Source organism: Arvicola amphibius, chromosome 9, assembly GCF_903992535.2.
Source record: "Arvicola amphibius chromosome 9, mArvAmp1.2, whole genome shotgun sequence".
Taxonomy (NCBI): Eukaryota; Metazoa; Chordata; class Mammalia; order Rodentia; family Cricetidae; genus Arvicola; species Arvicola amphibius.
The window spans coordinates 120377122-120509817 of NC_052055.2; the positions used below are offsets into that span (position 1 = coordinate 120377122).

Consider the following 132696-nt stretch of genomic DNA (forward strand, 5'->3'; position numbering starts at 1 on the left):
TTAATATAGTTTCTGTGTGATTATTCGGGTCTGGGTAACTGGGAACGAAAGAGCAGTCTCCATTTTTTATTTTTATTTTATTTTATTTATTTATTTATTTATTTTTGGTTTTTCGAGACAGGGTTTCCCTGTAGTTTCTAGAGCCTGTCCTGGAGCTAGCTCTTGTAGACCAGGCTGGCCTCGAACTCAGAGATCCTCCTGCCTCTGCCTCCCGAGTGCTGGGATTAAAGGCGTGCGCCACCACCGCCCGGCGAACAGTCTCCATTTACACGGACAAAAAAACAACTTAGGGGAGAGAAAGGGCTTACCTTAGTTCACAGGATTACAGCGAATCATCTTGGTGTAAGGTTTCAGGAACTTGAAGCAGCTGGTCACATGACACCCAAGTGAAGAGCAGGGAGGAATGTGTGCACGCATGCTTGTTAGTGCTCAGCTCACCCTCTACACTTATATAGCCCAGGAGCTCCAGCCTGGGGAATGGTGCCACCCACAGTGGGCTGGGTCTTCCCATGTCAATGAACAGTCAAGACAATCCCTCACTGCCATGCCCACAAAACAATCTGACAGTCCCTCATGGAGACCTCATTCTAGGTTGTGCCAAGTTGACAACTGGAACCAAGCATCACAAACAGCTTCGTTGGTGACCACAACAAACATATAAAGAAGTAACACCAACTGGACAAATCTCTCCCAGAGAACTATTTTTTAAAGGAACACGTTCCAGAATGTTTCACAAAGCTAGCATTACCCTGCTGCCCAAACCAGATTCAAACAGCAGAAGAAATTTCAGACTAACGTCCTTCATGAATATAGAAAGAATAATGCTAAACAGAATACCAGCAAATCGAACCCAGCAAGCTCACCTCTCCGTGCCTACAAATACAGTATTTGTGAGGAACATGTGTGCACACACACACAAAAGAGATGGCACATGCATGCTCCTAGCTTTGTTCACATAACCCCAGAGGTGTAAAGCGGTGTGAGAGAAGCCAGGCACAGCGGAGTTCGGCTTGTATGGTTCCATTCACAGAAAGTTCACGAGCCGTGGAAAGGACTCTGCTGTTGATGCCAGGGCAGTGGCTGGTTCTGAGCCAGAGGAAATTAGGAACTGGGCATGTGAAGGGACCTTCTGGGAACTGGAAACATTGTATGCATTGACATGGTGATGCCGCAGCAAGCACATTCACAATCGAAACTTACTGAGCTCTTTATTCCCTGAAAACCCGCGACTCCACTTCTGTAAACCTGACCTCCGTGAAGCAAACTTAACATGTATGTGCACAAAAGCACTGAGCAGATGCTATTGGGACCAGAAAGGTGGCTGAGGCTGGCAACTCTGGGTTCCATCCCCAGAACCAAGAGGGTGGAAGGACAGAACAGACTTCTCCAAGTTGACCTCTGGCCTTCACATGTGAACCATGTGAATGTGTGTGCATGCACATGTGCGCACAAACATACACATATGATATTTTTAAAAATAAAGGAGGCTAGCCGGACGGTGGTGGCGCATGCCTTTAATCCCAGCACTCGGGAGGCAGAGGCAGGCAGATCTCTGAGTTCGAGGCCAGCCTGGTCTACAAGAGCTAGTTCCAGGACAGGCTCTAGAAACTACAGGGAAACTCTGCCTCGAAAAAAAAAAAAAAAAAAAGAAAAAAGAAAAAAAAATAAAGGAGGCTGCTCCTTGACTTAAATAAGAAATTTTAATTGGCGCCTGGCAGTGGTGGTGCACGCCTTTAATCCCAGTATTCGGGAGGCAGAGGCAGGAGGATCTCTGTGAGTTTGAGGCCAGCCTGGACTACAAAAGCTAGTTCCAGGACTGGCTCCAAAGCTAGAGAAACTCTGTCTCAAAAAACAAAAAAAGAAGAAATTTTAATTGTAAGATTACTTTTGACATGCATGTTTTATAGATTTTCTTTTCTAATTTAAGATTTATTTATTTATTATCTGTTTGTTTGTTTGTTTATTATGTACACGATATTCTGTCTGCATGTATGCCTATAGGCCAGAAGAGGGCACCAGACCTCATTACAGATGGTTGTGAGCCACCATGTGGTTGCTGGGAATTGAACTCAGGACCTTTGGAAGAGCAGGCAACGCTCTTAACCTCTGAGCCATCTATCCAGCCCCTAATTTAAGATTTTTTTGAGTGTTTTGACTGCACATATGTCTATGGACCTTGTTCTTGTGTAGTATCCATACAGACCAAAAAAGTGCATTGGATCTGAGAAAGCACCCACAACTCTTAACCACTGAGTCATTTCTTCAGCCCCTGTATTTAACTTTTTTTTCAAGATAGCATTTCTCTGTGTAGCCCTGGCTGTCCTGAAACTCGCTCTGTAGACCAGGCTGGCCTGGAACTCAGAGATCCGCCTGCCTGTGCCTCCTGAGTGCTGGATTAAAGGTTTATACCATCACTGCCCAGCAATATTAGTTAAAGAAACATTTTCTTTTTATTTGTATGAGTGTGTCTGGGTACGTGTACATGGAGTGTGGGTGTTCAAGAAGGCCAGAGGGGTGTCAGCTACAGGCAGAGCGGGAGTCACAGGTGGTTGTGAACACCTTAATGTGGGGTGCAGAGGACCGGATTCAAGTACTCATAACTACTGGGCCATCTCTCTAACCCTAACATTTAATTTTTAATTTGCTTCAGTAGTCATACATGGGGACACTTCATTGGTAAATACAAAAATAACATTGCACAAACAGAATTAAAACTTCTAGGTTTCTTGGTTTTGTTTTTATCAAAACAAAAATAATCCTCTCTCCAGAAATACAATAATTCTGCAGGATCTTTGCAGGCCAGTAGGCTTTCTTTTCTCTGAAGATTAAGCATTCACCGTCAGTTAAGTCAATATCTTTAAGGGCTTCGAATCCCTTTATGTAAGAAAAAGTGGATTACATAACTATGATTTTAACTTAGAAGCCATGGGGTGGACACAGCTTTGAAAGACTTCTGAGATGTTCCACATATTTCCAGACTTTTCAAAGAAAATGCCAGAATTGTACATTAAAAAGGCATATCCTTCAGCTCCTTCCTTATCGACCACTTGGCCAGAACTGTTTTAATATTTTTCTGTAGTATCTATAATCTTGACTTCACAGCATTGAATTGAAAAGTTAGACTCAGTCTCGTGGCTTCTCTTCTTCCAGAGAAGCCAACACAGCAATAAAATTCCTTTTCTAATAATGTCCGTGGAGTGAATTTTCTTTTTCTTTCATTCTTTTTTTATTTCAGTTAAAGATTTCTGCCTTTAGCTCAAAAAAGTACTTCTAGACATATTTTCATGGCGGGCTGCAGACTTCCGCACGGTACAAAAGCAATTCATGTTTTCTTCCAGCATCTTTTCAAGAACTGTTTAAATGTTTTTGCTCGGCTCAGAGACCGGCTTCGCTGATGACATTTAAGGCTGCTGACAAAACTTCTTTTATGGGCTTGTTAGAAGAATCTTTGTTGTTGGTGCACATCTGTGAAAAATATTTATATATATATATATATATATATATATATATATATATATATATAAAATGTGTATAGTATATATATTTATATATATATATATATTATGATGTGAAAGTGGCTCTCCTCATTAAAATAGCCCAGCTAGACACATCGCCAGGCACGGCAGCGGTCCCTTCTGTGCAGGGTGGCAAGGGTTTCTTTCCAAAATTTATTTGGCAGGAAATAAAAACCCTTTTTACTATTTCCAAACTGTTCAAAGCCTTTGTAGTTTACAAAAGGATGCACAAAATAGGGATCCTTTGATGGCTTTAGTGTGCACACAAGAAAGGAGAGAGCTGATGCATGAAGAGATGTCTGTCAGGATGACAGCTTAGAGATACCCTTTCAGGCTTTCAACTTTGCTGGTATCAAACTTCAATTAAATTAATTTACATGTACATACAAACACACACACACACACACACACACACACACACACACACACTTCTGGCTTCCCAACTCTCTTTTTCTTTCAGTTTTTCAAGACAGGGTTTCTGTGTGTCGCTCCGACTGTCCTGGAACTCGCTTTGCAGACCAGGCTGGCCTTGAACTCAGAAATCTGCCTGCCTCTGCTGGGTAGTGCTAGCCAGGTATGAGATGCTAGCTCTGGTTGTGAGGTGGGTGCAGTGTGGCCTGAAGGCCTCATTTGCCCAAATCCCGAGAAACGTGAACCAAACGGTCTACACTGTAAGTTAGCTCCCTAGAAAGCCTATAGGAGAGCAAGCCTCAGTGACCTGCCATTGACCTACAGACCTGTGCTCGGATGTCAGCCTGTCAATTTACCATGACCATGTGCACTCGTGTGTTTTACGAATTCAGCAGCTAGGGGGCTGAAGAGATGACTCGGTCGTTAAGAGCACTGGCTGCTTTTCCAGAGGACCTGGGTTCAATTCCCAGCACCCACATGGCAGCTCACAGTTGTCTGTAGTTCCAGTTCCAGGGGATCCAACACCCTTACACAGACATGCAGGCAGGCAAAACACCAATGCACATAAAATAAAAATAAATCATTAAAAAAAAATTTAAAAAAGACTGCAGCAACTAAGCTGGGCGTGATGGCAGATGCATTCAGGAGGCAGAGGCAGGTGAATCTCTCTGTGAGTTCAAGGCCAGCCTGGTCTACAAAGCAAGTTTCACAACAGCCACCATTACACAAAGAAACCCTTCCTTGAAAAACCAAACAAACGAAAGAATTCAGTAACTATGGAGGAATGGCTTATTGCTTTTACAGAAGACCCAGGTTCAGCTCCCAGCATCCACACGGCAGTTAGTGTAACTCGAATTCCAGGTGCTCTTTCACCCTCTTCTGGCTTTCTTTGGCTTCTGTAGGCAGGTGGTACACATAAACTTACAAGGTCATGCCAGGTGATGCTAACACACGTCTTTAATCCCAGCACTTGGGAGGTAGAGTCAGGAGATCTCAGTGAGTTCGAGGCCAGCCTGGTCTACAGAGTGAGTTCCAGGACAGCCAGACCGTCCCACAGAGAAACCCAGTCTCAAAAACACACACACAGACAAAAACAAAACAAAACAAAAACCCACAAAACTTACAAGGTCGTGTGCATACACATATACACAATTTAAAATAAGAATTCAGAAAGTATGATTGGAATGAAGTAATTAGAATACCACTATAGAACAAAAGAAAAAAACAGCCAGTTTCAGGCATTCACAGCGCCCAGAGCAGCAGAGATACTGGCTGAACACTGGGCCTGAGGTTAAAGCTCTAGAGCAGCAGCAAGCAGGGGATGCTCGGCAGAGGCTACCTGAGGTCAGGTAGCCCGTCGTGGAGGGACGGCCTGTGGGCACTGTCAACGGTCCAGCTACAGCATCTAATGTCCACCAAGCATCTATCAGAACCCAGACTGTCACTACAATCAGCAGGCTTTCCTGAACTCGAGAACCAACAGAACGGGAGAGCTCCTTTAGTTTTTACCCACGAGGCCGTATCTCCTTCAGTGAAGCCACCCATTTCTACTGCAACACCCATTGGCAAAGAAATAAAGATAAAATTTAGCCAAAGTCACTTTTTTTTCTCTGAGTGAAGCTTAAGCGTGTTCAGAACAAGGCCTTGGCCTGCTGTTGTCCAAGGAGGCGTGCCATGCAGGTCAGGCCCGGTGCCTCCTAAGACTACAGCTCTGGGCTAGAGATCCCCAGATCTTCATCTTAGGTTCCTCGTAGGAGAGACCACGATAGAAGTTAGAGATCCCCTTGATATCCCGGCATTCATCAGGGGCCTGCAAGAATGGATGCCATCTAAGCAGCCCTGGGGCTTATCCTCGGGTGAGGGGTGGACAGTCTAGTTGCAGATTAAGGCTATGAAAAGCAAAGGAGAGGTTGGAGACAGCTGCCTGGTCTAAGCTCACCTGTAGTTACGGTGACTTCTGGGTCATGGAGACTGGAGTTGTGACTGACAGACACTCATGGAGGAGAAAAGTGAGGAGGGAGGCTCCAATGATGAAGGGATTTGAAGGTTCTCTTTAATAATTACAGTGGCTTCCAATCAGAAAAGCAGCCGACAGACGTCCAGCTGTCCCGCCCACAAAGGGCAGTCTCCTGCCTTGACAGTCTGTGTGCTGGCACGAGGCCAGCCTAAGGGTAGGGTGAGCGTTTTCTAAGCTAAGGTAGCCAGATGGATAGGGGACACCTGTGGCTCGTTCATTGTGGCAGCAGCTGGCTGCGTTGCCTGCTTAGCGAGCCCGAATGTGAGACGATCCCCTCCACTCAGTGCCTCTGCAGTTGTCTAACTAGAGGACTGAACAGCGGCTGACTCTACCAGGCCGTGCTAGTGCGACAGGGCACAAGACCTGGCATGTCTTCTGAGCCAGCAGGATGCAGGCGGTGTCTAGGATCAGCCACCTCCCCAGGGAGAGAACATTCAGAGGCTCAGAGGGAAAAGGCAGAAGTTCAGGTTAATCTTTGAGTCTTTTAAAGATAAAACATTTTGCTGAGCGTAGTGGTGAGCGCCTTCAATCCTAGCACTCGGGAGGCAGAGGCAGGTAGATCTCTGTGAGTTCAAGGTCAGCCTGGTCGACAGAGCAAGTTCCAGGGCAGTAAGGGCTATATCGTGAGACTCTGTTGGAAAAGAAAACATTTTGGTTTGAGTTCAACGATACCTGAGATATGATTTAGGCCTTACTTTCTCGTAATTTAGAAGTGGGTACCCACTAAGAGCCAGATTAGCCAAGGCTCTCGGAGGTGGAAAAACATGTCCAAGGTCATAGTTATAATCAGTAGGACTGGGGTTCAAACCTAGCAGTCTTCCTTAGTTTTCATTCCTTCGTCTGCCACATCCTGCACGGCTTGCTCCTGGGAATGGTAAATCATGGTCAATCTAAGGTTCGTCTCTGTAGATGGAAGTCCTGTTCAAGTCAAGGTGTTCATGCCTTTGCTGTGATGATGTAGATTAGGAGGTTTGGGGCTGGAGAGGGGCTCAACGGTTAAGAGCACTGTCTACCCCCTGGCATCATAGCACCTGCATGCCAAGTCACAATCACCCATGAACTCCAACTCCAGGGCATCTGGTGCCCTCTTCTGGCTTCTGTCGGCTCCTGCATACACATGGTGTACATACACACACTCAGGCACACACACATACCCATAAAATATTAGAGAGAGGGGGAGCGAGGGAAGGAGGGAGGGAGGGAGGGAGGGAGAGAGAGAGGAGAGAAGAAAAAGAAAAGAGTACAAGGTTTGAGACAACTTAGATTTCTATTAGCCAGAAACTGGGCCTAGTAATATACTCATAAAATGTGCACCTGTCCTCTTACAAGAGAATTGCTTATGTGTAAACTTTAAAAAGACAGGCTACAGGGGCTAGAGACGGCTCCACGGTTAAGAGTATCGCTGCTCTTCAAGAGGACCTGGGCTCAGTTCCTGGCACCCACATCACATGGCTCACAACTGCCTGTAACTCCAGCTCCAGAGGATCCACAGGCACATGTGGGGCACACATGGACAAGCAACCACACACATACAAATAAAAACATAAAAAGACAGACTATATGCCAACATACACCCCCATGCAACCATGTAAGGCACATACATGTGAGGAAATGGGAAGTCATTATACAGGGATGATAATGTGGCAATAACGGTGTTTCTGGTCTTCACTTTCCCAGAAATCTTATGGTTCTTTTTTCAAGTTCAACCTTTACTTCTTGACTCTGCCAGTCTGTTTCTTCTGGTGCTGGGCATTAAACCCAAGGCCTCACCTGGAACTTCTACCGGTGCTGAGTATTGAACCCAGGGCCACACCCGGCACTACCGGTGCTGTTCTACTAAAAAGCTGTCCATACTTCCCAACTATTAACAGGGCATACAAAACTAAAGAGCTGGATTGAGAACTCAGTCTGTAAAACAGGTGCCATGCAAGCATCAGGATCCAAATCTGACTCCCAGAAATCATATTCAAATCCAGGCACGGTGGTCACACCTATAATCCTGGCACCAGGAGGGCCTCATTGGCTAGCCAAGCCTACTTGGCAAGCTCCAGGCTAATAAGATCCTGTCTCAAAAAACAATGTGGAGGCCAGGTGCTGTGGTAAACACCTTTAATCCCAGTACTTGGGAGGCAGGGGCAGAGGGATCTCTGAGTTCACGGCCAGCATGGTCTACATAGTGAGTTCCAGGACAGCAGGGTTATGTAGAGACCTTGTCTCAAAACAAATTAAAAAAAACAAACAAACAAAAAACAAGGACAACTTAGGCTGACCTCTGGAATACACTCAACACACGTGCACTCTGTCCTCTTTCCTTCCCAAAGAATTCGAAAGGAACGGTTCTCTGGGCAGAAGGGAATCAGGTCTCTCCACAAGGGATGGGTTCTGCACTCCTACAGCAACGGGGCTCCCCTTGCTCTCATCTCCAGTGGCACCGGCGACACATCAACTGGCACACTTCTGTGACCCCAGCATCAGGAGGCAGAGGTAGGAGACGACAGAGGGCCAGGTCTCCCTCGGCCATACACAGGTTCAGGACAGCCTGGGCTACATGAAACTGCCTCAAGAGGTTCTTTAAAATGTGTGGGAAAAGATGGCAGGCAGAAACACAAAAAAACCCACGGCTTTTTTTTTTTTTTTTTTTGGTTATTTTTTGTTTTTCGAGACAGGGTTTCTCTGTAGTTTTGGAGTCTGTCCTGGAACTAGCCCTTGTAGACCAGGGCTGCCTCTGCCTCCCGAGTGCTGGGATTAAAGGTAGCACATGCTACCACTGCCCGGCTTAGCCCCACAGCTTTTAAATGAGGGATGCATCCATTTCTCATGGAATCACTGCTTGTTCGCGACACCCAGGAAGAGAGCTAGAAACACCTCTGACCCAGGGAGAGAGCTGGAAACACCTCTGACCCAGGGAGAGAGCTGGAAACACCTCTGAACCGCAGCTGAGTGAAAGAACTCCCAAACAGGGAAAGCAGTGAAGCCCCCAGAATGGAAACAGTATTGACAGCTCACCAGGTCGCTGCAGTCTATGAGCTGCCAGTGTTTACCTGGGAGACTGTCTGGGAGCCCGAAGCAAAGGAAGGCAAACACACTGAAGCCCAGCTGAGCAACTGGCGGGTTTTATAATTTATTTCTGAGAAATGATATCTTGTTTTCGCAAAGGTAAACCAGACTCAAGATGCAAGCCGCCTTCAGGGCAGACATCCATTACACCCAGCTGTCCAAGATGATGTCAGCAGGGGGCACGAGGTATCAAAACAAACAGAATAAAAAAACAACAGAACTCGATTCCTTTAATGTGTAGTGAGGCACTCAGTGCAGAGTCCAGCGGCACGGCGTGAGGAGGGCCAGCACAGCGGAAGGCCAGCGATAGAGGCTTCTTAACTCAGTCTCTGCAGCACGCGGCTTCCCAGATGGGGTCCAGAGCAGCCTAAGGGAATCCTCTAGACGACTTCAAGACGCCAGCCCCTAGAGTCTCTCATGTCCTTGGAGCATGGCCTTCATGACAGTCTCTTTGCTTTGGAGAGAAAGACAGAGCCATGAATTAGGAGCCTGTGTTTCATCCCCCACATCCCCTTCCACCTTTGCTACCTTCGCTTTGTCTCTGCAACCACCAGAATAAAGGGAGAAAGTAAGCCAGGCTTGAAGCTTGTTCCTGGGGGGAGCTGTGCTGTGGGCTGATGGCCTTGCACAAACCGCCTCCAGCAGCAAGAGGACCCCCACTCGGGACAGCAAGCGAGTCTTTACAGTCAAGACTCCTCTCCAGCACTACACCGCACGAGGTATATATTTAAATATATAAATATAGTGGACAGGCATTCGGGGTCAGCCCAGGACCCCTACGTGAACACAGCGTGGTTCACTCAAGCACAACTAGCTGTGCATCTGGGTGTGATGGACAGCGTGGTTTCTGGTGACAAGGCAGACAGCTCACTACAGAGTGAGATGAACAGTCGGAGAGCACCTTTACACCTCCCAGCAGAAGGCAGCTTCTGCAATCACAAGGACCACAGACTTGGTAAGAAGTCAGATGCACTAGAACCCACTGGGTCACTACTTCATGCAGTCCAATTAACCCCAGAGCTGGCCACCTCTCTCCAACAGTTCCTGTGATGCCACTGTCGCTTCTCTATATGGACGCACGCAGGGGAGCTCCACTGTGCATGTGAGGCCAGCCAACCTCAGGGCCCTTCCTCAGCTGTCCACCTGGTTCTCCGAGACAGTCTCTCATTATGCCCTAAGGCCCACCGAGGAAGCTCCCAGCCAGCCCCAAGAACACACCTTTCCCCACTACCAACACTGGGATTTTAGATGCCACCAGACGCAGCTTTTTATTTTCTTCAAGGCAAGGTTTCTCTGTATAGCTTTGGAGCCTGACCTGGAACTAGCTCTTGCAGACCAGCTGGCCTCGAACTCCCAGAGTTCTGGGATTAAAGGCATGCGCCACTACTGCCCAGCAGACCTAGCTTTTTAAGTAGTTCAGGAATCAAGCTCAGGTAGGCCCCGTGCTCGCAAGCCCTTTACCAACAGCCACCTCCCCGCCTCAGCACCTCAAACTGCACTCTCGTCAGTTAAGGCTGAAAAGGGAAACAGGAAACTCTTAATGACAAGGAAAAGAACAAAAGACAGAGAAGGAAAACAGGGCGAGCAGTGACGATAATATTGCTTCCAGTAATGACCACTCATTGCGATCCTGTGACCACTGTCTCTCCAGACCCAGATCCTTGTTATCCTGTGACAACCGTCTCTTCAGACCCAGATCCTAAATTCTTTTTAGAAAAAATCCCCAAGCATTAAGGATTAAACGAGCATTCAAATGGCACCCAAACATTCGAAGAGAGCCGGCACTTTAATTTAGAGTGCTCTCTAAGCCCCACACTGCAGCCAGCGGAGCTGCTGGTGGCTCTGGCACATCTTTCCCTAACTCAAGACGCGGATTCTTCGGTCTGCCTAGAGAAAACCCCAGAGCTACACTGGCCGTGGACACTGCAGACAGTGGAACTGGCTGCTGGAAGCACTGTCCACGGTGTGTGCATCATGGAGCTGTTTCCTGTGCAGTTACTACCGCGGCCAGAGAGGCCCAGGCCAGTCCAGTCAGCCTCTGCGGAGAACGGGGGAGTAACTTGGGCACCTCGCAGTAGAAGAGAACTTGGGACTTGGGCCCTTCTAACATCAGCTGGGAGTGGCCTGATAAGAAGAACGCGGGTGTGCACTGGGCAACTAAACTCTCATGGGTCCCCACCCTGACAGAGGACACACGCCAGCTCAAAGGTCCTGATCCTGATCAAATCTGGCTCCAGGCCATTGCTCCTCTTAGACAGGGAAGTGAGATGACACAAGCTTCTCGCCACCAGCAGACCCCGGAAGTCTTGCTGTTCTACAGGTTGTGGGCCATGTCTTCTGGTTGGAAAACGAGCATCCAGGAAGCCATGAAGCTTGGCCCAAACATCACTTCCCTTACAGGATCCTCTACGCAGTCCTTTGTGCTGAAGCCGCCAGCACCCTCGCCTTTCTGTCCCTCCAGCAGACAGGAGATGGCTACGGCTCTCCACCCCAGCACCCCTGGAACGCTCCTATGGAGCAAGGGGAAATGAAGAGCAATGGGGTTCTGCCAGCATCAAGGACAGAGGTAAAATTTGTGGGGACTTTACACTGGGCACCAAGTACTAGAGCAGGTTATCAGGGAACCAACAAAGAAACCCTTCCTTCCAAGCTTCAGAACATTCTTGGACAGCAACTGGCTAAGCCATGCTTCCTGCTCAGCATCCACACTGCCTGCCCAGCTTCACACCACGGCTGCCTATGAATCAGCCACAGATTCCTGGCCCTCCTTGAAATAGTTGATACCTACAGTAGGACTAGGAGAGAGCTAAACCGCAAACAAAACACCCAATTCTTGTTAATAGCATTTGCCCTTTTAGGCTGTCCAGCATCTCAGGACTTAGGAGTGCAACCAGGTCACACGCACTGTGGCCAGGTGGTGGTCATGGACAACAGCTCCTGGTTAGTTTTCAATCCCAGGAGGTAGTGATGGAATATGACAGGCATATTCACTCTGCAAAATGGATCTCCACTCAATAATCAATACACCCCACCCAGTAGCCTCCTTGTTTGTTCTGAGTCTTCTGCAGCACCGCCACCAAGAGAAGTGGCTCTCTGCCCCAAGTGTGACAAAGCCACTTAAATCAGTGGTTCTCAACGTGTGGGTCATGACTCCAAGAGACTATTGGAAAATACAGATATTTACATTATGATTCATAACAGCAACAAAATTGCAGTTACGAAATAGCACTGAGAGTAATTTTATCATTGGGGGGTCACCACCACAGGAATAACTGTATTACAGGGTCACAGCAATAAGAAAGCTAAGAATCAGTGATGTAAATGAACATCCCTTCCCCAATCCAAAGTCCTCTGACTAGGAGACGGAACAGATGTGCGCACACACAGGAAAGGACGGCTGAGCCGCCCCCAGCTCTTCCAAGCAGGGCCTGTGTATGCTTCCCCAGGTACTCTCCGAGTCCTGAATCGGACTCACACACATCTTATTTATAACGTGTCAACTCAAGTGGCAGAACCAAGCTGTCTTCAGCAACAGCACCATCTGGTGTCCACATGGCAAACCATCTGACGTTTTCTGTCACAGCTTTCTTTACTGCCCTCCAAGGACCAGGGTAGACGCAGGACTCTCGGATGCTCAAACTCCAGCAGCGAATCCTAACTGAGCCCTTCCCACTGTGGTGCTCTGAACTCCCTTTACTTTCCCATTTCTAGTCCCCAAGTTCTCCCCTAAAAACACCTGATGCAGTTCAGAAGTAATGAAGTCCCCTGTTGAGGAGCAGCTCTCAAAACTCACTCACCTTTCCGTTCCCTAAGGAGGAGACTTCGCCGCTCTTTCACTTCCGAGCCCAGATTATCTACCATCTTATTAATGCAGTTGTCCAAAACCAGGGAGTGGGTTTGGGACTCAATGTCTTTTCGGCAAATGGGACACTCTGCTTTCCGCTTCATCCACTCACTGATACAGAAGGAGCAGAAACTGTGGGCGCAGTTCAGGGTGACAGCCTACAACGTGAAAGGGAACACACGAATGACACTTGCCACTCTTACTTTCTCACAGCTGGACCAGGAACAAATCTCCAAGGCCAAAAAGAAAGCCCACCAGTCCCATCTTACAAAGATGCTCTGGGGTGCCGGGCGGTGGTGGCGCAGGCCGGCGGATCTCTACGAGTTCAGTGCCAGCCCGGTCTACAGAGCGAGTTCCAGGACAGCCAGGACTGCTACACAGAGAAACCCTGTCTCAAAAAACAAAAAGATGTTCACTCCCTACCCATTTCTACTCTGTCCTGTTTTCTGCAGTCCTGAGCAACGCTGAGAATTTCCACAGCTAGGAACCATCAGACTAGAAACTGCAGAAACCAATGACCTGTAGTCAGACACTGATCCTCCTGAGACATTCCTCAGAAGGCTAACACATGCAACCTCCTAGAGCTTGCCTCAAACAGGAATCCCTCTGGACACTCACTTTCCTTTCCAAACTCTAAAAGTCTGCTGTTTGACAGCATCACCTTAACACTTTTAGGATAAAATGAACTGGTTACAACTGCTAGAAACTGGGGCTGGAGAGGTGGCTCAGCAGTCAATAGCGCTGGATGTTCTCCTTGAGGTCCTGAGTTCACTTCCCAGCACCCACACAGCAGCTCACAACTGCCTGTAACTCCAGTTCCAGAGGCTCTGACACCCTCATAGCGACATACATGCAGGCAAAAACACCAATGCATATAAAATAATAATAAAGATTAAATTTTTATTTTCTGGTTTTTCAAGACAGGGTTTCTCTGTATAACGTCCCTAGCTGTCCTGGAACTTGCTTTGTAGACCAGGCTGGGGCCTCGAACTCACTGAGATCCGCCTGCCTCTGACTCTCTAATGATTAAAGCGTGTACCACATCACCTAGCCTAATAAAGATCAAATCTAAAAAGTAGTTAAAAAAAAAAAAAACCCAAATGCTAGAAATGAAAACTAAGAGCTGGTGACAAAGCAGCATGCGGCAGCTTGGGGGGGGGGGGGCTCCACTTTCAAAAGGACCCTCAAAGCCCTGAAACATGTTCACTCTGGCCCCTGAATACCCATAGCAACCACACATAATGGCATTCATTGCCTCTTCAAAAAGGCACGCTACAAGCCCACACTGAGCACTGTGCCCGCCCAGAGTTAAGAAAGGACAGCATCAGTGGGCAGCTTTACTCCAATACTGTGTGGCCCTGACAGGCTTGCATTGCAGTTAAGATGGTGATCCAAGAGGAACAAAAGCATGGTGAAGACTGCATGACGTAATGAGAAGTGGCTACCTCCAGACATCACCAGGAAATCAAACAGCTCTGGGTTTCGGAACCAAGTTCTCTCTGAGAGGTTCCCCCTTAGCAGAAGCAGCCCTGAAGGCTGGTGCACTGCGCGGGGCGGGGCGGGGCCGGGGGAGGCGGGGCAGCGGAAGCAGCCCGGAAGGCTGGTGCACCGCGGGGCGGGGGCACTACTCACACTCACCTCGATGAAGTACTCGGAGCAGATGATGCACTGGAGCTCGTTCTCCAGCACGTCGTTCACATGGCTCAGAACCTCCTCCTTCTGGGCTTGCACCTTCTCCTTTTCTTCCTGCAAAGACACAATGCCACCCAGTCAACCAGAATGCAGGACTAGACGAGAGCAAGGTTAGTCTAGTGGAGCAGGATCCGGAGGGACTGCCTTCTGGGGTGAGCGGAAACTAGGTCACCAAGAGCTGTCTCTGACCACAGAACGCTAGCTCTGCCTTCCTCTCCCCATTCCCGTTGAAAACTAGCCTGCAGCGTGATGTGACGACAGCAGGAAGGGGGCAGCCCTTAGGTGGCTAGGGGGACTGCGGGACAGGACAGTGGCCTAGGACAAAGCCTGCAGGAGCTGGCCCTGTTCTTCTCCCATGTGAAGACATAGCGAGCAGGTACCATCTGTGAACCAAAAGCACGGTCCTTGCCAGACTCCACACCGGCCAGCACCTCCTTGCTAGGATCGGAACCCGAGTCCTCCGAAAAGCAACAAGTGTCCTTAACCACTGAGCACCTCGTCAGCCAGCTCGGAGGCCTTTTAAGCCCCGGGTTTTAAAATACATGGTAAAGCAAAGTGACAGCAAGTGGGACTAGAAACGGGAGATCAAGAGATTGCGCGGAGGTGGGGCTGGAGAGAGGGCTCAATGGTGAACAGCACTGGCTGCTCTTCCAGAGGACCGGGGTTCGATTCTTAGTACCCACAAGGAAGTTTACAACTGTCTATAACTCCAGTTCCAGGGGATCCAGCACCTTCTTCTGGCCTCTTCAGGTGCACACACGTGGTGCAAAGACATGCAGGCAAATTACTTGTATATATAAAATAATAAAAAAAATAGTTTAAGAGAAAATAAATTCAAGGTCATTTTTGGCTACACATAAGTTTTAGTTTGAGGACAGCCTACACTATGAGGCCAACCTCCAAAAATAAATAAATATAAATAAATAGATAAATAAATAAAAAACAGGTGAGAGCGCCAAAGTGGGGTGGTGTGTGACAACAATCCTGCTAGATAGATTACTGGCCAGCCTGTGATACACAGTAAAGTCCTGTCTCAGAAAACACACTCAATGGACTTAAAGAGGCTGCAGCTCAGAACAGAGCTGCCCAGAAAGCCTAGCACCTAGTCTATCCCTAGCACCCACCACCGCCACCAAAAAAAAAAAAAAAAAAAAGGTTCTGATCTAAACAAGACAGGGACACCAAATCTGTTAGGGAGAGTCTCTTCCTTTTTTTCCTCAGCTTCGGTTCTGAACCTGGAGTAGGGGAGGATACAGTCTGACTGACTCACACGCTCATTTCTGCCTAGAAACTGACCTGTGGACTGGCCGCCCATAGGGCTGCTCAGCTTGGCCTATATGTCATTTAAAAACACATACAAAATCTGAACTTGTACACAGATTGAATCAAATGATTACTCATAAATACATATTTTAGGATTACACAAGCTTAAAAAAAACTTGACAATATTTGAAAACTGGGGTATTCCATCACTTAAACATCTGGATTTCTGCTTACTATGCAGAAGTCAGCTCTGACAAGCCCGGGCTTGCGTTTCTGGCTGTGACTGACTGGGCGGAAAGCACTGCCTTCTGGGAGGGCCGGGAAGCAGCAGGGCCTCACAGCTACTCCAGCGCTCAGCCTCTTCACTCACTCTTATTATGGTCTGGCCCTGGTAGGCATTTGCTTGTAATTTATAATTTAAAAGTTCTGCTGGGCGGTGGTGGTGCATGCCTTTAATCCTCGCGTGTAGGAGGCAGAGGCAGGAGGATCTGAGTTCAAGGCCAGCCTGGTCTACAGAGCGAGTTTTGGGACAACTAGAGCGTCATGAAGACAACAGTCTTGGGGGAAAAATAACAACAAAGAGTTCTATGGACTTGATGGGGAAGACACATCCTGAAAGAGCCCCACAGAGGGCAGAGGGCTGGATGCAGGGTGCAGGCCTCCTCCCGGCACGTAGCTTCTGAACACGGAAGAAAGCAGGTGCTGCCCTGTGGACTGAGAACGTCACAGGTCCTCTCCCAGGGAAGGAACAGCCACCTGTCTATTCACCACGGCAACTGTGCCCTCGGGATGCCCAGCTGCCTGTGCCAATGCTAAGCTGCCCTCGTCTGTCCAGTACCTTGGTCTGCTCCAATTCTTTGTTCTTGGCTTGAATGATTTTCTCAAAGTCCTTCTTGCTGCGGTTTAGCTCTTCCATTAGAGCCCGATGCTGCAGAAACAGCAGGCAAGCCGTCAGGACGAGCGGGGTAATACTCTCTCGTTAGCCACACACTTGTGCGTCCTCCCTCTGTCAGTGACTTTGCTTTGGGGACCAGTGATGACAACTTCAAAAACAGCTTGCTTTCCTTCAGGACAGATTGGTCAGGATGGGACGGGGAGGACAGCAAGTGTGTTAGCCCTTTGGAACTAACCTGGCCAAGGTCCGGCATGCCCACACCAAATGTCAACAGGTTCTGCAGCTATGAAATGTAATTACGGGTTGGGATGTGACCCAGTCATAGAGCACATACTAGTGTGCATGAAGGCCTCGGCTTGACACTGAGCGAGCAAAGGAGAGGACACAGAAGGATACGAGGAAGGAAAGAGGGAGAGGGGAGAAGAGAAAGAAAGCTGAGTCCCTCCATGCATAAGTACAGCGTATACTTAAGACCCTCACCTTGAATACTCTTTAAAAGAAGTAGAATAGAGGTGTCTCTCTGCAGATAATTTCAAGAAACAATCTCAGGGCTGAAGAGGCAGCTAGCATTTACTTAAAAGCAGCATGCTGCTATATATGTGGGCCCGAGTTTGATCCCCAGCCCCCACGTCGGGCAGCTCACAATCTCCCGTAGCTCTAGCTTCAGGGGATTGGATGACCGCGGTCTCCAAGGGCACTGAACTCACATGCCATACCTCCACATACAAACACATATAAAAAAATCAAAACAAATCTTTTTTAAGAAATTGAAGAAAGAAACAAACGTGTCAGTGTGTGGTTCCCTAAAAGCCATGGTCTGCATCTTAACCACTAATTACGTCTATGTTCCAGAACTGTCTCATCTATAAAATAGGAAAACAAGTGACCCTACCACCAGAGTTGGCAAGAAAATAACAAACCTGAAAAGCATTCAGAAGAGGGTTTAAAGCCTGTCAGAGTGTACGTCCCCCACCAGTCTGGAAAAAAGAGCACCTTCACAGGATAGAGCACACCAGCTGAGCGGGGCATGGCCCTCAAGCACCTGTCAGACTGGCCAGGCACCTCATGACGTGTGTTCTCCCGTGTTAGAGCAGGAGAGATGCTGGGGTCACAGGGAGCTCTGTGACTGACACAGATCTTCTGCGGGGCAAAACCTGACTCTTCTAGCTGGTTTCAGACTTCTAAGCGCTAGTTTAAAACCTCTCCAGGGGGCCAGGGAGACGGCTCAGCAGCTAAGGGCATCTGCGGTGCAAGCCTGATGACCGAGTGTGATTCCTGGAACTCACACGGAGGAGGAACCAACTCCCGAAAGCTGTCCTTCACACACACTGGCACATGAGTGTACACACACACTTTTTTTTTTAAATGTGCTGATTTATTTCTAAAGATCTGTTTTTATTTTTAATTAGTGTGTTTGTATGAGTTTAAGTCACATATGTAGGGTACCGTGGGAGGCCAAAAGAGACCTCCAGTCTCTGGAGCTAGAGTTACAAGGGGTCGAGAGACCTCTAATGTGTGTGCTGGTGACCAAACTCAGGTCACGTCTCCAGCGCCCACAGGTGAGTGCTTAAACCCTCACACACTAAGCAAAAAAATACAAACACTCAAATGGGAACAATGTCTGCCCTTTCACCCTATACAATAGATAAGCTCAAAAAAAAAAATTCCAAAGATATAATTTTTGCCTAATTATTTCCAAAGCTATTTGTGCACCTCCCCATAAAGAAACCAAGACAGCCTCTTCGCACTGACTGCTAGCAGCACAAGTACTGTGCTGCCCGAGGAGGGCTAACCAACTTATTAACCTTTTAACTAAATTTCCACCAAACTACTGACCATAATCAAAGCTCAAAGACAAAGCAAGGGTTTTAGTTGTTTGTTTTTGAGATAGGGTCTTGCTATGTAGACCAGGCTGGCCTTGAACTCACAGAGATCTACCTGCCTCTGCCTCCCAAGTGCTGGGATTAAAGGTGTGTGCCACTGTGTTCAGCCGAAGCAAGCAGTAAAGACATACAAGAGCACATAGAGGTAGTCACAGGGTTCAATGACGTGAGAAGCAGTCTAGGCGACTGGATGCTGTACGTGTCCCTATTTTGTTAAGTGGATGTTTTTGCGTCTGACTGTACATTCTCAAACTGACCTAAAATGACTGCAATGTTCTTGAATAGTTTCTGGATGCCACAGTGCAGGGATGGTGAGGTACAAAGGGCCACAAAGGCCCGTAAAGGCCCAAGCCTTAGCTAATATCTCCCCCCTCTGTTCCCCTCACTATTCCAGAGAGCTTCCGAATTTCTACAGGCTGTTGGCTCCATCGTCACCAGGGCAGCTTCTGCTGGATGAAGACCTACGTTTCCACGCTGAGAGCTGGTGTGTATCTTAGGCTGCAAATCTCCAGCCTGATGGGGTGACCATCTGCCACCTGCTCTGTTTGCAGACTGGAGACCACAGAGCAGTGAGCGCAGAGGCAGCTAGTGGCCACGTGCTGCCTAGCTGTTCCCCACTCACCAACCACCACAGCCTCTGGAAGTGGGAGAGTAGGTTACCTCCTGCAGAGCCTGGACCAGCTGCTGCTTCAGGTGCTCTTCTCCTGGCTCTTTCTCCAAACCCTGAAAAGACAAACAAAATGGAAGGTCTCCCTGCAGCCAAGCAGGAAAGGGAACAAAATCCCGCAAAACAAGCAGGTGTGACAAGGAACAGCATGGGGCAGGAGCAGGCGGAAAACCCCCATTTTACGGAAAGCTGTTGTCAGCACAGGATTTGAACAGTGTTACTTGCTCAACCACTGCATACTTCGGACTGTCAGCTGCAAGCCACCAGCTGAGTGGCTCTGAAAACAACGGGGTGACAGACTAAGCTTCTTCTATTATCTAATGCCATGATACCCAAATGGCTGAAACTGAAAAATGAGCCACAAATACAACCCCCACCCAGGCCAGCACCCACAGCATTTCCACAGTTTATCCCTCCACAGTGACCACCCTCTATGAGCCAATTTCTGCCCTTGCCTGAGACTCTGTTGCCTTTCCTATGCTAGCCATTCAAACTGCCCCTCATCTGTGGCGGCTTCTCCCGCACAGCCTCTGAGAGCTTGCTGCCTTAGGAATTACCTACAGGGTGGGCATTTTGAATCATTCATGATTTAATGCACCACCCTGAAAATTATTCTTCCAATATGTTTATGGGCAGCATATCTCGTCACAACAAGATAAATAACTCAGTGATTATAAACAACATTTACCATTTTAATGCCACGCAGAATCCCAAAGACAGCGTCAGGCGATGAGGTGCTCCAAACACTGAGCATGGAGCAGGGGCAACAGCTTCTGGAGCGGTGGCAGGCCAGACTACACCAAGGGCAGAGGGAGATGCGGCTAACCCAAAGAACTGGATATGCTTCTCCAAGTCATGCAAACATGACCTGAAGAAATTGCTAACCTAGCCTCTTCTGTCTTTAACCTTCTGCCCCAGAGAAAAGACTTTGCAGCTGCATCTTTAGTGCACAGCATGGCCACAAATGCTAGTCCCAGGCGCGATGGCTTCTGAAGGGACTATCCCTCCGAGAACTCTGCTCAGTGAAGGTGTGACAGGCTGAGCAGCAGACCCCACCCTCTGTAACTGACAGGTGTCTGGGCTGGACAGGGGAAGCAGAAGGTATGCCCACCCACCACGCATGTTCTGAAGGCACCTGCGTAATCCACGGCTTTTGCTAATCCTACCAGCTCAAGGAGACAGCAGAGATCAGAAAGAAACCTATAAATTCTTCAGAAACGAGACAACACTACTACAGGCTGCTCCTTGCCCTGCCAGGCTCAAGCAAGATAAAAACACCTTTCACTGCAGCTGTGACGGCCCTTCTTGATTCCAAGCCAACCAAAGGGAATTCTTGACATTCACCATCACCTGGACGGTGGGGGTGGGAACGACAAGGGCCCTGCCATATGGGAACTGACATTTTAAGCAGGAACAGGATCAGCTCCACCAGAAGCTTTATGCACAAGCCTGTCATCTAAGTAAACCATTTGGAGATGAGACCATACTTGGGCCCACCCCCGTACCACTCAGACACTTTTATCTTCTAGTAAAGGATGGTGGCTTATTGTTCGGCCAGTTGTGTGCCTGTCCATGGAGAAACAAAACCACCCACCCCCGGTGGCTAGAGCTGACCTCACAGCCAACAAGCTGTCACGTACAGAACAGTTAACAAGCTGATCTGCACTTGCTCTTGTCTACACAGAGAGCAAAGAAAGGAGTCCTAGGGACATTACACTTCTGTGGTAACCTGGTCTTTACCCAGCTTCTTCCTAAATTTATTTTGGATCTGAAACACCTCAGTTTCCGATCAGAAATCAGTTATATCCCAGCCGGCTTTTGTGTTACCTTGCTCATCTTGGTACCCTGACTGGCTCCTGATCTCATCAGTGTGCTGAAATCTTAAATCTTTCCAAAACTTCATCTTGGTTTTCTGCTCCCATTCTGTCTCCAAGGCTTGGCATCTGGTGTCTGCTTCAAAGACAACTCTAGCCAAAAGTTCACAAAATGCCTGCTCAGCTGAAGGCACCTCTTGCCTGCTATTGTGGTATATTATTTGTATTTTAATAAATAAATCTGGCCTGAAGCCCAGAGACAAAGCTAAAGCCACTAGATGTCAGGTAATGGTGACACACACCTTAAATCCCAGGATTTGGGAGACAGAGTCAAATGGATCTCTGTGAGTTCAAAGCCACCCTGGGCTACACAAGATCAATGTAAAAAGAGATCCAGGTGGTGGTGGCTCACACCTTTAATCCCAGTCCTAGGGAGTCACACGCCTTTAATCCCAGCACTAGAGGGAATATAAAATGGGAGGAGAGGCTCTGATTGCTTAGCCTGCGGTTGCCCAGCCTTGGTAGAGGTTAAGACTTCCCAGTGGCTTGGCTGCTTTGCTTTTCTGGTTTTCAGGTAGAGTCCCAATTTCTGTCTCTGGGTTTCTATTATTCGTGCTACAGCCTGCTAGCTCTGTTGTACCTGGAGATGATGCTCCTCTTCCTGGAAAGTCTTCTCCAGCTGCTCCATTCTTGCTTGCTGCTGAGCCTGCTCTGCATACAGCTGAGACTGTAAGTCTTGCAGTTCCTTCTCCATCCTGACGATTTTCTTGGAGCTCCCCTTTCGGGTCTGCCTCTTCACATTTAGGATGGCTATCTGTTTCTCGTGCATCTGTGTTTTCAGCCTCAGAATCCTGGACATAGTCACCTTAAACAGCTCTAAGCTGCTCTGAGATGCTGAAGGGCTGGAGGCCTTCTGCTGCTTCGGATAAAGTTCAATGACCTTTGAGAGAGTAGGGCATGCTTGAGTCCCAGTGGTCTTGTCACTTGCCCCAAGAGAAGTCAACTTAGGACACAAATATCCCAAGGGCTGACTTGCTGCTTCACCTTTTCCGCATACAGTCACTGGCTCAACAGTTTTACAAGAGACCGCAGGTACTTTGCATTTGAGAGCTGAGGGGCCTTCAGCAGCAGGCCCCTCTAATCCATCCAAACTGAACTTCCTTTTAGTTCTCAAGTCTTCATTTTTCCTCCCTGTCTGGGCATTCTTTGGGGCGAGGCAGGGAGACAGCGCCCCCCAGTCTTCTTCAATGACTTCGTATTCATACTCTGCGCTCCCCTTATTGTCCAGCGGCACTCCAAGCTGGATGTGGTCTCCCTTTTGGATGCAATAAACCTGTAATGGCGCCAGCCGCTCCCTGTTCAGCCAAACACCATTCAGACTCTAGGGGAAATGAAAGGAAAACAAAATAAGCTCATGCTTTTCCTCCTCTTAATGGAATTTCTCTCTTGCTGCTATGAAACCTTCTGCCTTTTCAGAGGGAAAACCCTGGAGAACAAATGGAAGCAAAAGGTTCATAAACCACCATCCTTGGAAAGAGCCCTGCGCGCGCGCGGTGCTTTGGCTTCCTGCCTATATTTCACATTCATGCCTCCGCAGAGAACCGCCTGTGTAACGGGCAAGAATCACCTTACTCAAAACACGCAAGGCACTAAAGAACACTGAACTCAATCACTCCTATTGACCTAAACTCCAGACAATGATTCAAGAGCGGAAAGAATGCAAACCACAAGGCAGGAGTCACCTATGTTCTGCACGTGGGCCCTCCACATACTGAACAAGCACAGCACTTCCCAGTATACAAAACCAATACTTTGTACTGGGAGAGTCAAACTGTAGGTGGGACCTGGGCCGAGTAACACCAGCAGCAACTGTCTACGTGTACTACAGTGTAGCAAACAGACCTTATTGTTATTTTGTTTATGGTCTCACTGTGTAGTCCTGGCTGGCCTGAAACTTGCTTTGCAGACCAGGCTGGGCTGGAATTCAGAAATCTGCCTGTTTCTGCCTCTTCAATGATAGAATTAAAAGTATGCACCACCACACCTGGCCTCATTTCTTAAAAAAAGATTTATTTTTTAAATTATGTGTGTGCATTTGAGTGGCAAGTGCCCAGAGAGGCCAGAGGACCCCTACAGCTGGAGTTACAGGTGGCTGTGAAGAGCTGAGGTGGGTGCTGGGAACTGAGCTCAGGTTCCCTCCAAGACCAAGGTCTCTTACTTCTTGGAACTCAGCAATCAGGCTGCCCGGGCAGTGAGCTCGAGGAACTCCACTTCTCCCCACCTCCCCAGCCCTGCAGTTACAGACACCCACCGCCACACACAGCTTTTCACTGGGGATTTGAAGTCGGGTCCTCACACCTGCTTGGCAATCTCCCTAGTCTCTGCTTCGTTTCTTTGAGACAGTCTGGCTACAGAGCCCAGGTCGGTGTGGGATCCGCTCTACCCTCCTAGTTCCGGGACTACAGGCATATATCAGCATGGCCGGCAACTTGCCTTCGTGCCTTCTCATTCAGTATTATGTTTGTAAGACGTCCTCATGTTCAATACAGAAGTGTTCACTGTGGAACTCATCCTCCGTACATTCTACTGTGGGTGGACGTTACAATGTCTCCTAGAGACAGCAATTGTGCCCTGAGCTGCATGTATCAGATGTTCAACTGAATGAGTTACATATTTTCAAACTCCTTGTGTCAAGCCACCTTCCCTCTAAAAGAAAAGACAGCTGTACTTGTTCCTTATCTTTGCCAGAGTATTCCCTTGTGATTTTGATTTGCATTTCCCTAATCATTGAGTTCCAACAACTTCTCATGTTACACTCTTTCTGTGATGCACCTTTTTAAAAGCTGACTAGAAGCTTTGTACATACACGAGCATACTTCACAGTTACATGCACAGCAAACACTTCCACTCCGGGCTTGTTTTTTTCTTCATGATGTATTTTGAAGACTAGAAACCCTTAACTTTATTATACTACCATTAATTTTTGTTGTTGTTTTGTTTTTTTGAGACCGGATTTTACTGTAGCTATCGAGTCTGTCCTGGAACTAGCTCTTGTAGATCAGACTGGCATCAAACCCACAGAGATCCACTTGCCTCTGCCTCCCAAGTGCTGGGATTAAACACGTCCATCAAATATTTTTAGCCCCCCACCCCTCTGATGTGAGAAGGGTTTCATAGCTGCTGTTCTGGGATCCCCGTCTCTGCCTGCCAACATGCTGTAGGAACACAGGGATCATAGACACTGGATAGTTCCTATGGCTTTACACGGGTCCTAGGGAGCCAAATTCAAGTCTACCTGCTTGTGTGGCAAGTGCTTTACCTACATCAGAATTTTTTTTTCTCCTTTTCCCCTCTGGCTTTTCAAGACAGTTTCTTTGTGTAACAGCCCAGCAACTCTGGAATTAGCTCTGTAGACCAGGCTGGCCTCAAACTCAGAGATCCACCTGCCTCTGCCTCTGCCTCCCGAGTGCTGGGATTAAAGGTGTATGCCACCACCACCTGGCAGAATTCTTAAAAAATATGCCAGAGCTGGAGAGATGGCTCAGGGGTTAAGAGCACTGGCTGTTCTGGCTGAGGACCCAGGTTCAATTCCCAGCACCTATAAGGAGGTTCACAACTGTCCATAGTTCCAGATCCAGAGAATCTGATTCCCTCTGGCTTTGCCCAGGTGTTGTGATCCAGCTGCCCTCACTCCCCGTGACTGACAGGGGAACTTCCTTGTGGTCTGTAATTGACAAGGATGTTTGTGTTCTTTCTGGCTGAGTCTCCACAGAAGCAGTAGAGGTATAAAAGGTTGCTGGGCAAAATAAAGGTTGCTGTTCTTCCACCTGAAAAGAAGCCTCCAGGTCTCAATCCCAGCACCTCCCCCTCCTCCCCCCCAGTCTCGGTTATCCAGGCTGCGCTGGCTGCAGCACCCGGGCACACAAGGACAGAGTACCTGTACACAGAGACCAAAACCCAAGTGTGCCAGATGAGGGCTAGAGCGGCAAACAGAAGCCAGGGCCACTCTGGTTGCTGTGACCCTAGCAGGCCTGAAAGGGAATTACTCCACGCAATGAGACTCACCCAAAAAAAACATGTTCCTAGGACTTGAGATGCCAGAGTCTACGGCACAAAGGAGAAATCACCAAGGAGCAGATGTGTTTGAGGCTAGCCTGCATTACATAACAACACCCTGCCATGGTCTGTTTCCACTATGTTCCAGGAGTTTGAATGTTTGCACTTAAGGTGCTTCCTAATGCTGGGCTCTATACTTCCCGCTAGACTGATCAACTGCTTCCTAACTGCTGGGCTCTACACTTCCCGCTAGACTGATCAACTGCTTCCTAATGCTGGGCTCTATACTTCCCGCTAGACTGATCAACTGCTTCCTAATGCTGGGCTCTATACTTCCCGCTAGACTGATCAACTGCTTCCTAATGCTGGGCTCTATACTTCCCGCTAGACTGATCAACTGCTTCCTAACTGCTGGACTCTGTATACTTCCTGCTAGGCTGATCAATTTAGTTTGTTTAAAGGGAGGTGAAGGGACAGCTCAGCGGTTCAGAGCGCTTCGCCTTTTCCAGAGAACCCTAACGCAATTCCCAGCACCCACATGGGGCACCTCGCCATTGCCTGCAACTCCAGCTCTGGAGAACCCAAACCTCTCTTCTGGCCTCAAGCACCTGTGCACAAATGTGCATACAATACACACAGATGCACATACATGTAAATAATACAATAATAAGCCGGGCGGTGGTGGCGCACGCCTTTAATCCCAGCACTCGGGAGGCAGAGGCAGGCGGATCTCTGTGAGTTCGAGACCAGCCTGGTCTACAAGAGCTAATAAAGAAATATTTAAAGCAGGAAAACACTATTCAAAGTCAAATGTTTCTGAGAATACCAACAGTTAAGGTTTTTTTTTCTTGCTTTATTTTTTATGAGCATTAGTATTTTGCCTGTGTGAGGATGTCAGATCCCCTGGAGCTTGAGTTACAAATAGTTATGAGCTGCCATGTGAGTACTGGGAACTGAACCTGGGTCCCTTTCGAGGGGCCTGTTTCCACAGAACTATGGTCTACTGTCTGGAAGAGGAGCCATGGCTCCACTCCATACACTCCCTTTGAGGTAGCAATCACTCAGGGTATCCATTACCTTGCACAGTCTAACTTCCTGCAGCACACAGAAGTGCTGTGCCCTCGAAAGAGAACAGGTGGGCGTGGCTAGTTTTTAATATTTTACGAGGACAACTATCAGGTTAAGAAAAGTAAATCTGGGATTATAGATATGTGCCACCTTTAAACCCAGCACTAGGGATGCAGAGGCAGGTGGATCTCCATCAATTCAAGGCCAGCCTGGTCTACAGAGCAAGCTCTAGAACATTCAGAGCCACAAAGAGAAACCCCTGTCTCGGAAATCCAAAATAAAGAAAGAAAAGGAAAAATTGAAATAGCCCAGAGGGCTGGAGAGATGGCTCAGGGTCACGAGCATCACATCCTGTGCAGCTCCCAGCACCCACACTGAATGGCCCACAGCAGCCTGTAACTCCAGGGCCACGGGGACCTGGCTAGTCTCTGCTGGCTCCTGCACTCACGTTCACACACACACACACACACACGCACACGCACACGCACACGCACACGCACACGCACGCACGCACACACGCATGCACACACGCAAAGCACATGGGAGTAAAACTCAGCCAGGCAGTGGTGACACACACCTTTAACCCCAGCACTAGGGAGGCAGAGGCATGCAGATCTCTGTGAGTTTGAGGTCAGCCTGGTCACTCATGGCTACACAGACAAACCCTGTCTCAAAAAACCAATCAAACAAAATCCATAAAACTCAAAATGAATCATTAGGCTCACGTGAGCTCCTGTACCTCGTTGTCCATAATTGTCCACTGTCCCTCAGGATTCTGTTTCAAAACACAGTGGTTCCGAGAGATCATCAGGGGGCAGACCTTGGATATCAGCTGGTAGGTAACGCCAAATCCTCGTCCTATCGTCACCTGAAAGACAGGGGTAATGTAAGAGACAAAGCAGTCACTCCGCTAGAAGGGAGGTTCTTTGCCATCTTACCGACCAGCAGCACACGCGGGTCCTGACCGGTTCATCTGCTGCTGTGCCCCCTCCTCAGCTGCCACAGGGAGCCACAACAGAGGAAAAGGGCAAGAAGCTGTGCTAAGAGAACCCTGAACCATGGAGAGCTGGAGAGAAGGCTCGGTAGCTGAGAGCACTGGCTGCTCTTCCGGAAAACCCAGGCTTGTTTTCCCAACAGCCGCATGGAGACTCAAAACCATCCATAACCCCAGTTGCAGGAGATCTGATGCCCTCTTCCGGTATATATCACCACCTGCCCCCACAGCCAGGCACCAGATATGTATGTGCTGCACAGACATACATGTAGTCAAAACAATCATACCCACAAAAAAAATAAAGAAGAGTTACTATGAACTCTCAGGCTAGCACAACCCTGAACCAGTAAGACAAGGATTTCTTGATGTGGGACAATGCTCTTGTACACTGTAAAGATTTGTCACTTGCATTGGTTTAATAAAACACTGATTGGCCGCCAGTAGCCAGGCAGGAAGTACAGGTGGGGCAACCAGACTAGGAGAATTCTGGGAAGAGGAAAGGCAAAGATGCAGTCACCAGCCAGATGCAGGGGAAGCAAGATGAGATGCCTCACTGAGAAAAGGTACTGAGCTACGTGGCTAAACATAGACAAGAATTATGGGTTAAGTTGTCAGAGCTAGCTAATAATAATCCTGAGCTAACAGACTAAACAGTTTATAGTTAATGTAAACCTCTCTGTGTTTCTTTGGGACTGAACGGCAAGCTCCCACCTACAGTTTCTTCCCTCACCTTCCCATCAATTCATCTTCAGCACTGCCGTTAAATACATAGGGACTTTTAAATGTCCAACGTGGCATCCTTTTCTCTGCAATTCTTCCAGCTGGCCCTGGGTATGCCCTAGGTTCATCAGGGAATCTCCCATCTCCTTCTACGCATCGTGAAGTACCCAAGTCACCGATCCTGGCCCTCTAGTTCCAGCCATTGTACCTGAACTCCCACGGCCTGAGTTTGTCATCTCAACCCGTCTATGAGAGAACTCCTGGTTTAGTGTTACAGATGTTATTTAAGAAAAAGAAATTTAAGTTCTTCTACAAAGTCATGTATGCTTTTCCAGTTCTAGGCATGGCTGCTGATGGGCGGCACCGGCCTTCACAGCGCTCCAGCACACTGCCAAGGCGTCCTACCTGAGAAATGACTACATTCTCCATCCTCCCCTCCTGCAAGATTACCATGCTGTCTCTTTCTCTACCTGACTAGCTGGCAACTGTGGATTCAATGGCAGGACCTGACACTGCTTCTGTTCATCTTCATCTATTAGTTCAGCCTTGCACGCTGCCTTCTTAAGACTTAACCCTTTGATCTGCCATCAGAGACATACACCATGTTCCTTTAGCGTTAGTTTCCACGAACCTGATATGGCACTTGATGTTGTACCTTCGACCAAGACATAAGAAAATAAAATAGGGGGCTGGAGAGATGGCTCAGCGGTTAAGAGCATTGCCTGCTCTTCCAAAGGTCCTGAGTTCAATTCCCAGCAACCACATGGTGGCTCACAACCATCTGTAATGAGGTCTGGTGCCCTCTTCTGGCCTGCAGGCATCCACACAGATGGAATATCGTATGTATAAATAAATAAATATTTAAAAAAAAAAAAAAAAAGAAAATAAAATAGGGTCTGGAGAGATGGCTCAGAGGTTAAGAGCACTGGCTGATCTTATTAACTCATAACTTATTTTAACCCATAATACTTGTCTGTTGGCCAATCAGTTTATAATTAACGTAGACCTCTGTGAGTTTCTATGGAACTGAACGACTGCAGGACTAGGTGGGACAGAAACCTCAGACAACAGCTCTGTTTCTGAAATAACCAGTAAGTACTCTAACCGTTCCTTCCCATTTTCCAACCCACAGATTCATGAAAACCAAACACAAGAGAAGAACACAAGCAAGCAAAAGACACAGCTTTTCTTTGCAGGACTGAAGTAGCTCGCCTGCATTAACCTCTACACATCTGAGCTTACACCCACATCTCTAGACTAGTTTACAAAGTTTAAAGACACCCATTCAGACAGATAACCTACCAAAGGACTCCCTTGGATACAATATGAAGATCCCACCGTGTTTTGTAATTTTATCTGTGAAAACTGAAACCGAGGGAACTGAGAAGGCGGGGAATTAGCTCACCTCAGCTGATGGCTGCCAGCACACCTCCTGAGACCTGTGCAAACAACCCGCAAACCCACGTGCGCTATTCACCTGAGAACCATTCCGGAAGACCTCACTCAACCTGACCTCTGTGCAACTTCCTACACTCGGCAGGCCACGCTCCAAATGCTGCCGACAACCTGACTTTGGCATCATCACCAGGCGGGCTTTTCTTACACACAGCCACCCCCCTACAGGGGTCACTCCTGACACTGCCTACAGCATTCTCTTGGTTTGTTAGGGTCCCTCTCCCCTTCAAGTTGATTCCACACAAATCTACGGAACAGTACTAAACATCTCGAGGAGAGCTCTGTAGACGAAAAGGACCTTAAATGTAAAAATAAGTGGCTCTCTAATGCCTGCTAATTTAAAGCCGGGCCTGCTCTAGAATAATGTTAAACAAGCCACACCTTAGCCAACCCAGATGTTCATGGACTCCTTCGCTGTATAAATCCTCTTTTCCTGTATAAATCTTCTTTTCCTGGTTCAAACCATAAACTCCAAGAGCAGAAACTACATTTGAGAATATACAGCTTCTCAAAAACAACAACAACAAAAAAAACTGCCAAGACAATGAGTTTAGCTTACATGATGTCTCAGCTGGGATTACTACTGCTGTGATGGCACATCAACAGAAAGCAACTTGGGGAGGAAAGGAAAGATGTCAGGACAGGAACTCAAACAGGACAGGCACCTGGAGGCAGGAGCTGACACAGAGGCCATGGAGGGGTGCTGATTACTGGCTTGCTCCTCGTGGCTTGCTCAGCCTGCTTTCTTATAGAACTCAGGACCACCAGCCCAGGGATGGCACCACCCACAGTGTGCTGGGGCCTCCCCTTCAATCAGCCAGTTCTTACGGAGGCATTTTCTCAATTAAGACTCCCTTCTTCACATAACTCTAGTGTGTGTGTGTGTGTGTGTGTGTGTGTGTGTGTGTGTGTGTGTGTGTCAAGCTGACATAAGACCTCAGCCAGCACACAGGACGACCAACACTCAGTACTGCACACTTTCCAAAGCCCAAAGGGCTCTGAATGACATGCTCAGACCTGACCTGACCCAGTTCTCCTTCCAGAGCTGACCACAAGGATGCGGCCCATGCTTAGCTTTTCGGGTACCAAATCTCACACCTCCCTTCTGTTCATAACTGTGCCTCCCCTTTTTGTGTTTTAGTTTTGCATCAAAGGAGCTAAAGACTCTGTTCAGCTGGCAGAGTGCTTGCCTTCCAAGTATGAGGTTCGATCCCCAGCACCAGCCCTACAAGCCTGCATTATCAAACACTGTAAGCAGTTTCTGGAGAGAATTGCTGACTATCCCTGACCCACTTCGAGGGTGCAACCGTGGTCCACCCCAACGCGCTAATTCTCCTCGGAGGTAAAAGAAGACTTTATTTTTAGATTCATGTTGGAGGATTTTAGGCAAGTCACCCTTAAAAACTCGCGATCACACTCAGAATCAACTCCAGAGAGTACACGCCCTCCGCAACCATCCGGGCAGGTTCACCATGGTCGGGGTTAGTGGGGACGCCTCAGCCTCAGTTTCCCTGTCTGAGTTGAGTCACGGCAAGGCTCCGAGAGACCCTAACGGGGACCGTGCCTACTCTCGGCTCACTGGAGGGTCCCGCGTCCGTTACGGCAGCTCTGGCACGGGGTCGCTCCCGCGCAGCCACCCACCAGCCTGGGCCTCTCAAGCCACGGCCTCGCCTGGCCTCGCGGCGCGGTCCCGCCAGTCCCTAAGGCGGCTCGATCCCGGCTGCCACCTCGGTGCCTCCTCGCAAGCAGGATCCCCGCGGCGGGGCGCCGCTCCTCAGCCTCCCCGCTCCCTCAGCGCCCCCTCCCCCGCCGGGCCGCTCGCCCTCACCTCACTCGCAGCCTCCAGCTGCAACCACTCGCGGTCCATCCCCAGCCGCCGCAAGCACCAGCTCCGGCCGGCCGCGAGCTGCCCCGAGCCCAAAGGGTCGGGCTCGCCCATAGCCCGCTCGGCACTGGGGCAGCGCTCAGCAACCAGCCAAACTCCAGACCGGGGTCCAGCCGCCTTCCCGTGTCCTGGCCCGCACCATAACTAAACAACAGACAGAAGCAATCGCCCGGGGAGCCGAGTCGATGGGAACGCGAGCCCGCCTCTGGGCTGGGAAGGCGGCCAGTGCGCGCGTGCGCCGCGGAAGGAGGGGTGGGCGCGGGCGGGAAGGGCGGAGGTGCGGACCGGGAGGGCGGGCCTAACGCACCTTCGCGGAGGGAGTTCGGTGATCGAAAGTTTCAGGCCTGGCATGGCTACCCGGGGCCTTACAAAGTAAACAATAGGGCTTGGAGGATGGCTCAGCAAGTAAAGTCGCCTGCTACCAAGCCTGGCGACCAGAGTTCCATCCTCAGGCTTCCCCTGCGTGGTGGCTGGAGAAACCCGACCCTTCAGATTGGCCTCTGACCTCCACTTGTGCCCCATGGCGGGTTTATTTGTAAACACAAATACTTAAATAAAAAACTATAATAAATATAAAAATAAGAAACACTACCGCTTTCTTCGGGTTCGTGAGTCTAACGTGACTATCTCCCACAGCCATTACCTTCCACTCCAAAGTTACCACCCCAGGTCTAGCAGCTACCAACTGGAACCTCTTATTTCCATCTCACCCTTTTTTTCTTTGTCAGGGTGTGGTGGAAGTAGAAACAGAAAGATGAAAAATTCCAGGCCGTCCTGGGCTACACAGTGAGTTCAAGGCCAGCCTGGGATAGGAGACCCTATCTACAAAACAAAAAATGCTTTATAACTACATGTTTTTTAAAACTACCACCTACTTTGGGTTTGGGGTGGGAGGTGCTGAAGATTGAACCCAGGGTCAAGAGAATGACAAGGGTGTACTCTGTAGCTGAATTATACCTCCATTCATTACAGCCCACTTTTCAGGAACTTTTAAAACACTGTTCTTTTTTAGTTTTTTTTGTTGTTGTTGTTGTTGTTTGTTTTTTTTCAAAACAAGGTTTCTCTGTAGCTTTAGAGCCTGTCCTGGAACTAGCTCTTGTAGACCAGACTGGCTTTGAACTCACAGAGAGATTCGCCTGCCTCTGCCTCTGCTGGGATTAAAGGCGTGCGCCACCACCACCCAACAACACTGTTCATTTTAAAGTTGGTTTAGTCTATTCCTATTTAGCATCTACTTTTTGCATGACTTCCTTTTGTTACTGAATTTTTAAAAATTGCAGCAGCAAATGAATAGAGACAGCAGCACACGGTTACCTGGGGCTGCGCATGTGAGAGCCGCATGTGAGAGCACACACTGAGTGAAAATGGGCTTGCAGGAACGGGCAGAGGATGCTATCTAAAATATCCTAAAAGTAGACTGTCGTCAGATTGCACAAGCGTACCAATTTACCAAAGAGTTGTAGGATGTAATAGTCTTTTTGTACACTTTGAAGATGTGTCGCTGGGATTGAGTTCATAAAAAGCTGAACAACCAATACCAAGGCACAGAGGACGATGGGAAGGATGCAGAGCAAGCAGGATGGGCGGTAAGAGATGAGGTGATGAAGCCCCGAGGCATAAAGTAAAGAGTTAATTTATGTTATAAGAGCTAGTTAGAAACAAGCCTAAGCTATAATACAAGCTTTTATAATTAATAAGTCTCCATGTCTGTTGGGAAATATTATTTTAAGGTGTGTTGCTTTTGTTTATGCTGCATTTGTTTATCTCTGTGAAGCTGAAGCTGTGTTACTGTGCCTATGTAAAACACCTGATGGTCTAATAAAGAAAGACTTCTAAAGGGCTTTGCTTTTTCTTTTTTTTTTTTTTTTTTTGAGACAGGGTTTCTCTGTGGCTTTTTTTTTTTTAAGATTTATTTATTTATACAGTATCCTGCCTGTAGGCCAGAAGAGGGCACCAGATCTCATTATAGGTGGTTTTGAGCCACCATGTGGTTGCTGGGAATTGAACTCAGGACCTCTGGAAGAGCAGTCAGTGCTCTTAACCCCTGAGGCATCTCTCCAGCCCTCTCTGTGGCTTTGGAGCCTGTCCTGGAACTAGCTCTTGTAGACCAGGCTGGGCTTGAACTCACAGAGATCTGCCTGCCTCTGCCTCCCGTTGCTGGGACTAAAGGTGTGCGTCACCACTGCCCGGCTGAATATGTACACTTTTTTCTAGTCGTTTTTCCCTCAACTTTGTCATTAAAAGCACTGCTCACACAGCACACACGTTGTATTAGGTGATGATTCAGAGCAGCTCTCAATCCTTTTTCAGGGGTTGCCCACGGCCACTGAAAACACAGGTGTCTGCATTGAGAGCTATAGCAGCAGCAAAATTACGGTTCTGAAATAGCAATGAAAATAATTTTATGGTCGTGGTCACCACAACATGAGGAACTGTATTAAAGGGCTGCAGCATTAGGAAGCATTAGTGGTTAAGAGCCACTGGTCTAGTGTAGATGAGGGCTGGCAAGGCGGTTCAGTAACAGTGCTTTCTACAGAAGCTCATGGCCTGTGTTCAGCCCCTGGAACACACCTGCTGCGAAGAGAGAACCGAATGCCATAAGCTGTCAGCTGTCCTCTGGCGTCCACATGTGTCCCTACACACAAAGAAGTAATAAATACATGCAATTGGAGTATAGGAGAATATGCATAAGACACAGTGTATATAAATATACATTTCATTTTATTCATTAAACACTTTACATTTATTTATCTCTTATGTATAGACATGGGGGGGCATGAGTGTGACCGGCAGAGGGCAGTTTGTAGTTCTCCCTCATGTGGATCCTGGGGGGTGAAATTTAGGTCATCAAGCTGGGTGGCAAGCACCTCCCCCTGCTGAGCCATCTGATAGGTTCTGTTTCATTGATTTCTATCTATCTATCTATCTATCTATCTATCTATCTATCTATCTATCTATCTATCTGTTTATTTATTTATTTATTTATTTGAGACAGGGTTGCTTTGCAACCCAAGCTGCCTCCACTTCCCAAATGCTGGTATTACAGCCACCATTCCTGACTCTGCTGTTAAATTTATTGTGTGTGTGTGTGTGTGTGTGTGTGTGTCAGAGGACAACCTCAGGTGTCACACCTCACCTGTCCACCTTGAGACTTTTCTCTGTTGTTGCCCCCTTCCGGCTTCCAGGGCCTCTCCGCCACCTCTCATCTTGCCACAGGAACAAGGCTTTCACAGGGTTCTGGGGAGTCGAACTCAGGTCCTCACGCTTCTGTGGCACACGCCTTACCCACTGAGCTGGATCCCCAGCACCAGTCCTGTAGTTTCACCTAAGGATCCTTCCGTACACACGGAGCTGGGTATCCATCAGAGGACACCCTGAGCCAGCCTTCACAGATACCAAGATCACAAATGGTCAAATGGTTCACAGTCCCTGCCCCACGACCACATGCCCCTGAAGGCCATAAGACATACACTGTCATTAACCACTGCTTTAAAAAAATCAATGAGATTTTAAAGATTTCATTTAAATTATGTGTGTGTGTGTGTGTGTGTGTTTGCTTTTTGTTTTGTTTTGTTTTGAGACAGGGTTTCTCTGTGTAACAGCCCTGGCTGTCCTGAAAGTCGCTCTGTAGACCAGGCTGTCCTCAAACTCACAGAAATCTGCCTGCCCCTGTCTCCCAAGTGCATCTCCACTGCTGTCTGTCTGTGTCTAGCTGCTGATACCCGAGTTGCCTTGCCCCATCTCCCCATTGTTGTGATCCAGCTGCCCTCACTCCCCCTGACTGACAGCAGAACTTCCTTGTGGTTGACAAGGATATTTGTGTTCTTTCTGGCCAGTGGTTTTCCACAGAGGCAGTAGAGGTATAAAAGGGAGCGGGGGGGGGGGGGGGGTTGGGGGATAAAGGTTGAGGTTCTTCCACCTGAAAAGAAGCCTCCGTGTCGCAATCCCACACAGGCGTACGCACACACACGCGCGCGCGCACACACACACACACACACACACACACACACACACACACACACACGGCCAGTCTAGGCATCCAGGCTGCGCTGGCTGCGGCACCCATGGCTGCTTGTCCCTTTAACCATTCAAGTCCCCCTTTGGTAACCATAGTTAAATTTCCTCAACCTTTCCACAGCAACCCCCAAAACCTGAAACAATAGACGGCCCCTCACTGCTTGCCAAGAGCCTTCCCAATCATCCATGTTCCTAAAATATCTCAATTTCAGAACCCACCTAAACACCCCAGGAAAACCTATTCTGATGTAATGGAAGTTTCTCAAATTATATTCTCCCCCATACAAGCAGTTTTTCCCCAGTTGACCTGATACAGCCGGCCTAAATGTTCTGAACCTAACAGTGTCAGATGTACATCCAAGATAAAATTTTTTTTCTAAACTGCTTTACTGCACATCTGTCTGAACGAATTACAAATCAACTACAGACTTCTCCAGCAACTCCGGCGCCAGCCTCGGCTGTCCCCTTGGGATCTGCATCTTGGTCCAGCTCGCAGACTACGCTCCCCTAGCCTCATATGTTCCCATAGAACCTGGACACTGGCTGGCACAGCCCTGTTCTTCCCAGCCTTCATCAACAACTCAGCCTCCCTGGATCCCCTAACAACAATGCCCCAAAGTCTGCAGAAAGCAGGCGGAGAATGACACCCACTTACCCAACACCCAGCGACCCAACAATAAACAAAAAGGTCAGTCGAGCATATGGCTTGGCAGGCCTTGCCTTCTCCCTCCTCCCTCAGCCTTGCTAGAAGCCACCAGGGTCTATTCCCTTATATGGCCACTTCCTCCTCCTCCTGAGGTTGACAACCAAAGTCCAGCTACCAAAGTATTGAAATCCAGCATCAAAAGCCCCCTTTGGCTGGCCTAATTACCATGTCCAATTCAAATTAAACACCTCATCCTAACACAGGGTTTCCCTCTGGTCCTTTATAAGCTGCCATTCTTCTCCCATGGGTCTTTGTGCTGAGAACTTGGCCTTCGGTGCCCTGAGCCGATACTGTTCTTTTCAGACAACTGTCCCTTGAGCCATCCCTCCCCAGACCACAACTACTTCCTGCTTGTATCCTTTGCACAGCTCAGTGGACTCCTCTGTAGAATGTAAACCTGGGGTGGATGGAAAAGACGTGCTTGCTTGCAAATAGATGACTCTAGAAAAAAAACACATTGAGTGAGGTAACCCAGACCCAGAAAGACAAATATAATATGTACCCATTCATAAGTGGCTTTTAGACATAAAGCAAAGGAAAACCAGCCTACAAGCCACAACCCCAGAGAAGCTAGACAACAAAGAGGACCTCCATGTCTCTACAACAAGAGCGCTCACTTATGGAGCTCTTTGAATGACTAATTCTTGTCAGAGAGATGCTCCCGGTCCTTGGTAGACACCTGATCACTGCTGGGTACTGTTGAGGGACCCAGTTTCTGCAGTGGACACCTCCCAACCCCTGTGCTGTATCTTCACTTTTATTTTATTTATTCTATATTATTATTGTTGTCTAGACAAGACTACTGAGCCACATCCCAAACCCTCACCTCACCGCAGGAGCGGATCCATGTTGGGCTGCAGCTCCGCTAATGATATGAACGGTGGTTTCCCTGCGTGGGGTTCAGGGGAGGTGAGGCATTGGCTTTTTTAGTCTTGAAAGACTGAGCCGGGCCAGAAGGAGTCTAGCTGTAGCGTGTCAAGCCGAGTTCCAACATCCTCCCGATTCTCTCATCTCACAGGCCGGCTTTACAAGGCAAGCCTGCATTTACCTCTCCTAGTGTCTGGTGGGAGGGAGCAGGGGCTAGGACTGAGGGCTCTATAGTCTGTGGGGGTTCTACCTTTTATCCAACTCTTTATTCCTCCACTCTTCTGCACCCTACCCCCAAACGTAAAGATTCAAGCTGAAATGTAAGAAATACTACCTGATGGCTCCTTCCAAATGTGCCCCCAGCCAGCTACAATCAAATAGAAAACTCTAGGGCTGGAGAGATGGCTCAGCGGTTAAGAGCATTGCCTGCTCTTCCAAAGGTCCTGAGTTCAATTCACAGCAATCACATGGTGGCTCAGAACCATCTGTAATGAGGTCTGGTGCCCTCTTCTGGCCTTCAGGCCTCTTCTGGCCTTCAGGCATACACGCAGAAAGAATATTGTATACAAAATCAATCAATCAATCAATCAATCAAAGAAAACTATAGACCCCAGTGAATGCCTGCTGGTCTAGCTATTCCTCTACCTAAACGCTGACGAGCCAGGATTCCCCCCCTGGGGATGTGTGCTTCTGCTTCGAACGGGTATACTAAATGCTGTTTTTTTATTTTTTATGATTTATTTAACTTTATTTTATGTGCATTGGTGTGAAGGTGTCAGATCCCCTGCCATGTGGGTGCTGGGATTGAACCCAGGTCCTCTGGAAGAGCAGTCAGTGCTCTTAACCACTGAGCCATCTCTCCAGTCCCTTAAATGCTGTTTTATGTAAACAGAGATGTATGACGTTTCTGACTCCTTTAATCAAGCTTATTTTAAGTATTTATAATGAGTCATCGAGTATCCTCCATTCTGGAGGTATCTGACTAAGGTGGGGATTTTGAAAGTGCTCAAAATCAGCTCAGTACATTACCCCATTCCTTTTCCTTCTGGAGCCTGCTGACAAATCCGTCAGCGTGCCGAGGATCAGCTTCAAGCTCAAGTATTTACTGCACATCTGATTTTATTAAGGAATGGGGGCAGTGGGAACTCCAAATCTGGAATACCTTCTTGTTTTCCTCTCCTTCAGTGTGAGTTCTTGGCTGTTGACTTTGCAAGTGATACAGAGTTATCAATGTCAAATGTAGGCCTGGGAAGCTTTATAACTGTGCTAGATCACCCTGAGTAGGCTCTCTGGGGACTACAGAAACCGCTGGGGGTGTGTGTAGCTCCCTGGTAGGGTGTTTATGAGGCATGTACAAAACCTTGGGTTTGATCTCCAGGACTGAGGTGGGGGGATAGAGAAGAGGAAAGAAGAGAGGAAATTGAGGCAGGGGAAGGAGGGAAGGAAAGAAAAAAAAGTATGGCTGTAAACAATGGAGCACACCTTTAATCCCAGCACTACAGAGGCAGAGACAGATAGGTCTCTGCGAGTTGGAGAACAGCCTGGTCTACAAAGTGAGTTCCAGGAGAGTCAGGGCTAAAAAAGAAAAGAAAAAAAAACACTCATGAAAACTTAACCTGGTACTCCCAACACCTTCTCCAACAGGAAGCCCAGGCTCATTCTCTCACCTCCTTATGACATGTGCTTCTTAGCAGGAAGTCCTGGTTTGGTGTAGGAGTTCCTTCTGTTTGTGTGTTGTTTTAATTGGCTAATGAATAAAGAAACAGCCTTGGCTTAGTTGAGAGGGTAGAACTTAGGTGGGCGGAGAAAACAGAACTGAATGCTGGGAGGAAGAAGGGCAGAGTAAGAGATGCCATGGATCCTCTGCCTGAGATGGATGCAGATTAGAATCTCCAGTAAGCCACTGCCATGTGGCAATACACATATTAATGGAGATGGGTTAAACTAATATGTAAGAGTTAGCCAATAAGAATTTAGAGCTAATGGCTAAGCAGTGTTTTAATTAATACAGTTTCTGTGTGGTTATTTCAGGTGTAAGCCAGCCAGGTGGCCCAGGACAAACAAGGGGCCGCTCCAACACCAGTTCATTCTCTCACCTCCTCATGAGGTGCACTCCTTCGGACATGAGAAATACTCCACATAAAGGCTCTGCCACAGTGCTACACATGACCACGTGAGGTCAGTCTGCCAGCACTCCCTGAGGAAACAGGTTACTCACTTGGCAGTCTCTTCTTGAGAGTAGGGGCTCAGCCTTTACTGATGTCTCCTGGGAATGCTGCTGGCCTATACAAGGCTTAACCCCATTTCTTTCTTTCATTTTTAAAAGATTTTATTTATTTATTATGTATACAATATTCTGCATGCCAGAAGAGGGTATTATAGATGGTTCTAGGACACCATCTGGTTGCTGGGAATTGAACTCAAGACTTCTGGAAGCCGGTGCTCTTAACCTCTGGACTCCCTCTCCAGCCACCCCCCCCCATTTCTTTTTTAAGATTTGTGTGTGTGTGTGTGTGTGTGTGTGTGTGTGTGTGCGCGCGCGCGCGCGCGCGCACATGTGAGCTACATGAGTATATTGCCTGCAGAGGGCAGAAGGGAGTGACGCCCCGCCCCCCAGCCCCAGGCTGGACTATAGGCAACCGTGAATCAGCTGAGGTGGGTATGGGGAAGAAGAGTAGACATCCCTAACCATGGGACCACTTCTCTAGCCCTTGACCCCACCCCCACCCCCAGCAAGAAAAACCCAGGGGAAAAAAGAAGACACTTCATTCCGGGCTCCGGACCTCATGAGACGAAAGCTCACGATGGAGGAGGAAACACACCATTTATTTACAATCCACTCACTTTATCCACAATTTCCCATACAAACATAAAACTAAAAAAATAAAACCACCACTTGGGAACACAAGTGTCTTTCTTTAGTTAATCTGTTTGAGGGAGGGCCACGAGTCCCCCTTCTGTGGAGACTACTGAGGCACACAAAAAGGTGGTTGGGGAACGGGGAAGAACGCCTGAGAAACAGCTTGGATGAGGGACCTAACGCACAAGAATGAGGCGTGGCCTGCCGGTGGAGTGACACAGGCAAGTGACCTCAGGGTGTCACCGCCAGGAACACCGCCTCTCTCCACCATACACCAAAACTCGAGCATGGGTCAGACACCTCATGAGCTGTGGGGAGTGTGATGGTGACAAGGGACACCTAGTGCCACTCTAGGAAGAGGTCCCCCTCTTGGGGACACACAGGGATCCCTTCTCTTGGCACGGACTTGTCAGCCAGCCTCTGTCCTGACCACAGTGCTGACTTATACAGGGGAAGCCAAAGGATGGGGCCACAAAACCTGAGGGGGGCTTCTGCCTCTGTGGTCCTTCCTGGGGAGGTGCTGGGGGTGAGTAGAGGGGAGCTCTGCCATGGAAGAGGGGAAGGACAGGCCAGGTGTTCACAGAGGCACAAGGAGGGACTGGAAGTGGAAGGCGGAGACAGTGACAGCATGTCTGCTGGCCACATCCTCCAGAGGGCCCCCAGGTCCCTCCACTTAAGCTACCCACCCAGCAAGTTCATCTGTGCTAATGACCTAGATTGCTTTCACATGTCAATGCACACTATAAATATAAAATCATATCTGCTACAAAGAGGACATAGATTTGTACACCTTTACCCATATACATAATAACACAATTTATACATAATATCTTGGAGTGGCTCACCCTTGAAAAGGGCTTGAAGAGGTGGTTAAAAAAAAGAAGAAGATGAAGAAAAAAGAAAACAATAAAACAAAACCATCCTCTTTCTCCCTCCTCTGCCCTGGTCCCTCTCAAGGGACCATCAGATGCTTGGTCCCTTGGGTCCTTCCCAAATGGTTCTGATGGGTTCGTCTGAACACAAATTCAGACGTGGCAAAATGCTGATGGGCTTGCACACACAAACACACACACACACACACCCACAATCATTCCAGCACACACACATACACGCACGCACACACAGACACATGCACACCATGTGAGATTCATAGATGAGGAAAGGGGAGACGCAATCCCTAGCCCTTGCGTGTAGGCCTCTCCTCAGGGCTATGAACAAACACGGTGTCTCCTCCACCTGAGAAGGAAGGGCTCGCTCACTGGCTCAGCTGGGGCAGGAGGAGGCAGGGAGTGAGGGGGAGAAGGGTGGGGCCAGGGTCTTCTGAAAACATAAAGTGTCCCTGACCTGTGACCAGATCAAATGAGTCACACAAAGCAACAGCACGAGAGCGTAATACCCCATGCTGTGGGATGAGAATTTGTGTTTTCCTGTTAAAAAGAAGAAAACAAAGTAAAAGAAAACCACACCAGCTGGGTCCTGGGCAGAGCCAGCGGTGCCTGGAGGGGCAGTGTGGGGCAAACTGGAGCCTACTCTGTGTCCAGCGTCACCTCCTCCTCTGCCCATCCACACGCACAGAATACTGACAGTGGTCCCAGACACATCCAGAGACACGACGTGGCGGATGCTGTGAAGTTAAGACCTGGGCGGTGGTGCCGGGGGTGAGCTTTGTACAGCAGGAGTGGTTCCTGGCCGGGGTCCACGGCTTGCACAGTGGCCACAGTGATGAAGTTGCCATCAGAGATGGGGGCAGTCTGGGTCCCCGGGGGAGACAGCACCTATCGGCGGTAGTGGTTAGGGGCGTCTGCAAACATGTACTTGAGTCTGTATGCCTCAGCCAGCAGCAGCCCGATCTCCTCATTGCCCCAGTGGATCGTAGGCAGGTTCTGCAGCAGCATAAGGAGGCCCTGCAAGGCAAGGAAGGCCTTTCATCTCTTTACAGTCTGCAGCCAGAGGGAAGCCCAGAAGACCCTGCTGCAGGGCCTGGAATGGGGCCCTCTTCCTGGGCCACATGAACCCCAGGGTCTAGTCTTCTGCCTCCTACACATCCTGCAGCTCTGGGTCCCTTGCTCAGTCCAGGAGTTCAAACCCTCCAGAGTCTCCCACACACAACACTGCCTCTCTCAAATATGATGAGCAGAGAATGATCACAGTAAAAAAAAGCAGAGTAGAATAAACTCGCTCCCAGTTCAGGGACAGCCAAGGCTACACAGAGAAACCCTGTCTTGAAAAACCAAAACAAGGGGCTAGAGAGATAGCTCAGCGGTTAAGAGCACTGACTGTTTTTCCAGAGGATCCGGGTTCAATTCCCAGCACTCATATGGCAGCTCACAACTGTCTGTAACTCCAGGATCCAGCACCCTCACACAGTTATACATATGAGCTACACCACCAATAAAATAAAATAATTTCAAAAAACCCAGAAAAATCAAGACAAACAAACAAAAACCACTGCTCTGGGGGCATCCCTTCAGACCGTTTCAATAGATCTATCTGTTTCTTAATTGTACTTTTTTCTTTTTTAGATTTTATTTATTTTGGTTTTTTGAGGCAGGGTTTCTCTGTGTATCCTTGGCTATACCGGAACTCACTCTGTAAACCAGACTAAGAGATCCATCTGTCTCTACCTCCAGAATGATGGGGTTAAACGCATGCACCACACTCTCTGGCATCAGATTTTTTTTAATTTTTAATTTTATGTGTATTGATGTTTTGCCTGCATGTATGTCTATGTGAGGGTGTCCGAAGTACTAGAAATAAGTTACAGACAGTTGTGAGCTATTATGTGGATGCTGGTAATTGAACTTAGGACCTCTGGAATAGCAGCCAGTACTCTCAACTCCGGGCCCCAGATTTTGTGTGAATGTGTGTGTGAGTCTGTACCACCACGGAGGCCATAGAGGGCACGAGATCCTGTGCAGCTGGAGTTACAGCAGGTTGTAGGCCTCCTGACACGGCGCTGGGGTCCAATCTGAACCCTCTGAGCGCAGGGCCTGCTCTCAACTGCTGAACCTTGCTCCAGGCCCTGCTTTACTTTCTGAGGCAGGATCTCGTATATCCCAGACTAGTATTGAGCTTTTTATGTAGCTAAGGATGACTCTGAACTTCTGATCCTCCTGCCTCCAACTTGCAACCTGGAATTACAGATGTGTGTTCCATGTCTAGATTTGTGTGTTTCTTTTTTAGAAGTTTTCATTGCAATTATTTCATAAAGTAAGCACATTTTCCTCCAGTGCTGGAAGTTGAACTCAGGGCTTCATCTATCACATGCTAGTTCTTTAATCACTTAAAAAGGATAGCCGGGGGCTGGAGAGATGGCTCAGCGGTTAAGAGCATTGCCTGCTCTTCCAAAGGTCCTGAGTTCAATTCCCAGCAACCATATGGTGGCTCACAACCATCGGTAATGGGGTCTGGTGCCCTCTTCTGGCCTGCAGGCATACACACAGACAGAGTATTGTATACATAATAAATAAATATTTTTTAAAAAAAGTATAGCCGGGTGGTGCCATACACCTTTAATCCCAGCACTCAGGAGGCAGAGGCAGGCAGGTCTCTGTGAGTTCAAGGCCAGCCAGCCTGGTCCGCAAGAGCTAGTTCCAGGACAGGTTCCAAAGCTACAGAGAAACCCTGTCTCAAAAAACCAACCAAACAAACAAACAAGTATAGTCTTTTTAGCACTGTGGCCAACGACAGCCTTCTGGCTTGTTCTGCAGCACTCACACTAAAACTGAAACAATACAAAGAAAACTAGTGTCACAGTGGTGGTGGTGGTGTGTGTGTACACGTGTGCATGTGTATGTGAGAGAAAGAGAAAATTCTCATGGTTCTTTACTCAGCCTTCACAAATGAATATTTCAAAAGAAGCAATTGATCTACCTATCTCCTTCCTTTTGTTAGATCCTTAATTGGGTTCTTCATTTAAAATCATTCTTGTTGAGACTGCAGAGTTGCAACCCCTGCATTTAATGTATCCCTATCTCACTGGTAACTAGCAGAACATATTCATCCGCTGCCAGCACCTGGCCTGAATGGTGAGCCCCAGTTCTCAGCTCTCTGTCAGGCTGCTCACTGCTCCCCCTGCACACACATCCACCCAGCCACACCCACTTGTTTCATGCTCATCATGCTCCCATCTCCACCTGCACCCTTCCCGTCACGGGGACACCCACGCCCCCGTCTCCACCTGCACCCTTCCTGTCACTGGGACATTCGTGCCCCCATCTTCATCTGCACCGGTCCTGTAACCTGTCACCAGGACACTCTCTCTTCTCTACCTGGCAACCATTACTCGGCTTCAGCCCTGACCCCACAAACAACTCTATGGAAGTAGCCCTTGAAGGGATAGCATCAAAATAACAATGAACATGGGACTTCAGTCATCAAATTACTGTTGCTGCTGCTTCATGCCCTGTCTGTATCTGTGTGTCTGGGTGTGTATGTCTGTGCACCATGTGTGTGCCTGGTGCCTGCTGGAGGTCAAAAAGGACACCGGATCACAAAGAACTGGAGATACATGGTTTTAAGCCACCATGTGGGTACTGGGAACCAAACTGGGACATTCTTATTTTTCTAATTAAAGAAAGAATAGTCCTGGGGCTGGGGAGAAGGTGGTAAAGTGCTCCCCTGGGAAGCAGGAGACCCTGAGTTTGATCCCAGCAACTTCTAGTATTTCCATAATGATTCCATGCTTTTATGTAACTTGCAAGCAAAACCAACCAACATGAGTGGTACTCGGGAGAAGGGCGCCATTTCTGGGATGGGAGCCACCTCTGAGTTCTAACTCTAGCTTTAGTAGAAGCTTTCTAGAAACTTCTCAATAAATTCTATCCCTGATCAAGCACAGAAAGAGGATTAGCGCCGGGCGATGGTGGCGCATGCCTTTAATCCCAGCACTCAGGAGGCAGAGGCAGGCGGATCTCTGTGAGTTCGAGACCAGCCTGATCTACAAGAGCTAGTTCCAGGACAGGCTCTAAAGCCACAGAGAAACCCTGTCTCGAAAAACCAAAAAAAAAAAAAAAAAAAGAAAAAAAAAAAAAGAGGATTAGCTGTAAGGAGCCACTCTGCCACCTCGTGGCAGCTCTTGGAACTGCAGCTTTCCACCTCTGCCTGCTTCCTGCCCTACAGCAGCTTGCCAGTGTTGAAAAACTAAGAAAGTCTTTTTGTTTTTTTTTTTCAATAAAAAGGTGGCAAACTATCTGATGAAGTAAAATATCATGTACAGAATCACCACACTGTCCAAATGTTCTTTGCAGATGTCGAGTGGACTCAGGTAAGAATACGGTAATGAGCATCTACCTGAATATGGCTCAGCACAGACTTCCTGAGGGGTCTCCCTTAATGGCTTCTTGTCCGCATGTCTAAGAGCTTTGGCTTTTCTCAGGAAGACCCTCTTGTAGTGATATGTCATTTGTATTTTAATAAATAAAGCTTGCCTGAAGATCAGAGAGTAAAACAGCCCCACCGGTCAGCCTTACAGAACAGGCAGTAGTGACACACACCTTTAATCCCAGTAGCTAGACTAGTTTGCCATAGAAACCAGGCGGTGCATGCCTTTAATCTCAGTGGTGGACACCTTTAATCCCAGCCCTAGAGAGGAATATAAAAAGGGAGGAGACAGCTCTCAGTCTCAGTCTCATTCTGAGATTCCTGGATCGACATTTCAGGCTAAGGTAGAGGTAAGAGCCAGTGGCTGGCTGTTTTGCTTTTCTGAACTTCAGGCCAAACCCCAGTTTCTGTCTCTGGGTTTTTATTAGTCGTGCTACACCCTCCTTTCCCATGGTTCCCTCCACCCTTCTTCTGGGCAGGATTCAAAGTGGCACTCCACCAAGTGTATGTGAATAGGACCTGCACTTGGCCAGTGGTCCACAACTGTGCCCTTGAGTCAGGATGGACTTATTTGCCTGCTCTGTGGTCCAGGCCGGGTACCTCCCACCGCCTCCCACTCTTTTACTTAGGAATTCTGACGTCCTAAGCCTGACAGTGCACCCCTGCAGCTCCAGCATTCTGGGAGCCTGGGGTGGGGTAGGCTGTTGTGCACCCCTGCAGCTCCAGCATTCTGGCAGCCCGGGGTGGGGTAGGGTGGGAGGAGGAGAAGTTCAGAGCCATCCTTGGTTACAGTCAGTTTGAGGTCAGCCTGGGCTTTAGGAAACCCTATCTGAAAGTGAATAAATAAAAACGAAGCCTCAATTCTCTCCTAGAAGAGGTCCTCTGTAGGGTGGGCATCTCCAAAGCTCGTGCACAGACAGAATGAGAAGCTCCCTGAGACTGACAGCAGCCCCATGACTCCCTGTTGATTCCTATTTATTTATTTATTTATTTATTTTGTATACAATATTCTGTCCGTGTGTATGCCTGCAGGCCAAAAGAGATTACCAATGGTTATAAGCCACCATGTGGTTGCTGGGAATTGAACTCAGGACCTTTAGGAAGAGCAGGCAATACTCTTAACCTCTGAGCCATCTCTCCAGCCCCTCCCTGTTGATTCTTTAATGTGCATTTAAAGGAGCTCTGATCCCTAGGCCTTGGCCTCTTGCTCAGTGCTTCTCCATGTGAGTGCTGAGCATCTAAGGCCAGAGAGCACCTGCCTTGACCCATCCTAGAGTGGACAAGATGGTTTCTTGGACTACAGAGTGAGCAGCCTTTGCCTGGTTTTGGGTGAGGTTGGAGCTAAGTGCTTCTCAATGAGTTACTTGTTCTGTCTAGGGGAGCTGTCTGCCAGCATGCCCACTGTCTGGCACAGCTCACACATTGCTGGATTTCTGAATTTTAGAGCTGTTTCCCTCCTGCTCCAGTAGCTTGCACATGTCTGGCTGTGCTAAGGTGTGGTCGCACCACCCACAGGAGGCCTGTCAATTTCCCAGAGCAGAGAACTCAGGACTTCCGTCCAGGGTTTGAATCAACTACCTCTGAGAAGGCTTCCCCAGGGTCTCACGTCCACAACCTGCCTTGGTGGTGTATTCTGCTAAAGGGTCCGGCACGGAAACCAGAGGCTGCAGGGGGAATCCCTTGGCTCTCTCAGCCTAGGTTGCTATTGCAGGTGTAGGTAGCCTTAGCTCAGAAGAGCTGAAAATCCACTTTAACACTATGGACCTGCCGGGCGGTGGTGGCGCACGCCTTTAATCCCAGCACTCGGGAGGCAGAGGCAGGTGGATCTCTGAGTTTGAGGCCAGCCTGGTCTACAAGAGCTAGTTCCAGGACAGGCTCTAGAAACTACAGGGAAACCCTGTCTCGAAAAAAAAAAAAAAAAACAAAAAAACAAAAAAAACCACTATGGACCTGGTGCCTAATAGTGGGGCCTGACTCTCTGATGGGATGGGACCAAAGTAGCCCCCACCTCCACCTACCCCCAACCCCACATCCAAGAGTGAGTGGAGAGGTCAGGGTGGGATACAGAGCCAGACTTTAGGACTGAGGCTGTGGATGTGGGATGAGGGAGGGGGAGGGGTAAACCTCACCTGTCTTAGGTAAACCCCAAGGTCTCCCAGAATCCAGCTCCTAGAACAGCGCATTTGCTGGCGCGTGGAGCCCGAGGTTAACTCCAGCATTGCAATAAACAATCTGTTTTTAACAAGCAGCTTTGTCCTGCTCCTGCATCGCCATGACATGAAAGTGACCTCCTTTTCTCCTCCTCCCACACACCTACCCCCCTCGCTCTCACAGAGTCCTCCCTCGGACTGCGTTCCTGGCCGGCCGGAGCCTTCTATGGTGTCTGCTGATGTCTGCACGGCTGGTTGGAGCTGTCCCGACTGCTCCTCTATTTGGCAAACACCTGGCATAGTTCAGTCTGGGTCAAGTTCAGGGCTCTCTGTGACCAAGTTCAGGGTCAGCTGGGAAGTGGACATTTCAGCCCTCACAGGCTCTGGTGCGGCCTCTCCCCCAAGAGTCAGTCCCCTTTGCTTATATGCTTCTAGGACATGCGCAGGCACCCAGAGGCCTTTCTAGGCCTCCTCCTGCCAGCCCAGACACCCTGAGCTAGGGCTCCCTACCTGCTATTATGACAATTATGACATCTTAACTGCTGAGCCATTTCTCCAGCCCCCTAAACCAAAGGTTTCTAAACTCATGCATCCAGTCTACCCTGTTTCTTAGACACGGGGACACTAACACTATCATTTATACATTTACTTGCCTAGTTATCTCCACTTGTGTGTCTAAAGCTCTTTCTGTTCTTTTGCAACAGGGTCTCCTGTAGCCCAGTCTGACCTCAAACTTGCTATGTAGCCAGAGATATACTTGAAGCCTGCTACTTCCCTGAATGCTGGGATTACACAGTAGAGCACCACACCCAGCCTGAGATTTCACATTCAACACTCTCAGCACCAAAACCCTGCTTTCCCTACACATCCGCCCCACTACACTCAGAAATCGTGCATCTGTCTCAGTCAATCCAAACCCAGACCAAAGAAGACCCCAGACATGGCCACTTCCACCTCCACTATCACTACCCCTGACCAGTGCCCCTTGGGGAATTACAGCAGTGTCCAGGGTGGCTACCATGTCCACACTCCCCACATCTAGGAGCCACCCAGAAACCGGAGCAGTCTCTAAGCTCATGCCCACTCCTATGACCCCTCTTCCCTCCAGGAGCACCAGGGCGCCCTTCCTGACATCTCAGACCTGACCTCACCCACTCTTCCACTGGCCACCTGCTTCAGGCCTCACTTCACGGTCCCCTAGATAGCCAGGCACACGCTGGTTTAAAGCCTCTACAGGGCCATTTCCTCCACCCTAGTGGCCACATGGCTTGCTCCTTTACCCTCCTCAAGTCTGTGCTCAAATGTTCCCTTCTTGGTGAGCTTACCCTGACTACTGCAGCCTCCCTTCTTCCCTGCCCGAGGGTCCCTGCTGCACCGCGAGGGACCCAGAAGCAATGATACTATCACCCAGCATCTCTGAGCCTCCTGCCTCCCATCTGCTGCCTGTCTTCCCTCAGCACGTGTGCTCTGAGAATAGCTGCTTCACTCCTCAGGATGCCCTGGGTCTCAGGGGTGACTCATGGCTGCATGAGGATCTCTCAGGCCTGGACAGCTACTCTGCAGCCTTCTGGGGACAACAAACCTCCTCACTGAGAAGACCTCTGGCTGCACTGGAGGGCAGCCTCCCGAATCCCCCTCCCTTCCACTCCCAGACACACATCCACAGCTGTCCTCAGAATGCCAAGGCCTCACCCCCTGGCCACGCACCTGAAAGTCTTCCTCGTCCAAAATCTCCTTCCTCCACTTGATCAGGAAGGCGGCGCACACGTAGAGATGGAAGTGCGAGAACCCTTCCGGCTCAGACTGTGGGGGAAAGGAAGAGTCAGGCAGGGCTCTGAGCCCAGCAGGGGCCACTGTGGGCCTCACACTTCTGAGACATCTGCAAAGTGGAAAACCCATGCCAGTGCCCGCTATGTGACAGAGCAAATGTTAGATGACAGAGCTGAAAAGATTTCTGAAGACAGCGGCGGACACAGAGTTGAAACGGACAGCCTGGGGAGCACGGGCTCCCTCCATACCTGGTACGTGTCCCACAGGCGGATGGTGCAGCGGAGAGGGAGCTCCCGCATCAGCAGGTTGTTCATCCACCGGAAGGCAAACTGCAGGTACTCTACCTCGTACCTCCTGAAGTGACTGTGTACCTGCTCTGAAAGGGACAGCAGTCAGGGCCACCAGCAGGCCTCAGGCCCAGGAGCAGGTTCTGTTTCTTACCAGCCCCATCTCCTGCAGGCTGCCCTTGGGTCCCACCACCTCAGTGTGGCTCACGGCTCACACCGGCACACAGCACAACCACCATCCCACTAGGCTATTCCCATGTGCCCTCTGCCGCCTTCCTGGGGCTGTTCTGGCCACGAAGCAAGGGACAGGAGGTGAACTTGGCGGCTGGGCCTAATAGAAAGGAACCCTGGAGGCCATCTTGGCCATTTCCCTTCAGCTTCCCCGACAGATGGCCAGCAAAGGTGGAGACTCACAGAAGATTGTTTTTGAGGCAGGGTTTCTCTGTGTAGCCCTGGCTGTCCTGGAACTCACTCTGTAGACCAGCTGGCCTCAAACTCAGAGAGATCCTCCTGCCTCTGCCTCTGAGTGCATGGTGTATGCCACTATCCCTGGTTTTCCTTTTTTTTTGGGGGGGGGTGGATTCTTCTTCAGAGTTAGTAGAAACCAGCTGCCACCTGTCACTTAGCCCCTGCCCTTGGGCCTGTGTAGTACCCTGAGCAAGTTAAACAAACCATGTATCTGCACGTGGGTGTGTGCAGATGTAGGCATATGTGTCTGCACATGGGTGTGTGCAAATGTAGGCGTATGTGTCTGCACGTGGGTGTGTGCAGATGTAGGCGTATGTGTCTGCACGTGGGTGTGTGCAGATGTAGGCGTATGTGTCTGCACGTGGGTGTGTGCAGATGTAAGCGTCTGTGTCTACACGTGGATGTGTGCAAATGTAGGCGTATGTGTCTGTATGTGGGTGTGTGCACACAGTGCAGTCCGAGACATCAGATTTCCTGAGTCACAGAGAGTTGTGAGCCGCGTCATATGGGTGCTCAGAACTGAATTGGGTCCTCCGGAACAGCAACAACTGATTGTAACCAATGAGCTGCCTCTCTGGCCCCCTTGAGGGATGGCTTTAAATCACTGTCTTCTCATTTATAAAATGGGATAATGAGGGACCAGCAAGATGACTCCATGAGTAAAGGCATCCATGACGTGAGGAGTTTGCTGCTGTTGTTGCAGTCTTAGTTTTTACGGTGAGAAAGTACATAAGGACGAAGATGTGGTGCACATTTGGTTATGTGTGTGTGTGGTTGGTTGGTGTGTGTGTGTGTGAGTGTATGTAGTTGGTTATGTGTGTGTGTATGCATGTGCATGCTTGTGTGTGTGTGACTGTGTGTGTGCTTAGTTTTGTGTATGTGGTTGTGTGTGTGTGGTAACGTGTATGTGATTGTTATGTGTGGTTAAGTGTGTGTGTGTGGTTGGTGTGTATGTATGGTTATGTGTGTGTGGTTTGTTGGTGTGTGTGTGTGGTCTTGTGGGGGTCAGAGGACAATTTAAGTTAGTCAGTTCTCTCCTACCATGAGGATCAGGTTGGCAGAAAGTTTAACCAAACGAACCAGCTCTCTGGCCCAGTGTACACATTTTTAAGACTCCACTGTTTTTAAACCCCATGCCTTTATTTACCTGGGCCAGAAAAAAACAAAAAGAGATACAAGCAGCAGAAACCACTGACTTTGTCCTCCAGAATCCAACTGATGACTAAGCCAGGAAGCCACAGAGCTCCCCAGATGTTAGGACAGCAGGCGCCCCATACAATGCTCAGGGAAGCGACGGGCCTCACTGTGGAGGCCAGCAGCAGGGGCAAAGCAGTGAGACTCAAAGGAAAAGACATCCGAGCACCACAAAACAGTACTGTGAGAGACACGTGAAGGTGAGCGCTAAGACCGTAGGCCACGGGAAGATGGAGGGAGCAAGACAAACCAAGAATGTTTCCATAACAAGAGAACCTGGGGAAGAAGGGATGGCTCTGCGGGGTGGAGCAGAAGGTCTGATAGGAGAGAAGTTGCAGGGGATGGCAGTCTTTAAGAAGGCACTGGAAAGCCAGGTGGTGGTGGCTCACACTTTTAATACTACCACTCGGGAGGCAGAGGCAAGCAGATCTCTGAATTTGAGGCCAGCCTGGTCTACAGAGTGAGTTCCAGGACAGCCAGGGCTACACAGAGAAACCCTGTCTTGAAGCCCATCCCCTCAAAAAGAAGCCGCCACTACATTGGTCTAAGGGATATCAGGTCACAGGTTCCCCTGCTAGGTCCATGATGCAGGGAAGATCCCCCCACCCATCTCTCTGGCCACTGAGTCCTTGTCACCAGGCTTCCTGGTCACTCCTGTAAGTGCCTGCTCCTCCCAGATATCTGCCTGGGGTAGGGGTGGAGTTCGGAGCATGGGAAGTCCCACTGGGGTGTTAGTCAGATATGGAGAGCCTGCATCAAGCCCAGGATGCTGTTATGCCACCACTGACAGACAAGGGCAGCCTAAAGCCTGGATGCTAACGGCAATGGGAAGCCACTGGTGGTTCCAAAACAGAAGGGCACAGCCAGAACACTGCTCTAGAAAAACTAGTCCCAGGGCTGGAGAGATAGCTCAGCAGTTAATAGCACTGGCTGCTCTTCCAGAGGACCCAGGTTCAGTTCCCAGCACCCACATGGCAGCTCACAACTGTCTGTGACTCTAGTTCCAGGGGATCTGACGCTGTCACACAGACACACATGAAGGCAAAGCATCAATGCACATCAAATAAAAATAAATAAACCATTTTAAAAAGAAAACCCAGTACCATGACAATGGTTTTAAAGAAGAACAAGTAAAAGAATGTAAGTCCTTCTAGGAGGAAGGTGTAGAGGAAACGGCCTAGGCCGGGGCCGTAGAGAAGGGGAGTGGGGGCGACTAGGACAGAGCTGTGGGAGAACTGAGATGGGAAGGACCTTGGGACAACAGCAGAGCTCACAGTCCTCCCGCGGGGCCCAGACAGGGCTGCAGAGGCAAGGTTGCTGCAAGGACAAGTTGGGAAGGGAGCTGGGGAGGGCCACACAGGGCTACTGCTAGAGAAGTCTTGTCCTCTCAACCTACCATCGATCCGGCTGACAAGCTCTTCCAGGGCCTTGACCTTCTTCTGGATCCCTGGCTGTGCAAAGGTGTAATTATCCTGCAAAGGACACAGAGTCTGGGGTGAGCAGAGTCCAAAGCAGCTGCTACCACACAAGAGCTTGTGCAGACACAGGCTGTCTGTGTGATCACTGCTGGTGTGTGTGTCTGTGTGTCTGTGTGACATGGGCCCGGTACTGTAATCTCAGGTACCGCCCCTCCTCTAGTTTTTTTGAGATCAGGACTCACTGAGACTGGAGTTCACAGAGTGCAGTGAGCACCTCCTCAGTGCTAGGGATCAGGCTCAGGTTTACTTTATTAACTGAGTCTTCTCCCCAGTCCCTGAAGCACATTTAAAAGTAGACCAGGGGCTAGAGAGATAGCTCAGTGGTCAAGAGTGCACACTCTCTTCCAGAGGACCCACTGTGGTTCCCAGCGCCACATCCAGCGGCTCACAGCCACCTGAAACTCCAGACGCAGCGATCCGACACCTCTGGCTCCCACTAGCACCTGCACCCATGTGCACATACCCACACAGACGCATGATTAAAAATAAAGGAAACAAAGCTCAGCAGTGCTAACGGCTAGTGACAGTGTTTAGAACAGGAAGGAATTCATAAAACTGTAGCACGTGGTAAAGAGCTGCTGGAGCCCTGCCCTGTGCTGGGCGCACAGTGAGAGCAAGGGCTAGGGTGACATGGTGCTCTCCTCAGACTCTGGGGGACACTAGACCAGTGTCTAGTGAAGCTAATAGAAGAGCAGAGGAACACTGGCAGGAGGTGGCCCTGTGGGTCACAGAAGGGCTGTAAGGAAGTAAAAGACCTAAGGGAGCCCTGGACCGGGCTGGGGGCGGCTCACCTGGATCCCATCCAGCAGCTTGCTCATGCACCAAAAGCTGTCAGCTTCGATGCTTCGCAGCATGTCCTGAGATAAGTTGGTCACATCAAAGTTCTCCACATCCTCTTCTGTAAAACAAAAGGTGAAGAAAATCCAGAGCCTTATCTGAAAACGGAGAGAGAAAGTCGACTGTGGTCCATGGTGCATCTTGTAGTTCCCAGGGATCTCACTGGAACACTGACAGCCATTTCTCACTCCAGCCCAGCATACTTTGCTCTTCCTTGGCATTTATCATAAGAAAATGACCACTCAGGACTTTTGCTCAATGAGCAAATACCCAACTCAACCCAAGGAACTTTGACTGCAGACGTTCAGTGAGCTGTCTACCATACTCACAGGACAACTGGGTCAGAGCCCCTATTCAACATAGGGATGGACTCCCTCAATGCTGGCATTAGACTTGGTATGTGTGGGAGTCTCTAGGATTTAATTCCATAATGCTGGTATTTCTCACTGATATAGGACACACACACACAAGTTCTGTAGACAAATGCCATTGAGAAACACTGTATTTCTATATCATCATCTTGGAGACTCAACAAAACTGTACATATAGCCACAACATACAAAAGGAGACCAGGAGTTATAAGAAAGTGTCAGCCATTAAGTTTGAGTGCGGGGCCTATTTTAGAGGAAGTGTGTGTGTGTGTGTGTGTGTGTGTATGTGCGTGTATGTGTGTGTGCATGTGCATGTTTATATGCCATGCATATGCAGGGACCTGCAGAGGCCAGACGATGGTGTCAGATCCCTGGCTGGAGTTCCAGGTAGGGCAGTTGTGGGCACTGAAACTGAACTCAGGACCTCTACAGAGCAGAAAGCTGTTTTAACACTGAGTCGTCTCTCCAGCCCAAATGCCTACTGACTTCTCATGGAAATTCCACCTAGTAGCAGGGATGAGGGGCTGTGTAGTCCAAGGTATAAACAGAGGAGACTAAGAAACCTAAAGGAGAAGGCCAAGGATGTTCCTTTGTGGGGCTTCTTTAACTAGTACTTCCTGTCATAGGGAGGGGAGTGGCAAGGTAGGCGCTCCTGCCTCACAAGTCCTGTAGCAATGTCTACACCTGCTAACTCTGCACAAAAGGCAGTTTTTCTCCTTAGACCCATCATTGTAGACCCAGTCTGGGCTACAGAGCGAGTTTCAGGACAGACTACACAAAGAAACCTTGTCTTGGAGCAGGGGGAGGTCAAATTTCAGTTTTTTTCCATTTGTGTGTGCATGCACATGTATATGTGTGTTGTGTGTGAGAGCACACACAGCAGTACCACAGTGCTCGTGTGGAGGGCAGAGGACAGCTTGTGGAAGCTGGTTCTCTCCTTGCACTGTGGAGTCCAGGGACTGAACTCCGGTCACTAGGGCTTGGTGGCAGTTTCCCCTGAGTAGCTGTCTCACCAGCCCTACGTTCCAGTTTTCTGCTCCAATCTTTTAGTTTTAAGTAGGAAAAACCACAATTAACAAGGAGTCTCAAGTTGGCAAGGTGCTATACTCAGTAACTTCCATCTCCAAACCTTCAGCTATGCTGGGGCAAAGGGACTATGGATAAAGGAAACCCTATTTGGGGGCCACGAGTTGGGGGGTTATGGCCAGCCGTGTGCCCTTGGCATTAACTGGTGTGGGATATCCCTGCACTGCCTGGAGCAGGGGGTGGGACAGCTCACTGCACTTCCTCCACCTACAGGGAGGATGGGCTGAACAGAGGGAGGAGTGTGTGTGCTCTGGAGGGCTTCATTCAGCATAAACAATCTGTTCAGAAGGATCATTAACCGTCCACTTGAGGAAACTCCACACATAATTGGTGCTCAACAGGAAAGCTCGCCAGCCTCGCTGCCCCAGGTGGGGACTGTGTCTGTGGTTGTCATGGAGTGTATGGCAGCCAGGACTGACTGCAGGGAGTGAGTTTAAGGGTATTTTATGGCCATTTTAAGAGGCAATGCATCCAAAATGGGAAAACCAAAAAGCTCTTTATGAAAACAAAATTGGCCTCTCTGGGCTTGCCGAGAGCACTGCTATTGATCAGCTGGTAAACGCACTGCAGCCGTGGCTCCTCAGCACTGACTTAGCTCAGAACTCTTGGCCCCACATCAGTCAGTGAACACAAGCCTCACAAACAGTCTGGAAGCCCCAAGCAAAAATGCCTAGCTCTCCTCAAGCTGGTGGCTCACTGCTCCAGGCACTTCCTGTCCTGGGGCAATCCATCAGGAAGGACTCAGACACTCAAAGCCATCAACTGCAGAGGCCTCACTGATTCCCAGTTCTTCCTTCCTTCCTTCCTTCCTTCCTTCCTTCCTTCCTTCCTTCCTTCCTTCCTTTCTCCCTCCTTTCCTCCCTCCCTCCCTCCATATTGAAACCAGACTCATAAGAACCCCTTGCATAAACTGAGCATGGCAGCACACACGGCACACACAGCACGTGGGAGGCAGATGAAGGAGGTTCTTTGAGTTTGAGGAACAGTCTGTTCTACAGAGTGAGTTCCAGGACAGCTACATAGTGAGACTCTGCTCTAAAAAACTAAAAGTCCCTTGCACAGTATTTTCTACTCACAGGAATCCACTGGGGCTGGGGAGACAGCACAGAGGGTAAAGCACCTGCCGTGCAAGCATGAGGGCCTGAGTGTGGAGCCCAGCACTGTCTAAGTCAGACTGTCGACAGTGAGAGCCCTCAACAGTGAGCATCCTTGACAGTGAGCGCCCTCGACAGTGAGCGCCCTCGACAGTGAGCACCCTCCACAGTGAGCATTCTCAACAGTGAGCACCATCAGGGACAGGAAACCCAGCAGTGGACTCCTCAGGGAGCACTCACCCCCTCAGGGGAAACCCAGCAGTGGAGTCTCCAGGGAACACTTACATACAGGAATACCACTTGGCTCAGCACTCCAGCTATCTTTCCATGGCTGCCGCTGGGAGGACTTCACATACTCCCTGCCTGCCTCTCATACCAGAAGCTGCTTCTTCCAGGGAGCAGCTTAAAAAAAGAGCTAGGGTCCCAAGCGGGACACATGTCCAGAGAGTCCATGTCAGTTCCACTCCTCATGCCACAGACTACTGGAATCGGAGCTCTTCACTGTGTAATTCGCAATGGGCAGGGAACCCAGGTGTTAGAAGTCAGTGTGGAGAAAGGCCGAGGTCCTGGGGATCTCTGTCTTGTTTCAACAAAATCTAGACAAAACAAACCTAGAAATTCCTCTTTATTGGCTTCCAACCGCCTCACTGTCTCTCCAGCCACAACCTCCCAGAGTCGTCATAATTACTCCACCGCAGTGGAAGCTGCCTAAGCCGCAGTGAACCACCTGGCCCACCTGCACCTACAGGTACACCTACAGGTACACCTACACCTATCTCTCTGGGCTACTGTTTTTTTTTTTTAAATATTTATTTATTTATTATGTATACAATATTCTGTCTGTGTGTATTCCTTCAGGCCAGAAGAGGGCACCAGACCCCATTACAGATGGTTGTGAGCCACCATGTGGTTGCTGGGAATTGAACTCAGGACCTTTGGAAGAGCAGGCAATGCTCTTAACCTCTGAGCCATCTCTCCAGCCCCCTGGGCTACTGTTTTGAAGGGGATGATGTGGCTTCTGACACCACACCGCAAATCTAGCAGTCCTTTCCCACCTTTCTCAGTTCAGCATCTGTTGTTCTCCCCACCATATATATAAACAAGCTTCACCAGCCAAACAGATGCACAGTTCTGTTCTGGTATGTCCCTACAACTGTGATTAACAATAGCGAAATGAGGGGGTAGGGGTCCATGATGTAAGAGTTTCCTCCTCAGCCACGCCCTGGTGAACCCCATGAAAGTGCTCAGGGTCCTGACCTCCAGCGCTGTAGACTGGATTGTTCACTCTTGGCTCCGGATAACTGTAACCACACAACACGTGCCTTCCCAGCTGCATGCAACAGCAGCATGCTCCTTCCGCGGCAGAGCTCCACCCCACAGTAAGAACAGCTATGGATGGCTGGTGCTGTCATTCCCAGTTTCTCCAGTCTGTGAATATTCTTGTTCTGTCTTGTGGGACTTACAAGTTTCCATTCTCTTTGAACAAACATCTAAGAGTGGAAGGCAGGATGCTTTGTTTGCTTATGGTCCACATCCCAGCTCCTAAGTGTCCACCTCCATGATATGGGAGACCGCCTTGACACTCACTGGGTACAGCCCACAAGTGTGATATACTGCCCCCCTGTGGCCACGTCTGACACAGTTCCACTAGCTTTGGCACATTCTGTGCCTAAACCATGGGCTATGGGTCTCAGTCTATGTATGTGTGAAGCCACAAAGAAGGCATGAGAGGAGGGGAGATCTTCAGAGTCTCTGGCCTCCAAGCATGAGAAGGGAGAGGGAAACGGCGGCATATGAAGTGCTACTGGAGAAAATAGCTCAGCTATGGGGTATGGGGTACTTCTAAGTTCCAGGAGGACAAGATGGGACAGTGCGCCTTGGGGTCTTAGGGAGGATGACTCTCAGGAAGCAGTCACTCAGGGGATAAGGAGGTAAAGGCATGATAAGGCTTCAGGTTTAAAATGTTGATTCTAGAAGCCTGTAAGATGGCTTAGCAGGCAAGGTGCTTGCCACCAAGCCTGAGGATCTGAATTTGATCTTGGAACTCACGGAGTGCAGCTAACTGACTCCCGCAAGATGTCCTCTACTGATACACATATACCCCATATAGACACACACCATACACACACCATATACACACCACACACCATACACACACACACACACACACTAAAAAAATTGAAACTAGACTGAGTGTTGACGGCACACACCTTAAATCCCAGCACTCAGGAGGCAGAGGCAGACAGATCTTTGTGAGTTTGAGGCCAACCTGGTTTACATAATGAGTTCCAGGATGGCCAGAGTTAGAGTTCCTGTCTCAAGGGGAAAAAATTAAAAATGCTGAGCTGAGGGAAGGAGGCAGAGAGCAGCACTCACAGAGCCCACGTCAAGCTGGAGAAGCTACGGGAAGGGTCTCAGGATGGGAACTGCAGGGCCAAGCCCCTGTGAGCGGCTGGAATGGAAGCCGGGGAACAGATACAGTGAGCTGAGAAGCCAGCTCTGCCAGTGCCGCACTCCAGGCCTATGGAAGTCAGTCAGGACACAGCAGGGGAGGATGAAGTTCAAGAAGCAGTTATGTTGCTGCAGATGGGGCCCAGGGGCAGACTGTCTGCTTAGCGTGTACACCGCCCTATACTCATCAGAGCTGTCTGGACATGCCGAAGTGACATATGTGAGTTCTGAACTAGTCTTAGCACTTCTGACTTCAATGACATGCATTGTTGCCAACTCAGTTACAACACGGCCAGGTTAAGGAAGGGAGGCCAGTTACTCTAACACTCAGTCTGAGGAGTCTAAGTAGGTTGATTGACAACTGCCTGCAGTAAACTATTCCCTCTTTTCCACCAGGCAAAAGGAACTTGGGGACTGTAAACTCGGAATAGACTTTCCAGGATTATTACTGGGTGTGTCCATAAAACCAGGTTCAGACAGGAGATGTAGCTTGAGAACCACACACAGTTGCAGGATGGCGTTAAACGGAAACAGTGTGCAGGGCTGGACTCACCTCACAGCACGGGGATCAGAGCTTGGATCCCCAAAAGCCATGGAGCTGGCTGGGGGCAGCAGTTCACCCGTGGTGCCAGCCTCAGAAGATGGAGACAGAGAATCCCAGAGCAAGCTGCCTAGGGAGACCAGCCATATCAGTGAGCTCTGGGTTTGATGTACAGACTACCTTTTGAGTATGGAGGAAGAGTGAGTGACCAAGATGCTCTTCAATACCAACTTCAGGTCTCCATATGTAAGTACATGTGCACACACAAGTATACTCACTTGCATATAAACATGCTCACACACGTACCCAGACATACAAACATGGATAAACGAGCGCGCGCGCGCGCGCGCACACACACACACACACACACACACACACACGGAAGAGGAAAAAAAGACCCATGCCCTTCTACCCTTCTTCCTCCATGCTGGCTGGAATGTAGATATAATATTGAGTGTGAAGCTACATGCTGAGGATTAGACAAGAGAGATAGGTGTGGGACCTTTGCGCCCCAGACTACTTACCTGTGAGAGACAGGCTCTGCTGTCTTACTTAAAGCACTGTCGCATGGAACAAGTTAATCCTGATTCTCTCTGACATACGCAGGGAGAGATGGTCCCACGGGAACGGGCATGAGTCAGAGGTCTGGGAGGGACTCCCTCCGGGAGTTGTAGTACTATCTGATCACGCTTCTAAGCAATCTCCAAAGGAATTCCAGCTGGCTCGCTTCACGCGGAGAAAGAGAACAAAGCAACTGGACCACTGCTTATTTTGCTGGAAAGAAACGGCTTCTTATGGTAGGACATGTTGGGCTGGAAAGATGGCTCAGTGGGTAAGAGTTCTTGCTGCTGGGCCTGACAACCTGAGTTCGGTCCCCAGAACCCATATGGTGTAAAGAGAGAACCAACTCCCATAAGCTGTCCTCTGACCTCTACACACTGTGGCATGCACACAAAGATACACAAAACAAATGATTCAATTTTTTAAGAATAATAAATTGGATGTGTCCCAAACCTGCTCTTCCATATGACATCCTTATCACGTCCACACGTCCACACGCCTTTCTCTACACACCTGCACATGTGAGCTGATGCTCACTTCCTCAGGTCAGAGCTAGACTGGCAGCACTGCGCAGGACACCACAGGCTCAGGGAGCCCCTCCAGGACTGTGCGCTGGGCCCGGCACAGCTGGCTTCCATGGTAAAAACACTGCTCGGGGACAAGCTAGTTGTGGACAATCTCTCCACCAACTCCAGATGGATCCAGTACTAGGTTTGCTGCATTCAACTCTTGTGAACAAATGACAGAGCACAAAGCAAGCTAGGGCGCTAACTGGTTAATTTGTAAAAGCCAGAGAGGACCAGTAAGATGGCTCAGCAGGTAAAAGTGACGGCCACCAAGTCTGATGACCTGAGGTCAAGGTACCACTAGTTCCTATGATCCCCACAGGTGGCAAATGCACACACACACACACAAGATTGCTTTTAAAAGGAGTAGAGAAAGATAAAGAAAAGGCATGTAGTTTATATATAATGTTAAAACAATCTGCCATTTAGCTGGAATAATTTTAAATCCCAATTCCTGACATACAGGAGAACAAAGTATTAATAAGAGAGAGAGAGAGAGAGAGAGAGAGAGAGAGAGGGAGAGAGGGAGAGAGAGAGAGAGTGTCCACATGCTGGCTTACAACCATCTATAACTCCAGTTCTAGGAGAGCCAACACCCTCTTCTGGGCTACACAGGCAGCAGGTACACACATGTTGCCCTGACACACATGCAGACAAGGCAAACACTTAGATACATGAAGTAATAAAAGCATTTTCTTTTTAAAAAGAGAGGCATACACTGGGTAGAGAGCTGGCTCCGTGGCTAAGAGCACTTCCTGCTCTTGCAGAGGGCCAGGTACAATTCTCAACACCCACACTAGGCAGCTGTCAAGCCCCTGTAACTCCAGTGCTAAGGGATCTGCTGCCCTCTTCTGGCCATTGTGAACACCTACACTCACACGGTAAACAGACAAGCAGCCCGTGCACATATATAATGGTCAATTTTAAATGTTTTAAAGAATCATCAAGGACCACGGAACTATGCTCCCTACTTTGACATGGGGGCTGTGCAGGTGGTGTCATTAGACCCCAAGTTCAGCTGTGATTGCGTCATGAGAAGAACAAAGGCACTAAAGACAGAGAATCCGCCTTAGAGCTTGTAAAACTCATTAAGCCACTCACGCTTTGAAACAGGTTGAGACGTCTACCTTACAGAGCTGCTGGGCCCACTGAGATAAGCACGACACAGCACTGTACAAATGGTAAAGAGCTTTAATTCGGGAGTGGTGCGTTCCTGGGGTTCCTGCCAGTGTTCTTTTTTGTCAGTTAGGAGCTCTTGCTTGTTTCTTTACTTGATCTTTTAAGACAGGATTTCACTGTGCACTCCAGGCTAGAACGTGGAATGCCCAGCCTTACACTGAGGTTATAACTGCGTGCCACCTGATTGCTCCTTCACATATTTCGATTCCAACAGCCTTTCTCTGTTCCCTTGACAAAGAGAACAGCACTGGGCACCCATGGGTTTTCTTGCAAGCCCTAAGCACAGAAACTGAGGAAACCCAAGGGAAAACCAAACTGTTTGGCTCCTTTAAGAGTCTGCTTGAGCTGGGCGATGGTGGTGCGCGCCTTTAATCCCAGCACTCGGGAGGCAGAGGCAGGCGGATCTCTGTGAGTTCGAGGCCAGCCTGGTCTACAAAAGCGAGCTCCAGGACAGGCTTCAAAGCTTCAGAGAAACCTTGTCTCGAAAAACCAAGAGTCTGCTTGAGGCCTGGAGGAAGAGGCTGTGGCTGTGGAGAAGCCTCATCATGTTCTGCACAATGACAAGGGCTCAGCAGGGTCAGGACAGAAGAGTAGGACAGCAGGGTCCCAGGGCCCCTTCTGGCCCCGCCCTCCAGCATCCTCTGCCCACATCCTACTCCCGGGATCAGCATAGATGCTGGTACTTAACCTCAAAAGTCCGCATGGGCACTGGGTCTGAGACACATCTGGAGAACCCTAAAACCTGATTAAGCCATCAAGCTCTGTTCCTGAGAAGAGAAGGGTGCCTGCTTGACTGCTGTCCTAGGGAAACCAGTCTTTGTAAGTGAGATTGGTGACTGTCTCCCGAGATAAGCTCCAGGCTGCCTCTGCTGCCCAGACAGCTCTGCGTATAGCAAAGGGCTGCCTGCCTTGTGCTTAGCAAGACACTGCCACCAGCGGCACACTTGGGAAGACAAACAAGCAGATGGCAGATAGGAAAGTGACAGCACATTCAGCATGGTGGTAGTGCTGCTTACCCACATATTCCGAGAGGAAGACGACAAAGAACGGAGTGACCAGGTCATTGATCCCCTGGACATAGCCACTGGCGGGGTGTCGGATGGCCCAGATAAAGAGAATTCTTTCAAAGATCTAGGAAGATGAGAAGGAAAGGGGACGTGTTAATCTTTGGACACACTTCTCCCTCCACTTACCCACGTCACCATCACCATCTATCTTGGGATCAGCGAAACGTTTCTGGGAGATTTAAGATGCTGTGGGACAAAGGAAGGGAAATGCAGAGAGTTGGAGTGCGTGCGCTGCTCTGCTCCAAGCTCCTCGCCCTGTCTTCTCAGTGCCTGGGAACCACAACGTAAAAACTGGAAACAGCGGCGCTGGAGATGACAAACTCAGCACTTCTCTACTTCCGGGAGCGAGGTATCGCACAGGCCAGCTCTGGTGGCTCTCTAAATCTTCCCTACACTAAGGAAATAGAGGGAGCAGCACTCCCCACCACTCCCTCTCTCAGTGGGGGAAAGCGGTCAAGATTCAGTTTTGTATGAGGCCCTGGGTTTGATTCCCAGTGTCACAAAAATCAAACAATTGTCTCCATGGTAGCCCTCTCCGAAGGACTTATAAGGGCACCTGCCACTCCAAAGTCTCAGCCTCGGTGACTGGCTTTTACAGGGCCAACTATACAAAGTAGGAGAGTGGCAGAGCCTCTTCAGAAGAATGAGTGATGGAGACGCACACACATACTCGAAAGGTGCAGACAGATGCAAATGAAGACAGGAAGCCCGGCTGCCTGGGAGAACACAGGCTCTGCACTGTAGGAGGGTCTGCAGTCACTGCTCCTCAGGGAGAAGAAGATGAACCTGAGGGTTTCCCACACCTCTCCCCCACTACTGGGGCAAGTTGGACTCACTACACATGATGCTCAAGCATCTCTCAGCACTGGGGCTGGGGTTAGTGCTCTGCCTCTGTTTGCTAACAATGACCACACCCTGTACACAAGGGTGACGTGAACAAAACTGAAGAGAATAAAGCGTGACTTCCACCTTTGCATCCAAGCTCCACTAGTGGAGACGCCCATTAAGCCACTGCCCACATCTCTAAAATGAGAGCTGGCATGCAGGGGTGAGAGGCAAGAATCTGAACATTGCAAGGTGGAAGGAGGAGAAAGCAGGGCTGAGCCTCAGAAACTGAAGGGAGGAAAGAAATGCATTTCAACTTCCTTTGTGCTGCATCTCACAGGCGCGATGATGGCGTCACCCCACAATCTTCCCTTTGGTGTTGAAAGTTATGACAGTTCCCAGCAGGAGAGACATCTACACTTTTTTTTTTTAAATATTTATTTATTTATTATGTATACAATATTCTGTCTGTGTGTGTGCCTGCAGGCCAGAAGAGGGCACCAAACCCCATTACAGATGGTTGTGAGCCACCATGTGGTTGCTGGGAATTGAACTCAGGACATTTGAGTTCTTAACCTCAATGCTCTTAACCTCTGAGCCATCTCTCCAGCCCGAGACATCTATACTTAAATGGAACTATGAATATTATCCAAAGCCATAGATTATCCTTCCCATCATCCCTCTCTATTATGAAGAGAATGTAAAGCTCCCTTCAAAAGCCCCGACACTCCATGTCCTGACTGCAGGAGAACCGCAGAGGCAGCCGCTGACCTCATGAGGTGACCGTCCCTGCTGGAGACAAGTTAAAGGTCCCACTGGACACTTCCATGTGCTCCGTTACCTTGCGGTCTTAAACATCACTACCAATGCCACTTCTGGATTTAATTCCAAAGAAATTAAATATTAAATTGAAACATATTTGTGTACCCATGCTCAATGCAGCATTAATCACCACAGCTGAACGGGACATGCAACCCACGTGTCCATAATATGTCTACATCCGTGATGAAATATTAGCTATGATGATGGGATATTTGAAGTCGAGGGGCGGTGGAGACGGCTCAGTGGGTAAAGGGACACTTGCTGACAAGACTGATGAGCAGGACCCACAGGGTGGAAGGAGAAAGCCAACCTTTGTCAGCGGTCCCCTGCGTCCCCACCCCCACACCATGCCATGCCCTCCACAACACAAATAAATAAATGTAATACACATTTTTAATGAAGGGAGCTCTGACACTGTGAATTCTGCCAGACCAAAAAAACGACAACTGCTATACAACAAAACTGTCCTGGAGGCCTGGAGTGCTGACATCACACACAAGAAACAGAATGAAGGCGGCGGAAGAAAGGGGGTTATTATTTAATTGGTACTAAATTTAAGTTGGGAAGATGGAAAAATATCTGGAAATGCATGGAGTGCCTTGAGTTGGGTACTATTAATTACTCACTTTACACAAAAAGGAAGAGGGAGGCAAATCAATGCTATATATATTTTATCACAAAAAGAATCACCATTTTAGCTTTAGAAAGTATAACAAACCTGAGAACAGGAATTTTAAGGTAGGATGCTGACTGCCTCCAGCCTTGGGCCAAGCACTACTTGGTACCCAGGCCTGTCATAAAGGGCAGATGAGAATATGTGAGTCCTTGAACATGAGTCACCAAACAGGAGCCACGGGGCCCAGGCAGGAAAACCAGACAGTAGGGATCCACTCACCTCCTGGACAAGCGGCTGCTGGAACAACGGGATAAGAGGATTTGTCCTTGGAATGTCAATGTGAATCTGAAAAACAGAAGCCACAGCCCAAACATAGGGTCAGAGTGTCTAAGGGTCAGAATCAAAGGAGCGCTTAGAGTACAGTTTGGCTCTAAGAAACTTACTGACACAGACAAAGCCCAGCTAGGCCCCATGTTCCCCACAGCTCAGACAAAAAATACCCTCCAGGGGCTGGAGAGATGGCTCAGTGGTTAAGAGCATTGCCTGCTCTTCCAAAGGTCCTGAGTTCAATTCCCGGCAACCACATGGTGGCTCACAACCATCTGTAATGAGATCTGGTGCCCTCTTCTGGCCTGCAGGCATACACGCTGACAGAATATTGTATACATAATAAATAAATAAATTTAAAAAAAAAGAAATACCCTCCAAATAAGCCACTTAATCAAACAGAACAGGCTTCTCGCCTGAGGCAGCCCAAGGCTCTCCTCTGGTTCTCTGAAGTTGGATTAACTCTGGGACAGTACCTTTTTACCAGACATGACCAAGTATGTACCCCTCTTTCAGGATCGTATTCATTCATGATTCCTAAGAGTCTAGTGTGGTAGTATAAGCCTGTATTCCCAGCACTCAGGAGGCTGAGGTCTGAGGCCAGCCTGGTCCACCAGGCCAGCCTAGGCAACATAGTGAAACCCTGTCTCAGAAACCAGCTGTGTGTGTGTGTGTGTGTGTGTGTGTGTGTGTGTGCGCGCGCGCGTGCGCGCGCGCGATAGTAATTACAGCCTTCCTGTAATCCCAGTACTTGAGAGACAGAGGCAGGAGTTTGGGGCCAGCCGGTGTATGTAGTGAGTCATAGACCAGCCAGTGATATATAGCAAGACCCTGTCTAAATAACAAATAAAACCCACAACTACGGCTAAGAATAAAAAGGGCTCCAACTGTTGCTAAGAGTGTGCTGGAACAGGAACCAGGATAGGACTGCTCATGAGGTCAGCAAGGACAGAGCGTCAGGGCAACTAGCTTCAGTCACCAGAGCCAAAGCTCTCACTTCTGCACCCACGAGGTCATGTAGTTAGCATCAGCTCTGAGGTCTTTCCAGTGTCCAGGCTCATGTCCTAAAGACACTGTTCACATCAGAAGTCACGAGGTTTCTGGGGACAGCCATGAAGCTCTCCCTCCTGTGAGGCTGCCGCTGGCAGAGACTTCTGCAGGCAGAGGGAGCTGAGCGGGCACTGTAGCAGTCACAGGGACACACTGGTGCCAGTCCAGACGGGACGCTCCACTTCTGAGCTTTCTGTCTCTGCTATGTGTCCCATGGCCCCTAATCCTCACGGGTAGTCAACCACGCCTTTGTGACCAACTCCTACACCTACTGGTAATCCAAGAGGGATGCGTGTGTGCGTACACACCTGTGTCTGTGTATGTGTGATGATTTGTACACACATGAAAGAAAACACCACCACTGGCCAGTGCTAAAACACATCTATTTAAGGATGTAAGCAGCATGTACCCACAGCCCCGACAATAAGGAAGCTGAGGCAGGTTCATCGTCAGCCTGACCTAGATAGATTGAGGCCCTGTCTCAGGGAAGAAAAAGATCAGGAGCTGGCTCAGCAGCAAAAAATGCTTGCTGCTCTTCCTGAAGACTTGAGTCTGGTTTTCAGACCTCCATGGGGCAGCTCACAACAGTCTCTATTCCAGCTCCAAGGATCCAACACCCTCTTCTGGCTTCCATGGGATCTGAACTCGTGTGTGCATGTTCATACACATGCACACACATACACATAGATAAAAATGAAAATAAAATTTAAATACACACAACACACACATACACGGTAAGTTCACTTTTAAAACGCCAGAGTCAGAGCTGCTGGACGAAGAGAGGCAAGGGAGCCCTAGACACACAGGACATTGGACCACACAAGGAGGTCCCAGGGGCACTGCTGGGTACCTCAGCTGGGGGCAGACTCACCTGTCTGTAGGTATCCTGGTGATGCTCCTCATTGCGGGAGTCATAATACTGCTCAATGAAGCCAAAGTACTCCTCCCGCTTCCGCTGCAGGGTCAGCTTCCGCCGCTCGGTGTTTGCGGGGAGATAGCCCTAAGGACAACACTGCCTGTCAGAGGATGAATTTTCACTTTAGCCTGAGCAGTGGCTGGGAAACCACCAAGGAACAGAAAGAAGACTGTGGAGAGGACAAGGTGGGTTCTTTTTGGTTCAGGCCACATGGTGCTTGCTCTCTTCTGGTTAGTGGACTCTGGGTGGGCAGATGAAGGGAGGACAGGTTTCCAAACTTGCCTATGGCTTTGGTCCCACTGAGCATTAAATGGAGGAGAGAGGGAGGGAGCTGGACCCAAGTCACAGCCTCCAAGGGAATTAGAATTAAAGGACCTGGAGACTTCTGTGACCCTTCTTGGTACAGACTGCACATTCTTTTCCAGAGTAACAGTGGGAACCATCAGCTCAACACGTTGAACAGAGTCAAAAGACTAGGACAGAACTGGCACCCGGGCTTCTGTTCTTATTCCCAGCCTGGATCCCATTCTTCCTCAGAAGCCTCCTGTTCCCTTTCTGCTTGGCAAATTCATTCTGAGCAGCATTTGAACTTACTAGAAGTGGCTGAGGCACTGACTGCACAGCTGTAAGACAGGGGGCTGGGGACAGTGACAAGAGACCCCCCCCCCACACCCTTAAAGGCATTATGTAGCGCATTCCATGGTGAGTGCCTAGAGAACTGGCACGGGCGCTTGTGTGATCTGGGGAGCGCACATAGCAAGCAGGCCTTTGAAAGCCTTTACTAAGTGAACGAGCATCCATCCCAGAGCAAGAGCTGGGGTGCTGTTGAGCACGGTCAAAGTGAGACCTGTCTGGCTTCTGAGAGGCTGGTGAACTGACTCGTCAGGGCTGGGAGATGGATTTCGAACACTCAGGAGTGTTGATGCTTGCCCTCAGCCAGTATCCTGGGGTCCTCTTGTGCTGCTAGATCCTCCCCACACTGCTAAGAAAGTGAAATTGTGACCACAGGAGTCAGCTTCTGGTTTCCTCTGCATACGTCTGTAGGAACACACTCACCTGCAGGCGTGGGAATAAACTCTCAAGCATGTGTCTCTTCTGATACAGCCTCACAGCCTGCTAGGCGGCAGGACTAGAGAATTCTATGGCATAAAATCAACATTCCTAGACCAATCTTGGCAGGCAGAGGGGTTGTATGACACCCACGCTTCTCACAGTGGGTAGAACTCACCGACAAGAGTCTCCAGGTGACAGGTCGAACTTCCCTGGGAACACCTGGCCAGCTCCACTTCCTCAATTCATCTACAACAGAAAGCAGCTTCCCTGAATCAGGACTTCCACAAAGGACCAAAAAAAAACCTCTGCCAGATGCCTCCTACCAAGACAAGCTGAGAAAGGCTCCATACCACAGCCCTGAGCAGCCGGAGGCCGGGACACCTGCAGCAGTCACTGGCTCAGAGAAGCTGTGGGCGTGCACAGGGAATCATGGAGCTGGCCTGGTCTAGCTGCCTTGAGAGGCAGGCATCACAGGTTTTTCAGATTAGAGACTGTGGCTTCTGAGGCACTATGAGAGACGAGTGCACTCCCTCAAGCAGCAAGGCATTGAGGCTGCCATATATCTCTGCATTTCCTACAAGTCAAAGAAACATACAAGTCTGACAGGACAACTGGTCTGAAGCATGAATCTTGTGAACCCTGAATAGCATGCAACCTGGCCTGCAAACATCACTGTATCCTAGCAACCACCAGTGTATTCTGTTTCTGATAAGGGTATAAAAAGTCTGAGTGCCTGCAATAAACTGTCACAGCCCCTGTCCTGCTATGATCCTGCCAATCTGACCCCGGCAAGATTCATTTCTCATTGTCCGTATCAAGCAACCTTGGCCCAGGAAGTAAGCACTGCACTTCCAGGTGTGGACGTGTGTGAGAACCCCTGGAGGTAGCAGAGATGGAGCACGGGGACCACAATGACGGTCACACTGACAGCAGTCCCTAGTCTCTGATAATAGACTTCTAACCTGTGCATCACGGCTCTGGCCGCAGACAAAGTAAAAGATGGAAGAGAAGAAGCTTCTGTCCTCTGAGGACCCCAGTCACCACGGCACCTACATGCTCAGGGATCCGGGGAACTCACCTAAGTCGGTGTTGTGGCTGGAAAGCAGCTGACGGAACTTTTCTAGGCGGGTTTTCTCCCGGACTGTCATTGGAGGGGCCCCAGAAGCATTCTGGTCTGAGATCCGGGCAACAAGGGGGATGATGGGCCGCAGAGGGAGAGACTGCTGTTTGTGGAGTGGGTCCCTCAGGCGCGTGTCACCTGAGGGGATTTCAGAGAGAGAGAGAGAACTGCATGGGACAGTCATGGGTCAGACACCCTAGGCCTGCTCAGGATATGGTACAGCACCTCCTCCAGGGTAGGGGCTGGGCCTGTGGCACTGCCTGAGGATCCAGCTGAGGGGCAGTGGGAGGATAAGGCCCAGCAGGGCTCTGCTCCCATGCTGAGGAAGGGCCACACATGCACCTGCAGAGGACAGCTGTGGCCAACTGTGCTGGGGCCAGCCAACTCCAGATGTTGCAGGGACTTCTGAGAAAGTGTATGGTGAAACCAAGGGAGATGACGCTCTTACTGCCTTATCCTGGACCTCTCCCCAGCGGCTTGGGGTAAGTGGTGGCCACACAGCCTAAGGCAGAGCTCCTCTCCCCTCATGCACACTGAGTGCATGAAAGGCTAAGCCGTGACCCCATCGAGCACTGGCTGTCCTTACAACTGCCCTTGGCCCACAAGGAGCCCTTCGAGGCGGGTAGGAAGCTCTGGCTTCAGGCAACCCAGTGCTGAGGATCTGGCTCCTCTGGGCTCCATATTCCCACTCAAATGAGCCAGCTTCAGGTTCTACCATGCTATCACTGAAGCAGTGGAAGCAACAGGAGCTGAGCTGTGCTCTGCTGTAGACGGTCTGAGCAGACAGTGGGTGGAGACTAGCTCATGGGGCGCTCGCTATGTAGACAGTGCTATGCTATCCATTCCAGCATGGCCTCTCACAGGATGCCTGACACCTGCTAAGAACTGAGAACTATTTTACAGAAGAACAAACTCAGCCTGGGGAAGCTGAGGAACTAGGGAAGCGGAGGTGATGCCCTGGGGCTGTCTGACACTGACACTCTTTATAATTAATTGAAACAGAGAAAACTGTTGCAGGAACAGCTTTCTCAAGCCTGGGTCACATTCCTCAATATTTGCCTTAAAATGTAGACATTAAACACTGAGCAGGAACTAGTCAGTGCTGCAGACGCTTGTGACAGCTGCCACAGGCACCTGGCTGGGGCGCCCATGGTAACAACTGGGGTCTAGAAAATGCAATCACTCGCAGCAAAGCTTAGACAGATGGGCATCTCTAGCATATGCTGTTTACAGGCAGATGCACATAGAGGGAACCTTCACAAGGGGACATGTGGGGGGCCCAGTTACACAGGGCAGCCTACAGGGATCATGGCAGGGCCCTTCCTGTCATTGGGAACCTCAGCCATAGCTTGAGCCACCTGGTCAATCGCTGCTGAATGCCTGTCTCAGACTGGCACTGTGGATTCAAGCTGGGCCCTGTCTCAGCAAAGGCAAACGACAGAATTGCAGTAAAGACGCTACAGCCAAGCTGGCATGGCCTCATGCAAGGTCTGCAGCTGTGAAAGAAACCCACAGAGCCAGAGGCAGGACACACTCTGGGACTCTGGCATCCTCTGTCCTTTATGTCCATGACCTGTAACCAGGATAAAGGCACTTTCCTGCCCAGTTCAGAGTGGCTGATTTACTTACATAAAACCCTTTGGAGCAAAATTAAGTTAAGCACAGCAAATGGGTCCTTAAATGTACACAAAGTCCCCAGACATCCAAAACTACCATAACCTCCTCTAGTAACTGAGGCCAGTTTCCCGTATTAAGAAACAAAACAGCCAGATAGTGGTGGCAGTGCACGCCTTTAACCCCAGCACCTGGGAGGCAGAGGCACGCAGGTCTCTTTGAGTTCAAGGCCAGCCTGATCTACAGAATGAGTTCCAGGACAGCAAGAGTTGTTATACAGAGAAACCCTGGGGGTGGGGAGAGAGCAAAACGGGTCTTTCCTCCCAGCCACTCAAGCTGGTGGGTGGGTGACTTAGCAGGGAGCTGTGACCTGGTCCCGCAGCACAGAAACAGGAAAAAGGCCTCCAGAGGTGGGCAGTTATTCCCCAGGGCTGAGGAGGTGAACCATTTGTGAACTCAGTCGCTGACACCTTTAAATACATTTAGTCAGTATCTGTAAACCTGACCAGGACTAGAGCAATGTTAAACAACCACATCACGGAGAGCTGTGGATGGCACTCCAGGGAAGGGAGAAGCAGGGGAATGGCAGGGAATGTTGGTGTGCTAGGATGTAAGGACCCAGCAGGAAGGGCAGGGACAGCCTGTGACCAGTTAGGCCTTCTGGTGTCACAGCTCAGGCATGAGGGTTTTTTATTGGTTTGTTTGTTTGAAATCGTCCCATGGAGATGTGCGTAGGAACTCCTTTCTCTCTAGCTGCACTCTACTGAGAGGCAGAGGCTATGGAGGGCAGCGGGGACTCACTGGAGTTTCGGGAGAGCTGGGCATCACTGCTGGACTTTATGACCTTGTAGCTGGCAGGGACGTCTGATGTTGTCGACTGGGACCGTTCAGGTTTTACCCTCAGCTTGCTGTGGTTTTCAAGGACTTGGGCCGCAGTTGCCAAAGCCACTTTTGAGTTCAGAGTTTGGAAAGGAGGTGAGGAAAAGTCCTCTTCCTCGTCATCGCCAATGTCCCACGCGTCACTGGTATTCCGGGCAAACTCATGGAAACTGGAGGCCTTCTTGTTCTTCAGAGGAACTGAGTTGACTTTGGACCGTTCTTTGATGAAGCTTCAAGAAAAGAGACGGCATTACCGAGCATGACACACCTGACCACTCCATCAGCATTTGTCACACGACATAACCAACTACCCCAGCACACACTGCGCTCAAAGCAAACCGCCCAGAGCCACTGCTCCTAAAGAGCGTCCCACAGATGCAGAGAGCCAGGCCATCAGCTCTCCACACACTCTCTTATTCCCAGCATCCTCCAACTCATGAAACTGTCTGGTCAGTTTAAGCTAAGAGACGTGAGGAAGCCATGCCATGCTGGTAGCTGACCCACGGCCCTCCTAGTCACTGGGCCCTGCAAGGTTCCAGTGACAGGAACTCCCTCTGCCTGAGTCACTGAGTGACTAGGGGGACTACAGCCTGCCCGCCACACCTGCCGCACCCCACAAAGGACAGACGTAAGCAAGAACTAAGCCTTAACTGTGGACTCCACTGAGGTGTCGAGTGGATTTGTTACTAGAGCAGGATGTAAGCTGCTGGTGGGGATGAGGGATGCGAGGGGGTGGAACGTTAACTGTCCACACACACAGCATCAATCTCAGAATGAAAAGGCTCCTCTCTTTATTCTGCCAGCCTAGAAAAGAAAGTTTGAGCTTGGTGCTGCTCTGAGGTTTTTCTTCCCCCCTTTTAAAACAATTAACTTCAGACTTCACAGAGGAAGCAGCCATGGGCATGTCTACGATCGATGGGAACTGGCCCACAGTCAGGTAAAAACATCACTAAGACCCTTCACCAAGCCTCTCAGCAAGGCAGGACCACTGTACAACAGAGCAGGCTGTGCTAGAAGAGCTAAAGGCCCCATTTCTAAGGTGTTCTCCCCAGGGGATCCAACACCTCTGACCTCCTCAGGCACCTGCACTCATGGGCACATATCCCCAAACACAGGCACACACACAGACACAAACACGAAATTTAATAAATGTACCTTTGGGGTTGGAGAGACAGTTCAGCAGTTAAGAGCACTGGCTGCTCTTGCAAAGGACCAGGTTTAGTCCCCAGCACCCACGTGGTGGCTCACAACTATTTGAACTCTAGTACCAGAGTTCTGATGCCCTCTTCTGGCCTCCTCAGTCACCAGGAACAAAAAATACTGTGCATATACATTCATGGAGGCAAACACTCATATACATAAAAAAAAAAATAGAAAATGAATCAAGCCAGGCAGTGATGGCACATGCCTTTAATCCCAGCACTTGGGAGGCAGCAGCAGGTGGATCTCTGTAAATGAGGCCAGCCTGGTCTACAGAGCTGGTTCCAGGACAAGCTCCAAATCTACAGAGAAACTCTGCTCAAAAAACCAAAAAAACAAAAACAAAAACAAACAAAGACAAAACCTCTTAAAAACATGAACAGATAGATTTGAATCTTGAAGAGTGGCCATGGGTTACAGTGTTGGGAACACAGCACTGCCCTGCTTTCCTGCAACAGCTGCTCTGTCTATAGAACTGTTCTGGCTGAAATAAGGGCCATACATGTTTAGGAGGACATGTAGAATTATACTGGGAAAATGTCTGACATTGGTTAACTGATGTAAAGCAACATTCAAACACACCCCTTGGAGCATCATATGACTTCATGTGAGCTAGTGTTGTAACCTGGGATCCGCCACACAGTATCGTTTAGAAGCCTGTCATGGCAGCTAGTGGCTGATGGGGCTGCTCAGCAAATACACTGGTTTTATTCGAGCTATAAAAATTATTACAGGCAATATTGCCGCTAATAGTAATAATTTAGCAAATTGGAGTCGTGTACACGGACAGGAGATGACTTAGTGTGCTCATGCAGTTTAGATGATTAAAGACCGGATGCAGAGGCTTCCACTATGATGGAGATTAACTGAGTGGTGATAAATGAAGGTCGGGAGCTGAGCAGAGAAAGCAATCAAAACGTCCAAACAAAGGTACTAAAACAAGGGCAATAAATGTTTTATGGCAACAATCTGGGATTGTAAAACAGTCTGGTGCTCCACTCATGGTGCCCCCATGTTCGAGACCATTAATACTGAGCCAGCACATACATGAGACAGGGAAGCCGTGAATCAGAGCCAGTTCATTCTGATTTGTGAAGCCAAGTGAAGTCGACTGCAATATGACTCCATGAAGTGACCTGGGGGCATCCTGGGCTTCACTTCATTTATTTATTTATTTGTTTGTTTGTTTGTTTATTATGTATGCAGTGTTCTGGCTGCATGTATGCCAGAAGAGGGCACTGGAACGCATTACAGATGGTTGTGAGCCACCATGTGTGTGCTAGGAATTGAGCTCAGGTCCTCTGGAAGAGCAGCCAGTGCTCTTAACCTCGGAGGCATCTCTCCAGCCCCGGGTTTTACATTGTTAATAGGTGGGAAAACAAAGCTATTAGAATTTGCTGGGCAGTCTGGGACAAGGTCATCTTCCTGAAGATCTGCCCTCAATACAGAATGAGCGAAAAACCCAAGTGATGACGGGCACAGTGAGGTGAGTGGTGAGGACCCAAACATAAAATCTGAGCATTAAAGTGTGCCCACTGCTCCAGAATGGATGGACGGTGGATTTACATGTGAACACCATGGCTCTTGGGCAATTACAAAACTAGCTGGTTGGGATGTAGTGGGACGCTCCTGCTACAGCAACAGAACACTCAACTGCAATGCTCACACGGCACAGAGCAGGCTGTCAGGCCACCGGGGACACCTCCAGTCTCTGGCCTTTCCTAGGAGCTGCAGTCGCTTGTCACAGCCCTGGGCATCTCACCTCACTCACTCCCAAGTTCAAAGGGAAGCAGGAGGTAGGTGTACAGCGCTAAAAGTGCCTCCTTTATAGAATTGACTCATTATATTCAGACTGTCTGTCTGTATGTCTGCCTGTCTCATTAAAAAAGAGCTTCCACAGAGCTGGAGAGATGGCTCAGCTAAGAGTGATTACTGCTCTTACAGACAACCTGAGTTCACCTATCACTGCCTACAACTTCAGAGTTCCATGGGATCCAACCCCCTCTTCTGGCTATGTGGGTGGGCACACACACACACACACACACAAAATTAAAAATAAGATAAAAATCTTTTTAAAAGTTTCCATGTCAAGCCGGGTGGTGGTGTGGCGCACGCCTTTAATCCCAGCACTCGGGAGGCAGAGGCAGGCGGATCTCTGTGAGTTCGAGACCAGCCTGGTCTACAAGAGCTAGTTCCAGGACAGGCTCCAAAGCCACAGAGAAACCCTGTATCGAAAAACCAAAAAAAAAAAAAAAAAAGTTTCCATGCCAGGCGGTGGTGGCGCATGACTAAAATCACAGCACTCTGGAGGCAGAGGGAGATGGATCTCTGGGAGTTTGATGCTAGCTTGGTCCACACAGTGAGAAGATTGTTCCTGGTCTACCCAAGGCCGAGAAGCAGCTGAAAGGCCAGAGAGGACACGTCACCTCAGCAACTAGAGGAGGTGGCGGTGGGTGAGGGATAAGGTCTTGACTTACTTTTTGGTGAGCCGAGGATCCAGAGGAGGGTGCTGAGCTCCATACACGGGCTGAATGCTGAAAGCAGGGACACAAGTTTAGTAAAGAAGCTAAACGTGCCAGCTGAGAACTTGGTGACACACTGGACTCTGAACTCATGGGACTTGGAAAAGTAGCCTGCTTCCAAGAATGACACTCAAATTATTCCAAAAGACAGCAGACTACCCTTCAAGATGGCCCTGGACGATGCTTACTTTCCTTGGGAAAGTCCCAGTGCCTTAGCCTTCCTGCCCAGCGGGCAGTCCTATCTTTACAGAAAGCAGCATGGACCCAGAGAGACGCCTTGGCCAACAGCAGTGTCCATGTCCAACGACCAGCCTAACCTGTGAGTGGGACTTGTCAATCCTGCAACTTTCTTACCTTTTGAGAGGTTTGTAAATTGTGTACCTCCCAGAGTTTTAAGATCCTCCTGGCTCCAAGAGCCAATGTTTCAAAGGGGGAAGCCTACATAGTATCACTGTTAAGATCTGCTTAAATCTGTATTTAAAACCTCTTTTTCATGAACTCCAGTTCCGCTAAGAATAAAACAAAAGCACAATGTGGCCATCTCCAGGAGGAATGAGATATGTACAACCTAAGACCCAGTATTTTCACTCCCAAATACCTATATTTAAAAATAAAACTGAAACTGTTGGCCAGGCAGTGGTGGTGTACACCTTTAGTCCAGCACTCGAGAGGCAGAGGCAGAGGCAGGTGGATCTCTGTGAAGTCTGAGGCCAGCCTGGTCCACATAGAGAGCTCTAGGCCAGCCAAAGATACAATGAGAGATCCTGCCCCCCCCCCCCGAAAAAAGGTATTTGTATGTTTGTATGTGTATGGGTGCTTTGCCTGCATCTATGCCTGCACATCATTTATGTGTCTGGTCCCAAGGCAGTCAGAAAAGGGCACCGGGTTCTCTGGAGTTTAATTTACAGACAGTTGCAGGTGCTGGGAACTTCTGACCCATCTCTCCAGATCCCCTTCCCCAGATACCTACATTAAGAAAACTACACAGGCATGTGTATCAGGAGACATTTAAACCTATTCAAATCACCAACATTCTTCTGGATCTCAGGAGAAACACCTTAATGCCCCTCTACACTGACTAGTGAAACAAACTGTAACATGGTAACAGAACATCCCCTACCAGGACACTAGGAAATAAACCTGTGAGCAACAACATGAATCCGTCTCTAAGTGTCCCAGCAAAGGTTAATCTACATGCGGGCCGGTGGTGTCACATACCTTTAATCCCGGCACTTGAGAGGCCAGGGCAGACAGATCTCTGTGAGTTTAAGCCCAGCCTGGTCTACAGAGCGAGGCCCAGGCTAGTTAGGGCCACAGAGTGAGACTGTCTCAAAACAAAAAAGGAATGGCTAACAGTCAAGGGCGTGGCTCTCTGTGGAGGGAGGTGTAGAGAACAAATAAGAAACAGGGGTCTGGGGAGTGAACACGCATGCTCGCGCTGATTATCCATCAGGTCATCACGCCACACATTTGTGTTTCGTGTACTTTTCTGGGGTGTAATGTGCCACAATAAAAATGACCTAGGATTTTCAAGATGGCTCAGAGAGTAAAGGCACTTGCTGCCAAGCCCAGGGACCTGAGTTCAATCCTAGGACTTACAGAGGGAAGGAGAGAACTAACACCTGTAAGTTGTCCTCTGACCTCTACACAGCAATGTGACATGTTCATACCCACACATATACACAATAAATAATTATAATCAAAAGAGAATTACAAATACAATTACTAGAACATGAGCAGCTGGGCAGTGGTGGCACAGGCCTTTAATCCCAGTACTCATGAGGTGGGGGCAGGCAAATCTCTGCAAGTTCAAGGCCAGCCTGCTCTACAAGAGCTAGATCCAGAACTGTCTCCAAAGCTACAGAGAAACCCGTCTCAAAAGAAAAAAAATTTTAAATTATCAAATTATATACATATAGGCACAATCTAGTCCATATTGATTTGTTTGTTTACTTGCTTTTTTTTTTTTTTTTTTTTTTTTTTTTGAGACAGGGTTTCTCTGTGTAGCCTTGGCTGTCCTGGAATTCATTCTATAAATCAAGCTAGCCTCAAACTCAGAGTCTCATCTGCCTCTGTCTCCCGAGTGTTGAGATTAAAGGCATGCACCACCACTGCCCAATGAAAGATTACTTTAAAAAAAAAAAAGATAGGAAAGACCAAATGCTAATTATTCTGATAACTACAAATGGTCTTAACTGACTCTTAAAAGAAAAAAGACCTCTATCAGTGGGCTAAGTCACATGCATCTTAAAGACAGAGCTGGTCTGTCCCACTGACATGAAATAAATGCCAATTTCACTGCAAAAGACACTGTATGAGTCAGTATTCTCTAGAGGAACAAGACTTAGAGAACAAATCCACTTATAAAGCAAGGGGATTTATTAGAATGGTGTACAGGCTGTGGTCCAGCTAGTTCACAACAACCGTCAGAGACCTAGGGTAAAACCAAACACTACTGACAAGAAAAGTCAGTGAGATGACTCCTAAGGATATTCTGCCATCCTCATAGATCAGTGCCTGGCCCAATAGTCATCAGAGCCTTCCTCCAGTAGCTGGCGGGAGCAGATGCAGAGGCCCACATCCAAACACTAGGTGGAACTCGGGGAACCCCGAGGAAGAGGGGGAGGAAGAATTGTAGGAGCCAGAGGGACTGACGATACGAGAATACAACCGACAGAATCAACTAGGCAGGGCTCACAGAGACTGAAGAGGCAATCATGGAGCCTGGCTAGTTCTGCCCTAGGTCTTGTGCTGTGGTTGTTTAGCTTAGGGTGTTTGTGTAACTCTTAACAGTGGGAGTGGGGGTGTCTCTGACTCTTTTGCCTGTTCTTGGGACCCCTTTCCTCTTACCGGATTGCCTCGTCGAGCCTTGCTATGAGAGTTGATATGCCTAGTCTTATTGCATCTTGTTATGATGAGCTCAGCAGGTGTCACTGGGAGGCCGGCTCTTTTCTCAAGTGAAATGGAAGAGCAGTGAATCTAGGACAGAGGGAAGTGTGAGAGGGCGAGGGGTCACCACAATCAGGATTTATTGTATGAGAGATTTTTTTTAAAAAAGTGGATCTTCCACTTAAAAGAAAATTGCAGCTAGGTGGTCGTGGCCCATGCCTTTAATCCCAACAGATGCAAAGGCAGACAGATCTGAGTTTGAGGTCTATAGAGAAAGTTCCAGGACAGCCAAGGCCATACAGAGAAACCCTGTCTCAAAACAAACAAACAAACAAACAAAAAGGAAAAAGAAAAAAGGAAAAACCCTCGCAGGTGTACCTAGCCATCTGGATTCAGTAGATTCCAGACGGAGTCAAGCTGACAACAGAGAACAGCCTCACAGATACAGAACTGTAGCATAACGACTCCATGTATTTTGTAAAACTATTAATCAATGTGTTCACATATTTATATCTATGATACAGGGACACACCAGGAGCAGGGCTTTGGTGGTGAAGCTGCAGAACCGGGCAGGCCTCAGGGAGAGTGCTCTCCCTGGTATAGTGGCTTCTGCGGGCATCACCTTTTTAAGACACAAACCAAGCAATCTTGAGAGCACTGAGAGGCTTGGCTCAGCTCCTGGTGGTGGTGAGCAGGCTGTGGGTGGGACTGCACACATGAGAACTCAGCCCAGCACACACTGCCAAGAGACCCTGGCTGGCTTCCTCCCTCCCTATTTATGGTTTAATCTTCATCCAATGTTTAGGAAACAGAACTCGGAGTTTACCAAATCTCTGTTTCAGATTTATTTGTTCTTATTCATGTATCTGCCTGTGTGCCTGTGTGAGCATGTATGTACCACTTTCAGACAGAGCCCTCAGAGGTCAGAAGAGGGCATAAGATCCTCTGGGACTGGAGTTGAAGATAGTTGTGCGCCCAGGCGCTCTGTGAGAGCACTGAGTGCTCTTAATCTCTCCATCAAGTTCACCCTTCTGTTTCTTGTGACAGAGGAAATCCTTAAGAAGCTTTCAAAGAAGACTGTGGGCCGGCCAATCATTTCCACATGATACCATTTTTACTTTTTAGAGTAGCATATAAGGCGTTAGATACTATTGTGGCAGTTTCAAACCAAGTGAAACACTGTTTCTTTTTCTCCCGCCGAGTCTGAGTTCCGGACATTCTGGATGTAAAGCTGTTGCTCCCTGAACCGTTCTGGAAGGTTACTAAGTGATTCATCCCACAGGCTGCTGCAGAAGCACTAACGCGGAAAAGCTACACCGGTATATTCCTGGCATTTCCTAGGCAGAGAAAAAGGACAGGAAAAAGTCGAGAGGTACCAGAGTACTGGGAAAGTCTGGCTCAAAGAGAAGAGAGCGAGGCTTACAAAAATTAAAAGGCAACCACAATACCCAGGGGGCCATGGGTTTGCATTTTAACATTTTCAGATTCTCGGACTCAAGCCCTTGAACCCTCAAGTCCAAAGCACTCTGGAGTCAAACATTAAACAATAAACAAGGCAGAAGGCTTCCCACCAGGCCAGTTAGGTTAGCTGACTGGATAAAAAAGTAAGATCCTCCGATCCTCACAAAAAAAGGCATAGCTAATCGTACGAGCCTTCGGGCCAGAGGCCATCAGCTACGAGGAAGAGCTCGCTCTTCCGCTTTCAAAGATGTGCTGGCGCAGCCAGAAGTGAGATAAACGATGGGCATCAGCAGCAGAGGCAGCAGAGCCCACATTGAATTTGTTAGCGTGTTCTTAAACCAGACCATGACTTATCTGAATTGGGGTCACTTTGCATAATAAATCAGTTTGCTGAACCTCAACAAAGACAGGCGGGAATTCAGAGAAGGGGGAGAAATCAAGACTATCACAGGGGCTGGACGAAGACTTACTACAAGAGCTGGAGAGCAAAGGTGCCCATTCCCCTGTGAGGGGCTTGAGAGATGGCTCAGTGGTTCAGAGTGTTGGCTATTCTCCAAAGGTCATGGCTTTGATTCCCAGCACCCACATAGCAGTTCACAATTGTCTGTAACTCCAGTTTCAGGGAATCTGACACCTTCATACCAAATGCACACAAAATAAGGTTAAATAAATATTTAAAAGAAAAATAAGGGGCTGGAGAGATGGCTCAGAGGTTAAGAGCACTGTCTGCTCTTCCAAAGGTCCTGAGTTCAATTCCCAGCAACCACATGGTGGCTCACAACCATCTGTAATGAGATCTGGTGCCCTCCTCTGGCCTGCAGGGACACATGCAGACAGAATACTGAGAATACTGTACACATAATAAATAAATAAATCTTAAAAAAAAAGAAAAATAATTCACCTATGAGCCTGTGCCAACCAGGTTCCTTGAGAGTTTCACACTCAATACCAGGGAAAGCTGGTCTCCACTCCACTTTTAAATAGACATTTGCCATTTGCAGGGGTAAGGATGAGTGGCAGCACACACCTGTAATTTTGGAACTTGGGAAGCTGAGGCTAGCCTTGGCTACACAGAGTATACCAGGCCAGCCTAGATTACAGTATGAGATTCTACCTCAAAGGAAAAAAAAATTTTTTTGCTCAAAGTGTAAAAGCATTTTACAAAAAGAAAAGTGAAGGGAAAAAATAATCAGCACCCATGAAGTGGTGTGTCTGGCCTCACTTTGACAGTTGCCAGGCTTCCCGCACCTGAGGAACACAGAAATCAGGGAGACCAATGCGGTCTGTGGCTGTCCGTTCCTCCCCTCCTCCCCTAGGAGCTCGCCATCCCTGAGGTACAGGGATGCTGCAGGCCATTCCCACTCTTCCTTTCACTGACTTCTTTCCTTTGTTGTTTTTGTGTGCTGTGCATGATGTATACCTGTAAGGGCAGGTGTCATGGTGCATGGGTGGAGGTCAGAGGGCAGGTGTCACGGTGCATGGGTGGAGGTCAGAGGGTAGGTTCCACGGTGCATGGGTAGAGGTCAGAGAACAACTTTCAGGAATCACTTCTATCACGGGTTCTAGAGATCAAACCCAGGCTGTCAGGTCTGTGAGAGCAAGTCTCTTTCCCACCAAGCCCAATCTCTAGACCTAATTAATGTCTATGTGTCTCCCTTCTCCTCCTTCTTTTCCTTGTTATGCTGGGAGATCAAGGGCTTCAGCTCCGAGAGGCAAGCGCCCTAACACTGAGCTCCAGGTCCAGCCCAGTAGGACTGTTCTCACCTTGCCACGTATTCTACCCAGCTCCACGTCTACTTTATTTGATTACAAACGTGACATATGCTTAGTGGAAGAACCGGAAAGCCGGTCACTTGCTGACCTTCAGCAGAGGAAGCACAAGTCTGAGCAGCTTTTCAGTTTGTAGCTAGCTAGCTGTGATCTGTTTGTGGCTCCCTCACAGCACAGGAGAATGCGACGCACACCAGCAGGCACTAGGTCCCGAGTGGGTAAGGTCAGCACTCACAGACCCAGGCTCTGCTTAAGCCGCCTCTTCTCTAGCAGACCTGAAAGCCAGAGACTGGCATGCTGCGGCTTGGAGAACACCGCACACGCTCTGAACAGACAGCAGGAAGCCAAGGGCTAGCCTCTGCCACGCTGAGAAAACAAACCCACAGAGTGTTGCCAGAGGTGTCTTGGCCAGTTGCAACAGTGGGAAAGCTTTGGTGGGAAAACCCAGCAGGTGTCTGGTGTTGACACGGAAGCTGAGCAAACACCAGAAAAGAATTATCCATCTTAAATGCCAAGACATTTGGCAACAGGACCCCATTCACACGAACACTCTGTGGAAGTCTTCCAGACCCCAAGGCTCGCTGCTTTTCAGTGTGGGGATAGAACCCAGGTACTGACCAGACTACTACATCCAAAGCCCTCAGCTTCTCAAACAACTTTTTTCCCTTGAACTCCTGCTCCCACTGCAGATTCTCAGACCAGAGAGTAGGGGCCAGTACTGTAACTTCTTTTAATACTGACTCCCTCACCTCCCCAGTGCTGTGATTACAAGCACACTCCACCACCATACATGACTTTATGTGATGCCGGAGACCAAACCCAGGGCTTCTTCGTGTGTACTACCAAGTTCTCTACCAACTGAGGTATATCCTGGCCCTCACTGCCTTTAACAACAAGCCTTTGGGGGCTGGAGAGATGGCTCACTGGCTGCTCTTCCAGACAACCCATACTCAAATCCCAGCACCTACATGGTGGCTCACAACTGTCTATAAACTCTAGTTCTAGAGGATCCAGTGCCCTCTTCTGGCCTCCACGGGCACTGCATGCATGGGCACACAGACACACAGGAAAAACACCCATACACAGAAATATTTTAAAAATAAAATCTAAACTACTAAAAAGCTTTTTGTTTACAGGAAAGAGTAGTCCCAACAGGCCTGAGGTATGCGTCTGGGGTGACCCAGGCCCCACCTGCCTCTCCTATACCCTCATGACTAGTGTCCACATTCCTTACACTGCAGAGCTGCTCCTGTAACAACCAGGACTGAGAAGGGTGAGAAGCAGCAATAGGGAGAGCACTGGGGCAAGGAGTCCTCAAGTCTGCTCCATGGTCTCCCCATCTGGCCTCATTTTTCTTCTCTACAGGGTCTTAGCCTCAAGTTCTAGCATCTGGTAATTCTGCCACACTCAGCAGTTCACCAGGGCCAGAGATTGGCTACTTTTAAAGGAACTACACAGAAGAGTCCATCTTCTGTCCCAGCCCTCAGATCTGCCCAGCAGTCATGCCCAGCGAGTGGGAGCTGATGTACAATGTGGAATGTGATGCTCAGCTTCAGAACTGGTCAAGATCTCATGGATCACCCAATCCAAGCCTGTCATTCCATAGGGATGTGGGATTCCCCTCTGCATGTTGTGAATACCATTGGTTAATAAAGGACTGCTTTGAGCCTAGAACAGAGCAGGGCAGAAAGAGCTAGGAGGAAAAAACTAAACTGAATGCTGGGAGAAAGAAGGGCAGAGTCAGAAAGAAGCCATGGGGCCGCTGCCAGAGCCAGACACACTGAAACCTTGCTGATAGGCCACAACCTCATGGTGATGCACAGATTAATGGAGATGGGTTAAATTAAGATGTAAGAATTTGCAAATAAGAAGCTAGAGCTAATGGGCCAAGCAGTGATTGAAATAATATGGTTTTTATGTGATTATTTCGGGAGTCTGGACAGTCGGGAAATGAACAAGTGGCCTCTTATTACAATACCATAGCTAAGGAAAACAAGTGTGGCAGAGCTCAGTATTTTGTTGTAAAATCAATGTGGTGGTTTGAATAGGTATGGCCCCACAGACTCATGTGTTTTGAGTGATTGGCCCACAGGGAGTAGCACTATTAGGAAGTGAGGCCTTGTTGGGGTAGGTGTAGCCTTGTTGGAGGTAGTATGGGGACAAGCTTTGAGGTCTCAGAAGCTCAAGTCTTGCCAGTGTGTAGGGGATCAAAATGTAGAACTCTCACCAGACATTGGTGGTTCACACCTTTAATCCCAGCTCTCAGGAGGCAGAGGCAGACGTATCTCTGTGAGCTTGAGGCCAGCCTGATCTACAGAGTGAGTTCCAGGACAGCCAGGACTGTTTCACAGAGAAACCCTGTCTTGACAAACTAAAAAACAAACAAACAAAAAACCCCATAGAGCTCTAAGCTCCTTCTCAGCACCACGTCTGTCTGCATGCCGACATGCTTTCCATGATGATAATAGACTAAACCTCTGAAACTGTAAGTCATCTCCTCAGTTAAATGTTTTCCTTTGTAAGAGTTGCTGTGGTCATGTTGTCTCTTCACAGCTACAGAAACCCTAAGACAGAAGTTGGTACCAGGGACTGGGGAACTGCTGTAATAGGCCTGATCATGTTTTTGTTTGGAGGAATTTGGACTCAGGGACTTTGTGTTAGGAAAGCAGTGGAGTGCTTTAAGCGCTGTTTAATGGGTCACACTAGTAGGAGCATGGAAGACAGTGGTGCTAAGTGATTTCAACAGTGGGCGGGGTCTGGCTCTAGAGGTTTCAGAGGAGAATAATTTTAATATGTGGCCTAGAGACCATTCTTGTGATATTTTGGTGGAGAATGTGGCTTGTCCAAAAATCTACCTGAAGCTAAAGTAAAAGCTTTGAATTAATTGCTTTAGCAGAGGAAATCTCAAAACAGCCTAGCATAGACTGTCGTGTGGTCACTAGTGTCCATTCTTATGAAGATGTATAATGAAAAGGAGCAAGCTGAGCAAGGAAAAACACAAAACATACAGATTGAGGAGAAAAGGGGCACCAGGAAGTGGAATGGAGCTAAAACCTGTGTTCAAGGAAATAAACAGATTAAAGAAGAGCTGGCTGTTAAATGGAATAAGGGAGTGGTGACCTCAGGGCAAGACCTTACCCAAGCTTCCAACTTGTGAAAAGGAACTAAAGAACAGTTTAGGTCCAGGCATGGTGGTGCGTGCCTTTTAATCCAAGCACTAACGAGAAAGATGCAAGCCTATTTCTAAATTTGAGAGAGCCTGGTCTACAGATTCGAGTTCCAGGACAGCCAAGCTAAGGCAGTGAAGGACACCATGGAGAACAGAAAGCTGGTGAAGATGGAATTGAACGAGGTGACCATGTTCCAGCCCCAGCAAGCAGCACAACTTGGCAATTTCAGCCATGTGGTCCTCCTGGCTTTAGAGTCAAGGATAGAAGAAAGGGGTTATGGAATCTACCTCTGTGCCTAAGAAAAACCGCTGAGGCCAGGTTGTCCCTGAATAGAGGCATAGAGAGGCCATTGTGTGATGCTGTGAAGGTGAAGCCTGAGTTGCCTTGGAGACCCCCATGTGTTGGAGATGCCAGGGACGCTGCTAACAGGGAACAGAACCAGTCCAAGAGAAAGAAGTGTGTTGCAGTCAACAAAGCTCAAAGGAGTTGGAGCTCTGGAGAGCGCTCTGACATCACACACGGAAGTGCAGAGTTTGGAGTTTGCCCAGCTGGTTTTGGTCTTGCATTGTTCCAGTGTTTCCTCACTATCCCCCCTTTCCTCCATTTTGGAACAGTAGTGTATATCCTTTGCCATTATATGTTGGAAGTAAGTGACAGTATGTGACCTGTGTTCAGTTGGAACCTATAACTCACTCCTGTTTGATCCAGAAGCCCCATTCTTCTCTCGCTCTCTCTCCAAACCCCGCCCTCTCAGAGAATCTCCAACAAAATAAATTTTTAAAAATATTTAAAGAAGCCGGGTGGTGGTGGTGCACGCTTAATCCCAGCCCTCGTGAGGCAGAGGTAGGCGGATCTCTGTGAGTTTGAGGTCAACCTGGTCTACAAGAGCTAGTTCCAGGACAGGCTCCAAAGCTACAGAGAAACCCTGTTTCAAAAAACAAAACAAAACAAAACAAAAAAATAAAGAGCCAGGCATAGTAGGAGGCCAGGGGAGGCAGAAGCAAGCAGACCTCTATGAGTTCAAGGCCAGCCCAGGTCTGTAGTGAGCTCCAGGGCAACCAGGACTAAGTAGTGAGACTCTGTCTCAAAACAAATAAAGAAAATTGAAAGAATGCTTTGTTTGCTTTAAATTAGGGCTATTCTAACAAAACTTCTCTTTGTTGTCAGTAAAGTCACACCATCCGGGCAAAAGAAAAGGGAAATAGCAGCCAGGCTTGAACTTTCCTCACCTTTCAAACTACCCACGTGGGGACCCCTGCTCACTCATCTGCCAAGCCAGGAGAGAAGGTTTCTTTTCCAGACTAAGGGGTTCAGAAGTTGAAGTCCATCTATGGAAGTGAGCACCCGCTTTCCCTGACACCCCTGAGCTCTGGGGCTCTCAATTGTCCCTCACCAGGCAAGGTATTAAAAATGTTCATGGATCACGGCAACATTCTTATGCCTCAATGATAAACAAGACAAAGCTAGTAGGGGGAGCGGGGGCTGGGAAACATCCTTGTGTCTCCTTGCTCTAATAACAGCCGTGCGGTTAATAATGCTGTTTATGGAGCAAGTCCGAAGGACTAAACAAACCCTGTCGCGGTTCTTTACAAACGGGGCATTTCACTTAGCTTTCCCAGGAACCCTGAGGAAGGGTTTTTATTCCTGGTTTTTAGATTAGGAAACAGGCCCAGACAAACTGTTAATCTTTCGGGCAAGAGAATCTGAATAAACAGCAACAATAACCTGGGCTCCAAAGTTCTTGCCTCTACTGCTCTGTTTCAAAATGAGCAAAATGAGAAAGGAAGCTGGGCAGCAGCGGCGCACGCCTTTAATCGGGAGGCAGAGGCAGGCAGATCTCTGTGAGTTTAAGGCCACCCTGGTCTACAAGAGCTAATTCTAGGGCAGGCTCCAAAAAAACCCACCTCCCAAAAAAAGATGAGAAAAGAAGCCAGAGGTTTGAAGGAACTGCAGATTCTTCCTATACAGCAAGAGTAATGTTTTTGGGCCAACAAGGGGGCTCAGCCCTAGGGGGCAGTGGTGCACACCTTTAATCCCAGCACTAGGAGGCAGAGGCAAGTAGATCTCTGAGTTTTAGGCCACCCTGGTCTATAGAATGAGTTCCAGGAGAGCCAGGGCTACACAGAGAAACCCTGCCTCAAAAAAACAAAAGCAAAACAAACAAGATGGCTCAGCAGGTAAAGGTACTGGCTGCCAAGCCTGATGACCTGAGTTCGGTCCCTGAGATCCCAGGGTAGAAGCAGAAAACTGACTCCCACAGATTGTCCTCTGACCTCCACAGGAGCACTGTGGCAGGCACACACCCACACACATTACAAATGAAGCAGCAGATAAATAAACATAATTATTTGAAGTAGTACTGTTAAAAAGCTGACTTGCTATAGGTCCTGGAGAGGAAATAGAGAAAACAAAAGGCCATTAATGCCACACATCTGGCGGTCAGAAGGCACGAGGACCACCCATCTCCCACTGCTTCGCCGCTGCTTCCTGACAGGCCCGTTTTTTTCCACTGATCACTATCTAAGATATCAAAGTGCAATGATCCCACCGTGGCAAACTCACAGAGACACAGCTGGAGAACTCACTCAAGCAGGAAGGAAAAGAAATCGGTGGCAGGAAGTGAAGCTTTATCTAAAAACACAGAGTGTCACTGTACAATGTGTGAACACCACCACCCCACAGCTCTTTAATCCCATGCTACCTTTGCCTCCCCTGGCATTCTATTACTGTGTGCTGTTGAAAGCGGGCTCCTAAACTTTCTCCATGTGTCTAACAAGTTCCACAGCCGACACTAACGCTCTCTTAGGCTCAATGGTAGAGTGTTTGCTTTGAACAGTGTGAAGAGAGACGGGAGAGTGAGAGAGAGGAGGAGGAGGCAGAAGGGAGAAGTTCTGGGAGGGAGGGAGGGAGGGAGGGAGGTCACAGGTCAAAGGATTACACCTGAAGGAAAAGACTACATAAATCACTCAGGAACGACAACATGTGGGGAACAGAAAGTGACCAGACAGAAATGCTAACACTAAGTAGCTGTGGCAGGCAGAAACCATGAATTCTGTAGGGAAACACATACCCCTTTCACTTTTCAAGGCGCCACCCAAGACAAACTGAAGCAGTAAACCAGCTGCAGACAGACGGACGGACGGACAGACAACTGCTCCGAATGTCAACACACACCAAGAAGAGAAAGAAACTAAGAAAATCAGTTGCCTGGGAGGCCTGCTCTCCACCAAAACAGGACGGAAAGAATGTAATGCATCTACACGAAGGGAACCGTACTTCTCGGGTGGAAGAGGTTAAACTGGGTTGCACAAGTGATTAAAAAATGCCGAAGGAGTAACTTTACTCTCCATCCTGGGACCACTCAGCAATAATTTCCGAGAAAAGGGCCAACGCAAGACAAAGTAAGGTCAGCCTTGTGAATTCCCCTCACTTTCCTGGCTCACACCCCTGCCGGCCTGCCTCAGGCTAGCCCACTGGAACCCCTGGGGAGTCCAAAGGGGGATCAAGGCCAAGGGCCACCCCCACGCAAGCAGCCACCCATGCTGTCGGTGACCCCGGAGGAGTTCTGTAGAAAGTGGGAAGCGGTGGTGCAGGCGGTCCTCCAAGGCCAGGCTGACAGCGGCAACTCCCCCAACTCCGCTGCCCCCACACCGGGTCCCGGACACCTCCCAGCCGAAGTTCCCCGCCCCAGACCTCAGCCTGCACCCCACACCCAAGCCGGCCAGGCTCCTCTCAAGAGACAGCTGCTCCAGCCTGGGCCATCCCTACTCCAGCCCTCCGGCCTCGGGGGGCGCCACAGGCCCACGGGATTCGGGGATCAGGATGTGGAAGGCTCTTGGTCCAATCCCCACTCCCCTCAGCGTCCAGGGCTCACCTCCCCGGCAGCTTGGCGCTCCTCTTCCAGAACTGCTTGCTGTTCTCGGCGGCCATCGCTCCGGCCCCGGGGGTAGGCCTGGTCTGTGGGTCACGGGGGCGCCCCGCGACAGGCCCCCGGGACCCCGCAATCTGAGGGCCAGCCCAGGCCGCTTCCCCGCCGCCGGTCACCCGCTCCCAGCTCCTGGGGGCGCCATCTTGGATGTGGGCACTCCCCCCGCCCAGCGCCGTTGCCATTGGTGGGCTGCGCAGGCCGGTGGACGGATGGACCAATGAGGATCTGGGATCCTGCGGGCCGCTGAAGCCCCGCGGCTACGTCAGGGGCTGGGCACACAGGTGGGCCGGGGAGGCGGGGCTTCGATGGGCAGGAAGGCGGAGCTGAAAGTTCCTACTCAGTGGAAGCAGAGAACCAGGTAAGGGAAGAAAGGGAGATGAGACTGCTTTTGATGGGCTGAGGTTCTGGGTGTCATTGGGGAGGAGGGGGCGGTAAGGAGATATCAGAACATTTATATATAGAAACCTTTAATCTACAAGTAAGACCTCCTGTGATAACTGTAGACCATTTTTGAACGGCTCCCAACTCAATGGTACCCAGGGCTGTTACTCCGCCTCGTTCCCTTATGATCCCAATTTCTTAGAAGATATCTTTGGCTGTAGCCCAGGGTGGGTAACTGTTGCCTGAGCAGCAGTTGGCTCCTCAGAACCTCTCTCTCCTCTGCTAACTGAACTCCGTGCTTCAAGTGATATAATCCCCTCTTGGGGTCTCGTCCTGGTTATGAGAACCCAGATACTGAGAAACCATGCTTATTAAATAGGACTTCTCCCTTCCAGTTCAGATTTCCAGGTAGTATGTCCGCTAAGGATGTCGGACGTCTCCATGGCACCGATGAGGAAGATGAAAGATGAACCCCTTCCCAATATCCTTAACTCCCCTTATTAATCAATTATAAATCTTCCTCTTATAGATTCATTTTTCAATATTATTTTGATGCAAAATGAAACTCAACCTTAGCGTATTGTCCATTTTGGCGCCATGCTAATGACTCCTCTTTTGGGATGTTTCTGTCCTAGGTGGGCTGGGGGGAAATGGAGGGAGGGTACTTCCTATTCCAAAGAAGTTTTTGTTTGGACAAGGGACTATGGACCTGTGCAGGTTGCCCACCCCATGCATCCCTCTACTAGAAACCACCCTATGGGTTCTAAATATTGAAAAGCTTTTATTTTTAATTACATTTATTTGTGCATGTGTACGTGTGTGTGTGTGTGTGTGTGTGTGTGTGTGTGTGTGTGTGGAGAAGGTCAAGTTGCAGAACTCAGTTCTCTCATTTTACCACTTAGGTCCAGGAAATCAAATTCAAGTCCTCAGGCTTGGCAGGAAGCCCCTTTAACCCCCTGAGCCAGCCATCTCGCTGGCCTAACATTTTGGAGAATTCAGACAGGGTTTCTCTGTGTAGGGTTTCATCTCTCTATGGAGCCTGTCCTGGAACTCACTCTGTAGACCAGGCTAGCCTTGAACTCACAGAGATCCTCCTGCCTCTGCCTCCGGAGTGCTAGGAGTGTGCCACCACCACCCGACCTTTTCTGTCATCTTTCCTGCCAGCACTGCACACTAACCCCTGAGAAAGTGGAGACAATTTCCTTGGGGTGTGGGGGGGATGGGGTAGAGGAATGGGGGAGTAGGGGAAGGGAACTGAACCGTCTTTGCCTCTCCTTCTAATAACCAACAAGAGCATGACTCCACCAAAGCTCACCTTGGGAAGCGGATTAGTTAATGAGGCTAATTTACAACGCGTGAGGGCTTAGCGTTAGGAGGTGGGTGACCCTAAACAGCCACTGGGAAGTCTGCACCAAGCATGGATGCTTGCTTCCCCACAGCCACCAGCATGGAGCCCTTTGCCAGCCTGTGTACTCTAGCCCCGCCCCAAACTTCAAAACCATGTTCAATTAGGTCAAAACTTTGTACAAATGACTGGGAGGATTATCTGGACCCCCAGGTCAGGGTCCCAGGGCCCTCCCCATCCCTCCCTTCCTTCTAAGAGGGGATGTCAGCTGCCATCTGTGATAATCTTTTGCAAGCAGGTAGTTTAAGTCCTGAAGATGGTGATTATTTGACTCTCAGGATAATGTTGTACAAGAGAAGACTATACTGAAGTCTTGTTGCAACTAATGCTATTGTCTTTATTTCTGTGATATTTTTGTCTTTATTTCTTGATATGTTTATGTAGACGGAGAGTGCTCTTTTGTTTTCCGGCCGCTCATACCCGGATAATCACACAGAATCTATATTAATTACAACACTGGCCAATGACTCTAGCGTATTCCTAGCGAGCTCTTACATATTAAATTAACCCATTTCTATTATTTTATATTTTACCATGAGGCTCATGGTTTGTTACCTCTTGCTTTCTTGGCAGCTCCATGGTGTCTGCCTCCTTCAGCAGCTATATTGCGCCTCCTTGACTCTACCTACTTTCTCTCTATATCTCTGTTCAGATTTCCCGCCTGACTTTACTCTGCTAAGCCATTGGCCAAAACAGCTTTCCAACCAATAAAAGCAACACATATACAGAAGGACATCGTGCATCATTTTTATATGTGTTTATTTTTATTTTATATATATGAGTATTATGCCTATATGAATGCCCTGGAACTGGAGTTGTAGACAGTGATGAGCCACCGTGTGGGTACTGGGTCTTCTGGAAAAGCAGCCAGTGCTCTTAAGGCTGCGCCGTCTCTCCAGGGTCCTTTGTGCTACATGAATTATTGCTGGCCTTGTCGACTTTAGAGGAGGTGACATCACGCTGTGAATAGTGCATGGCTGTAATTCTAGCGCTTGGTGGGGCCGGGGGCTGAGGAGAGAGAAGAGCTGCAAGCTCAAAGCCCGCATGGGCTAGGGCTTCATAGCAAGACCCCCTACTTAGAGGAAAAGGGGAGCTAAAGTCTGGTATGTGTGTGGCACATGTATGTCTGTGCATGTGTGTGAATGAGCATGCATGTGGGTGCACATGCGTGTGGAGGTCAAAGGTTGATGTCTATCACTTCACCTCGTATTTTGAGCCTGAGTCTCTCCCTGAAGTTCATTGATTGCCTAGAATGTCTGGCCAGACAGAGATCACCTGTCTCCATCCCCGCTAGTACTAGGGTTACAGACAGCGCAGGCTTACAAGGCAGGCACCTTAATGACTGAGCCATCTCTCCAGCCCCTTTGGTAACTTGAAGGATAATATTCTTGACTTCTAATTTTCTTTCCTTGGTGCTAGTTCAGAGTGTACTATCTTTTTGTTATTATTATTATTGATTTTTGATTTTGCAAGACAGGGTTTCTCTGTGTAGCTTTGGAGTCTGTCCTGGAACTCACTCTGTAGACCAGGCTGACCTCAAAGTCACAGAGATCCGCCTGCTTCTGCCTTCCGAGTGCTGGGATTAAAGGCGTGCACCACCACTGCCCAGCTCAGAGTGCACTATCTTAAAGCTAGCATCTAAACCATCTTCTCCTGCAGAAACCACTTTATGCGTGGCCCCTGTGGCAAGACAATGTCCACTTTGCAATTACTTATATGGTTTTAGAAATGTTCTGGAATGTGGTCCCTGCCTTGGTCGCTTTTCCCGTTGCTGTATAAAATACCTGACAAGGGCAACTGAAGGGAGAGAGGCTTACTCTTGGCCACAGCTCCAGTTACAGTCATCGTGGAGGGGTGAGGCCCAGGAGTAGACGGTTGAGGCAGCTGGTCACATGACAGCCACAGAAAGAGACGGATGCTTGTGTTCAGCTCCCATCCTCCTTCTTAGACAATCCAGTATCCCTGTCCTAGGGAATGGCTTCACCCATCAATAGAGTGGCTCTTCCTACCTTAATTAGCCTATCCCAGATAACCCTCACAGGAAGGCCCAGAGGCCTGTCTCACCTGCCCCCCCCCCCCAGCACCACTCAGGGTCTGTATCTCATCAAGTTGACAGTTGAGATCAGCCACCACACTCCCTGTTTTTATCATTATTGTTTTAAGGCAGGGTTTCAGGTATCCTGGGCTGGCTTTGAACTCCTTATCCTACTGCCTCTACCTCCTAAGTGCTGGGATGCAGGGCTATTACTAAGGTGCCTGTCTTGGATGCTCCCTGCGGACTTGACATTTTGCTGCCTGTAAAGGAAAGGATAACCTGCGTACCTAGAATCGCCTCAAAGAATTCCTTCTTTAAAACCATTTGTGAAATGTTAAATAACACTGATTCCCAAGGGGCATGTTTAGCATTGCTCAACTCCGAAATGCCTATTATCCCTGCTCTTTGTTCTCGCCACTTAATCCAGTTTTCTCTCCAGGATTTCCTCCCAAAGAAAAGCCACAGTCACCTGATGGTAATATTTGAAATAATATGTGATAGGGGAGCCAAGAATATTAAACTCTTTCTCCCCACCTCCACACAGTCACCCTAATCTAGATCAATTGCACCCCTTTTATTTTATGAGTTTCCACTATGTAGTCCTGGCCAGCCTGGAACTATACAGCCCAGGCTGGCCTCAGACTCTCAGAGATCTACTTTCCCCTGAGTGCTGGGATAAAAATGAGCACCACCACTCCCAGGCAATAATTTCTACTCAAGATTAGAGCCTGAACTTTGTGTATACCAGGCAAGCACTCTCCCAGGGCCTCCGTTGTACCCTATGGCAGACTTTTATTTTTCCTTGCTGCAACTTCGCTCCTTCGAATCCTGTTCTTCTCACAGAAGCCAAGGAGCCTTTTAAAATATAACTCACATTATGTCCCTCTGCTCATTGCCGGGGCTCCCATCACACTTGGCCCAGAGTGTAACTTCTGACCCAGACGTGATTGCACCTGCCTGGGAGGGAGGGGGCAAGAGGTAAGCTACACAGTGAGTTCAAGGGCAGCGTGGCAAACACGAGGCTCTGTGCATATGTGTGTCTGTCTGTCTGTCTATGTCTGTGTGTGCATATGTGTGTGTGTCTGTCTATGTCTGTGTGCATATGTGTGTGTGTGTGTCTGTGTCTGTGTATGCATATGTGTGTGTGTCTGTCTGTGTCTGTGTCTATGTGCATCTGTGTGTGTGTCTGTCTGTCTGTGTCTGTGTGTGTGTCTGTGTCTATTTGCATCTGTGTGTGTGTGTGTTTACGTGTTTCCTCTCACCAGGGAGGTCCTGGGAATCTAACACTTGGTGATAAGTACCTTTACCTGCAGAGCCATCTTGCCAGCCCCAAATCCATACTTCCTAAGGTCTCGGCCTCAGCAATGGCTCCACACATTCATCCCTCCCGCCTCATTTGACCCTTCCTTGCTCTCCTCTTCCAAGCACAGCATCGTCTTTTGTTGACTCTTGAACACTCTACCCCAAGACAAGGTATTTGCTGTAACTGTTTCCTCTCCTTGGAATTCTCTTTCCCCCACATCCTGCAGTTAACTTACTTCCTTATAGCTTTCGATAGCCCCAAGCTCCTTCATCTTGGTTGGCTCACTCTAAGCGCTCTTCTTGGGAGGTGGTTGCACCACCCTGCTTTCTAGCCAGTGCTCTTCCACGTGCTGAGGTATAGACTTGTCTGTGACCCATTGCCACCCCTGGAAATGTGAACTCCATTAAGCAGGGACTTGGTTTTGTAGCCTGCTGTGTGTCCAGCAGCTGTGGGTCACAGTTCAGGGGCTTCCTAAATGCTCACTGAGGGTAAGGATTGGAAGGAAGCATAAATAGTTGGTGTCTTTGGGTTCATGTTGTTTTGCACATTTTTCAAAAGACTTATTTTCCGTGCATGTGTGAGTACACACACACACACACACACGTGCACTGCATGCATGCCTGGTGCCCCTGGAGAACCAGAGTTCCATACAGGTAGTCACGAGCCACTGATGTGAATGCTGGAACTGAGCCTGGGTTCTCTGCAAGAGCAGCAGGTGCTCTCAACCATCCGGCCGTCTCTCCAGCCTGTTTTACACACTTTTTCGCTCGGGAACTGTTGTATCCTTACCCCAAGAAGGCTGTGCCTCCCTTACTGAAGACTGCAGAAGCTTGCACATCCTCTTGGCTGGAAAGGTCTTCATCTCATGAAGGCAGGGTCTTCTCAAAGTTCTTGCAGCTAGCTTCCGTAGAATGAAAGCGTACTGCAGATGGCAAGGGATGGCAGTTACCTGCCCAGCCAGGACATCGTCAGCCCTGTCTGTCATAGGCAGCTGAGTGCGGCCCCAGCAAGGTGGCTCCGTAGGTGACGAACAGCCAGCCCTTACTGCCGAGCCTGATCATCTGAGCTTGGTTCCCAAGACCCATCCAGCTCCCGAGAGTTGTCCTCCGACCCCCACTTGCATGCTGTGGCGTGAGTGCACCACCCTCCCCACGAAATAAATAAGTCAGTATTTTTTTAAGTTTAAAGGAGCATGGCTACTGGGGCTAGATCACCCTTACATCCTTACGCATTGACCAACCTGAGGTGAAAAATCAATGGTTTGAGGTTCCCAGGGGGTCCTAGAGCCCTTCTGATGGATGTCCTACACGGAAGGCACCATATATATTTTAACACATTTATTTATTTGAGCTGGGTCTGGTAATTCACACCTTTAATCTCTGCTCACGAGGCTGAGACAGGCAGATCTCTGTGAGTTTCAAACCATCTACATAGTGATGATCTACATATCATCACTACATAGTAAGATCTCATTTTTTTAAAAAAAGTATATTTATGTGTGTGTGTGGACACACTAAAACACGAGCTCATGTCACAGTGAAGTGTGGCGATCAGAGGACACCTGGGAGAGCTGGCTACCTTCCTCCACCCTGTAGGTCCTGAGTCAAACTCCGTGCCCGATGCAGCAGCCTGTGCCTTTCTCTGCTTGTCCATCTGACTGTCCCCACCTCACCAGTCTCTCTCTCTTCTTTCTTTTCTCTTTCTTTCTTCCTTCCTTCCTTCTTTCTTTCTTTCTTTCTTTCTTTCTTTCTTTCTTTCTTTCTTTCTACTATAGCTTACTCTCAGTGTAGCCTACCTGCAGGTAATTTCAGATAGGAGAGCCCACTGAAAGACAGCAATACAGAGAAAAGGCCTTTGGACTTCCAGAGAGATCGGAGGTGAACTTTAACCTCAAGGGAAGAGTGGTGTGGCAGGAAGAAGACAGTGTGACTAGAGCTGACAGAGGGGAAGCTTCCCAGTGCATTGCAGGACATTGAACCTGAGCCCTAACTATGCAGAACCCCGGCCTCTGTGAGAAAGCCGCAGGTTGGACTGGGATTTGGGGGCAGGAGGGTCCTCTGAAACATCCGTTTCCCCTAGGAAGAGCTAAGAAAGAGGGATTGGCTCCGAGAAAGTGGAGTAGCAAAGCAAGGTCTTCCGGAGTAGAGAGGGTGAGGGAACCTCTAGAACAGCGGGAGGGAAGAGAGGATCTGGCATTTTGTTGTCAGAAATTTATTCTGAAAAAGGAAGTTGGGGGGCAGTGGTGTTGCTTGGTGGCTAACTCGTGCAATCCCAGCACTCAGGAGGCAGAGGCAAGCAGATCTCTTGAATTCAAGACCAGCCTGGTCTACAGAGTGATTTTCAGGACAGTCCGGGCTACACAGAGAAACCCTGTCTTGAAGAAACAAAAAAAAGAAAAGAAAAAAGAAAGGGAGTTAGAGAGAGAGAGAGAGAGAGAGAGAGAGAGAGAGAGAGAGAGAGAGTGGGAGGGAGGGAGGGAGGGAGGGAGGGAGGGAGGGAGGGAGGGAGGGAGGGAGAGAGAGAGACAGACTCTGCACAATGGTCTTTCTTGGTAACTGTTAACAAATTGAGGGAAAAAGACAGGTGTGGTGGTGCACACCTGTAAACCCAGTGCCAGAGAGGTAGAAGGAGGAGAACAGGGGCTCAAGGTCAGCTTTGGCTACACAGGGATTCAAGGCCAGCCTGGGCTACACATGACCCTTCTTTAAAAAAAAAAAAAAGAGGAGGAAATAAAAACAAAATAAGGTTTAAACATGAGAAAGCAAGTACACAATTACAGTATGTGACTGGAGGTTTCTCTCCACCTGTCAGTTCCAGAATAACCACTCTGAGGCTTAATATTAATTACAAACTGTTTGGCCTATTAGCTCAGGCTTATTATTAACTAACTCTTAAAACTTAAATTAATCCATTTCTTTTATTCTGTATTTTATCACAAGGCTCGTGACTTGTTATCTCACATCTTGCTTCTCTGGCAGTGGCTGGCATCTCCCTGACTCCACCCTTTTCCTTCCTGTAGCTCTGTTTGGATTTCTCATCTGGCTTTATTCTGCCTAGCTATTGACCAAATCAGCTTCTTTATTAACCCATGCTAATAAAACATATTCACAGCACACAGAAGGGCATCTTACATCAACAATATGTGGTTTGTAACTTGAATCATATTATACAATTAAGGAATATAAACCTAGGGCTGGCAACATGGCTTAGTGGGTAAAGGTACTTGTGCCAAGCCAGATGGTGTGAGTTGGAGCCTCAGAACGTGTGTGGTAGAAGAAAAAAGCAACTCCTGAAAGCTGTCCTGTACATGCACATGCACACAAATATTTTTTTAAAAAATATTTATTTATTATGTACACAATATTCTGTCTGCGTACATGCCAGAAGAGGGCACCAGACCTCATTACAGATGGTCGTGAGCCACCATGTGGTTGCTGGGAATTGAACTAAGGACCTTTGGAAGATCAGGCAATGCTCTTAACCGCTGAGCCATCTCTCCAGCCCCCACACAAATTTTTTTTTAAGCTTTGTTTTAATCTTCTTATTTTATGAGTATTCCTGTTTTGCCTGCATGTATGTCTGGGCACCACTTGCATGCCTGTTGCCTGAGGAGGACCAGAAGAAAATCCTGGCAATGACCTGGATTCCATTCCCAGCCACTACAGGGCTGCTCCAACCTTCTGTAACTCCAGTTCCAGGGGATCCAGCTCCCTCTTCTGTCAGTAGGCAGGGCTGGAAGTCTTCTCTATGGAAGGCCAGAAAAGGGCTGTTCTGTAGTGAACTTGCCTTGCATGCTTGAGTGCCCGAGTTCAGTCCCCAGAACCCATGTAAATGTGCTGGGCTGGCACTCTTGTTCTCCCAGAATTCCAGAGTCAGAGTCGGTGTGGCCTAACTGATGAGTTCCAGGCCAAGGAAAGGAGACCGGTAGTACTTCCAAAGATGACACTCAAGGCAGTCCTCCAGCCTCCAATCGCCTGTGCTCACACACGAATGCATTAGTTCTTTTTTTCTTTCTTTTTTTCCTTTTTTTTTCTTTTTCTTTTCTTTTTTTTGTGTTGGTATTTTGCCATGGGCATCAGGTCTCCTGGAATAGGAATTACAGACAGTTGTGAGCTGCCATGTGGGTGCTGGAATTGAACCTGGGTCCTCTGGAAGAGCTTAACTGCTGAGCACTCTCTCCAGTCCCACATTAGCTCTTTAAAGGGACGAGTTGGCCTGGTGAGGCTGGCTCAGAGGATGAAGGTACTTACTGCCATTTTGACGGCTGGGGTTCAGTCCCTGAGAGCCACATGGTGGAAGCAGAGAACCCATTCCCTAGGGTGGCACTCTAACCTCCCAACACACAGACACACATAAGTAGTCTTTTAAGGGCCAGATTATGGCTGCTTTGGGCCTCTTCCGAGCCCGGCTGAACTGCCCCTGCAGCCTGGAAACCACTTAGCTTATTTGTAGGTAAAGTATCAAGGCTGTGCTCCAGTAAAGAATATTCACCGTAAGCGTTGAAACCGGAATTCTCTGACATTTTCACACATCACGAAATGTTCTCTCAGTTTCCCCAACAATTTTTAAATGTAGAAGCCATGTTTAGCTGACAGGCCTTACACAGCAGCTTCCGTGAGAACACAGCCTAAGATAAGAAGATTGCGGTGCCTCCCTGGCGGTGGCTCGCGCCCCTCCAATCTTGCCCTCCTCCCCTTCTGCACGGGAAGCCTCCATCCTGAATTAGCATCTACACACGTTGCAGACTACTACATATGTGTGTGTGCAGAAACAACACGTTTCTTGTGTTTTGAAACTTTATAAATAGCACCGCACTGTACATATGCTCCAGCACCTGGCCCCGTTCCCTCGACAGCCTGTTAATACACAGAGTTCAAGTTTACTCATGGCGACAGCGTATACGGCCGTGTGTAAAAATGCCTTCGCTTCGGTACCAATGGTTTTTCCTGTGGAAACCCCTTCATGGGCAAGTTTTGTTGTTTTCTTTGGCTTTGTTCTTTCTTTCAAAAAAAAAAAAAAGATTCAGTTTTATTTACGTGTATGCATATCTGTGTGTGTGTGTGTGTGTGTGTGTGTGTGTGTGTGTGTGTGTGCAGCAGAAGCCAGAGGAGGGCATCAGATAGATTTTCAGTGTGTGTGTGTGTGTGTGTGTGTGTGTGTGTGTGTGCAGCAGAAGCCAGAGGAGGGCATCAGATGGATTTTCAGGTAATCATGAGCTGCCTACAGGTGCTAGGAACCGATTTGGGGTTCTCTGGAAAAGCAGCAGCTACTTTAGGTGACTTGAGAGAAACATAAAGATTAGTCTGGGCCAGTGAGGTGGCTCGGCTTGTTGCTAAGGCTGGTGGTCAGATCAGATCCCCAGGAGCCCACATAGCACAAGGAGAGAACTGATTCCTGTAGGTTGTCCTCTGATGCCATATGGCACCTGGACACACACCACACACTAATAAATAATACCTAATTTTTAAATCTTAGAATATTAAGACAGTTCTTAATTTTTTAAATAAAAAAAGGGAATGAATGAATGAATGAATGAATGAATGAAAAGCTAGACACCAGAGGGTCTCTACCTCCCCTCTTGCACACACTGTGTCATCCTCCTCTTCTTCCTCCTCCCTTTCCTCACTAGCGCTCTGTTTGGGTTTTTAGCGGCCTACCATAAAAGCCCCTTTCCTACGCATAAAGAATCTCCCAGGCTCTGACATTGAGGGCAACAGACCCTATTCCTGCAGCCATAAGTACAAGTTACTTATTCATTTCTCCCCGGGGCTGGAGACGGAAGCTATGGTCCCCTGCATCTATGCTAGGTTAGCCCTTCCAGACGAGATCCGTGCCCAACTCCAGCCATTCCCTTCCCGTTCCTCCTTGGGAGCTAAGCGAGAGTCTAGCGCTGTTAATGAAATGCTTCTGCTCTAGATTTTGAGTCAGGAGGTTACAAGGCAGACAGAACCACAACAAACAAACAAACAAAAAGACTGTTCTGGTGAGGGAGGTGCAGCCCCCAGGATCTGGTGCCAAAGACTCTCAATGTAACTATAGAGTTACACGCTCCATGATGTGCTATCGACCAGCACCTTGGTCATCTGCAAGCATGACTGGCCTCCGTTCTTCCCTTGGAGGCCTTCCCTTTCTGGCTCCAGAATCCCCTTCACAATTGCTTTTGTCAGTGGGAATTTAGTAAACATTACACAAACACTGCATAAAAAGGCGCTTGTGTAATTGGGTTTACGCTCACCCTCGGCCATGAGAGCCTGTCTAGGCTAGCCTGCTCCACGATAAGAGGATGTGGAACTGGGCCAAGCTCCTATAAGCGAGCCCAGCTGAGGCCACGCTGGGTCAGCCAACAGACAGTTGAGCCTCAGATGTATGAATGAGCTCAACCAAAATCAACAGAGCTTCCTGGCCAACCGACAGTCCACCCCAGACACTCTGGTGAGTCCAGCTGCGCTCAGCCCAGCTCGGCCAGCCTCAGGCTGAGCACCACAGCTGTATGAACTAGACACCATCATTTTGATAGACTGCTGAGGCTTGCAGTTGACCATGTGACATGTGCTGGACCCCTTTTTAAAAGATGTTTTATTTTATTTATTGCCTTTTAGCATCTTATCTTTCCCCTTTTTATTGAAAATAGATTGTTTTCTCATATAATATATCCTGATTATGGTTTCCCCTCCTTTATACCTCTCAGTTCCTCCCCACCCTACTGCCCATCTGGATCCAATCCCTTTCTGTCTCTCCTCAGAAAACAAACAGGCTTCTAAGGGATAATCATAAAATATAATATGATAAAACCAAAAACTAAGCTAGGCGGTGGTGGCACATGCCTTTAATCCCAGCCGTTGGGAGGCAGAGGCAGGAGGATTTCTATGAGTTCAAGGCCAGCCTGGTCTGCAGAGCTAGATTCAGGACAGCCAGGGCCGTGACACAGAGAAACCCTGTCTCAAAAAAAAAAAAAAAAAAAAAAAAAAAAAAAAAAAGTGAAAACGAAAACTATTGGAATTAGACCAAACAAGCAGAAGGAAGAGAGTCCTAGAGAAAGCAGAAAGCAGCCCCACATGTTTCCCATGCTCGGGAAGTCCCTAAAACACTAAACTGGAAACTACAATGTACACACAGAGGACCTGGTGCGGACCTGCGAGGGCTGCCTCCGTCTCTGTGAGTTCGCAGGAGTTTTGATCACGTTGATTTTGAGGGCCTTGTCTTCTTAGTGTCCTCCATCCCCTCTGGCTCTTTCCATCCCCTCTTCCACAGGCTCCCTGAACCCTGAGGGGAGGGATTGGACGGAGACATCCCATTTAGGGCTCAGTGCTCCCAGATCTCTCATCCTCTGCATAATGTCTGGCTTTGGGGTCTCTATTTGTTCCCGTCTGCTGTAGGAGGAAGCTTCTCTGATGATGGCTGATCGAGGCACCGGTCTATGAGCACAGCAAAATGTCACTACGAGTCATTTTAGTGCTATATTTTTTTTCTTTTTACACCAGTATTACTTGGTTTTACCCTAGGTCCCTGGACTGACTCTCTCTGGTCTCAGGTTTTGGTCACCCAAAGCAGTGTTTGGTGTGGGTTCCATGGAGTGGGCCTTAAGTCAAGTCAGATATTGGGTGGTTACTCCCGCAAGCTCTGTTCCTCTATTGCACTAGCCTATCCTGCAGGCAGGACACCGTAGCCAATCCAAGGTTCATGGCTGGATTGGTGTTTTTTTCTCTTTTGGTAGCATGCAGAGTGTCTTCCTGCACCAGAGACACTAGAATGCAGGGATGAAGACTCCATGTGGGCACCAGCTCGACTTAGCTTTGTCCAATGAGCTGTGCAGGTGTCTTCACCAATGAGGGCTCACCATCAGTTTGTGGAGAGGAGCCTGTCGTCTTGGCAACAGCCTGGGTTGTTTGGGGGTTACCATGGGACCCCTTTGACCAGCAATTCAATTAGATATTACCTAATCCTGGGACTGGAGATTTTGTTTGGTGACAAGAGATGACTGGTTGGGATTCTGTCTTCCACATTGGTTATCAATTTCAGTTAGATTACCTTCATGTGTGTCTCTATTTTAGGGAGCTTCTACTGTATTGGGTTTCCGTACTAGCCCTCAATTGGTCCTTAACTTTACCTGTCTCTCCCTGTATTCTCTCTCTTGTCCCCACTTGGTCCTTCTGTCCTAGTTCCCCATCCATCCATTACTATCTAGTCTACTTCCCTTTCCTAATGAGCTCCATTTGCCTCCCCAACCCCAGGCCTTTACTTTGTATCTGCACTCTGTGTTTCTATGAATTGTAGCTTGGTAATCATGGACTTAGTAGCTAATATCCACATATAAGTAAATATATACCATATTTCTCTTTGTGGTTTTAGGATACCTCACTCATGATTTTTTTCTAATTTCATGCTTTCACCTGTGAATTTCATTTTTTAACAGCTGAGTAATACTCCATTGTGTAAATGTATCATATTTTCTTTATCCATTCTTCTACTGGGGGATATCTAGGTTGTTTCCAATTTCTGGCTTTTAGAAATAGAGCAGCAATAAACTTGGTTGAATAAATATCTCTGTGGTAAGATGAAGGCCTTTGGGCATATGTCCAAGAGTGGTATAGCTAGATCTTGAGATAGGTCAGTTCCCATCTTTCTGAGAGACCACCACACCGATTTCCATAGTGGTGGTTTGCATCTCAACCAACAATGAACGAGTGTTCCCCTTACTCCACATCCTCACCAGCCTGAGCTGTCTTTTGTGTTATTGATCTTAGCCATTCTGACTCACATAAGAAGAAATCTCAAAGCAGTTTTGATTTACATTCCCTAATGACTAAGGCTTGAGCAGTTCTTTGTTTCTCAGCTAACCATTTTGAGTTTCCCCTTTTGAGAGTTCTCTGTTTAGATATGTACCCCATCTTTTGATTGAGCTGTTTTTTGAGATCTAGTTTTTTTTTTTTTTTTTTTTTTTTTTTTTTTAGTGCTTTGTATATCAGATGTGTGGTTGGTAAAAATTCTTTTCCCATTCTGTAGGCTGCCACTTTGCCCAAATGATGGTGTCCTTCGCCTTGCAGAAGCTTCTCAGTTTCATGATGTCCCACTTATTAATTTTTGTCTCAGTGCCTGCACTAAGGATGTTCTGTTCAGAAAGTCTTTTCCTGTGCTACTGAGTCCAAGGCTAATTCCTTACTTTCTCTTCTATCAGGCTCAGTGTAGCTGGTTTTGTGTTGAGGTCTTTGATCTATTTGGAGTTTTTTGCAGGGTGGTAACTGTGGCTCTGTTGGGATTACTTTACATGCACCCATCCACTTTGACCAGCACCATTCGCTGAAGATGCTGTCTATCTTAGGGCTTTTATTGCTGCAATGAAACACCATAACCAAAAAACAAGTTGGGGAGGACGGGGTTTATTTGGCTTACATTTTCACATTGCTGTTCATTGTAACTGGAGGTTTCTCTCCTGCCTGCCAGTTCCCAAATAAACACTCAGAGGCTTATGTTAATTATAAATGTTTAGCAGTCATTTTCCTATGAGTCCTGCATATCCAGTATACAGAATACAGTCAGGAAGTCCAGGCAAGAGCAGTTTCTTGCCCAAATGGCTATCCTTGCCACATTGGATGCAAACTCCATGAGAAGCTACTTCGATGCCCACCATCCTCTTGAAGTAATTGGTGTTGCCAGGAGAAGATGTGTCTCACTGTCAAGAAAAGTCTACGTTCTTAAAACATTTTTTAAAAAATATTATTTATTTATTTATTTATTTATTTATTTATTTATTTATTTATTGGTGTCTTGACTGCATGTATGTCTTGTGAGGGTGTCGGATCCCTTAGAACTGAAGTTATAGACAGTTGTGAGCTGTCTTATGGGTGCTAAGAATTGAACCCAGGTCCTCTGGAAGAACAGCCAGTGCTCTTATCCACCAAACCATCTGTCCAGTCTCCTTAAAACATTTTAAATACCATATTCTTTGAAGTGCTTGAAGATTACCTATCTATTTGAAATATTTCTCTGCATATCTAGAAAATATACCTAACGTGACTGTAAGTTTGACTATTATAGATGACTATTAGTAATTCTTAACTATACAATACATTTTAAATGATCTGCATAAACATAATACATTAAACAAGAGTAGAAATATACATATAGCATAAAAATGACCTTAAATTTGTATCAGTATACACAAATCCTTTAAACAAGAATAGAAACATATATACAGTGTAACACAATTAACTTTAAATGTGTATCATTATACCAAAGTCCATGTCAATGCAAAATGTCTGAGATTAATAGTTGTCTTTTTATCCTATATTCCCCCTAAATATAACAAACATTCATAACCTACCAAATAACCAAAGACCATCCATAACCCCCAAAACTTGTGGGAATGTGGACATAGTTTTTCTCCTCCAAACTACTTCCTCCTGGGTGTGGGAAAAGTGTCTTTGGAGTCCCTGATAGCATTTTGGGATAATGACCAAGTATTGGGAGGAGCAGTGGTGACCTTTGTTGATAGAGATCACCTGTCAAATTTTAGATCTCCCTTGATCAAACCTAGTCCATCTTAAACCTGGAACAAATCCATAGCCTCTTGTTCTCTTGTTTCCTGTGGAAACAAAAGCAAAAACGCTTCTTAAAAGCAGGGCAGCTTAGCCGGGCGGTGGTGGCTCACGCCTTTAATCCCAGCACTCGGGAGGCAGAGGCAGGCGGATCTCTGTGAGTTCGAGACCAGCCTGGTCTACAAGAGCTAGTTCCAGGACAGGCTCTAAAAAAAGCTGCAGAGAAACCCTGACTCAAAAAACCAAAAGAAAAAAAAAAAAGCAGGGCAGCTTTTAAGTTCCATTTTACAAATATATTTTTGACCTATGTTTTAAAACATAAAGTTCATAGCAGACAGAGGGGCATCCCCCATAAGTTCATCACTGAAGGAAGTCAGGACAGGGGCTCAGACTGACAGGATCCTGGAGGCAGGAGCTGATGCAGAAGCCACGGAGGATGCTGCTTACTGACTTGTTCATCATGGTTTGTTCAGCCTGCTTTCTTATAGAACCCAGGACCACCAGCCCAGGGATGGTACCCCCCACAGTGGGCTGGACCCTCCCCCATCGATCACTAATTGAGAAAATGCCTTAGAGCTGGATCTCATGAAGGCATTTCCTCAACTGAGGCTCCTTCCTCTGATGACTTTAGCTTGTGTCAAGTTGACATAAAACCAACCAGTACACTGTCATGTTTCCTGTGTGATTCTGGGTTCTTTATGAAGAATTGGGTGTCCATAAGGGTGTGGATTTATCTCTTGGTCTTCAATTTGATTCTATTGGTCAACATGTCTGTTTTTGTGCCAATATCATGCGGTTTTATTACTATAGGTCTGTAGTACAATTTTAAATCGAGGATGGTGATACCTCCTGCAGTTCTTTTATTATTCAGTATTGTTTTAGCTATCCTGGGGCTTTGTGTGTGTGTGTGTTTCTTTATGAAACTGAAAACTGTCCTTTCAAGGTCTGTGAAGAATTGTGTTGGAATTTGACAGGGCTTGCATTGAGTGTATAGATTGCTTTTGGTAGGAAGGCCATTTTTCCTATATTAATCCTACCAATCCATGAGTGTGGGAGATCTTCTTTCCAAAGCCACACATCCTATTCCCTGTCAAGTATTGCCACTCCCTAATGATCAAGAATTCAAATATATGAGCTGAAATGGGCCATTTCTCTTCAAACCCGACAGAAATCAATGAGGAATGTTTATTGTTTCCTGTTATTCTGTTGTGGTAGCATGCATGTGCGTGTATGTGTGCCTCTGTGTGTACATGTGTGTGCATGCACGTCTCTGTGCATGCATGTATATGCACGTGTGTACATGTATGTGTGTGCCTGTGTGTATGCATGCATGTGTACCTGTGTGTGCACACACATGCACGCACAGATGTGTGCATGTGCGTACCCTCATGCACTTCCTCTCTTTTGATTTACTGATCTGAAGTCATTTATTCCTTGTGTCTTCATGACTGTAGTGAACCTCTTTAGGTTGGAACTTTCCTTCTAGTTCCTTCTATAGAACTTGATTTGTAGATAGATATTGCTTAATTCTGGTTTTATCATGGAATGTCTTATGTTCTCCGTCTATTGTGGTTGAAAGTTTCGTTGGGTAAAGTAGTCTGGGCTGGCATCTGTGATCTCTTAGAGTCTGCAGCACATTTATCTAGACCCTTCTGGCTTTTTGAGTCTCTGTTGTAAAGTCTCCATTAAGAAGTTGGGCATAGATCCTGGTGTGGTGGCGCACGCCTTTAATCCTAGCACTCGGGAGGCAGAGGCAGGCGCATCTCTGGGAGTTTGAGGACAAGGTTGGTGTAATTCTATAGGTCCGCCTTTTTATATGTTATTGGATTTTTTTTCCCTTGCAGCTCTTCATGTTCTTTCTTTGTTCTGTGCACTGAGTGTTTTGATTATTATGTGCTGAGGGAACTTTCTTTTCTGGTCTGGTCCAGTCTATTTATGATCTGTGCCTTTGACCTGGGTTTCTTCTCCTCCTCTATTCCTATTATTCTTAGATTTGTTCCTTTCATAGTGTCTCAGATTTCCTGGATTCTTTGTGCCTGGATTTTTTTTTTAGATTTAACATTTTTTGACTGAGGTATCTATTTTATTTTTAATTATGTAAAAATGCACATATGCAGGTGTACAAGTACCCTCAGAGTCCAGAAGGGACGTCAGATCTCCTAGAGCTCGAGTTACAAGTGTTTGTGAACTGCCTTCATGAGTTCTGAGAACTGAACTGAGGTCCTCGGCAAGAGCTGTATGTAAGCCCGCTTAACCTCAGAGCCATCTCTCCATTACCAGATACGGTAGACGTTAGAATGCTCGTAGGCAGAGTGCTAGAAGCAGATTTATCCTTTCAGTTAGGAGTGTGGCTTCGAAATAGCATGATTTGAACGTGGTAGGAAACACCATTTAATCCTTTCCTGTGGGAATTTAAAATGGACTAGGGCTCTGCTCCGTGACACCCTCAGGGGTCTCCATCCCTTCTCTGTTGCTCTGTCAGGTAGAAACTGTGGTCTTCAAAGGCTCACTTGGTCCTGGTGGCTCCCCAGCACATGCTCATTTGCGCCATCTGGAGGAGGAGGAGGAGGAACGGGCCGGTTACCTTAGTTTCTCCCTCTTTGTTTTTTCTTACAAACTGATAGCCTACAGCCAGGCACAGTGGCCCCTGCCTGCAACTCCAGCAGGAGGTGGAAGCAGAGGGATCAGGAGTTCAAAGTCATAATTGGATTCATGGTAAGCCCAGGCTACCCGAGGTATCAAGCACCAAGCAAGATGGCTGAAGGTCTGTGTTCGATTCCTGGGATCCCCATAGAGGTGGCAGGGGAGAGCCTACTCCACAGGTTGTCCCTCTTCCCTCCTCCAATGCACCTTGACATGCTCACACAGACACCGGTAGCACACACATGCACACAAAATGAACAGAATGGCATTGTTCGAACTTTGGTAGCATAGCCAGCAGTTGTGTGGGAGACTTGGAAATATAAACCCAATTCTGGCCAACTGTGTAGATATGTAAAGACCATGTCTGTGGAAGGGGCAGTCGCCACAGTAGTGAAGGGCCTGCCTTCCGTCACAGACCTCCACTTTTAAGGAAAATGAGTCATAAAGGGAACAAAATCCGTACGCTTTGTCAAGAGGGCTCCTTGCTGGTGGAACAACGCAGCTGGGCTCTTTAGTGTTGGCTCGAGTATTTATGGCAGGTATGGATTTCCGCAGCTCAGGCTGCTGGAGTTCAGGGAGTGGGTAACTTCCTGTGGAAAAAGTGAACAGGAAGGAGAGCTTCTGGTGCACTCCTGATTGGAATGCCAAGGAGGGGCAAGTTGACAGCCAGGGGCCACAGAAAGGGGGCTAACCTGGGACCCTGACCCCGCTGGAGATCTGGAAAACCTGGAGGGGAAGAGCCAAGTGGAGAAAAGATATTTGCAAAGGAAAAGCTTACACACGAGGGGAGGAACCTGGAGCCACCCCTGGGGTGATGAATGGGGGCTGACCTTGAGAAGCTATGGGCAGCAGCAGCATTTATCCTCTGTGTCTGCTCACTCCCTGTGGGGAGTGGTTCTCCTGCTTGTCAGCTGGTTCTCCGCCAAAGCACCACAGGCAAGTTCTCTTGTGCGTTGGAGAGCATCGCCATTCCTCCACTGCAGGCTTAAAGGACTTTTGTTTTGGAAAATCTGGACTCTCGAAGGGAGAGATTTAGATCTGTGGGTGAGCAGGAGTGTTGCCTGTAAGAGCGAGAGGAGAGAGACATTGTCTGGCTTCCCTGCAGTAACTGGGATATCTCTCCTGCTGGGAAAATGGAGACGTGGCATGTTGTATTCCCCGAAGAGTGTATCCTCCCCCCACATGCTGAGGTGGATGCTGGCTGCATGGCTGGGAAGTAAGCTCAGCCTTCAGTGGGTCTCTAAGAAGTGCAACCGCTGTGCTGGAGAGAAGGCTTCATGTCAGCATACTTGCTGCTCACAACTGTCTGTAACTCCAGTTCCTCCAGCGCCAACTGATGCCCTCTTCTGGCTTCTATGAGCACTGCATGCACATGGTACACATACATGAATGCAGGCAAACACTCATACACAGAAAATGAAAGAAAAAAGACATGCCTGCTTCTCTGCTGGCATCAGTAGTTACTCTCATGGAAAGCCTGCTGCCATGGCACGAGGAGACTCTGGCAGCCCTTAATCCAGAAATTGGATCTTAATCCAGAGCTGAGGTCTCTGACCAGTACCCAGCCAAGAACTACCAGTCGCCAGGTGAGTGAGACACCTCTCTTCCAAGGACAGCCTTCAACTGGCAGCTGCCCCAGGCCTTTATATGACCCTAGGAGGGTCCCTGAGGCATAGCAGCTAAGACACTTTGGCTTCCTGCCTCAGAAACCCAAGATATCTAAGAGTGGGACCATCCCAGATGTCCAGCTGATGGATGGGTAAAGATGATGTGGCACATCCACACTGTGGAACTCATTCTGCTGTGATGTAATATGAGATCATGGCATCTGTAGGGAAATGGATGAAACTGGAAATTATTATATGAAGTGAAATAAACCAGGCTCAAAGAGACAAATCGGGCATGTTTTCTCTTGTACGTGGAGCCTAGATTTTAATTCTGTGTGTGTATGAGAGACAGAGAGAAGCAGATCACGAAACTAGGAAGTAGACACTGAGGGACCAAGGCAGCTTATAAAAGAAAGCATTTAATTAGAGACTTACAGTGTCAGAGGGTGAATCCATGACCACCAAGGCAGGAAGCAGAGCATCAGGCAGGCATGGAGCAGTAACTGAGAGCTTACATCTTATCCACAGCAGCAGTCAGAAAGAGAGAGAAAGACAAGGCCTGGCTTTGAAACCTCAAAGCCCACCCCCATAGCACACAGCTTGTCCAACAAGGCCACACCTCCTAATCCTTCCCAAACAGTTCCACCAGCTGAGGACCAAGCATCCGGATACATAATCCTGGGGCATTCTCATTCAAACCACTACACCTTTGTAAATGCAACGACCTGAGCTCAGTCCTTAAAACCCACATTTAAAAAAAAAAAAAGCCAGACATGCTTGTAGTCTAAGCATGGAGAGGGCAGATCCCTGGATCCCTGCAGCTCACTGGCCGGCCAACCTACTTAGTGAATTCCAGTGAGAGAGCCTAACTTTAAAAATAAGATTTTAAGCCGGGTGGTGGTGGCGCACGCCTTTAATCCCAGCACTCGGGAGGCAGAGGCAGACGGATCTCTGTGAGTTCGAGGCCAGCCTGGTCTACAAGAGCTAGTTCCAGGACAGGCTCCAAAGCCACAGAGAAACTCTGTCTCGAAAAACCAAAAAAAAAAAAAAAAAAAAGATTTTAAACCGGTCAGTGGTGGTGCACGCCTTTAATGCCAGCACTCAGGAGGCAGAGGCAGGCGGATCTCTGAGTCTGAGGCCATCCTGGTCTACAGAGTGAGTTCCAGGCTGCAAGAGCTACATAGAGAAACCCTATCTTGAGAGAGAGAGAGAGAGAGAGAGAGAGAGAGAGAGAGAGAATTTTTAAAAATAGCTTACAAATGTTTGCCCTCCTGGTGTATAACATTTAAGGTAATTCCTTAGAGCATAATAGCTATAGGTCAGTTAATATAGATACAGCATTTAAAGGGGGAAATAGCCAAACATGTCTCAAGGTGGACCAGCAAGATGGTTCAGCAAGCACAGAGCTTACCATGCAAGCCTTGGGCCTGAATTTGATCCCCAGAACTCACTTAAAAGGAGAGAGAAAACCCATTCTCAAAGTCATTCTTTGATCTCCATGTACATGCTGTGGTAGGAGTGCTCTCTCGCTCTCTCTCTCTCTCTCTCTCTCTCTCTCTCTCTCACACACACACACACACACACAGAGAGAGAGAGAGAGAGAGAGAGATACACTTGAGCATAAAGAGATGATAGGTAGGTAGGTAGATATATGGATGGATAGATGGATAGATAGATAGATAGATAGATAGATAGATACTTTTTAAAATTCAGTCTTAGGTCAGATATAATGCCACATGCTTTTAATCCCAGCACTTGGAGCCAGGAGGATTTCTGTGAATTCAAGGCCAGCCTGATCTATATAGTGAGTTCCAGGACATCAGAGCTTTACAGTGAGACCCTGTCTCAAAAATAAATAAATAAAATGCAGTCTTAGACCAACCTTGATAGCACACACCTTAACCCCAGCACTCAGGAAGCAGAGGCAGGAGCTGTGAGCTCCAGTCAGCACAGTCTTCATAGGGATCTGATGCCCTTCTCTGGATTCCATGGGCACTACACACACATACACACACATACACATACACAACATACACACATATACACATACACATACACACATACATACATACACATACACACATACACATGTACACACACATACATACACATACACACACATACACACACATTAAAATAAGTCTTGAAAAAGAGAAAATAAAATGTAAGTATCGTACCGCCCACATCCTCTTCCATTATCAGAAAGAAAACGTCTTGGCAGAGTGCCCAGCCCGTTTCCACGTGTGTCTCATCTCCTAGGCCTGTGCCCGTGGGTGGCCTTACTTCAAGACAATGTTTGGGAAGACAAATACTGTTCCTGGATCTGGGCTTCTTGCCATCCTGAACACAACCAGACTTTCTCAGCAAAGGAGGAACTGGGCAGGGAAAGGGACACTAACTAGCGTCTCTGCGCGAAGCTCAACAAACGTAGTTAAGGCACAGAGTGAGCAGGAGCTGCCCCTGGGCATGAAGACGGAAGAACACGGAGCAGCTTGGTGCTCCCCAGGCACAAACCCCTTCCGAGTCTTCCCAATGTATTTGCCCATTCAGTCCTCAAGGCAGTCTCACAAGGTTGTCTACAAATGGGTCTTTTAAAATCTTCTCATATCTTTATTCATTTTGTGTGCACGTGTGTGCACATGCATGCCACGGCAGTCTCATGGAAACCATCAGAGGACAATTTCCCAGACTCAGTTCTCTCCTTCCACCCTGTGGGTCCTGGGGATCAGACGACGATTCAGCCAAAGTTCATTTGACAACTATTTAACATCCTCCTTGTGGGACTCTGTGACAGTTTATTCCTGCCTTTACATTTTTATTAATTATTATCATGGTGTATAGTGGGAGGCATCTGTGCTGTGGCATGTGCGTGGAGGTCAGAGAACAACTTTGTGGGGTGATTTCCCTTCTCACGCCTTTATGTAGTCCGGGATCAAATTCAGGTCGTTGGGCTTGGCAGCAAGCGCCTCATCTCACCCTATTCTTTTCATTTTTAATTAATTTATTTAATTTTATGTACATTGGTGTCTTGCCTACACATATGTCTGTCTGAAGATGTCGGAGGCCCTGTATATGGAGTTACAGGCAGTTGTGAGCTGCCATGTGGGTAGTGAAAATTAACCCAGGTCCTCTAGAACAGTTAACCCACTGGGCCATTTCTCCAGCCCTGAACCATTCCTTATTGAAGTGACTCCTGCATGTTTTTTTCTTATTTTTTGAGACAGGTTTCCCCATAGCCCAAACTGTTCTTTAAGTCACTATACCACCAAGGATGACCTTGAACTCCTGAGTGCTGGGTTTACAGCTGTATGTGCACCATGGTTCTATACAGTGCTGGGGATGGAACCCTAGATTTCATGTGTGCAAGGCCAACACTGTGTTGTCTGAGCCAGGCCCCCAGCTCTGCTGCTGTACTTTTATTGATTTCTGTTGTCTAGTTACCAACAGTTCACACTGTCATGCCGTTTTTTCTAATAGTACTCTATGTGGCTCTAGCAGTTTCATTGGCTCTGTGAGCTCTTTTCTACAAAATTTGAGTGTGTGTGTGTGTGTGTGTGTGCGCGCGCGCACTGTCAGTTATTAATATCAGGTACTCAGGGAGAAACAGATTAATAAAGACTTTGACGTAGCGGGACTTGGTACACACAGAGCCCTTAGGATCAGCAAGGAGGAAGTAAGGGAAAGGCAGGGCATATCAATTTACTGTGAACGTTTCCTTGCTGTGATGGCTTTTGTTTCTTTGGACAACTTGGCAAACATGGGTTTGGATCATGAGCAGCTGACAGAGCCTCCCCCACAGGAGAATGGAGGATTCCTCCCCCTGTCTGTGGCCCAGCATGCGGAGCTAGCTTCTGAAGAGCAGAATGCTAGGGTGGTCACTGTGGAACTTCTGAAGCTAGGCTAAGATGTGATAAAACATCCAGCTTGGCTTGGCTTGCTCTTCCAGAGCATTCCGAGGAGCCAGTTTTCGGGCTGCGGAGAGGCATCCTCTCCTCTATGGCTTTGAAAGGAGGTTTCTCACTGAACTAAAAACCCTGTCTTGCTTAGGCAGGCCAGCCAGAGAACTGCAGGATCTATCTGCCGGTCTCCACCCCCTCCCCATCCCTCCCACACACCCAAGGGTCTGAATCACAGAAATGGGCCGACACAGGGGTTTTACAATGGGCCACCCTGAACTCAGGTCTTCAGGTCTTCCGCAAGCCCAGGAGCCATCAGCCTTCCTCCCCACCCTCATCTTTTCTCAGCCAAAGCCGCTATTTCCCATTTCCTTTCCTCTCTCTGTTTCCAAGGTGGGGGATGGAGACAGAGGTGGAGAGCCTGGTACCTCGAGCTCGGACAGGCACTGAGCTCCCGCGGGGTCGCTTGTCTCCACAGGAGGTGCTGGCATGAGGCAGCAGAACTGGTATGGGCTGTCGGCAAAGATGGGCACAGTGCTGTCAGGGGTCTTTTCCATCATGGCCACCCACATGCACCTCATCTTCGAAAAGAAGCACATTGGGAACGACAACTGCACCAGTAACCTCCAGAGTCCAGGTATCCATGTTGTGAGATACTTCTTCATCTGCTGGAGCTTCAGAATCATCCTCTTCCTCTCCCTCGTCACCATGGCAGTCAGCTGCTTCCTCCTGTACTCCGTGTACGCCCAGATTTATGGGGGTCTCATGAGCTATACCATCTGGATCTTCACCTATGAGTCCCTCAACCTGGTGGTCCAAATCCTCACCAATGAGTTCTGTGTAACCCTGGTCAGAGCCATGCGCTGGTTCGGCTGGGTGTCCCGGGCGTCCCTACACAGCTTCTGTCTGTACTTTGTCGTTACCCACGCCCAAATCATCTACCAGAGCAAAAAACAGGGCAACATACTCTCCTACCATAGGCGCATCTCTTTGGGAACTGGAGACACTCCACGGCGGAAATCCAAGATTCTAAATTTTATCTACCACCAGAATGAGTAAAGGTGGCCATTTTTCAACCCTGGAGGCTCTCAGGGTAGCCCCAGTCTCCCCAGATCACCTTTTGGGGGGGAAAGGAGAGTTTCTTTTGCTATGCTATATCTTCTTTAGCCTCAACCCCTAGCTAGCGATGTCTCCTGTTATAGTTCAAATAAGTAAAAATAAACAAACAAATAAATAAATAAAAAGAGAAAAACCATTCTTTGGTTTCTGTCTTGAGTTTCACCCCCAACACACATAGTTTGTCAGAAAGTGGTCACAGGGGTTGGAGCAATGGCTCTGCAGTGAAAAGCACTGGCTGCTCTTCCAGAGGACCTGGGTTTGGTTCCAGAACCCACACAGCAGCTCACAAACATCTGTAGCTCCAGCGCTAGGGGATCCAGTGCCCTCTTCTGGCCAACACAGGCAATTACATACACCGTGCACATATGCACATGCAAGCACTCACCCACTTAGTCACTGTTGTATCGCTGTGAAGAGACCACCATGGCCATGACAACTCTTACAAAAGAAAGCATTTATTTGGGGGAGGAGCTTGCTTACACTTTTAGAGGCTTAACCCATTATCATCATGTCAGAAAACATGGCGGCTCCCATGCACTGGAGGTACAGCTGATGATGACTTTATATCCTAATCCAAAGGCAGCAAGTGGGCAGAGAGAAAACCTGGGCCTGCCATGGGCTTTTGAAACCTCAATGCATACCCCTAGTGACACACTTCCTCCAGCAAAGTCATAATACCTAATCCTTCTAATCCTTTCTAACAGTTCCACTCCCTGGTGACCAAGCATTTGAGTATATGAGCCTATCAGAGCCATTCTTATTCAAAGAAAATAAATCTCTTTAAAAAAAAAAGATATCTAGTCGGGCATTGATGATACATGCCTTTAATCCCAACACTTGGGAGGCAGAGGCAGGTGGATCTCTCTGAGTTCCAGGACAGCCAGGGCTACACAGAGAAAGCCTGTCTCAGGGGAGGGATAGCTGTCAAAGGCACCTGCCTAATCAAAAGGGATCTGTTAAACTTGTTGCTATGCCTGTTGCTATGCTATTTGCTGTGAATGGTGAGAAAAAGCACTTGCCACCAAGCCTGAGGACCTGAAGTCAGTCCTGCATGGGGCACAGAGAGCTGACTCCAGGAAAGCTGTCCTCTGACCTTCACATCCATGTGCACCGTGCAAGTAGTCTGGCCCCACCACACCCACACACACACACACACACACACACACACACACACACACACACGTAAAAAGATAAAAGAGGGCTGGAGAGATGGTTCAGAGATTAAGAATTCTCGCTGCTCTTGCAGAAGACCGGGGTTTGATTCTCAGCACCCAAAACAGGTACCTCAATAAGCTGTAGCTCCAGTTCCACAGGGAGATGATGCCTTCTTCCAGCCTCTGTGGGCACTGCACATATGAGTACGCACACACACACACACACACACACAGATTAAGTTTTTGGGGAGACAGGAACTCATCAAGCCTTGGCTGGCTTAGACCTCACTCTGTAGAGTAGATTGGCCTCAAACTCACATAGATTCCTCCTGCCTCTGCCTCCTTAGTGCTAGGATTAAAGAAATGTGACACCATGTCAGGCCACAAACAATATTTTGTTTGTTTTTTTAATATATAATATTCAGCTTTAATAAAAGAAAGAAAAGGGAACTTACAAAAGCCAAGGTTCCAGCTAAGAGCGCAGGAAAACAAAGAGCTTTTTGTTTGTTTCTGAGACAGGGTTTCTCTGTGTAGCTCTGGTTGTCCTGGACCTTACTCTGTAGACCAGGCTGGCCTCTAACTCAGAGATCCCCTTGCCTCTGCCTTCCGAGTGCTGGAATTAAAGGCGTGTACCACCACACCCAGCCCAAAAACAATTTTTTAAAGAAAAATAAAATAAAAGAGGAAACTTAGCCAGGTATGGTAATTGTCTTTGGAGACCTCAGCGAGGCCAGGTGCATGAGCAGTGAGAGAATTTACTGGAATCCAGTTAGAGACAGAGAATTAACTGAAATATGATGTGAAAGGCCCAGCAGGCTGTTTGAGAAGGGATCGCTATGCCAGGAAGACGGCGCTCTGCCCAGAAACCTAACCGTTTCTAACTGCCATCAGCAGAGCTTTCCCGTCTTCCGGGTGGTGGTGGCGCACGCCTTTAATCCCAGCACTTGGGAGGCTGAGGCTGGCAGATCTCTGTGAATTCGAGGCCAGCCTGGTCTACAAGAGCTAGTTCCAGAACAGGCTCCAAAGATACATAGAGACACCCTGTCTCGAAAAACCAAACACACACACACATACACACAAACCACTCTTCCAGAGGACCAGAGTTCAGTTTACAACACCCATATGAAGACAGACACATACACATAATAAAAAATAATAAAATAAATCTTTAAGAAGAAATGACTAGTTGAATGGTGGTAGTGCATGCCCTTTATCCCAGAAATTGGGTGGCAAAGGCAGGTGGATCCCTGTGAGTTTGAGGCCAGCCTGATCTACAGAACTAGTTCCAGGACAACCAGGACTGTTATACAGAGAAACCCTGTCTCACAATAAACAAACAAACAAACAAACCCTGGAATAACAGTGGAGTGAGGTGGGTACCAGGAAATGACAGGGTCTTATGTCTCCCAGATCAGCCTCAAACTTGCTATATAATAAATAATGGCCTTGATAGGACTGGAGAGATGGCTCAGAGGTTAAGAGCGCTGACTAAGCAGGGCGGTGGTGGCGCAGGCCTTTAATCTCAGCACTCAGGAGGCAGAGACAGGCCAATCTCTGGGAGTTCGAGGCCAGCCTGGTCTTTAGAGCTAGTTCCAAGACAGGCTCCATAGAGAAACCCTGTCTCGAAAAAAAAAACAAAACAAAGCAGGAAAAAAAAAAATGAGCACTGCCTTTTATTCTTAAAGACTTAGTAGCTGGGCAGCTGCGCGTAGCTGCACGGAGACCTGCGGAACACGTGTGACCAGGGCGGCGGGTGAACAGGCGGTGCAGCGGCGGGTTAATGGCACAGACACAGAAAATAGACATAAAGCTTTATTAAAGGAGTGAGGGAGAGAGGGAGAGAGGGGGGGGCAGTGAGAAGAGAGAGAGGGAAGAGAAAAGATTCAGGATGACTCCAAGAGACCAGAGGTCGCTGGGAGTGGGCGTGGAAAGGTGCGGGGACCAAAAGAATAACACTGCCTGCTCTTCCAGGGTCCTGAGTTCAGTTCTCAGGAACCACACAGTGGCTCACAACCATCTATAATGAGATCTGGTGCCCTCTTCTGGCATACAGGCATATATGATATGCATAATAAGTAATTTTTTTGTTTGATTTTTTTTTTTTTTTTTGGTTTTTCGAGATAGGGTTTCTCTGCAGCTTTAGAGCCTGTCCTGGAGCTAGCTCTTGTAGACCAGGCTGGCCTCGAACTCACAGAAATCCGCCTGCCTCTGCCTCCCGAGTGCTGGTATTAAAGGCATGCACCACCAATAAATAAATAAATCTTTTTTTAAAAAGGAAAGAATGGCCTTGGAATTAAGATCTCCCTGTGTCTACCTGGTAGGTGTTAGGATTACCAGTGTGCCACAGCAGGTTTAGGTAGTGCCGGGCATGGAGCCCGCAGTTCCAAACAGCAATTCTTCAAACATACGAGCCCATGGGGGCTACTCTCACTGACCTCAGCATGGACAGCTTGTTGGGTAAGACAAGTGTGGTGGTTTGAAAGAAAATGGCGCCCAAAGGGAGTGGCACTATTAGGAGGTGTGACTTTGTTGGAGTAGGAAGTGTGTCACCATGGGGGTGGGCTTTGAGTTCTCCCGTGTTTCAAGCTACTCCCATTGTCAGGTGATTTCCTGTTACATCGTGGTCAAGATGTAGCCAGCACCAACCACATCTGCCTGCATGCCGCCATGCTCCCCACCACGATGATAATGGACTAAACCTCTGAAACTGTAAGCCAGCCACTTCGATTAAACGTTTTCCTTTATAATAAAGTTGCCGTGGTCATGGTGTCTCTTCACAGCAATAGAAACCCTAAGACAGAATGTCACTGGGGATGGACTTTGAGGTTTCAAAAACCAATGCAATTCCCAGTAAACTCTCGGCCTCTTATTTAGGGATCGGATGTAAGCTCTCAGTTACAGCCTGGGCTTTCCTGCCTGCCGGTGTGACAGGCTGGTCATGGACTCACCCTCTGGTACGGTAAGTCCCAGATAAACTCCTCTGAAGTGACTTTAGTCATAGTGCCTTATCACAGCAATAGAAAAGAAACCAAAGCCGAGTGTGGCGGTGCACACCTTTAATCCCAGCATTTGGGAGGCAGAGGCAGGAGGATCCCTGTGAGTTCAAGACCAGCCTGCTCTACAGAGCAATTTCCAGGACAGCCAGGACTACACAAGGAAACACTATCAATAATAATAATAATAATAATAACAACAACAATAACAATAATAATAATAATAATAAACCCAAGATGGAGCCCCTGGAGCTGGAGCTACAGGCAGCTGAGCCCCCAGGACCTCGGGGTTGGGAATTGAACTTTGCTCCTCTATAAGACCACACAGGCTCCTAACTGATGAGTCCCTGTTACTTTTTAGTTTGGTTTTAAGGCAGAGTCTCCTGTAAGCCAGGCTGAGAATGACCTTGAACCCCTTATCTTCCTGCCCCCAGAACTGTTCATCACCTTACAGCTGGGCGGAGACAGGGTCAGAAGCTTCCCCTAGGCCAATAGTGTTTTCTGTGTCCCAACAACGTGATTCCAGCTGCTTAGGTTAGACCATACCAGACTCTATGGATCATAGTTGTGGAGTAACCTTTTATACTCTGTGAAGATGGATCTTTGCCAAGGTGCCTTCTGATTAGCTTAACAAAGAGCTAAATTGCCAATAGCTAGGCAGGAAGATGTTAGGCAGGACTTCTGGATAGAGAGAGAGGGAGAGATGAATCTAGGCACAGGATAGAGGCCGGAGGAAACAGGAGGTGCAAGATGGAAGAGAGGTAAAAAGCCAGAAGGCAAAATGTAGATTAATATAATGGGTTAATTTAAGTTATATGAGCTATTGGGACAAACCTAAGTTATAGGCCGAGCTTTCATAATTAACTATAAGTCTTTGGTTGCTTTTTTGTGAGCCAGCGGCCCAAAGAAAAATCTGACTGCAGATGGTCTTTGTCCCTCGATCCCCTAGTTACACCTAGTGATTTGAGGAATCCGTCTTGAGCAAGCTCTGCCTCTCATGTTTACCCCTGATTTTCCCCTTCAGGGCCTACCCTGGTGAGTTTGGTATAAAATGAACTCCAAGATGATATCCACCATAGCAGGCATCTTCTCTATCCTCAATACCATCCAGTTCTTCATCTTTGATCTGAATCAGATAACACACATTGGTTTCGAAGACAAATACAGCATCTACATAGACACGGACTCTGAGGTCTCATCCTGGCCCGTGGTCTACAGGCACAACATCAGCACCGGCTTGTCTATCACCACCATCACCATTAGCTGCTTCCTCCTCTTCTGCCTCGACAAGAACATGCTCGTCGGGCCAATAATCTACGTTCTGTGGATTGCCGTTTACGAGCTCTTCAGCTTCGCCATGGTCCTGCTCATCCACGGCACCATCAAGGAGCAATTCAAGGACCTCGGCCACCTGTATCTGCTCTTGCAAATCTGCCGCATGCTCCTGCACTTCACCGCTCTGCCGTTCATCGTCAAGCACGGCTACGCGCTCTACAAGGACCCCAAGACAGTAAGCCTAGCCAGCCGCCGCAAGCGCTCCTCCATCAGCACGGTAGACTCGTGGCCGCCCATTCCTGTCGGCCTAAGCTCTTTGTACCGCAAAACAAACTGAACCGGAAGTGGGGTGGTGCTCACCCGTGGCGGAACCCTCCCTTCCTGGCCTTCGATCTGTTCATGCTACTTGTCTTTTCAGGGTTTTTGAGTAATATGCTTGGGAGGGTGATACAGCCTTGGTTGCCTAATGATATATTTGTATATTTGTTACCTTGGTGTTGACTATCTTGTTAGTACCTATTTTTAACTCTTTCCAAAAAAATATTTAATTTTTAACTTTTTTTTTCTTTTTTCTTTTTCTTAAAGATAGGGTCCTATAATCGAGGGTCTGTAACCCTGGAACTCAACATGTAGAACAGCCTGGCCTAAAACTCAGAGATCTTCCTGTCTCTGCTCTCTAGGATTAAAAATGTATGCCACCACACCCAGCAATTGTTATCATTTTTAGAGATATATTTTAAAATTATGAGTGTGTTTGTATATGTATGTGTATGTATGAGAAAGAGAGACAGACAGACAGACAGACAGACAGACAGACAGACAGACACACACACACACACACACAGAGATTATGTGGATGTCAGTGCAGATAGATACACAGAGGCCAGAGGCATAGGATCCCCTGGAACTGGTCTTACACGTGATTGTGAGCCGCCCTATGCAGGTGCTGGGAACTGAACTCCGAGGTCCCCTGCAAAGGTAGCAAGTGCTCTTAACCATTGAGCCATCTCTCCAGCCCCATCTCGTTTTGAATATGTGTCTGCATGGGGGTATATGTCTGTAAGCACAGGTGCCCTCAGAGGCCGGAGACCTCGGATCCCCTGGAACTACGGGAGCCGTGAGCTGCCCAATATGGGTGCTAGGTGGGAACCAAAATCGAGTCTTCTAGAGGAGCAGAGTGCTCTCTTTACCACCAGCCCACTCCTGCCCTCTCACTTGCTTCGTTTTGAACTTTGTGAGTTCACGAGAATGTGCAGGCTCCCGGGTGCCTTGTGTGCGGAGGTTGGTCCTCGCCTTCCACCCTGTGTGAGGTGAGGGCTTGTCTTGATGCAGCTGTCTCACCAGGTGAGCTGGCCCGTGGGGCTTCCAAGAGTCTCCCATCTCTGCCTCTTGTCTTACTGTAAGAGCGCTGGGGTTACAGATGTTATTACAGATGTGTGCTTTGCCGTGGGCTCTGTGGATTTGCATGCAGGTCTTCACACTTTTGAGACTAACACTTTGCCCACTGTGCCATTTCCCATGTCTCTACCTTTTATCCCAGGTTGGCCTCCTATTAGCCAAGGATGACCCAGAATTTCTGATCGTCTTCTCTCTGGATGCTGGGGTCACAGATGGACAACAAACATCATAATTCATTTTTACAGTGCTGGGGATCAAGGAGGGTTTTATTCATGCTAGAAAAGCACTCTACTGGAGTTGAAAAAAATGGCTCAGTGGTTAAGAACACTGGCTGTTCTTCCAGAGGACCTGGGTTCAATTCCTAACACCCACATGGCAGCTCTCAACTGTCTGTAATTCTAGTTCCAGAGGATCCAACACATTCACACAGACATACATGCAGGTCAAACACCAATGTACATAAAATTAAAATAAATAAATCATTAAAGAAAAAAATAAAAAAAGAAAGAAAAGCAGTCTACTGAGTACATCCCTAACCCAAAAAAAAAAAATTAAAAAAAAATGTTTGATTGAATCAGGGTCTAATTATGTAGCACCATCTAGCCTGGGACTTACTATGTCAGTCAGGCTGACCTGGAACTTAGATGCTCCTGCCTCTGCCTCCTGAGTACTGGGATTAAAGGTGTGTGCCATCATTACCCAGCAGGCAGTGAGCTTTAAAATAAGGGTTCTTTAGGGGCCTGGAGACATGGCTCAGTGGTTGAGAGCCTATGTCTGCTTGCCAAGGACCTGAGTTCAGTTCCTAGCACCCTACCCTGGTGGTTCACAACCACGCGTAACTCGGCTCCAGAGAATCCAGTGGCCTCTTGTGGCTCCCTGGGAACTTGTACTCTTGCACACACACCCACATTCACATCCACACACTGACACATAATCAACAGATAAAAACAAGTCTTTAAAGTAGGGTGAAGTGGCATCTTAGAAAAAAAAAAAAACAAACTGGGTGGTGTTGGAGGCCTTCACTAATCTGCTAAACACAGCCTGGAATCCCAGCAACTGGCAATAGGAGATGGGAGTGGGGGGATATCAGGAGTTCAAGGCCATCCTCAGCCACACATCACTTATCAGGTCAGCCTGGGCTGCCTGAGACCCTGTGTGGGGAAAACAGAACAAGGAAAAAGCTAGAAGCTGGATGCAGTGGGGGTCAGCCTCTGTCCCTGCACCTGGGAGGCTGAGACAAGTCTGTTGGAAATTGGAAGCTAACCTGATCTCCAGAGAGTTCTGTTCTACATAATGAAACCCCATCTCAAAAAATAAAATAAACCGTTGGGAGTGGAGAAGTGTTCGCCACGTGGGGGTGCATATGCACGGAGCCCACAGGCAGATGGCAGACACCCATCATCACGCTCCTTTTTATCCCTTCCAGACAGAATCACTCAGGGAACCCGGGCTTGCTTGCTGTTTCTTGGCTAAGCTGCTAGCAGCCAGCAAAGCTTCCTGTCTCCTGGCTGGATACTATGGTCTGAACTCAGGTTCACAACCTGGGCAGCTCTTACCCAAAGAGCCATTTTCCCAGACCCAGACTCGGTCCGTTTGGACCACACTCCTCCCAAATTTGAGCAGCCCGAGGGCTCGGACTCACCGAATCCAGGACAGCTGGCTGTCTATTAAGCCCATAACTCTTCCCAGCAAGCTACAAGAAATTAATTTGGACCCAGGACAGTTTTCCAAATCACCACTAGATGGCAATCGGTGACAAGTTTTCAGTTAATATTGATGGCCAATACCAGATTGTCCAAGCAGAGCTGAAACCTGCCCCAGAATCTAACCCCCCTACCCGCAAGCTGGGCCATCCCATCTGCTGAGAACACTGAGGCAGGAGGATCAAAAAGTTCCAGACCCCTCTGGGTTAGGGTGAGAACTCAAGACCAATTGGCACCTTAGTGAAACTATCACACACACACAAAAAAAGAAAGAAAGAAAGAAAGAAAGAGGGCTGGACTGGGGAGCTGGCAGGATGGCTCTGCAGGCTACAAAAGTTCGCTGCCGGATCCTGGAAGCCACCCGTAGTAGAAGGGGAACCCGTGCACCAGGCCACACAGAGACACAGTAATAATGGCAGTAAATACATATTTTTAGTTTTAGGTTTTTTTTTTTTTTTTTTTTTTCCAATTTGTTTTTGGATCTTCGAGACAGGGTTTCTCTGTAACTGCCCTGGCTTTGCCCTAGAATTCCCTTTGTAGACCAAGCTGGCCTCAAACTCACAGAGATCCACCTGTCTCTGCCTCCTGAGTGCTGGGACTAAAGGCGTGCGCCACCACCGCCCGGCATATTTTTAGGTTTTTAAGAAGAGAGGAAAAGGAAGGTGCTTGGTGTAGGAAACTCTAAGGTACTGTACACAAAGACAAGTTCCTAAAAATACCAAAACCCCCAAAGGCACGGTTTTCCCTACCTCCTGCTTTCTATCCGCTACTCTGTTCCCCTCTGGCCCAGCCTTCACACTTCCCTTCCACGGAGGCTGCTTCTCCTTGTCTAATCCTGACTTTGCCATCATCACCTCACCTGCCAACAGGTGGTCTCTCTTGGCTTATGGACACCAATATATCTACACACACACACACACACACACACACACACACACACACACACACACACAGCTCCAAATGTCGGCTCAGGCCCACTCTCCCCTGGCCTTCCTTCTACACTGATGAACCCCACATATGCCTCCAGTTTTGACCTCTCTGAAATCCAGAGCCTGCACCCTGGCTCTGCAGCCACACCCATACACACACATAAATATATTAATGTAATTTCAAAGTCTATTTTAATTTTTTTATAATTAAGCCACTTGGTGGTGGTGCACATCTTTCATCCCAGTATTCAGGAAGCAGAGGCAGGTGGATCTCTGAGTTTGAGGCCAGCTTGGTCTACAGAGCAAGTTCTAGGACACAGAGAAATTCGGTCTCAAAATAAAAATAAATAGAATAAACAAAATCTTGGCTAGGCATGCATTCCAGAAGCAGAGGCAAGCAGATATCTTTGTATTCAAAGCCAGTCTGGTCTATGTAGTTTCAGGCCAGCCAAGCTACACAGTGTAACCCTCTATTAAAAAACAAATAAAGGGCTGGAGAGATGGCTCAGCGGTTAAGAGCATTGCCTGCTCTCCAAAGGTCCTGAGTTCAATTCCAGCAACCACATGGTGGCTCACAACCATCTGTAATAAGGTCTGGTGCCCTCTTCTGGCCTGCAGGCATACACTCAGACAGAATATTGTATACAAAATAAATAAATAAATATAAAAATAAATAAATAAAAATAAATAGAATAAACAAAATCTTGGCTAGGCATGCATTCCAGAAGCAGAGGCAAGCAGATATCTTTGCATTCAAAGCCAGCCTGGTCTATGTAGTTTCAGGCCAGCCAACCTACACAGTATAACCCTCTATTAGAAAAATAAATATAGAGCTGGAGAGATGGCTCAGAGGTTAAGAACATTGCCTGCTCTTCCAAAGGTCCTTAGTTCAATTCCCAGCAACCACATGGTGGCTCACAACCATCTGTAAAGGAGTCTGGTGCCCTCTTCTGGCCTGCAGGCATACACACAGACAGAATATTGTATACATAATAAATAAATAAATATTTTAAAAAAGAAAAACAAATAAAAAATCAAGTCTTTAAAATATATATTATATTTGTTTATCTGTTAGGAGGTGCTGGTGTGCAGTGGAGCACATGTATGGGTCAAAGGACAGCTTCTGGAAGTTGGCTCTCTCCTTCTGCCACATGCGTTCCAGGGTGTAGACTCGATTGTTAGGCTTGGCAGCAAGCACAAAGACCCAATCTATCTCACACACCCTGAAAAACTTTTCTTCCTTCAATATTTCTTTTATTTCTTTTCTTTCTAAAAATGTATTCATTCATTATGTAATGTTCTGCCTGCATGTGTGCCTGCAGGCCAGAAGAGGGCACCAGATCTCATTACAGATGGTTGTGAGCCACCCTGTGGTTGCTGGGAGTTGAACTCAGGACCAGCCATCTCTCCAACCCCTTAATTTAACTTCTTTATTGACTCTTTGGGAGTTTCACATCATGCACTCCAATTTTGCTTACCTCCAGGTTCCCCCATATCCTCCCCTCATCCCTGCCATGCCCCCCACAAAAGAAAACAAAACAAAGAAAACAAACAAAAGCAAGCAAACAAGCAAAATCATAGAAACAAAACCCAAACCAAAACAACAATAGCATCTCTGTTTTTCCTTCTTTGCAATGAACATTTGCCCGTAAAGCTGATGGGACAAAGGGGTACACTAGGTGGCACCCTGAAGCCTCCAATGTTACCAGGACGAATGAAGAGGAGTTAGAAAGGCAGGAAAAAAACTCTTCTTAATACCATAAAGATTTCAGTGCAGCTGGTACCAAGAAGCCCTGCTGGTAGAGTCCCTAGAGAGACATTTATTTGGCTGGGAACTAACGTCCCCAAACAGACCCCCAAGTAGCTGGATCCTACACTAACCCACCTTGGGGGTACTTCCTCCTCCAGTAACTTCAGGTGACAAGTCCTGGATTCTCACAGGAACTACAGCACACCAACCATGAACGGCCCTAACCACTGAGTGTCGGGGTCATTTGTTCCCCATCAGTAGCTGAAGCTGGGAGAAAATCTGCTTGTATGCACGCACTCACACACGTGCGCACCCACTTTCCTCACTGGTTTTAGAGGTCAGAGCTTTAAGTGGAGCTCTGTCCCTGCTAGGTCTGCTGTGACATCATCTCTGACCACAGGTCATAACAAAGACAGTTGCCTAAGTTGTTTGTTTATTTATTTTTTAGGAACTTGAAGATAGCTCAGGTAGACTGATACCCTTGACCCCTGACCTGTGAATGTGAGGGTGTCCTGTAGGTGACCTTTTGACTTCAGCTAGCCCAATGCTCTACCCTTAGATCACGCGAAAGGTGCACACTTCCTCCAAAGAGCAATGAAGTGGGTTCCTGTGTGTGCAGACCACAGGTTACCTTAGCCTGCCTTCCCTCACCTCAGCTTCCCCGCACCTCAAACCACCACCACTCCAGTCCCATAAACCCCCAAATTGCTAATATTTTAAAATTTAAGAATTTTAGGTGACAGGGCAGTGGTGGTGCATGCATTTAATCCCAGCACTCGGGAGTCAGAGGCAGGTGGATCTTGAGGACAGCCTGGTCTTCAGAATGAGTTCCAGGACAGCCTGGGCTATACCATGAGACCCTGTCCCAGAAAAAAATATAAATACATGAGACCTGTCTCCAAACAAACAGGCCAGGTGTGCTGCTTGCCACGCACCTTTAACCCCAACATTTGGATGCTGATGGACCTCTGTGAATCCATCGCCTTGTCTACAAAGTGAGCTCCAGGCCGGCCAGCCAAAGCTACACAGTGAGACGCTGTCTCAAAACCCAGAACAACCACAAAGCCCCCTGTAGGTGTCTTGGCAGAGGATTGTCTGTAGAGGGAGAAGGGTGGCACAGGGCAGATCAACCAGGAGCTGCTCTGCAATAGAATTAGAGATGAGACTGGAGCCTGGGCTGGAGGCAAAGGTGGTGAGGGATTGGATCTAAGACAAAATGGATTGCTAGGATGTATCCAGAGGCTGGCTATAGGCTGGGAGAGAGACCTCAAAGATGCCGGGGTAGAACAGGCTTATGGGAGAAAACAGAAATGCAGAAGGGACTTGGTTTTGGTTTGGTTTTGGAGACAGGGTTTCTCTGTGTAGTACTGGCTGCCCTGGAACTCGCTCTGTAGACCAGACTGGCCTCGAATTTATAGATCCTCCTGTTTCTGCCTCCTGAGTGCTGGGATTAAAGGCGTGTACTGCCAACATCTGACTGGGACTTGTTTGACGGCTACAAAGCATCCATGAAGCTGTTAGAACACACTTTCTGTTACCAGTCAGGTATAATGAAGCCGTGTTAACACACTCTATGTTATCTGTCAGGCATGATGAAGCTGTGTTAGAACGCACACTCTGTTATCCCTCAGGCATGATGAAGCCATGTTAGGAATACTGTTTGTTAACCATCAAACCCCAATTCTGTCTGCAGTAATCATTGGAGCAGCAAGTTCCCCAAGAGAGTCTGGGTGCGGACCAAGAGGTAGCTTGGTGTGTAAGAGTGCTTGCTGCCGTAACACGATGACCCGTATTCAAATCCCCGGCCCTCACTTAAAAAGCCAGGTAAAGCCGGGTGGTGGTGGCAGCGCACACCTTTAATCCCAGCACTCGGGAGGCAGAGGCAGGTGGATCTCTGTGAGTCTGAGGCTAGCCTGGTCTACAGAGTTCCAAGACAGTCAAGGCTACACAGAGAAACCCTGTCTCGAAAATTCCAAAAATACAAGAAATAAAATTTTGCTTTTGAAAGTCATTTAGTAGCAATGTGTTCCTCATACAGCCCAGGTTCTGGCCCTTCTCCCCACTCCTTCCCACCCACTTGTCTTTGGGCACGGGCACTCAGCGAGCATCAAGCTCAGGACCTTGTGCCTGCCCGGCAAATGCTACCACCGAGCTCTACTCCAGCCCCTGTGTTTCTTCCATAACATTTTATTCTCTGATTACCTGTGCACAGTTACCTCCTCTATCCTCTACCCAGGACATGGGAACTCCATATTTATTTCATGGCTGTTTCCCCCAACACCTAGAACAACGCCCAGTACGTTGCAGATGCTCCATTTACTTGTGGAGTGAGTACAAGCAGACCCTCCGCTGAACAGAAGGCCTGGTCAGCCTGTTTTCCCAACTGACGGGAAGAGCTGCCAAGTGGCAGAGTCTTCGTTTTTGTTTCATAGTGGGTTTATTCATAGTTTGTTTTGTTTTTGTAAGGTTCTTTCTTTCTTTTCCTTCCTTCCTTCCTTCCTTCCTTCCTTCCTTCCTTCCCTCTTTCCTTCCTCTTCCTCCTCTTCTTCTAAGATAATTCTTGGAATGTAATCCAGGCTGGCCTAGAACTTGCTACATACGTAGTCCTCACTGTCCTCAAACTCTGGATCATCCTGAGTGTTGGGATGAAAGACTCCATCTCCAGCAAGAGGCTAACTAACCTCCTCATCTCAGGTAGTCCAGCCTTAACTCACTATGCAGCTGACAATAACCTTAATTTCTGATCAGAGGCTCGAATTTAGGATTGGAGACCTGCCCACCTGTGCATGGTTTATATGGTGCTGGGGATGAAACTCAGGTTTCATCCAAGCTAAATGAGCACCCCTTTGTTCCCTCAGGCTTTCCGCGGTCCTTGGGGAGGACCCCAGAAGGCTGTTGGCCGGAGACTAGCCATGAAGCATCAGATCTCAGCCTCCCAGGGCCTTCCCAGGCTCCCATTTGCTGACCCCAGGGCCTCACCTCTAGCTTTTTCTCACCAAGGATAAACCAGGCCTTTCCATCAAGGGAGTGCTCCCGAGAAGGGAAACACTGGGAACTGTCAAAGATGCTGGGACCTTCCTTTCTCTTCTTTTTTCTAAAACAAGATCTCAGCTGTCCTTGAACTCCCTAGTAGCCAGAGATAGCCTTGAACTTCTTCCTCCTGAGTGTGGGGAGTACGTGCCTGGTTTACACAGTGTGCTCCAGTTTTTAGCTCAGGGCTTAGTGCAGGCTAAGCAAACACTCGCCCAGATCAGCCAACATTTCCAGCCTGACTTGCTTTCCTTCATAGTTTATTACTGGGTGGTAGACCTTAGACAGGAGCTGGGACATAGCTTGGGAATCAAGTCATGGATCACGTTCCCTTGAGCATCCAGCCCAGTGAGGAACCAGGCCACTTGGGCCTCTTGGACCCAGCACAACACATGCTAGATGAAATTCTGAGAGACTCGGGGTGGTACCCAACCATTAGAGGGAAGAGGCTGAGTCTTCCTAGAGGTGGCTGTCCCTAAATTCCAGAAGGGTGTGTAAGACGGCCCTTAGCAGAGAGGCTGTAATTCCTACTCATTGGGAGACTGATGTAGGAAGGTTAAAGTTCAAGGTTAGAAAAAAAAGGCTCCACTGAATGGCTGGAGAGATGGTGGCTCAGCAGAAAAGCATGTTTACCATTCACACCACGATCCAGGTTCAGTTCCCAGCACCCACACAGCAGCATAGAATTGCCTGTAACTCCAGTTCCAAGGCATCTGACACCCTCTCTCTCTCTCTCTCTCTCTCTCTTTCTCTCTCTCTCTCTCTCTCTCTCTCTCACACACACACACACACACACACACACACACACACACGAGTATACCACTAAGCTACAAAGCAAGTTCAAGGCCAGCCTGAAAAACTTTACGAAACTCTGTCTCAAAATTTAAAATTAAACCAGGCAGTGGTGGTGCACACCTTTAATTCCAGCACTCGGGAGGCAGAGGCAGGTGGATCTCTGGGAGTTCGAGGCCAGCCTGGTCTACAGGGTGAGTTCCAGGACAGGCTCCAAAGCTACACAGAGAGACCCTGTCTCAAAAACAAAAACAAAAACAAAAAAAAGACCAGAATGTAGCTCAGTGATAGAGTGCTTGCCTGGCAGCTACAGGGCCCTAAGTGAAATCCTCAGTATGAAAAACAGTGAGGTAGAGTGGAGGGGACCGAGGGGAGGAAAGTGGGAACCTGGGAAGAAGAGGCTGCCTGTGGGGCTGTAGTGCTGTAAGATCTCAGGCATGGGCCCATCTGGGCTGAAGGAAGGAGCTCTACACAGGGGCCAGGAAACTAGCAACCCCCACCCAGAGAAGATGGTCTCCTGTTTTCCCACAGCCTCTGTTCTTAGCTGTTCACCGCCCCCCCCCCCAGTAGTCTTTTAGTCTGACTCCCACCCAGTGGCTGCCACTTGTGATATCTTTTCTAGTCTGTCCCACAGAGGGGAACCACGCCCTTCCATCATTTGCCTGGGTTTTGAGGATCCAGACTCCCTGGATCTGGAGTTACAGGCATTGTGAGCTGGCCCGAGTGGACACTAGGAACTGAACTCAGGGCCCCTGGAAAACAGGGCATGCTCTTAACCGCTGAGCTGTCTTCTCTGCAGACCCGAAGATTTCCAAGGAAGATAGAGGCTCCTTTGCAGAGAGACTGAAAGTAGCTATAAAAAGTGCCGGCGACAGCCATCAGACATCACACGGCTGCTTCTCAGGACCATTGTCTCCCCTGTCATCCTCTGGGGCTGAGACTCCTGTCACCTGCTACCCAGACCTCAGCCTCCCATCCAAGGCTCTCTCCATCACCTGGCCTAACAGGCCTTATCTCAGCCAACGTTTGGACCTTTATCCAACACGCAGCCTCCTTCCTGGGACAAACACCAGGGCAACGAGCACCCACACCTACTTTCTCCTCTGCTTTACTCAGTCATCAAAAAGGCCTCTGGTCTCCCAGTCGTGGAAGCACACACCTGTTATCCCAGCACCCGGGCTGAAGCAGGAGAATTGCTACAAGTTAAAGGTCAGTCAGGGTTACATAATGAGTTTCAAGTCAGAAATGGCTACAGTGAAACTGTCTCAAGACAGACAAATGTTTCTAGTCTCGTGCCCCACACCAGGCGGCAGGCTAAGAGCTCGCGCAAAAATAAAAACAACATGTAGTTTTGACCCGAATCAACCCCCAGCAACTAAAATCAAATACAGGGGCTGGAGAGATGGCTTAGCGGTTGAGAGCAGTTGCTGCTCTTGCAAGAGGACCAGGAGTCAATTCCCAGCACCCACACGGTGGGTCACAACCATCCATAACTCCAGTTCCAGGGGATCCAACTCAACTCCCTCTCTGACCTCTGAGGGCATCAGGCCTGTGCATGCTGCACATGCGTACAAGGAGGCAAAACAGTCATAAGCAGCATTTTCTAAAAAGAGAAGAAAAGCCAGAGGGTACTGGAGAGATGGCTCAATGGTTTGTAAAGATTGGTTGCTGTTCAACCCATGTTCAATTCCCAGGACCCACTTCAGGTGGTTCAGAACCTCCTGTAACTCCAGCTGCATAGGAGGATATGATTTCTGCTCTTGGATTCCATGGTTACTGCAGCGCAGCCAATCACACACGCACACGCACGCACACACACGTACACGCACACACCGTATACATGATTAAAATTGATTGTTAAAAGAAAAACTTTAAGCCGGGTGGTGGTGCACGCCTTTAACCCAGTACTAGGGAGGCAGAGGCAGGCGGATCTGTGAGTTTGAGATTAACTTAGTCTATAAAGCAAGTTCCAGGACAGACAAGGATACACAGAGAAAGCATGTCTTGAAAGACAAATCTAAAAGATGACAAAATGCAAAATGTTGTCATGTTATTTGATATGAAGAATAGCAATTAACTTCTTTTTCGTTTCTTGTTTTTGTTTTGTTTTGTTTTGTTTTTAGATATGGTTTCTCTGTGTAACAGTTCTGGCTGTCTGGAACTCTCTGGTCTCAAACTCACAGAGATCCGCCTGCCTCTGCCTCCTGAGTGTTGGGATTAAAGGAGTGCCACCACCTCTGCCCATTAGTTTCTTATAAGAAATAGAAAATAAATAAAGCAAAACTCAGTAAAACTATAAACATCCCTCTGGGGAAGGACTGTGCGTACTGAGTTACGCACATCTGCTCGTCACCACCGTTCTAGGTAGAACTATAATCATGCTGTATTTATTGCGAGAGGCACGAGGATGCCCTGGTGACAAGGCATAGATCGACAGTGACGGATGTGGTGTCGCCTTGACTGGATTAAGGGATCACCAGGTAGCTGGCCACAAACGAACTACGTTTGATGATCTTGAGAGGCACTGAGCCACCTGTGTTCGGCTGCTCAAAGGGAAACCAGAGAGACCTGGCTTGGTTGGAAGGTCCCAGGTGTGTCCGTGAAGGCCCTCCTGGGAGGGTTAGCGCATGCGTGTGCGTGTGTGTGCCGCACTGACCGAGTGGAGGACTCGTAGTCGAAGAGCGTGGGGTCACCAGGCTGAGAGGGAACCGGTGGCAAGCTCCTCTCTGCAGCTTGGAAGCTGCTTCTGATGCCTTTTCCAGTTCGACCTCCTGGTCCTCAGGCAGAGGTGGGGTGGGGTGGGGAGCCGGCCCCTCAGTTGGTTAGGAGCATTTTTTGCTCTGCCAGAGAATCTTAGGTTTAGTTCCTAGGACCCACATTGCAGCTAACAATGTATTCTAGCTCCAGGGGCTCCAACACCCTCTTCTGGCCTCCTCGGGCACCCTCTACACTACGGTTCACTGATATTCAGTTAATACCTACACACATAAAAAATTAGAAGGGTAAAGTCAGTATCTTCATTATGGTCTCTATTGCTGCGATGAGACACCATGACCAAAAGCAACTTGTGGAGGAAAGGGATTATTTGGCTTATACTTCAGCATTGCTGTTCAGCACTGAAGGAGGTCAGGACAGGAACTCAAACAGGGCAGGCACCTGGAGGCAGGAGCTGATGCAGAGGCCATGGAGGGGTGCTGCTTACTGGCTTGCTCAGTCTGCTTTTTTTCTTTTCTCTCTCTCTCTCTCTCTCTCTCTCTCTCTCTCTCTCTCTCTCTCTCTCTCTGTCTCTCTCTCTTTTCCTTTCTTCCTTCTTTTTTAAAATTTATTTATTCTTATTTTTTAATGGTGTTTTGCCTGTATGTATGTCTGTGTGAGGGTGTTGGATCTTGGAGTTACAGACAGTTGTGAGCTGCCATGTGGGTGCTGAGAATTGAACCCAGGTCCTCTGGAAGAGCAGTCTGTGATTTTAGCTGCTGAGCCATCCCTCCAGCCCCCTCAGTCTACTTTCTTATAGCACCCAGGACTACCAGGCCAGGGATGGCACCACCCACCATGGTCTGGACCGTTCTCTACCAACCACTACTTGCAAAAATGCCCTACAGCCTTGCCTACGGCACAGTGGTAAGGAGGCGTTTTTCTCAGCTGAGGCTCCCACCTCCTGGTGACTCTAGCTTGTGTCAGGCTGACATGAAACTAGCCAAGACCTCTGAGCCCTTGGCAGCTTGGCACACAAACACATCACGGTTAAGCCACAGCCTTTCTTGTTCATCCCCAAGATTACACATTAATAGAAACAGTGCAATATAAGACACTTTGCAAACTTAAGAAGTCCCACAGTCTTACAAATGCAAACACTTTCAAAGTGTTCTCTTTAAGCCAGGCTGTGGGGCCCACTCTTTTAACCCCAGCACCTGGGAAGCAGAGGCAGGCGGATCTCAGTGAGTTCAAGGGCAGCCTGGTCTACAGAGTGAGTTCCAGGACAGCTAGGACTGTCACACAGAGAAGCCCTGTCTCCAAAAACCAAAAATCAAACAACAACAACAACAAAACAAACAAACAAAACACCTCATTGTGTTCATTATCTGAGATGCACTCACAATCTCCTGGGCTCCTCCGAAGGGCTTGGGTCACTTCTCCAGCTTTGCTGTCTGCAGCACACACAGCTTGTGGGCTAGGCTCCAGCTGTTCTAGTTCACCGCTGCTGCTGCTGCTGTTTTGGTGGTTGTCCCACGGTGCTGGTATCTCCAAAACTGCTGGGGTCTCTTGCTGCAAGCCGACTGCACTTTCACCAGAGCAGTAGGCTCTCTTCAGGGACTCCAGCCCGGCTACACGGCCAAGTCTCAGCTGCTCTCCATGACCCCTCCGTGCCTTCAAAACCAGCACCACCTGGGGTGACTACCAGTCCTGCTGCCAGTGGGAGCTACAACCTTGGCCACCTCTGGAACACAGCTTTTGTGTGCTGACCCTGAGGAAACACT

At 48.3% G+C, this 132696-nt stretch overlaps 3 protein-coding genes across 4 annotated transcripts; 1 reads left to right on the top strand and 2 right to left on the bottom strand.

Annotated features, from left to right (window-relative positions):
- Window positions 1-9040: 9040 nt before the first annotated feature.
- Window positions 9041-31445, bottom strand: Rnf8 (ring finger protein 8). 2 transcript variants are annotated; one of them, XM_038344086.1, is made up of 8 exons: window positions 31180-31445; window positions 26922-27050; window positions 21699-22439; window positions 19238-19300; window positions 16638-16727; window positions 14483-14590; window positions 12798-13002; window positions 9041-9454 (listed from the first exon to the last, which is right to left on the bottom strand). In XM_038344086.1, exons 1-8 carry the CDS (start codon window positions 31288-31290, stop codon window positions 9438-9440), a joined length of 1464 nt encoding a protein of 487 aa, XP_038200014.1. In that variant the 5' UTR covers window positions 31291-31445; the 3' UTR covers window positions 9041-9437. The 2 variants fall into 2 exon arrangements, with proteins under 2 accessions (XP_038200014.1, XP_038200015.1); XM_038344087.1 differs by lacking the exon at window positions 16638-16727.
- An 8154-nt stretch (window positions 31446-39599) lies between these two features.
- Tbc1d22b (TBC1 domain family member 22B) lies at window positions 39600-88404 on the bottom strand. Its single transcript, XM_038342755.1, has 13 exons — window positions 88217-88404; window positions 75008-75064; window positions 71253-71560; window positions 68796-68975; window positions 67893-67963; window positions 66620-66748; window positions 64651-64716; window positions 62058-62172; window positions 53147-53253; window positions 52274-52349; window positions 49177-49304; window positions 48866-48961; window positions 39600-41590 (listed from the first exon to the last, which is right to left on the bottom strand). The coding sequence occupies exons 1-13, from the start codon at window positions 88270-88272 to the stop codon at window positions 41462-41464; spliced, it is 1518 nt and encodes a 505-aa protein (XP_038198683.1). The 5' UTR covers window positions 88273-88404; the 3' UTR covers window positions 39600-41461.
- Window positions 88405-88508: 104 nt separating this feature from the next.
- On the top strand, window positions 88509-113134 carry Tmem217 (transmembrane protein 217). The gene is made up of 2 exons (XM_038341165.1): window positions 88509-88628; window positions 112554-113134. Exon 2 carries the CDS (start codon window positions 112565-112567, stop codon window positions 113132-113134), a length of 570 nt encoding a protein of 189 aa, XP_038197093.1. The 5' UTR covers window positions 88509-88628; window positions 112554-112564.
- Window positions 113135-132696: the final 19562 nt, after the last annotated feature.

What these genes read in the sequence shown, in the direction of transcription:
- Tmem217 (XM_038341165.1), top strand. Translation starts at nt 112,565, where the DNA reads ATGAGGCAGCAGAACTGGTATGGGCTGTCGGCAAAGATGGGCACAGTG.
- Rnf8 (XM_038344086.1), bottom strand. Translation starts at nt 31,290, where the DNA reads ATGGGCGAGCCCGACCCTTTGGGCTCGGGGCAGCTCGCGGCCGGCCGG. An exon ending in TGGTCCAGGCTCTGCAGGAG is followed by an intron (nt 16,728 to 19,237) that starts GTAACCTACTCT and finishes CTGTTTCTGCAG; the next exon opens with CATCGGGCTCTAATGGAAGA. An exon ending in GCTCCGAGTACTTCATCGAG is followed by an intron (nt 13,003 to 14,482) that starts GTGAGTGTGAGT and finishes TTCACGTTGTAG; the next exon opens with GCTGTCACCCTGAACTGCGC.
- Tbc1d22b (XM_038342755.1), bottom strand. Translation starts at nt 88,272, where the DNA reads ATGGCCGCCGAGAACAGCAAGCAGTTCTGGAAGAGGAGCGCCAAGCTG. An exon ending in ACCAGGATACCTACAGACAG is followed by an intron (nt 64,717 to 66,619) that starts GTGAGTCTGCCC and finishes TCTGTTTTTCAG; the next exon opens with ATTCACATTGACATTCCAAG. An exon ending in CTTCCTCTCGGAATATGTGG is followed by an intron (nt 53,254 to 62,057) that starts GTAAGCAGCACT and finishes TTTGTTTTACAG; the next exon opens with AAGAGGATGTGGAGAACTTT.